The sequence below is a fragment of the Rutilus rutilus genome, assembly GCF_951802725.1.
Source record: "Rutilus rutilus genome assembly, chromosome: 2".
Taxonomy (NCBI): domain Eukaryota; kingdom Metazoa; phylum Chordata; class Actinopteri; order Cypriniformes; family Leuciscidae; genus Rutilus; species Rutilus rutilus.
In genome coordinates, this window is record NC_140210.1 from 43,652,197 (window position 1) to 43,796,375 (window position 144,179).

Consider the following 144,179-nt stretch of genomic DNA (forward strand, 5'->3'; position numbering starts at 1 on the left):
TGCTTCGAGCACTTCAGGATGCTCCCTTTGAGCCTTTGCAGTCAGCAGACTTAAAGCTTCTCTCCTTGAAGACTTTGTTGCTGATTGCACTGGCCTCGATCAAGAGGGTAGGGGACCTGCAAGCATTTTCGGTCGACGAATCGTGCCTAGAGTTCGGGCCGGGTGACAACCATGTTGTACTGAGACCCCGGCCTGGCTATGTGCCCAAGGTTCCTACCACTCCCTTTAGAGATCAGGTAGTGAACCTGCAAGCGCTGCCCCTGGAGGAGGCAGACCCAGCCCTGGCTTTGCTCTGTCCCGTTCGCGCTCTGCGTATGAACGTGGACAGAACTCAAAGCATCAGGACCTCAGACCAGCTCTTTGTCTGTTACGGAGGCCAGCAGAAGGGAAAGGCTGTCTCCAAGCAGAGGATGGCCCACTGGATAGTGGATGCCATCGCCTTGGCTTACCAAGCTCAAGGCGTGCCCTGCCCGCTCAGGTTGCATGCACACTCCACGAGAGGCGTTGCATCCTCCTGGGCGCTGGCACGTGGCTCCTCGCTAACAGATATCTGTAGAGCTGCGGGCTGGGCGACACCTAACACGTTCGCTAGATTCTATAGCCTACGTGTAGAGCCCGTGTCCTCCCGTATTCTCACCCTAAACGGGTAGAAGCACTGTGAGTACCGGCTCTGTCGGCTTGCTGCATTCTACTGTGCACCCTTATTACTCCAGAGTCAAAACCTGTTGAGTCCTCCAAACACCCTCGGCCCGGACATGGCGGAGTGTCCGGTGCCAGGCCTTGTCCGCTGAATCCTTGAGAACCGGGTCTAGGCTGGGTCCCATATGTGTGACCCTACGGGGATCCCATATGTGTATATTCTCCACGGCTGCTCCTAATGGAAGCCCGTGTCTTTCCCTTGGGCTAAGTCACCCATTACTCATATGCAGTACAACCCTCGGGTTAGTCCATATGTCTATTCCCACATAACTCTCCTTAAGAATGTGGCTCCCGCAGCGTTTCCCTCCCTCAGATCGGGCACGCTTTCCCAGTGTTATCCAATAATCTCACTGTATGGGTTATAACGGAACAACAGTGACGGATACTCTCGGTGTAAGCCCTCTCCTATCGTCCTTCCAGGCAAGAAGGTGTGGAGGCTTACACGGGGCGCTGGATGGGGTGCAGCAGCTGTGGCGCTTTACTAGGGATTCCTATTCGTCGTTCACCACGACGTACGTCGTAGTGACCGGACGATAGGGAACGTCTCGGTTACATATGGTAACCCTCGTTCCCTGAGGGAGGGAACGGAGACGTACGTCCCGTCGCCACATCTGCTGCTACCCGACGGGGCGACCAGCTTTTCAGGCTTGGCTCCTCAGCAAAAAACTGAAGTGCAATCACACCAGCTGCTCGTTAAATACCCGCGCTGCGAGGCTGCGCAGCTGATGCAAATGATTGCACGCCAATGTGTATTGGCTTGTTTTAGTTTCACTCGAAGTAGATTGGCCTCTCTAGCGAGATTCCTATTCGTCGTTCACCACGACGTACGTCTCCGTTCCCTCCCTCAGGGAACGAGGGTTACCATATGTAACCGAGACGTTTTCATCTTGCCACTTTCTTGGTAAAGAAAACACATTTTTACTCAAATTAATCAAAATGGATTTATCACGCGTTTTGGAACCAAACTATAATATTCAGAAGTAAACAGTGTAGCTGACTGAGTGTCAGAATGTTTATTTTTAAACCACAACCTTATTGGGGCTTCTTTGACCGATACAACTCTCTAGTGTCAGAATGTTTATTTTTAAACCACAACCTTTTAAAAATGATATATTTAACGATATCTTTTGCATTTCTCATCCAAACAATGTCAAACTTGGCACTGCACTTACTCGTGCCCGTGGCGAGACACCTGTCGAGTTTGAAATCAATCGGACTAACGGTTCGAGAGATATGCGGTTAACAGACACACACACACAGACAGACAGACAGACAGACAGACGTTTCTGTAATTTATAGATAGATAGTTTGGTTCCAAAACGTGATAAATCCATGATAAATCCATTTTGATTCATCTATCTATAAATTACAGAAACGTCCGTCTGTCTGTCTGTCTGTCTGTCTGTCTGTGTGTGTGTGTCTGTTAACCACATATCTCTCGAACCGTTAGTCCGATGGATTTCAAATTCGACAGGTGTCTTGCCACGGGCATGAGTAAGTGCAGTGCCAAGTTTGATGTTGTTTGGATGATAAATGCAAAATATATCGTTAAATATATCATTTTTAGAAGGTTGTGGTTTAAAAATAAACATTCTGACATTAGAGGGTTGTATCGGTCAAAGAAGCCCCAATAAGGTTGTGGTTTAAAAATAAACATTCTGACATAAACACTCAGTCAGCTACACTGTTTACTTCTGAATATTATAGTTTGGTTCCAGAACGTGATAAATCCATTTTGATTAATTTGAGTAAAAATGTGTTTTCTTTACCAAGAGAGTGGCAAGATGAAAACCACTATTTTCTGTTTCAAACTTTCACATAGCATCTTTAAGTTATAATAACATAAAAAATTCTAATCCAGATTTTGATTTTCAAAGAATTATTATTAAAACGGATTATTTTTTCCCAAAAATGCAATAAATTCATGACACTTTTTTTTTTCAAAATGCAATTAATCCATTGAATCAATATAAAAGTTATTTTTTATCATATTGAAACTGTTGGAATCAGCCATCGCTAATAAATATCTCCTGAACTTTTTTGACGGCGATCAGCTCACAAAAACTGATTTTGCACGGGCACTTTGCACTGCTCCCTGAATCTACGCGCTTATTCATTTGTGGATGTAAACTGAATCTATAAGTCAGCTATGCTATTCACTTCTGAATATTATATGGCTTAATACCGTGTGCTTTCTACCATGCACAAATAAAAATGTCACTAAACATTTGCTGCGCAATTGTAACAATGTGCACTCAAACACACCAAACCAACAATTACTAAAAACACACTTAAAAACTTATTTTGCACGGGCATTTTGCACTAGTTTGAGTAAAAATGTGTTTTCTTACAGAAACGTCTGTCTGTCTGTCTGTCTGTGTGTGTGTGTGTGTGTGTGTCTGTTCTTCGCATATCTCTCGAACCGTTAGTCCAATTGATTTCAAACTCGACAGGTGTCTCGCCACGGGCATGAGTAAGTGCAGTGCCAAGTTGTTTGGATGAGAAATGCAAAAGATATCGTTAAATATATCATTTTTAAAAGGTTGTGGTTTAAAAATAAACATTCTGACACTAGAGAGTTGTATCGGTCAAAGAAGCCCCAATAAGGTTGTGGTTTAAAAATAAACATTCTGACATAAACACTCTGTCAGCTACACTGTTTACTTCTGAATATTATAGTTTGGTTCCAAAACGTGATAAATCCATTTTGATTAATTTGAGTAAAAATGTGTTTTCTTTACCAAGAAAGTGACAAGATGAAAACCACTATTTTCTGTTTCAAACTTTCACATAGCATCTTTAGGTTATAATAACATAAAAAATTCAAATCCAGATTTGGATTTTCAAAGATTTATTATAAAAACTGATTATTTTTCCCCAAAAATGCAATAAATTCATGACACTTTTTTCTTCAAAATGCTATCATATTGAAACTGTTGAAATCAGCCGTCGCTAAGAAATATCTCCTGAACTTTTTTGACGGCGATCAGCTCACAAAAACTGATTTTGCAACACTTTGCACTGCTCCCTGAATCGCGACGTGCTTATTCATTTGTGGATGTAAACTGAATCTATAAGTCAGCTATGCTGATTACTTCTGAATATTATATTTCATTCTGGTGCGCTTAACGTTATCGCTACTGTGTAATAGTAGCCTATGCTATTCACCAACTAAACATATCCTATTCAATGCGTTCACAGTCTCTTTCACGGGCATCATTTGTAGTTGCCTTTTCACAAACTGTTTGCTCAAGCATAGTGTTTTCTCGGAGTTCACTGTATGCTTTCTACCATGCACAAATAAAAATGTCACTGAACTTTTGCTGTGTAATTGTAACAATGAGCATTCAATCACACCAAACCAACAATTACTAAAAACACACACAAGAACTGATTTTGCACGGGTATTTTGCACTAGTTTTGATTAATTTGAGTAAAAATGTGTTTTCTTTACCAAGAAACCAACAATTACTAAAAACACACACAAAAACTGATTTTGCACGGGCACTTTGCACTGCTCCCTGAATCGACACGCTTATAAAACACACACAAAAACTGATTTTGCACGGGCACTTTGCACTGCTCCCTGAATCGAGACGCTTATTCATTTGTGGTTGTAAACTGAATCTGTAAGTCAGCTATGCTGTTTACTTCTGAATATTATATTTCATTCTGGTGTGCTTAACGCTATCGCTACAGTGTAATAGTAGCCTATGCTATTCACCAACTAAACATATCCTATTCAATGCGTTCACAGTCTCTTTCACGGGCATCATTGTAGTTGCCTATTCACAAACTGTTTGCTCAAGCATAACTTTTTCTCGGAGTTCACTGTGTGCTTTCTACCATGCACAAATAAAAATGTCACTGAACTTTTGCTGTGTAATTGTAACAATGAGCACTCAAACACACCAAACCAACAATTACTAAAAACACACACAAAAACTGATTTTGCACGGGCATTTTTTGCACTAGTAATAATAATTCTACATCATTCGGACAGCCATTAATTCAGAACCCTAATCAGCTTAACTTAACAACTGACCAGAAGAATGGTGGGACTTATTGTTGCTACAATCATGGTAGAAAAAACAATATATGGTGATGTTAACATCAGTGCGGTGAGTGTCTGATAATTTAAGAAACAGTTGCTTAGTTAAGAAATTATTTGTGTATGTTATATATATTTATGTATGTTTGGCCACGCTTTGGGACTATATACTTTTTGCAAACTGTACAAAAACAGAAAGAAACAAGATGTAAAATGTCAATTACAGACATTCAGAAGCTAAAACTGATCACTATAGTGGGTTTTCTGTATTTGTTTTAAATGGCTCATGATGATGCATTTACTTTTAACCTAGTTGACCTCTAGAATTTACTTTTGTGCAATTTTATCTGCAGGTTTCACCAAAGTGTGGAACTTTTTTTAACAGCCTCAAGCTTTAATGAATATGCATCTCTTGGTGCAATAGTCAGATGTGATTCTGTTGTAATAGTTTAAGTGTAACTTTGTTACTCATACTTTGTGTAATTCGTAGATAGAGGGAAAGTTGCACTAAACAAAGTATCAATTTAGTCAAATAGAAAGACTATCACTTAAATTCTTCATTGTCATTTATTCCTATGAACACTGAATGTTGACGGCTCTCAAAGAAACGTCTTCACCTAAAACACATACAAAATGTGAACGTCTCGGTTACATATGGTAACCCTCGTTCCCTGAGGGAGGGAACGGAGACGTACGTCGTGGTGAACGACGAATAGGAATCTCGCTAGAGAGGCCAATCTACTTCGAGTGAAACTAAAACAAGCCAATACACATTGGCGTGCAATCATTTGCATCAGCTGCGCAGCCTCGCAGCGCGGGTATTTAACGAGCAGCTGGTGTGATTGCACTTCAGTTTTTTGCTGAGGAGCCAAGCCTGAAAAGCTGGTCGCCCCGTCGGGTAGCAGCAGATGTGGCGACGGGACGTACGTCTCCGTTCCCTCCCTCAGGGAACGAGGGTTACCATATGTAACCGAGACGTTCCCTATCGTCCGGTCACTACGACGTACGTCGTGGTGAACGACGAATAGGAATCCCTAGTAAAGCGCCACAGCTGCTGCACCCCATCCAGCGCCCCGTGTAAGCCTCCACACCTTCTTGCCTGGAAGGACGATAGGAGAGGGCTTACACCGAGAGTATCCGTCACTGTTGTTCCGTTATAACCCATACAGTGAGATTATTGGATAACACTGGGAAAGCGTGCCCGATCTGAGGGAGGGAAACGCTGCGGGAGCCACATTCTTAAGGAGAGTTATGTGGGAATAGACATATGGACTAACCCGAGGGTTGTACTGCATATGAGTAATGGGTGACTTAGCCCAAGGGAAAGACACGGGCTTCCATTAGGAGCAGCCGTGGAGAATATACACATATGGGATCCCCGTAGGGTCACACATATGGGACCCAGCCTAGACCCGGTTCTCAAGGATTCAGCGGACAAGGCCTGGCACCGGACACTCCGCCATGTCCGGGCCGAGGGTGTTTGGAGGACTCAACAGGTTTTGACTCTGGAGTAATAAGGGTGCACAGTAGGATGCAGCAAGCCGACAGAGCCGGTACTCACAGTGCTTCTACCCGTTTAGGGTGAGAATACGGGAGGACACGGGCTCTACACGTAGGCTATAGAATCTAGCGAACGTGTTAGGTGTCGCCCAGCCCGCAGCTCTACAGATATCTGTTAGCGAGGAGCCACGTGCCAGCGCCCAGGAGGATGCAACGCCTCTCGTGGAGTGTGCATGCAACCTGAGCGGGCAGGGCACGCCTTGAGCTTGGTAAGCCAAGGCGATGGCATCCACTATCCAGTGGGCCATCCTCTGCTTGGAGACAGCCTTTCCCTTCTGCTGGCCTCCGTAACAGACAAAGAGCTGGTCTGAGGTCCTGATGCTTTGAGTTCTGTCCACGTACATACGCAGAGCGCGAACGGGACAGAGCAAAGCCAGGGCTGGGTCTGCCTCCTCCAGGGGCAGCGCTTGCAGGTTCACTACCTGATCTCTAAAGGGAGTGGTAGGAACCTTGGGCACATAGCCAGGCCGGGGTCTCAGTACAACATGGTTGTCACCCGGCCCGAACTCTAGGCACGATTCGTCGACCGAAAATGCTTGCAGGTCCCCTACCCTCTTGATCGAGGCCAGTGCAATCAGCAACAAAGTCTTCAAGGAGAGAAGCTTTAAGTCTGCTGACTGCAAAGGCTCAAAGGGAGCATCCTGAAGTGCTCGAAGCACCAGGGAAAGGTCCCAAGAGGGTATGGAGGGAGGACGAGGAGGATTTAATCGTCTCGCCCCCCTAAGGAACCTGACGACCAGGTCGTGCTTTCCTACTGTTTTGCCATCTATGTGGTCATGATATGCTGAAATAGCAGCAGCATGTACTTTAAGGGTGGAGGGAGACAGCCTTCGCTCCAACCCTTGCTGCAAGAAGGAAAGCACTGACCCTATCGAACATCTTCGGGGGTCCTCTCTACGGGAGGAACACCAATCGACGAACAGGTTCCACTTCAAGGCGTACACACGTCTCGTAGACGGCGCTCGCGCAGAAGCGATGGTGTTAAGTACCTCTGGGGGTAAGTCACCTAGAACCTCCGCGTCCCGTCCAGGGACCAGACATGGAGTTTCCAGAGGTCCGGACGCGGGTGCCATAGGGTGCCCCGTCTCTGAGTCAGAAGATCCTTCCTCAGAGGAATGGGCCAGGGAGGGACTGTCACGAGGAGCATGAGTTCTGGGAACCAAGTCCGGGTGGGCCAATAGGGAGCCACCAGAAGGACCTGCTCCTCGTCCTCCCTGACTTTGCACAGGGTCTGTGCAAGTAGGCTCACTGGGGGAAATGCATATTTGCGGAGGCCCCGGGGCCAGCTGTGTGCCAGTGCATCCGTGCCGAGTGTTCCCTCGGTCAGGGAGTAAAACAACTGGCAGTGGGAGGTCTCTGAGGAGGCAAACAGGTCTACCTGAGCCTCTCCGAACTCTCTCCAGATCAGCTGAACCACCTGGGGGTGGAGTCGCCATTCTCCCGGGAGCACAGCTCGTGATAGCTCGTCGGCCACACGGTTGAGCACACCGGGGACATACATGGCTCGAAGCGACCTCAGATGCTTCTGACTCCAAAGGAGGAGATGGCGGGCGAGTTGCGACATGCGACGGGAGCGTAGACCACCTTGTCGGTTGATGTACGCAACGGTCGCAGTGTTGTCCGTACGGACCAGCACGTCTCTGCCCTGTAGCGGCCTTTTTAGGCGGCTCAGAGCGAGACGAACTGCTAGCAACTCGAGGCAGTTGATGTGCCAGTGCAGTTGGGGGCCCGTCCACACCCCTGATACTGCATGCCCGTTGTACGTGGCACCCCAGCCGGTGGCAGAGGCATCTGTGAACACCACAGCATGCCTGGACACCTGTTCCAAGGGGACTCCTGCCCGAAGGAACGAGGGATCTGACCACGGACTGAAGGTCTGGCGGCACTCCGGTGTGATTGCCACCCGGTGAGTGCCGTGATGCCACGCCCATCTCGGGACTCGGCCGTGAAGCCAGTGCTGAAGCGGTCTCATATGAAGCAGCCCGAGCGGAGTTACCGCTGCTGCCGCTGCCATATGCCCCAGGAGCCTCTGAAAGAATTTCAGTGGGACCGCCGTCCTGCCTTTGAACGTGTTCAAGCAGTACAGCACCGACTGAGCGCGTTGCTCTGTGAGACGCGCTGTCTGGGCGACCGAATCCAACTCCATACCGAGATAAGAGATCCTCTGCACGGGGGCGAGTTTGCTCTTCTCCCAGTTGACCTGAAGGCCCAGCTGGCTGAGGTGCCTGAGCACGAGGTCCCTGTGTTCGCATAACTGATCTCGAGAGTGTGCCAGTATGAGCCAGTCGTCGAGATAGTTGAGAATGCGAACGCCCTGTTCTCTCATGGGAACAAGGGCCCCCTCCGTGACTTTCGTGAAGACACGGGGAGACAGGGCCAGCCCGAAGGGCAGGACCTTGTACTGATATGCTCGACCCTCGAATGCAAAGCGCAGAAACGGCCTGTGTCGAGGAAGAATCGAGACATGAAAGTACGCGTCCTTCAGGTCGATCGCTGCAAACCAATCTTGGGGACGGATGCATTCGAAAATGCGTTTCTGCGTAAGCATTTTGAACGGTAGCTTGTGAAGGCTCCGATTCAAAACTCGCAGGTCCAAGATCGGTCGTAACCCACCTCCTTTCTTGGGTACAATGAAGTAGGGACTGTAGTGCCCTGACCTCATATCGGCTGGAGGGACCGGCTCTATCGCATCCTTCGCCAGTAGGACTGCGATCTCCGCGCGCAAGACATGGGCATCGGCTGCTCTCACTGTAGTGGAGTGGATGGCCCGAAACTTGGGGGGACGCCGGGCGAACTGAATCGCATAGCCGAGCCTGATGGTCCGAATGAGCCAGCGAGACGGACTGGGGAGCGCTAGCCAGGCTCGCAGAGACCGTACAAGCGGGACCAAAGGGACCGTAGGCGTACCCGGAGTGGGGCAGCGAGGTGGAACACAGGGGCTCGGCTCGGGAGGCTCTCTCTGGGAGGCAGCCCGTAGCGGAGTCTGAGTGTGCTGTGCAACACTTACCTGATTCCACGAGGCCGGAGGTGCAGGAGGCGGCTTGGTTGCGTTCTCGAACTGCACACTGCTGCCTGCTGGCGATAGAAGAGGCGGATGAGAGTGGTGAGGATTCTCTCCCCCCACTGCTCTCCGGCCCTCTTCGGACCCAGAGATGGAAGAAACTGCTCTTTTATTGAAAATTTGGGTACCGCTGGTTTTGAGGCCAGCGGCGGAACAAAAACAAAAGGAAAACAAGGATTTTCCACCCGGCCCTCTTCCGGGGGATGGAGCGATGCGGTCATCGTCTCCTGGAGAGCAGTCCCTGCCATCTCTGGGTCGCCCGTCCTAGGGCCGCTTGCTCCTGGCTTTGCCGCCCTTCTTAGCGGGGTCCTGGACGGGCGGGGCGGCCCGCCTGCGACTGGCTCCACGGCGCCGTTTAGATGGAGGCTGCTGCGGCGGCGCGGGAGCAGGGGCAGACGCAGGAGGCCGCCCTCGGCGACGAGCAGACTGAGGAGCCGCAGACGGAGGGGTGGGAGCAGCAGCTGGCCGCCGCGGCAGGATGTGACGGATGGCCTCAGTCTGCTTTTGTACAGCCGAGAACTGCTGGGCGAAGTTCTCGACCGCGTCGCCGAAGAGGCCGGTCTGGGACACGGGGGCGTTAAGGAACCGGAGCTTGTCGGTCTCCCGCATGTCCGCCAGACACAGCCAGAGATGGCGTTCCTGGACCACCATGGTGGACATCGCACGACCCACCGACCGCGCGGTCACCTTCGTCGCACGAAGCGCGAGGTCCGTCGCGATACGAAGTTCCTGAAGAACTTGGGGATCATGACCACCCTCGTGCAGGTTCTTCAGTGCCTTGGCCTGATGAACCTGCAGCAACGCCATGGCGTGCATGGCAGAGGCAGCTTCCCCACAGGCCTTGTAAGCCTTGCCGGTTAGATCCGACGAGTACTTACAGGCCCGTGAAGGGAGACACGGTTCTCCACGCCAAGTGGAGTTAGGGCACAGTTGCATAGCAACGGCCCGTTCCACTGGCGGGATGCGCGTGTATCCCTTAGCTGCCCCGCCATCAAGGGTGGTGAGGGAGGAGGAGCCACCGGGACGGTTTCTGGCAGTGAAAGGTGCCGTCCACGTCCCCGTAAGCTCCTCATGCACTTCCGGGAAGAAAGGCACTGGGGTGGGTTGCTGAGAACCAGCACGCGCCACCCCGAGATACCAATCGTCCAACCTCGAGGGTTCGGGACACGGTGGAGGATTCCACACGAGCCCGACCCCGTTGGCGGCCCGGGAAAGCATGGCCATCATCTCCGGGTCCGTCTCAGGCATCGTTGACACACCCGAAGGAGGTAACGGCGCTGAGTCGTCATCCGCAGAGACATCTGACCCACCCTCCGATGCCGCGATCGACATCTGATCCTCACAGGGAGCCCCAAAGGAGACAACCGGTACACACCGCGAGGATGGTCCAGCTTTCTCCAATGGGGGCTCAACTGGCTGCGGAGCATGAGAGGGGTGAGGGCTCCTAGGGGGTTGGTTCCCCGAAGGAGACGCGCTCACCGTGATCCTCAGGTCACCCATGTCACTGCCCGAAGCAACCCTCTGAGGAGGATTGGATCGAGGCAGCGGCACGGGGACTCCGCCCCTTTGCAGGAACGTGAGTCTCGACCGCAGCTCCGCGATGGTCATCTTCCCACAATGGGTACATGACTCATCCACAAACGCTGCCTCAGCGTGTTCAATGCCCAGACACACGAGGCAGCGTTTGTGACCATCCTGTGAGCCCAGGTAACGACCGCATCCAGAAACACACAGATAGAAAGTCATCTTTAAAAAGACGCTCTCTATCTGTGTAAGCTCTTTTAGGGACTGCTCTCACTGGTGCTGAAACACGCAGGGGAACAGTCACTGCGAACACAGACAGGAATGTGCACCTGTCTGTGCGCTGTCTTTCTCTTACCAGCTGTTAGAACAGCCTTTGAGCGCTCTAATGGCGCACCTTACCAGCTGTTATAACAGCTTTTTTGTTTGCTCAGTATGTAAAACAAAAAAGACAGAGAAGGTAGAGAGAGAGAAAAGAAGACTGCTCGCGCTGCCGTGCTGTAACGCCCGCACCGGGAAGGAGAGGTCCAAAAAGGCTCGTCTTGTCACTCTGTTTGTAGAACGCATCGAAGTGCTTGGCTCCGAAGCAAAAAGCTGAAGTGCAATCACACCAGCTGCTCGTTAAATACCCGCGCTGCGAGGCTGCGCAGCTGATGCAAATGATTGCACGCCAATGTGTATTGGCTTGTTTTAGTTTCACTCGAAGTAGATTGGCCTCTCTAGCGAGATTCCTATTCGTCGTTCACCACGACGTACGTCGTAGTGACCGGACGATAGGGAACCAGTGTCGTCTGTTATCTGAACAAGATGACTCTAGCGCAGTAATAAAACCATAATTTGGAAACTTTTGTGTATTTATTATAATAATTCCTGTATATATATTATTCCTGTATAAAGATTATGTTTTAAAGTTAGTTCATAGGGTGTGGAACTTTGCATCACTACGGTGTGTAAAAATACACCCAAAGATTTAAGCACAACTACTTACACACATACTAAGCAGGAGAATATCTTACTGTATATTGTAGATTGTGAACATTCCATTATCTATTTATTTGGGGTCAAAGAACATCCTTAGCTCATACATGTCTTTAATTTTGTGCTGGATGTTGAAGTGTTAGTTAAAAGATAAAGGTATTAGTTAATAACAAAAACTTTAAATCAACATGAAGCCATGATATTAATAAATAAAATATGGTTTACAATTACAGTGCAATGACTTACATAATATTTTATTTTAGTAAAGCTATGTCTGGATCAGCCAACACAAAGTTTTGCGTTGTGAGTGAGACCTCGCAAAGATTACACCGGTATTAGCTTTCTCGAACATTGCATGGTTGCACTACGTCTGAAACTATGCCGAAAACTGTCAAAAAAATCATCTGTTATCATGGTTTAGTTGATTTTAAAAACACTGCTTTTTCTTAAAAACGTTGTGTCAGACATATTGGGTAGCATGATTATCTTGTTTAATCATGTATTAAGTCCATATTTATCAGGTTGATATTTGTAGAAATAAGCAAAATACATTTATAAAACAAAAAGAACGAGTTAATGGCCTTGTGTCAGAACACAACAGGTATGTTTGGTTTTTAACTTTTTATTCTGACTTTAAAGCTAGTGTAACGAGTTATAAGTACAATCCAAGCTTAATGTATTGTTGTTGTTTTTTTCACTAAAATCCTTATTATTTTATTACTGATTTATCCACAGATGGTGAGAAGTCCATGTTGGGCGTGACTGTTAATAAACATCCCCATTTTGATGAACCTCAGTAACGGTGTCCTGGTCCTTCTTATACACAACGCAGAGAGAGTATCGTAACAGTGGTCAGCTGCAGACCGGTTACACTAGATTATCCTTTGAAAAGTGTAATACAGTATTTGATTTTTACACATGTAGTGTTTTCGCCAACTGACCTACCCCTGAAGTTATGACTTCTGAAAGCCTCTCATGTGCAGATTCGCTCGGTTGAAAAAATGGTATTTTATTAAGTCAAGTCAAGTCAAGTATATTTGTATAGCGCTTTTCACAATACAGATTGTATCAAAGCAGCTTCACAGTATTAAATTAAAATAATACAACAAGGTTTGTTTCTAGTGGAATTTATTGATTGATAAAATCAAATTAAATATCCCCAGAATATCCCCAACTGAGCAAGCCAAAGGCAACAGTGGCAAGGAACCGAAAAACTCCATTAAGTGACCTAATGGTGTCCTAAAACTCCATCAGGTGACCCAATGGATAAAAAAAAAACCTTGGGAGAACCCAGGCTCAGTCGGGGGCCAGTTCTCCTCTGGCGTTTATTAACTATTAGCTATTAGCATGGCGTTTATCCTATTAGCTAAAATCATTGTCTTTATTCATAAATATGTCCTCATTGGTGTAAAATGACCTCTGTCAATGATCTGACTTATCCTTGTAAGCGAAACATTTCTTATCTTCACTGTAAAAAAAAAACCCGTAAAAAAACGGTAATTTTCTGGCAGCTGGGGCGCCAGAAAATTCCTGTTAAAAAACGGAAAAATACTGTAAAAAAATGGTCTTTCTTCCCAGAAAAAAACTGTATATTTAACATTGGATTTCGGTAATATGATATAATGATAATTTACCGTCCTATTGAAGTATTAATATCTGTTTTTTCACTGATAACCACCAATCACAGCAGAGATGAGAGTCACATGATCAATCAAAGCTCAACATAAGCAGTTCTTCCACAAGAGAGTTAATACTAATATATATAGAAGCTGCACAGTGTCATTCACACAAACATTAAACACCATCATGGTAACACATGAAATTTTAAAAATGTAATAAACATTAATTTAACAACATTAAATGTAACATAAACCCCTAATGTACATAACTGATTAGAAAAAACGAAGAAAACTATGAAGAAACAAACATAGTTATTTCAACAAAAATACATCAAATGTGAAGTGTCACAGGGAATTGTGGGAATGTCAATTTACAGTTTTTCACTGTAAATGATACAATGAGTTGTTTTTCACTTTCAAAAACTGTAAATTTAACGGTATGTTACAGTAAAATTACATTAAATGTACCGTTAGATCTATCACAGTTATTTATCGTATATAGTACGGAAACTTTCTGTTAACCAATTAACAGTTTTTCACTGTAGCATTTTTACAGTCTTTTACCGTTAAAATTACGATAATTTTTTACAGTGTTTATTTACATGGGGCGGGTAAGTCCATGGAAGCTTCCATGTTGTTCCGCCATCTTGAAAAACTATAATGGCAGAGAGGGACAAAAAGCACTAGCCTACCTCAACACGTTTCATCAACGCGTGTTCGTTCAGAGCCGGCTGACTGAGACCGGCTGAAGCGGACACAGAGATCATTGAGATGCGCTTGTCACTGCCCCGGCACATTTGAAAGGCTGCACTGCGCGGGACAATATAATGCAGGATCATACTTATGCCGAGCCACAGGAGAAGGAATCCTCGTGGCCAAAAAGCAAAAAATGTATTTATCGGGATGTAAATAAATATCGGGATAGCTTTTCCCAGGTGGAAAGAGCTAATGAAGAAGAAAGACTGTGAAAGGGAAGTGGCCTGCTTTCTTCTCGACAGGTAAGTCAAAGTTACGGTCTAAATGACAAGCTTTTTTTCATTGCTTGGTTGTGTAAAATATTTTTTAGGCAGCATAACAGTAGAACATGTATAGTTAAACTCGATGAAGTGCAATTGGAAGACATGTTGTCATAGCTTCTTGGCACATAATGGTTACCGTAGTTGCAATACGCATTTGAAAAGCGAGGCGCTAGAGAGCGCTATTCGTTAAAATGCAAAATACAATTTCACCGCTAGATGGGAGAAATCTTTAACAAAAAAGTCTCCAAAATCAAGGAGGTCAAAGGGCATGCTTCCTGCTATAGTATCATCAGCTCTCCCCAAAGTCTGTTCATGCGGCCACCAGACAGATTTTAAACACCGGATTTAAACTTCTACATATATTTTGAAACATCTGTGTATTATTTGGCAAATATTGCATTTATTTCACTTCAGCTGCGGTAAAGTATGCAAACACCACGTGAGCGGTCACTACGGGAACCAGAAAGTGTCCGACTTCAAGTCTCCGTTTGCAGCTCCTCCCCGCCTGCGCGCGGCTACTCTCCCCGATCGGTTACATCCAGCCGCAGCCGATGTCGAACACACCTATTCTGTGACAGCAGCGCGCGCTTTAAAGTTAGGTGGATTCTGATTGTTTGTCATATTGTTTCTTATATCGTTCATCATCTGGAAAAAGCGCTATATGTCGTTCCTCTGTGTCGTTAACTGTTAGCTGTGGTGTGGACTCCGCTATTCTCATCGAGTAAGAGCTATTTTAGACCTGTTTGTTATCGTCACATATTTCTTCACCTTTAGTAATCTCAAATGAATGTTTTCAGTTTCATAAGAAAATGAATGTGAGTGAGTGTTATTTGTCATATCTATACGTCATTCCACATTCGAAAGCTGTTATTCTTTGAGGAACACGAAGGAATCATTTTAAAGAATGTCAACCATTTGAAACAGGATTAGGCCTATTCTAGTTAACTACAACTAAACATAACAAACGTTTACTTCACTTGAAATAAAATACATGTTAACTGAAATAAACTAAAATATTAAAAACGTAAAACTTATTTTATTTCAGCTAGTCATCAAGGCTACATTTCTCTTTTTTTTTTCTTTTTTTTTTTTTGGTTTAACCTGATGATTAATAAACTCTAAAACAACACAACCTAGACATATTTACAAAAAATTATAATAAAAAGGATAAAAGCGTACAACAAAATGACTAAAACTTTTAACTAGCCTATAAAAAAAAAAAAAAATAATAATAATTAGAAATTTTAATGAAACTATAATAGTATCTCTATGATACTTAAAACACTGATTTGAAAGCTGCATAATAATTTTGCATGAATGATTTGATTTTGAGTTAATACCAAGTTGATTTTTCTTCCTTTTCTGAGCTAGACGGCCTTTAGTCACTATGAACAGCTTTAAGGAAAACTCTCCTTTTGTGTAACCCAGAATAAAATAGTGGCATATGGAAAAACATGATGGCGGGTAAATGATGATATTTTATTTTGGGGTGAATTATTTCTTTAACAAATTGTTTTCACAGACACTGATAGAGATGGTTATGCTTAGGAAACACACATGCCATAAAATCACTGTACCTGCAAGTGTGCCGAACTCCATCCACATGACAAGCCAACAATGCACACACAACGCATGAAATGCTCTGAAACAAAGGATTTTAGCTGCTTAAAGCGGATGAAATGACAAACCGACTCATGCCATCATAAAGGGCAGTCTGTGAACTTTACGGTGATATTTTGTGCTGTTTTTACACAGGCACTGATGTCCAGAAGTTCACGCTGAGTTCACATCCAGGCCCACTGGAGACACACAGAGGAGATGATCAGCACCTCTATCTGACCCAAAGCACATGAAGCTGCTATCAAAACCATAATCAAAACCTTTCGTTTGAGGAACAAATCTTCCTGGTGGAATGTGATCACACAATGACACAACAGAACTGTCAGAGCCGTCATGTAAAACATGCGTTTGAGTACTTTTCCACTGGCACGCAACCAGAACCTGAAAGCCACAAAGACATTACTTCATGCACGTCTGCAATGATCAGCCTTAAAACTGTGAAAGTAGTACACAGAATCATAGAATAAAGTGTGGATGATCTAAAAGAGTTTTGTTTTGTGAAGATTTGTGTGATCACGTTAAGGTGACTAATCCGAGCTGTTGTTTGTTTAGATTTACTTCAAAGTATGACATTAGAATGGCATAATCTCAATCATACATTGGTTAAATACAGACACTATTTAAATATTTATATATCCCAATGCAATTCATTAGATGATCAAACAAATGAGGACTAACAAATGAGCAATAATCTCCACCTGCATTTGAACCTTTATTGGCAAAGGATGTTGTGTGGGAAACATATCTAATCATATTTAACTATTAGATATCAGATAATCACAGCACGGTTTCAGACTATTGTCAAACGGCTCCAGACTTCTCTGATATCCGATACTTGCGTCATAACTCGTGATCATGTTCCTCAACTGTAGGTTCATTGTTCTCTCACCAGATTTGACATGGTGCGATGGGGGTGTGCGTGATGCTGAACCAGGATCATTTCTGCATAATTAAATATATTTAAGCAATTTAATAACTGATCCAACTGAAAATAAAGTAGATGCAAAAGTATTTGGACACTTAAGTCATTGACTCTAAATGTGGGAATATCAAGACAAAAATGTCCTTTATTTTAAAGAAGCACAAGCACGTTTTCAAGGAAAACTCTCATATATATACACTCACCTAAAGGATTATTAGGAACTGTTCAATTTCTCATTAATGCAATTATCTAATCAACCAATCACATGGCAGTTGCTTCAATGCATTTAGGGGTGTGGTCCTCGTCAAGACAATCTCCTGAACTCCAAACTGAATGTCAGAATGGGAAAGAAAGGTGATTTAAGCAATTTTGAGCGTGGCATGGTTGTTGGTGCCAGACGGGCCGGTCTGAGTATTTCACAATCTGCTCAGTTACTGGGATTTTCACGCACAACCATTTCTAGGGTTTACAAAGAATGGTGTGAAAAGGGAAAAACATCCAGTATGCGGCAGTCCTGTGGGCGAAAATGCCTTGTTGATGCTAGAGGTCAGAGGAGAATGGGCCGACTGATTCAAGCTGATAGAAGAGCAACTTTGACTGAAATAACCACTCGTTACAACCGAGGTATGCAGCAAAGCATTTGTGAAGCCACAACACGCACAACCTTGAGGCGGATGGGCTACAACAGCAGAAGACCCCACCGGGTACCACTCATCTCCACTACAAATAGGAAAAAGAGGCTACAATTTGCACAAGCTCACCAAAATTGGACAGTTGAAGACTGGAAAAATGTTGCCTGGTCTGATGAGTCTCGATTTCTGTTGAGACATTCAGATGGTAGAGTCAGAATTTGGCGTAAACAGAATGAGAACATGGATCCATCATGCCTTGTTACCACTGCAGGCTGGTGGTGGTGGTGTAATGGTGTGGGGGATGTTTTCTTGGCACACTTTAGGCCCCTTAGTGCCAATTGGGCATCGTTTAAATGCCACGGCCTACCTGAGCATTGTTTCTGACCATGTCCATCCCTTTATGACCACCATGTACCCATCCTCTGATGGCTACTTCCAGCAGGATAATGCACCATGTCACAATGCTCGAATCATTTCAAATTGGTTTCTTGAACATGACAATGAGTTCACTGTACTAAAATGGCCCCCACAGTCACCAGATCTCAGCCCAATAGAACATCTTTGGAATGTGGTGGAACGGGAGCTTCGTGCCCTGGATGTGCATCCCACAAATCTCCATCAACTGCAAGATGCTATCCTATCAATATGGGCCAACATTTCTAAAGAATGCTTTCAGCACCTTGTTGAATCAATGCGACGTAGAATTAAGGCAGTTCTGAAGGCGAAAGGGGGTCAAACACAGTATTAGTATGGTGTTCCTAATAATCCTTTTGGTGAGTGTATATATGTATAGGTTAAAATTATTGGTATGGTTTTGTATGTGCTCTGTTCAGGGTAAAAAGGACTACTGTCAAATAAAATAAATAAAATAAGAACAAATAATCTAACTACAAGTTAAATAAAAACAATAGAGCAAAGATACAAATGAAATAAACAGTGCTTTTCAGGTTTTTTAGGTATCTAACAGTAGTTTTCAGGTACAGAAATTAAATAAAGATTAATCAATATTAAAGTTACAAAAGCTATTCAGTCAAGAGCAGTGAGTGATTTTCTTGTATTTTGTTGTTTGGTTAAAATGAAAAACACAGACAGCAGCAGGAATATTAGGCTGCTGTCACTTTAAGAGCGAATGCACGGATCTAATATACTGATACTGTACACATGCGTTTACTTTCTCAACTCTTTACGTTCACTTAAGACAAAACATAACCTACTGTGTTTGCTAGGATACTCGCATACTAATCACACAAGTTCTCATATGTGTGTATATATATATATATATATATATATATACACATATGCATTCAAAACAAGTGGTATTTTTAAAAGAAATATAGCACACAAAAATTGTAATAAATATTTTTTTTTTGTAAGATCTCAAAATATAAAACAAAAAATTCTGTACAATATATATAAAATTAACATAAGTTTTGTGAGACATTTATATGGTAATATGATGACCTTTATGCATTCACAAAAAAATGTGCTCAGACCAGCTGGTTAAAAATAACAGAGCAAGTGGATGAGACTTGGCTTGATGTTTTGTATCTAACGCAGTGAAGTTGAGTGTTGATCATTTAAGGGTCCGGATACTTTTTGGGCCACTTTGTACACAGTTTAAAATACTTTTCACTTCAAAAATATATTTTTTGGGACATTTACATGGTCTGCATATACATGCATTTCACACAACATAGATTGACAGTCTCTTCAGAGAAATGAATCATAGCGTATTTGAATATTCCAGACAAAACTGCTCTGTAACAACACAAGATGCATCTGTTCAGTTATTAATTACTGCCGAAACTATGTGGCAGTCCAGCTGAAAATACATAATAGTAATCCAACCACAGGTGTGTGTGTGTGATACCAGTCCACCCACCATTCATGTCTGGACTTTCCCAGTTCATTACAGTACAGTTCATTTGAATAAATTAGAAAAGATAAATGAATTTATGTTGTGGCTTGTCGTCTTTCTGACATCATATTTAAGAGTGTATAAGCATAAAAGTATTTTTGACTACGTTTCTTTTGGATAGCATCTTTATCAGTATTTTATTATGCATAATTTTTGTTATTTAAAATAATTAAATAAATTCAGTTTTGTTTTTTTGTTGTTGTTTTTTTACAGATTTTTGTCTTGTGAAGTACAAAGATATGGACTGTGAATAATATGTTAAGTTTAAGTTAAATTTAAGTTATTTTACACCATTAGACATTTTTGCATTGATATTCAACCTACAAATTTAACACTGAAACATTTAATATCGCAAAAAAACATGTAATGCAAGAGAAGTGTCATGGGTTAATTTCTTTTTTCAATTCAAATTATTGCACAGCACACCAAAACTGAGTGATGCTACCAAAATAAACTTAATGTAAATCCATTAAAATTAAGTATATTCAATTTGTTTTTGTTTTTCATATATAGAACATTTTAGATGGGATAATTTTATGGATTTATTTGTAATTCATTAATTTTTTTTTATTCTTTTTTTTTTTTTTAACAGACAGACATACAGGCCAAAATAGTGCAGTAACGAACAATCTAGTAATTCCAGAATTCCAGAAGTGAAATAAAAGTGTGTAAATGTATAGGGGTGTGAGTGTGTGTGTGTGTGCGTGTGCATGTGCGTGTGTGTGTGTGTGTGTGTGTGTGTGTGTGTGTGTGTATATATGCATAAGCAAAGTAACCATTTATTATTTATTACCATCTTCATTACCATTACCATCACCACCACCACTCCTCACTACCATCATACTGCCAACATTGTATTAGTCAATTTTTATTTTTATTTCTATCTTTTCTCCTATGTAACAATTACCATTGTCAGCACTCTCTATAGATAAATTAATTTTTAGATAGTAAGATAATAATAGAAGATAATATAATAAGATAATATAAGATAACCCTCCCCCCCACATCTCTTCAGTCCCTATTTTCTCCTATACAAATTTTTTTTTTTTTTTTTTTTTTTTTGTATGTTATGTGTAGTGTCTAAGGTGCATTAAAAGGGGTACAGTGTGAGAGTGTCTCAACTTGGGACAGAGATGCTGTCCTATGGAAACCACTTCTCGCCTGTCTTGCCTGCCTGAGTGTTTATGAGGTTTTTCAATGTATATATATATATATATACACTCACCTAAAGGATTATTAGGAACTGTTCAATTTCTCATTAATGCAATTGTCTAATCAACCAATCACATGGCAGTTGCTTCAATGCATGTAGGGGTGTGGTCCTGGACAAGACAATCTCCTGAACTCCAAACTGAATGTCAGAATGGGAAAGAAAGGTGATTTAAGCAATTTTGAGCGTGGCATGGTTGTTGGTGCCAGACGGGCCGGTCTGAGTATTTCACAATCTGCTCAGTTACTGGGATTTTCACGCACAACCATTTCTAGGGTTTACAAAGAATGGTGTGAAAAGGGAAAAACATCCAGTATGCGGCAGTCCTGTGGGTGAAAATGCCTTGTTGATGCTAGAGGTCAGAGGAGAATGGGCCGACTGATTCAAGCTGATAGAAGAGCAACTTTGACTGAAATAACCACTCGTTACAACCGAGGTATGCAGCAAAGCATTTGTGAAGCCACAACACGCACAACCTTGAGGCGGATGGGCTACAACAGCAGAAGACCCCACCGGGTACCACTCATCTCCACTACAAATAGGAAAAAGAGGCTACAATTTGCACGAGCTCACCAAAATTGGACAGTTGAAGACTGGAAAAATGTTGCCTGGTCTGATGAGTCTCGATTTCTGTTGAGACATTCAGATGGTAGAGTCAGAATTTTGCGTAAACAGAATGAGAACATGGATCCATCATGCCTTGTTACCACTGTGCAGGCTGGTGGTGGTGGTGTAATGGTGTGGGGGATGTTTTCTTGGCACACTTTAGACCCCTTAGTGCCAATTGGGCATCGTTTAAATGCCACGGCCTATCTGAGCATTGTTTCTGACCATGTCCATCCCTTTATGACCACCATGTACCCATCCTCTGATGGCTACTTCCAGCAGGATAATGCACCGTCACAAAGCTTTAATCATTTCAAATTGGTTTCTTGAACATGACAATGAGTTCACTGTACTAAAATGGCCCCCACAGTCACCAGATCTCAACCCAATAGAGCATCTTTGGGATGTGGTGGAACGGGAGCTTCGTGCCCTGGATGTGCATCCCACAAATCTCCATCAACTGCAAGATGCTATCCTATCAATATGGGCCAACATTTCTAAAGAATGCTTTCAGCACCTTGTTGAATCAATGCCACATAGAATTAAGGCAGTTCTGAAGGCGAAAGGGGGTCAAACACAGTATGGTATGGTGTTTTTTTTTCTCTCTTCTTTTTCCCTTTTTTCCTTCTATTCTACGTTGTGGTGCATTAAAAACACATGAAAGATTAGGGGGGAATTGGAAATAATCAATTGATTTAACCATAGCAGTAGTGATAACAATGAACACCAGGTTAGTAGTTCCAAAACAGCAATAATAATAATAATAATAATAATAATAATAATAGTAATAATAATGATGATGATGATGATGGCAATGGTGATAACAATGATGAGAGCAACGACAATAACAACAGCAATTACAACAATAATAAAAATAATAATAGTAATCATAACAATAACAGTAATGAAAAAAAAAAGAAAAAAAAAAGACAATGATGACAAAAATAACAAAAATGCAGTAATATCCGTGGGTTGATTAAAAGGTGGGAGAAGTTGGAGTTGAGAGGAGAGAAGGGATTCATAGTTGTAAGAGGTCAGAAAGTGTTGGATGGCAGAGGTCAGTTTTATTCATTTTTAATTTGGATTCAATTTTATGAATTAAACAGCTCATAAACATACTTTATACATTGAAATAACCCATTAAACATGAATGTATTATGCAATCAATTAAGACATTTCTCCTTATATAGAACCTTTTTGGCATGAAGGGTTCTTTAAAATTGAGTCAAGAACCCAAGAGTTCTATTTAGAATCCAATTGAGCTGAAATTGTTTTTTAAGATTGAAGGTTGAAATATAGGGTATTAGGGTTAGTGATGATAAACATTAATTATACACTGGAGGTTTATATATAATGGTAACAGCTCTGATACTCTGGACCTGAATAATTAAAATAAGATATTTTGGGTTCAATGATAACCTTTTCAAATTAAAAAGTAAAATAAAAAATATTGAAATTGCTTATTTATTTGCAGGGCCGCTGGTCAAAGGCTGAAGCAACATGTGTGTATAAAGCACAACAAAGACCTCATAATCACATGGTCACAGTTTAAAATTAGTTGAAAGTGTAATGTTACATAACACACCAGATTTCAAAATGATGAAGCAATACATGTCATTTGTCTTTGGAATCCAAGTAATGTAATGTTTTTTCAACAGGTTAAGTGAGTTTTCAAAGCAGTGAGCTCATCGTGTCAATTTAGTATAAAAATCCCCCCACTCATGCATTCAGTACACAGCGGGCGGTGGAAACAAACACCAGACTGAAGCAAGAGTGAAGACTAGATCTACATCTGCATCTACAACAGACAATAGGCTCTCTGGTAAAAATCACTTCTGAACTCTCTTTACAATAAAATGCTTTACCAGTAAATATTGCTCTCATTTATCTGCTAGGCTATACAAATGCTTCATGTTTTATAACTATGTTAAAATATGCAACAGTAATAATAAGCCATTTGGTTGCAGAAGATCTAATGCAAAGTTTTTAGTTGCATGTGTGTTCCTCTAGTCTAGACCAACCAGTTGCTTTGCTAAAGAGCAGAATTATTAAAAAAACAATGTTTAAATAGCCCGATGGGCTTGACCAACCAAGCTTGAAACATTGTCAGAAAAATATGTACAAAATTGTACCCTTAGGTTGTCACTGGGGCAGTATCCTCAAAAAGGTACATCTTTTTACCTTATCTACCCCTAAATTATACAGTGTGCATTATGTCTTAAAGTAATACTAATATGTACTATTAAGGTACTACTATGAACGTTTAGGGGTAAATAAGGTACAAAGATGTACCTTTTTGAGGATACTGCCCCAGTGACAACCTAAGGGTAACATTTTTGCACATTTTTTCTGAACCCAGAAGGTTGCTAATTATTGATTGTTAGGTTCCTTCATTGCAAGCATTTGATTGACACAGTTTGAAGAGAATAGACTGAGTTAAACTGCAGATTAAGATTGTTTCTTTGGACTCATTCATTGTCTCTGTTTAACCTCCAGATATCAGAGATGAAGAGCGTTCTCCCAGTGAAGATGTTGGCGGCGTTGGCTCTGGTTCTGCTGGTGTCCAGTGCGACTGAGGGACGGATTCTCAGTAAATGTGAGCTGAAGGCTCAACTCGAGGCGGCTCAGATTAAGGTGATTAGAGCCATGGGAGACAATATTACCGTGGATGATCTTATCGCTAGACGTGAGTAACAGATTCCCTTCTCTATCCATATTTATGTCGCATGATGTGCAGATAAAATGTTGATCAGCCTCACACCCTTTATTCCTTTCGTTCTGTGGCAGTTGTCTGCAAGGCCAATGCCTCGGGCTTCAACACCAGCTTTGTCAAAGCTATCGGCGCCAGGCCTAAGATGATCAAGCCTCGGCAGCTGTACGGCGTGTTTCAGCTCAGTGATCAGCTGGCCTGTGATTCTGGCATGATGCCGTCGCTCAATGTCTGCAACATGAGCTGCTCTGGTGAGAAAATGCCACACCAATTATAACATTGTATCTTAAACAATGTTTTGTGAATTTCTGGACTCAAAAACTGCCAGATTCCTATGGCTCTCTAAGCACTCAGTGAACCAGTTTGAAGAAGGTTTTGACTCTTTTCTGTTTCCTCCCATAGCTTTGATTGACGATGACATCACAGATGACATCGCCTGCCTGAAGACCATGATTGGCAGCATGTAAGTACACAGACTATTGACACTGCATTGAATGATAGATGTCATTTCATACGCTGAAAAAACTTTTTGTGTAGGATTCACTTTGAAACTCATTTCACTCAGAAATTGCTCAATTTCACACATAATTAGAAAGAAATGGCAACTAACACATTCTGAAGTAGAAAGACTGAAATGGTATTTCTGTTTGATTTACAACTACAAATAAAAAGCATTTTTGACAGTGTAGTTACTGGATGGCATTTGGGCAAAAGCGCATGCGAAGGGAAAGTTAAGTCTATAAAAATGTGCACAATATATAAACATTCAATAGAAGTATTATTACATTCATAAAAAAAATGTCAGTAAACCTAAACCCAAAAACTCCTCTGATATCACTCTTACACTTGCAGCATAATTTGAAAATAATCAAATTTATGATCCTTTATATGCAAAAAGAAGTCTACAGAACTCTCTTATTTTCACAATAGTGTGTGAGATTATATTTGCATATTTATATTATTTATAATTTTGCAATCATATAAACCCAGTGCTGTTAAAATTTGTCACATTTAAATTTGGAAATATATAGAAATAAGTGTGTTTATATATATATATAAATATATTATATATACTGTATAATATACACACACACACACACACACACACACACACACATAGATAGATAGATAGATACTGTAGATATATTTATTTATTTATAATTATTTACCTCAAATATAAAGACTTAAGAAGTAAAATCCGGCCTGAACATTCAAAGTGTGACTGTTTTTTGTGCGTTACAGGTTGAACACTATTTTGGTGAAGGAGTGTGACTCTGTGGTTCCCTCTCGTTATTTCGCTGAGTGTCTGACTGCAAAAAATACTAAAGTGTGTGTTGGTATCAGTTGGTGAAACAACAGTGTGATTTTACTCTTCTGACCTGCTGTAAAACTGTAGATTTGTACCAGGGATTTACAGAATCAATATATGAATCTATATACTACCGTTATCTAACAATAGCACTTCTGATCAGCTGCATGATTTCTGTCAATCTAAAAACACAACAGTCTGATGTTCCCATGGCAACTGCTTTGATTGAATGGTAATGAAGTCACTATGATGGTGGTGGGACCTGTCTGAGTTTAAACATATCAAGGCTCTGAACAGTGGGTGCTTGTGCATGAATAAACTTTATATCAATGCTGTAATACTGTAAATGTTTGGTGGCGTTTTAAATTTCTGTCAACAATTGAAATAAAACTGTCCCCCTTCCTTGAATCACACTGTGCTGATGCTGAGTGCGGTTATGATAAAGACAATAAAGAGCTTTTAAAAATGATGGGCGCGAAGTTGTTTATTGCAAACACTGTGATAGTGTGCTGAAGTACAACATGACGACAAGCACTATGATCATCCGTCACTGTCCATCAGTCTCACCCCAGTCAAAAAGCCACTTAATTATAATAGGGGACATTTTTAGTCATATATAAATTGGAAATATACTTAATGTACTTAAACAACACAGAACATCAGACATCTTCACTGATTAACCTAATAAAGTTAACCTGAGATAGCAGTATACAACTATTTTCACCACGAAAACACTCTGGTTCTCTTTGGATATTTTTTGCCATTTTGTGCAACTTATTTTTATTAAATTCTTCTTTTTTTTTTTTTTTTACTTCATCGGAATGGAACGAAACTTGAAAATGTTTTGGCACTTGCTGTGTAAAAAAAAACAAAAACCTTGAACATATTCCATAAAAAAATAGTCACACTTGCATTGCCAATAATGACTGCATAGGAAATGAATTGTCACGTTGTCAAGAACGTAAAGAGGGCCCAAAAGCAGATCAGTAATGTTTATTCAGATAATATAAGATACCGATAATTCTTTATATTTGAAAGCCGATAACAGATATATTGGCTCATTTGGCTGATAAATCTAAATGTTTAGTCTCACCATTAAAAGCAATGTACACAATTATAATGTTCTCATTATGATTTTATGTAGCTAATATGACAGACTTGCGCGGCACATGTTGCACTTTACTGTTTTTTCCTTTTTTGAAGTGTCATATTTCAAGCAATTCAAAACCCTCATGTTGAACAGTGCGAATCTGAAGTGTCTCAGCTGAAGAAAATAGAACATTTTTTATCAGCTTTTATATATCAGCCAAATTTTCTTATCAGGCTGATAAGGTTAACATTTGTGTGATTTGTCCTGCGCTTCTGCTGTGTGGGAAGCAGCTCCGCTTACAGACGCTCATACGAGGTCTTTCACACTCAACCCAAAATTCTTACATCATTGTAAACTATGTTTTGAATTGATTGTAATCATAATTATTTTTGATTCAATTGAAACTTTTGATTGCCATGAATATAGCCATTGCTGCTGATTTGGCTTTTAATCATAAACAAATAAATTCACATTCAAACGCTTCCCCAAAATCACTGTTTATGTATCAGGCATTAAAGGGGTGGTATAATGCCCTTTTCACAAGATGTAAAATAAGTCTTTGATGTCCGCAGAGAGTGTATGTGAAGGTTTAGCTCAAAATACCCCATAGATATTTTTATACAGCATATTCAAATTGTCACCTTTTGAGGGTGTCGTAGATTTTTTCCTAAACCTAACTAAGTCCTGTCTCATCTGACCTAAGTTTATCGGGGACATCTCCAATCGACGCTCTCCCTGGGCCGTCTCCAATCGACGATCCCTAACGTCTCCAATCGATGCTTAACCCTCAGAGAGTCTTCGGTCACTTCTGACCGAAAACATTTCTGTTTTGAATTTTAAAAAATCACAGCTTCATCGGAAGGTTATGATACTTGGTGACTTTTATGGCATTAGGTATATGTATGCAAAAAAAATTTGAGGTCATGATCCGAGCATGCTAAGTGGTCGTAAAAAAAATAGTCACACTCAGTGCCTTCGGTCAAAAATGACCGACCCATAGGAAATGAATGGGAAATTTACAAAAACACAAAAATTCTCTGAATTTTTGTCTGTACAATCTACAAATCGGCCACGATTCTAAAAAAAAGTACACCGCAGTAAAGGGGTGACACTCTACAACATCAAGAGTGCAAAAAATTCACACCCACCCACACACACACACATAGAAACACACTTTTATACACATACACACCAATAAATTCAGATTACAAAAAATCTGTTTTGAATTTTTAAAAATCACAGCTTCATTGGAATGTTACGAAACTTGGTGACTTTTCTGGCATTAGGTATGTGAACACAGAAAAAAATTGAGGTCATGATCCGAGAATGCTAAGTGGTCGTAAAAAAAATAGTCACACTCATGGTCTTCGGTCAAAAATGACCCCCATAGGAAATGAATGGGAAATTGACAAAAACACAAAAATTCTCTACAAATCGGCCACGATGCAGAAAAAAAGTGCTCAGCAATGAAGGGGTGAAACTCTAAAACATCAAGAGTGAAAAACATAACATAATTAATAATTATAATTAAAATATATATATAATTAATATAATAATTATTAAAATTATTAAAATAATAATTAATAAAATGTTATAAACCTTGGCAAAAAGTATTATTTGACAATTAAAAAAAAAAATACAATCAATCCACATCTTAAAAGTAAGTAATTTGGTCCAAAAACAACTAGAATTCACAAGCATCTCCATTTAGAGCTATTACAGGCATCTAGTGGTAAACCCATGCAATAACATGATTTATTTAATTTTATGTTTAATAAATTGATTTATTTTTTTTATTTTTATTTTTTTTCTGAAAGCCTAGTCTCTATTTTAACTGAAAATACCGCATAGAAATATAAAATAAAAAATAATAATAATTAAAAAAAAAAAACATTATTTTCAATGGCAAAAAATGGACTATAAATATTGCATAAATATTAATAAGTTCAATCAAATTGTCTCAAAATACTAAATTAAAAAGAATAAATATTATAGAACAAAAATAAATTGCATTGGTTTTTACTGGGATGGAGGAAGTTTCATTTTTAGGTGTCCGGTCACTTCTGACCGGGAAGGCACTGAGTGTGACTGCTAAACGAAGACTCTCTGAGGGTTAATAAATACCTGGACCGTCTCCAATCGACGATCCTTAACGTCTCCAATCGACGCTTAATATATAGTCTACCTAACTAACTTGCTTCCCTAACTAGCTTTCTTCCTGCGCAGGAATAATTGACAAACAGACCTCAGCAAATGTCCTTTAAATGCTTTAATCACGGCCGGGAGATCTTCCCGAGCAGTTCTCAGGGAATCTCCCCCAAGAAGAAGCAAGGCCGGAGGATCTCAGACAAATTCCATTGAGAATCCCACCAGCTAAATGAATACAACAGTTTTTATAGAATAAGAGGGTATGGCAAAAATGTCATGCTGCAAAAACACAGGACAGGACATTTTAGTACATTGTGTTTTAAAGTGTTATCATGTTAGGCCTGAAAAAGGAAGTAAGGTTAGATGTTAGAAACATGGTTAGTTTAATATACAGTTTACTATTTTATCTATTAAAAATCCACCACAAGGGTGAGCAAAAACGCACAGTTTTTTGTGTCTGTCGGGGTTTATGTAAATATTAGGGTTTGTGATGTCACTAACCCGGAAGGAATGTGGTGTAGTCCCTACCAGCCGTTTGTTGTAGTCCTTAAAAAACAATTTCTTTAAAAAGAAAATATCTCCTTTTGCTTTAAACTTTGAGCGTTGAAACTTGATGTTGTTTATGCTCAAACAGCAACATAACACACTAACTAAAGTTAGAAAAGTTAAATCATAATCAGCCACCCCTTTAATGAGCATTTCTGTTTGTAGGACATGCACAAGGAGCTTCTCGCCTTCGTCAGTGAGGAAAACAGCCCGCAGTCCCACGATGCCTCTGGTGAGGGCAAGACTGACGACCCGCCCAGTAAACGCATGAGAGTGGATGAGGATTGCGTTACGCCCGCTGAGCCGGACTCAGACATCTGTCCCGTCTGTTTGGGAGTCCTGCAGGACTTCTGTCATCCCACGTTTGCTAAACAGGTGTGTCTTTTTATCATTTTGGTAATATCTACAAAGAATCCCATCACACAGAACGTTTCCAATAAAAATACAATAATACAAAAAAACCTCAAATGTCTCATATGCATATATACAGTAGTGATGTCTGGAGGGGATATTTGTTTTTAATGGCTCTACAAGTTCAATTAAACAATAAAAAATATAAGGTAAATATTTTATGTTTTTTTAAACATGTTAAATATGAGGGAAGAACAAAACACTAAACTTAATGTATTTATCTGACAAAATTATTTTGCAAATAATTTTATTATTATACAGCTACAGGTTTTATTTTACTGTGCAAAGAAATGCGTAGAAAAACAAAATGATTACAGAAAAAAAAAAACATACATTGACTCACCACAACATAATCAGTTATTGATATTTTGTTGGTTCTCTCTTGTTTTTGCATGTGTTCATCATTTCTTTGTATGACAGCCTGGCCAATGTTACAGTACAGGCCGAAAGTTTGGAAACATTACTATTTTTAATGTTTTTGAAAAAAGTTTCTTCTGCTCATCAAGCCTGCATTTATTTGATCAAAAATACTGTTTTTTTTTTTAATATTGTGATATATTATTACAATTTAAAATAATTGGTTTTCAAATTATTATACTTTAAATTATAATTTATTTCTGTGATGCAAAGCTGAATTTTCAGCATCATTACTCCAGTCTATCACATGATCCTTTAGAAATCATTCTAATATTCTGATTTATTATGAGTGTTGGAAACAGTTCTGCTGCCTAAGATATTTGATGAATAAAGGGTTAAAAAGAACTGCATTTATTCAAAATAAAAAAAAATATTTTCTAATAATATAAATCTTCTTTACTATCACTTTTTATCAATTTAACACATCCTTGCTGAATAAAAGTATTGATTTATTTCAAAAAAATAAAGAAAAAAATTACTGACCCCAAATTACTGACCAGTAGTGTATATTGTTGTTACAAAAGATTTCTATTTTTAAAACATTTGCTTCTTTTTTTATTTTTACTTTTTATTCATCAAAGTATCCTAAAAAAGTATCACAGGTTATGAAAAAATATTAAGCAGCAGAACTGTTTCCAACTTTGATAATGAATCATCACATTAGAATGATTTCTAAAGGATCATGTGATAGACTGGATGTCACATGTGACACTGAAGACTGGAGTAATGATCCTGAAAATTCAGCTTTGCATCACAGAAATAAATTAAAATTTAAAGTATAATAAATTGAAAACCAATTATTTTAAATTGTAATAATATATCACAATATTACTTCTTTTTTTTATTCTGTATTTTTGATTAAATAAATGCAGGCTTGATGAGCAGAAGAAACTTCTTTCAAAAACATTAAAAATAGTAATGTTTCCAAACTTTTGGCCTGTACAGTATGTCCGCACAATTTGCGTTATCACAAATAAAACAATTGACAACTACACAATATTTTTACAAAACCGTTAATGCATTTTTATATGTGAATAAAGGGTGAAGATGGCAATTTCCCTAGGCTGGACTTCACTTTTGGCCACTACTGTATGTGTGTGTGTGTACATTATATATATATATATACATATATAATTAATAAACAAAAATGTATTCTTCATGCAAATATATATTTTGGCAACACTTTACGATAATCTTTTGGTAACGTTAGTTAACATGAACTAACAATAAACAACACTTTGTAAGCATTTACTAATCTTCATAGCTAATCCTAATCTCACTAAAACATTTTTAAGATCAAAAGTTGCATCTGTTAAAATTAAGGCACTGTGAAGAAACATTTTTATTAACTAACATTAGCAAAGGTTAATAGAAGCTGTAGAAATACAGTGGGTACGGAAAGTATTCAGACCCCCTTAAATTTTTCACTCTTTGTTATATTGCAGCCATTTATGGAAGCTTGTTTCCGCCACAAAATAAAAAAAATTAAATGATAATTGCGACTTTTTATCTCACAATTGCGAGTTTACATCTGTAAAGTCAGAATTGCGTGAAATTCTGTTTAAATTGAGTTTACATCTCGCAATTCTGACTTTATTTCTCAGAATTGCGAGATACAAAGTCAGAATTGCGTGAAATAAAGTCGCAATTGCGTGTTATAAAGTAAGAATTGCGAAATATAAAGTCAGAATTGCGTGAAATAAAGTCGCAATTGCGTCTTATAAAGTCAGAATTCTGACTTTTTATCTCACAATTTAAAGTTTACATCTCGCAATTCTGACTTTATTTCTCAGAATTGCGAGATACAAAGTCAGAATTGTGTGAAATAAAGTCGCAATTGCGTGTTATAAAGTAAGAATTGCGAGATATAAAGTCAGAATTGCGTGAAATAAAGTCGCAATTGCGTCTTATAAAGTCAAAATTCTGACTTTTTATCTCACAATTGCGAGTTTACATCTCACAATTCTGACTTTATTTCTCAGAATTGCGAGATACAAAGTCAGAATTGCGTGAAATAAAGTCGCAATTGCGTGTTATAAAGTAAGAATTGCGAGATATAAAGTCAGAATTGCGTGAAATAAAGTCGCAATTGCGTCTTATAAAGTCAAAATTCTGACTTTTTATCTCACAATTGCGAGTTTACATCTCGCAATTCTGACTTTATTTCTCAGAATTGCGAGATACAAAGTCAGAATTGCGTGAAATAAAGTCGCAATTGCGTGTTATAAAGTAAGAATTGCAAGATATAAAGTCAGAATTGCATGAAATAAAGTCAGAATTGCGTGTTATAAAGTCAGAATTGCGAGATATAAAGTCGCAATTGCGTGTTATAAAGTCAGAATTCTGACTTTTTTTCTCGCAATTGCGACTTTATATCACGCGATTCTGACTTTATAACACGCAATTGCAAGTTTATATCTCGCAATTCTGACATATTTTCTCAGAATTGTGAGATATAAACTCACAATTGTGAGATATAAAGTCCAATTCTAAGAAAAAAAAAAAGACTTTATCTCACAATTCTGACTTTATAACACGCAATTGCGACTTTATATCATGCAATTCTGACTTTATATCTCCCAATTGCGTATTATAAAGTCAGAATTGCGTGATGTAAAGTCGCAATTAAGAGAAAAAAAGTCAGAATTCTGACTTTATAAGAGGCAATTGCAACTTTATTTCACGCAATTCTGACTTTATATCTCGCAATTCTGACTTTATAACACGCAATTGCGACTTTATTTCACGCAATTCTGACTTTATATCTCAAAATTCTGAGAAATAAAGTCAGAATTGCGAGATGTAAACTCGCAATTGTGAGATAAAAAGTCGCAATTATCTCTTAAAATGTTTTATTCTCTGGCGGAAACAAGCTTCCATAGCCATTTGCTAAAATCATTTAAGTTCTTTTTTTTTCCTCATTATTGTACACACAGCACCCCACATTGACAGAAAAACACAGAATTGTTGACATTTTTGCACATGTATTAAAAAAGAAAAACTGAAATATCACATGGTCCTAAGTATTCAGACCCTTTGCTCAGTATTTAGTAGAAGCACCCTTTTGATCTAATACAGCCATGAGTCTTTTTGGGAAAGATGCAACAAGCTTTTCACTCCTGGATTTGGGTATCCTCTGCTATTCCTCCTTGCAGATCCTCTCCAGTTCTGTCAGGATGGATGGTAAACGTTGGTGGACAGCCATTTTCAGGTCTCTCCAGAGATGCTCAATTGGGTTTAAGTCAGGGCTCTGGCTGGGCCATTCAAGAACAGTCACGGAGTTGTTGTGAAGCCGTGTGCTTAGGGTCATTGTCTTGTTGGAAGGTGAACCTTCGGCCCAGTCAGAGGTCCAGAGCACTCTGGAGAAGGTTTTCGTCCAGGATATCCCTGTACTTGACCGCATTCATCTTTCCCTCGATTGCAACCAGTCGTCCTGTCCCTGCAGCTGAAAAACACCCCCACAGCATGATGCTGCCACCACCATGCTTCACTGTTAAGACTGTATTGGACAGGTGATGAGCAGTGCCTGTTTTTTTCCACACATACCACTTAGAATTAAGGCCAAAAAGTTATATCTTGGTCTCATCAGACCAGACAATCTTATTTATCACCATCTTGGAGTCCTTCAGGTGTGCTTTCATGTGTCTTGCACTGAGGAGAGGCTTCCGTCAGGCCACTCTGCCATAAAGCCCCGACTGGTGGATGGCTGCAGTGATGGTTGACTTACTACAACTTTCTCCCATCTCCCGACTGCATCTCTGGAGCTCAGCCACAGTGATCTTTGGGTTCTTCTTTACCTCTCTCACCAAGGCTCTTCTCCCCCGATAGCTCAGTTTGGCCGGACGGCCAGCTCTAGGAAGGGTTCTGGTCGTCCCAAACGTCTTCCATTTAAGGATTATGGAGGCCACTGTGCTCTTAGGAACCTTAAAGGTGAACTAAGTAACTTTTTTTACCTTAACTGAACAGCTTCGGAGTCATTGGAATGGTTATATTACTTATTTCGGGTTGAATGGTGGTCGTTTCGCACCCCCCTGGTGCCCCAGAGCGGAAAATGCGCACTTGCAACTTTGAGCCGGCGGGCCGCCGGCCGCCGCTTCAGGAAGTCTCGCGTGATATCAGGTCTTGCGATGTAAACAATTGCTTTACAGCCAAAAGAAATCTGCTAAAATGCTGTCATTATTGCGCTCCCTCACGCTGTTCGAACCCGAATGAAGAAGACGTTTTAAAGAAAGTCCCATCTGCTTTGATGTCGTTGATCTACTAGCCTCTGGTGTCTGAGAATAGCCAACGAGTTTTTACAACAGTGTTGTCAAATATCTATTCCGAAGCTGTGGGGGGAGCTCTAGAGAGAAACCTGTGAGCAAAAAGCGAGAATACAGCGAAGAAATCCCGAAGTTACTGAATACAGCTTTAAGTGCAGCAGAAATGTTTTTGTAACCTTGGCCAGATCTGTGCCTTGCCACAATTCTGTCTCTGAGCTCTTTGGCAAGTTCCTTTGACCTCATGATTCTCATTTGCTCTGACATGCACTGTGAGCTGTAAGGTCTTATATAGACAGGTGTGTGGCTTTCCTAATCAAGTCCAGTCAGTATAATCAAACACAGCTGGACTCAAATGAAGGTGTAGAACCATCTCAAGGATGATCAGAAGAAATGGACAGCACCTGAGTTAAATATATGAGTGTCACAGCAAAGGGTCTGAATACTTAGGACCATGTGATATTTCAGTTTTTCTTTTTTAATAAATGTGCAAAAATGTCAACAATTCTGTGTTTTTCTGTCAATATGGGGTGCTGTGTGTAGAATAATGAGGAAAAAAAAAAGAACTTAAATGATTTTAGCAAATGGCTGCAATACAACAAAGAGTGAAAAATTTAAGGGGGTCTGAATACTTTCCGTACCCACTGTATATTGCTCGTTGCTAGTTAATGCATTAACTAGCGATATCTTATTGTAGAGTGTTACCTATATACTTTATGTTTTTATATCTATATTGTGCTGCTGTGTGGCTGTAATGTTTAGTGTTTTCATCCACAGGTGTCGGATGCTGTGAAAAAGCAGCAGTTTGAGTTTGACAGTCTAGTGCTGACCGTATCTCTCCCTGCTCAGCTGTCCGTCAGAGAGGTGAGTCCTGCCCTCCACAGATGATCCGTTTATCATCTACTTTCATGATACTAATCTGGACAAAATGTGTTTCTCTGTGCATTTTTAAAGCACTCCTGCTGGTTGCATGTCAGAAAGGAAGTCAGGTAAGCAGCACACATTTCCCATCTATCCTAGCAACCGCATCTGTTTAAAGCAGGGGTTCTCCTCTGTCCTGGGCTGCGTTTAACTCAACTTTTGTGTTTCCAGGGAGAAGAGCATGTGTTTAGGGAAAGATGATGTCATCCAGGTGAAGGACGCGTTCAAGTGGGCCGTACAGGGAAAGATTGGCCAGGAACTGGGAGCTGCTGTCCTGGCCAATGTGAGTCCTCCTCCTGCTGGGAAACTGCTGGCTTTCTGTCAGGAATTGCCTGTTATTTAATCTCTGATCTTCGTTCTGTGATCCGCAGAGTCCGTGTGAAGTGAGCGTCGGGTTTATACACCCAGAAACCGAGGAGGACTGTCATTTCTTGTAAGTGGGTCAATGACCATAAGTGTTGGTTTGATGGTTTGCATGCACTGCATCAACTTTAGTGGCAGGGTCGAATGGTTGAGCTTGACTAATGCAGGCGATACTGCAACTTGCTGCACAATTGTGAATATGGAATTAAAGTATTTACATGTTACATTTATGCATTTAGCAGACGCTTTTACGCATAAATGTAAATATAATTGTCTTGTCATCATGTAGAATGGGTCCAAATGATGTCACTTTCTGATTAACGTTTTTGTGTCTTTCTTTGGGCAGAGCGAACACCTGTCCAGACTGTTTCAAACCCACCAAAAACAAAGCGGTAAGCTTTCCCGGTTTTCCCATATTGTGATTGCAGTCCTCAATCCGCGTTCCCGTTTCTCTCCACTATCCTTTAAACAGGACCTATTATGCACTTTTTCAATTTTTTGTCTCTACTAGAATGGGTTTTCATGCTTGAATGTTAAAAAAAAACATTGGTTTTCACATGCTGCAGCTCCTCTCTTCCCAGTCTGTCTGTAACCCTCTGTTTAGTTACCATCTCTATGAAGCTCATCCTTCTGATAAACACACTGTGCTCTGATTGGTCAGCTGGATCAGTGTGTTGTGATTGGTCAAGCGCTTTGAGCGCGTTTGGGAAATGTCCCGCCCCTTACCATAACCACGAGTTTAACACACTACTAACTCACTCAACCAGGTCCCGCCCCTTTATTTAGTGTATGCCTTTGGCGGGAATTATTTAAATGAGGAATATTGTGACGTGTTTGTTCCCGAAAGCAAACTCATGACTACAATGGAGGCGTTTCAGGGAGTTCAGAAACAGTGACACTGATATAGAGAATAACTCCTGTCGGAGTGACTTTGTAACTTTTCAGACCTTTTTCATGCTCAAACAGCAACATCACACACTAAAGAAAGATGAACATGTAAAAAAGCATAATAGGTCCTGTTTAAAGTTCAAAAGTGCCTGTTTGAAATATAAAAGTAGTGTAATTGTAATCCTCTGGGTCTCTGTCCCTCAGTCCATCTTCACCAGGATGGCGGTGGTCAAAGCTCTGGAGAAGATCTCTGATGAGAAGTTCAGCCGGTCAGTGTCTGTGGTGTTCATGCTCGCTTGAGACAGCTTTTGGTGCTTTCCTTTAAATGTTGGATGTTGTGTGCAGGAATTACCCATGTCCCCCGAAGAAGCCAAACACCAGATGTACAGCGCTGGACACCTCATGTCTCCACACGTCTGTCTTTATAGGAGGTACGTCCAAATACTTATTAAACATCAGATTTATATGTTGTTAGTAGGACTGTCAATTGAATTGTCCATTTTAGTGTGATTTATATTTATATATATATATGGGGTTGGTACGAATAATTTTTTTTTCTCACCAAGGCTTTGTTTATTTGATCAAAAATACAGTAATATTGGGAAATATTGTTTTAATTTAAAATAACTGTTTTCTATTGTAATATATGTTAAAATGTAATTTATTCCTGTAATCAAAGCTGAATTTTCCGCATCATTACTCCAGTCTTCAGTGTCACATGATCCTTCAGAAATCACTCTGATATGAAGAAACATTTCTGATTATTATCAATGTTGAAAACAGTTATGCTGCTTCATATTATTATTGTTTTTTCTTTTTTTTAGGATTTTTTGATGAATAGAAAGTTTAAAAGAACAGCATTTGTTTGAAAAACTTTTATTTTTTAGCATTATAAATGTTTTTATTGTCACTTTTAATGAATTTAATGCATCCTTGCTGAATAAAGGTATTATTTTCTTTAGAAAAAAAAAACAAAACAAATCTTACCGTCTCCGCAGGTCGGTACAATAAGTTTTCCCGGGAGCTCCCGCAGACGCCGTGGGTGATCGATGGAGAGAGGCGGATGGATGGATCCGTGGAGGAGCTGATCGCCGCTCCGCTCCTGTCCTCCTTCAGAGCTGACGGTGAGTGTGTGTCGGCACGACGTATATGATGCACATGATATGATGTGACGTATATTATGCACATGATTGATTTCAGACCTGCGAGGTTTACCGGTGAGTCTTTTTTCCTGTCTCATCCGCGTAGGTTTTAACTTCTCATCTTCCGGACGAGAAGACGTGGATGTGAGGACTCTGGGAAACGGTAAAACACACACTCTACCTTTTTTCCACACTAATTTTGCCTTATATGCGACACAAATGAGGTTTGTGTCAAAGCGGTCATGTGTTTGCTTTAATTGACGTGTTGTTTCTCAGGTCGACCGTTCGCTCTGGAGCTTCTGAACCCACATCGAACCAAATTCAGCAGGACTGAGATCAAACAACTACAGGAGGTGTAGTTTTACTGCTCTTCGGGAATCTTTAGTATCAGTAACAGTCATGATTACTCGTGCATTTATACTTGCAATATATTAAAGTCTTTTGAAACGGTTTGGTACTGTTCTGTCCTCTCACAGTGTGTCAATTCCTGATATTTTGAAAGTATAATTGGTGGTCCCAAAATGAGATCATGTATTGTCAGTCAAATGCATATTGCTGATAAAAATGTCAAGATCTTTTTCAAAACTCGCAATCTGATTGGCTGGCTTTATATCATTTCTGGGAATAAGGATGGAAAATGTGAATTTTGATTTCTGTTCTCTCCTGTCCTGCAGACGATCAACCAGTCGTCTGACAAAATTAGAGTACGACACCTACAGATTGTTACCAGGTGAGTGTGTGAGTGTGTATATGTGTGTGTTGTCTATAAGCACAAATATAAGATGTAAAGATATGAAGTCGATTCAATTCCGGTTTCCATTCAATATCGATGCATTTGGATATATATCAGGTACAGTACATGGCAAGTACACACTGTAAACTATACAGGAAACCCCATACTATAATATTGAGTGCTAAAATTAACGATATTTATGAATCAATATCGGTTCATCAAAATGAGAATCGAGAGATCAACCTTTTCGATCCAGCCCAAGTCATTTCAAGTGTATTTCTGCAGGGATGCAACAAGCCGCATGAAAGAGGGCGAAGAGGAGAAGACCAAAACCTACAGCGCCCTCATCTGGACTCAGAAAGCCATCGACGACACGGATCTGGACTTCCTAAGAAACATCAAGGTCTTTCTGTGCTGTGTGATCTGTTTGAGTAGGAGGCTTGAGAAGAGACGTCCTAATGAGTGTGTGTGTGTGTGTGTGTGTGTGTTTAGGATCTGAAGATCGCTCAGAAGACTCCGCTGAGAGTCCTGCATCGCCGGCCGCTGGCGGTCCGACAGAGACTCGTCCACTCCATGAGCGCCATTCACCTCGACACACACCACTTCACCTTGAAGCTGTGCACACAGGCCGGGACGTATCCTTCCCAAACACACATTCACAACATAGTTCTTATGTGTGAGGTACTGACAATTACTACACAAACATCTACACTACTGCTTCAAAGATTTTTTTGTCTCTTCTGCTCACCAAGACTAAAAAAAAAAAAAAACACTAAAAACTAGGGATGCACCGATATTAACATTTTGGCCGATACTGATAATTCTTTATATTTGAAAGCCGATAACAGATATATTGGCTGATAAAATGTAAATCTAAATCTTTATGTAATTTTTGAGAGCCTGATTACAAAAACAAAAGTCATGTACACAATTATAATGTTCTCATTATGATTTTATGTAGCTGATATGACAGACTTGTGCTGTACATGTTGCACTTTACTTTTTTTAAAAACTTTTTTGAAGTGATTTCAATCATATTTCAAGCAATTCAAAACCGTCATGTTGAACAGTGTGAATCTGAGCCGTCTCAGCTGAAGGACATAATACATTATTTATCGGCTTTTATATATCAGCCAAATTTTCTTATCAGGCCGATACCGATAACATTAAAAATGACCATACATCGGCCGTTACCGATATGGTGGCCGATATATCGTGCATCCCTAGTAAAATATCAATATTGAGAAATATTATTAATATTAATAGTGTTCTACAGTGTACTTTTAATTGTGGTGGTTTCCCTTCACGGACGTCACTGCAGTTACATTAAAGAGTTTGTGCACGGAGACTTCGGCCGCACTAAACCCAACCTCTGTGACCTCATGAACACCGACGCTGATATTCTGGAGCTGGACGTCGAGGTGCGTCTCATGAAATATGCAATATCACGAGTCACAGATGCACTTTATCTCCAAAATCTCTAATATTCCCTCCTTCCTGTGTCTGTGTGTTTCAGTCCGTAGACGTCGACTGGCCTCCTGCTATTCCGGATTGACTTTCGGGATTTTGAGAATTAGTTTTTGTATGTCAGGACTAGCCTATATATTTCTGTCATACGTTTTTTTGTTAGTTTGATAGTCATTTGGTTGAATTAAAGCAAACCCTTATGCACTGACTGAACTATATGCATTTTCCTTAATAAATCAGCCTAATTTTGTTTGGTATTGTCATGTTCCTGTTTTATGAGTAATTTTATTCATTATTTATGCTTCTCTTAAAAAATTTACTATTATCCATTGTTAAAAATGATAGAGTGAGAGTGAGTGAGAGAGTGTGTATATATATAGACAAGTATATAGATGATGCAGCATTAAAACATCACAACTTAATTACAGAAAAAAAATAATAATACCACATGGACATACTGGGAAATTTGAACATTTTAATATAACTTAAAATAAATACTACCAAATGGCAATGCAAGTCCTCTACATGGCACTTGCCCTAATGTTTTGGTATGAAACAAAACAGGCAAACGACTAAAGGAAAGGTATAAAAAATAATGAGGGAGAGAGAGCACTTAATAAACGCGGCCGACAGCGTCCTTCATCCCAACATACGAAAATAAATACAACTAAATTACATCTATAGTACAAAAATACGCTGAAACCAACCAAAAACAAAAAAACAACATTAGAAAACCTAATGAGGATTTCTCGTCAGCCTGACCGAATGCGTCACAGCGTGAAAATAACAACTGAAACTTCAACGAACAAATCACTCACACTCATATCATTCGCCATGAAGAACCGCAACAAACACCGGCAGTTTCCAAAACGTTCACTGGATTGGGTACAAACAGGATGGGATTGAAACCATAGCAACTCGTCGTTCCTCCAATGATTTTGTGTCATTTCAGGAATTTTTTTTTTCTTTTTTCTTTTTTTCTCAATTCATATTTTGTCACACACGATCACCGTCACGCGCCTGTCGTCACAAACAGAAGGCATTGCATATGTACATCACACAGAGAAGGGCTCCGGGGTCAAGGGTCATTCACACTGGTATTGCATGGCTCAGTTGCACATATAATGAGTCTGTGTTCTGACTTGGTATTGATTCCAAACGCAGACGTCACACGTCCATAAGATTTCCACAGCTATGGAGACAGCTCTCGATGGAAAAATAAAGTAACATAAAAATAAAGAATGATGCAACAATAACGGTAAAAAGAGAGCGCGAGGTTTGTATTTACATCTTCAGGAATAGTCCAACATTAGGCTTTTCTCTCTCTGTGGTGAGAAGTGAGGGTCAGTGGTTGATCGGTCTCTCTCTGTGCTGGTGAGAGAGACACACACCTGTTTGCTCTGTACAGTAAAGGGGGAAACGCCACCCAAAAGGAGTCTTTACGCGTTTGTCCTCGATGCTTCTCGGGTTTGGAGAGCGCAGAACGTTTAAACACGGGCCCGTTCAGCTTGTCAGAGGGGAGCAGTGAAGGACAAAGGGATAAAAATCACATTTGGGCAGATTTCACCCCGTCGGTGGGTTGATTTATGAGTGAATCTCACGAAAACATGCGCAGCTCATATCATCACCCCGAAAATCAAAATACAAAAGTAAGAAATTAAGTCTATTTATTTATTTATTTTTGGACTATTATGATTTTTTGCATCGGGACATTATTTGTATGGTAATTATGCACCCCCAAAATCTCATTACCATAATGCAAAAAAAAAAAAAAGTACTAAAATGCATCCAAATGTTTTACTTTTGCAGTTGTTTGTAATTCCCATTACTTTGGTTGATTTTATTATTAGGGTAATTGTGGATTTTTCATAAATTTTTTACTGCATTACTATATAAAAAAAAAGAAGAAAATTATATATATATATATATATATATATATATATATATATATATATATATATATATATATATATATATATATATATATATATATATATATATATATAATTATTATTTTTAATTAGCAAAGTCAGTAAAATAAATGCACACTTTACAATTTGTTAACATTAGTTAATGCATTAGTTAACATGAACTAACAGTGAGCAATTTATTTTTTACATTTAATAATCTTTGTCAATGTTACTTAATAAAAATGCAATTGTTCATTGTTTATTCACAGTGCATTAACTAATGTTAACAAATACAACTTTAAATTTGAAAAATGTATAAACATTAAGACTAATAAATGCTGTGGAATTGTTGTACATTGTTAGTTCATGGTAACTAATGCAGTTAATGTTTACAAATTAAACCTTATTTTAAAGTGTTAAACTATCATACTATAATCTTTCTGTATTACAGTAATGAGAATGAGGTTTTCTTTGCATTACGGTAATGAGAATCTGGGAGGAAATTGTCACGAAAATAACGTTGCAATGCAAAACATCCTAAAAGTGATGCTAAAATATGCTTCATTTTCTTCATGCAAAATATAGCTTTTTTTTTTGTCTATGATTTTGCAGTGAAATATGACCCAGACATGTTCTTGACGGGTTTCGTGAGATTCACACTTGTGCTCTGAATTGCCTGAGAGACCTTACAGTAACGGCAGTCTGTTGTATGGAGTGTTTGAACTGAAACCTTCATATCAGAGCGTGAGGATAAAAACTAAAAAAGAAATGTAAATATTAACACTAGTGTCCTATGACACATCCCCTTAGATTTCATTTTTACAGAAAGCATGAACGAGGAACAAGACTCTTCAACGCCTCAGACAGAGTGTGTGTGTGTGTGTGTGTGTGTGTGTGTGTGTGTGTGTGTGTGTGTGTGTGTTAAAAATCAGGAACAAACTTACATTTGTGAGCCTCACAGGAACAGATCTACTGCTGCGTCTAATATAACCCCGACTACATGTCTGTCTGTCTGTCTGTCTGTCTGTCTGATGAGATCCACACACATAAGGCAACATTTTTGGTTTGTTCCCCACAACGGCTCTTTTAAACAAGTGCAAAAAAAAAAAAAAAAAAAGAAAGAAATGCTGTAGGTCTTCAACAATACTGATCATATTTCCCAAAAAACACTGTCCATGATCTGTAAACAACAAGCTGAAAGTGTACAAGACTTTAAATGTGGGTCGACTAGCTCAAGTCTCACCCAACTGTGCAAAACCCCTTTTAAGTCCCACATGAAAAAAAAAAAAAAAAAAAAAAAACAGAAAGCAACAAAAACGACTCGCTATGACTATCAGTAATTAAACGGAGGGGGAGAGAGAGGGGGGCTCTTTCTAGCATGGCTACGCAGGACTCCTTAAACGGCGGTGTTTGATGACATCACTCCCGCCCGCTGGCCGAGTACGAGAATTGTGGGAAATGTGGTCTCCGTTCGCTATCGGCCGAGTCCATCCCGTCCTCGTCATCTGCAGGAGAGCAAGAGAGAAACGTTACACACTTCACGCCCGACTCGGATTTTCCACCTCGGCTCCGAGTGGAAGCGATAAGCGCCGTGCAGATTTTCACAGTGATACGCTTGATGGAAAAGCACGGCTCTTTCATTGTGTACCGAATGTGACTTCCTCTTCCCGTGCAGTGAGGAGCCGAGGAAAAGCTACAGGAAAAGAGAGAGAGAGAGAGGTTGGGAAAACACTCACACTTCTCTGGAGGGGTGATGGTGATGGTCTGCGCCGTGAACTCCTCGTCGAAATACCTGGTGTCGGTTTCGGATGATACCTGTGGCATGAACGGCGGGACCAGCTGGACGAGAGAAAGCACATTATTGTACATAAATCACGGATGAATGAATAGGGAGTTCAAAAGAACAGCATTGATTTGAAATAGAAGTCATTTGCAACATAAATGTCTTTCAATGGGTTACACTTTATTTTAAGGAGTCATTATTACAGTGTAATTATATATTTAAGTACTGAGTAATATTAAGCAACTACATATACTTACTATAGGGTTAGGATAGGATTAGGGTTTGGTTGAGGGTTAGTTGCATGTAATTATGCATCATTTACTGTTATTACTATGGTAAGTATATGTAACAAGGACACAGTAAAATAAAGTGTTACCAATAAAAGTATTTCTTTCTTTCAAAGAAATCTTTTGAATAGTAGGAAACCTCTAATATGTTGCGAATGCACTTGTACCTTTTTGTCATAGACGTCCTGCCAGTCCAGCGATGTGAAGAAACTGTGTCTCATGATTTCCTTCGCATCATCCGGACCTCCTCCGAGCCTTCGGAGAATAAACCTCAGATTAATATTCATCCAGGTCTCACGTGATACAGATTAAGCCTGGTGCGCTCATGTTGAAATGATGATTTTACATCTGAATGCCAATAATTGTTAGTAGAAACCTTCCAAACACAACCGGAAAGGCTTTGGATCGCACACACACACACACACACACACACACACACACCTCTTATTGGGGTCTTTGATGAGTAATCCAGACAGTAAAGACTTGGCGTCTGCAGAGAGGGTTCTGGGAAACTTGATCTCCTCCATCAGAATCAGTTCAAACAGCTTCTCATGGTCCTGAAGAAAGACGCACGTCAGCATAAACTAGAGCAATTATGTGTGGTTGCGGTTACAGTGAGTCGTACTGTACCTGATTATAAAAGGGAAGGCGTCCACACATCATCTCATACATGACGACTCCCAGACCCCACCAGTCCACCGCTCGCCCGTAATCATTGTCCTCCAATACCTGATCAATAACATCACATGATCGATCAGACGAACAACAACACCTCATCCTTAAACAGTCTCATTATGTTCAATAATGGGGGAAAGAACACTTTAATATTACAAGATACTTTAATATCTCCAGTCCTCTGCACACTCGTGTCAAGTGGTGCAACAATTAAAGTGATTGGATAACTATGATCATTATAATTTGTCCTTCCACACATGATTTATACTCAATAACATCCCTGATTAACAATCACATCATAACTGAATACCTTAATAATAATCAAATTCATATCTTCCCATCAAAAACTCATTAATATCTTCCAATCTTCATTAATAATTATATTAGCCTCAATAATCTATCAAAAACTCATTAATATCTTCCAATTCTTCTTTAATAATTATATTAGTCTCTAATAACGATAAAAAAAAAAAGTAAAAAAAAAAAAAAAAAATCACATTAATATCTCCTAATTATTCAATAATAATTATATTATCATCAATAACTGATCAAAAACTCATTAATATCTTCCAATTCTTGATCAATAATTACATTATCCTCAAATAACTGATCAAAAACGAATTAATATCTCCCAGTTCTTCATCAATAATTATATTATCCTCAATAACTGATCAAAAACTCATTAATATCTTCCAATTCTTCATCAATAATTATATTATCCTCAAATAACTGATCAAAAACGAATTAATATCGTCCATTTCTTCTTCTTTAATAATTATATTAGTCTCTAATAACGATCAAAAATCACATTAATATCTCCCAATTCTTTAATAATTATTGTTAGCCAGCAATAACCGATCAAAAACTCATCAATATCTCCCAATTCTTCATCAATAATTATATTATCCCCAATAACCGATCAAAAACGTATTAATATATTCAGACATTAGTAATTATATTAGCCACCAATAACCAATCAAAAAAACTCACTCATATCTTCCAATTCTTCATCAATAATCACATTATGCTTCAATACCTGAGCAAAAATCAATTATGGACATTATCCTGATATCTGATCCATGACCAGTCATATTATCCTCTGACATCTGATCAATAATCAAATCACATTATCCTCAGATTCCTGATCAATAATCAAGTTATATTACTCTCCAATGGCTGATCCAGAAACAATTATATAATCTTTCAACAACAACAAAAAAATCAATAATGTCAAATTGCCTTAATATACTTGATTAATTACTAATGGCAGTCATTTGAAATCATATTAATATCAATAATCAATCATTATTGAGGTCATCCAACCCAGATAAATGACTCAAATGATGGAAAAACAGGCTGACATATGATTACATCAAACAGTTATGATCATGACATCAGCTTTAGAATGAGTCATCTGTGTTACAGCATCCATATGCAACAGCATTGTTTATTAAAAATGCTGTACTCCTCTTTCATTATTAAAGTGGAGCTTGAAAACGGCCAGCATGTCACTGTTACGATTCCTGTCTGATCACTCTATTTTTACCCATGAGCTGCTCAGTCTTGTCTACAGCCTGCTGTGTGTGTCTATTTCTGTACGGACGTTAAAGAACACAGCTAAAGTGTGGCCCTGTTCCGGCTGTGACAGACTGAGATTAAACAGTCATCTATATTAAATTTACCAAAGTACAGAGGGATTCCTGTGCAGAGTTTAAAGGTGCAGTGTGTCATTTTTAGCGGCATCTAGTGGTGAGGTTGCGAACTGCAACCAACAGAAGTTACGGTGGACGACAGGAAACTACACCACTGAAAACATAGTTAATATGTATATGATATTGCATTTCTGTCAGCAGATCCTCCTAAATATTACACAATGCACCTTTAAAGTGATAAAACAACAGGTTTGTGTCGCGCACCTCAGGGGCCAGATACTCCGGGGTCCCGCAGAAGGTCTTCATGGTAGCAGCGTCTGTGATGCCCTCCTTACACAGGCCGAAATCAGTGATCTTTATGTGACCGTCCTTATCCAACATCAAGTTTTCCAGCTGGGAAAACACACACAAGTGGTTCTGTTATGTCTTACGTTCAAGCTGATAATGCTGAGGTTTCTGAGTATGTGTTTTGTTCACCTTTAGGTCACGGTAAACAATCTTGGCAGAGTGCAAGTAATCCAACGCAGAAACGATCTCAGCGCCGTAGAAACGGGTTCTGTCCTCTGAAAACACGCGTTCTCTCGACAAATGAAAAAACAACTGCAACAACAATAAAAAATATATATATATATTCAGATTATTTCAATATTCAGAATCCACATGTGCATCACATTGACATGCATATAGAGAATGAACATTTGAAATAGAGCAAGAAAGATGACAATTCAAAAGAAAAAAGGATGTAGATATTTTTTTTAAACTTTTTTACATTTGAAAATCTTCAAAATAAAAGTTCAGACAAAGAAAGTTCGAAAGGTGGTTTATTTTGGAAACATCAAAAGTTGGAAAGACAAAAGTTTAAAAATGTTCTCCAGGAAGTTCGAAATGTACAGAGAAACACTAACATTTTGAAAGAGAACTATGAAAACCAATTTTGAATTTTGAAAAAAATTTGAACAAATTGATCAAATTTTGAACAAATTTTGAACAAATTTTGTAAATTGTTTGAATGTTTGAAAATTTTGGGGAAAAAGTTCAAAGATTAGAGAGAAAGTTCAAAAAGGTTTACAAGAATGATCCATAAGTTCAGAAGAAGATTAGAAGGTCAGAAGTTTGACAGAAAGAACAAAAGTTTGAAAATGTTCCAAAGGGAGTTTTAAATTTGGAGGGAAAAAGATAAAAAGAAAATGCAAAGTTCAAAGGCTAGAGAGAAAGTACAAAAAAAGTTCAAAGGCAATTCACTTTTGAACTTTCTCTCTAGCCTTTGAAGTTGTAAAACAACTTAAAAGAACATTTAATATAACTGAAAACATTTACCTCTCCTCCATTCACATATTCCATAACAAAACATAACCGATCCTTCGTCTGAAATGAGTACTTCAGCGACTGCGGGCGAGACAAAACAATTAATAACTCATCTTGTGTGTTTTAATTACAATTAATAACATGAAGATTGTTTATTTTAAATGTCTGAGGAGAGTGTGGTTATATTATATATATATATACAGTTATATACACTCACAGTTAGAAACGGATGCCTAGTGTTCTTCAGAACTCTGCTCTCCGTGAGTGTGTGCGCCACTTCATCCTGAGAGAGAGAGAGAGAGAGAGAGAGAGAGAGATGTTGATTTCAGCTGACGCCCATCACTTCTCAGTTCAGTGTGTTCTCAGAGCGCCAGGTTTCGTACCTTGGCAATAATAACCTCCTTTTTCAGGATCTTCATTGCATAATATGTGCCGCTGGCTTTCTCTCGCACTAGAATCACCTTCCCGAACGTGCCTTTCCCCAGCAGCTTCAGATAGTCAAAGTCATTCATTGTCTGTCCAAGAAGAGAGAGAGAGAGGGTTAGTCTGAGCACACGCACGAGGATCCACCAGCCCGGCACCATCTCTAACCTTTCGTTTGTGATGACTGGTTGACGTGTCCATCTCCTCCTCGTTGACGTTCTCGATCTGAGAGATGGGGCTGCACAGGATTCCTTCCTCTTCCTGTTTGGCCAGCTTGTCTGCCACCATCTGAATGGCCTCGACCCACTCATCCCTTGTTAGCAAGGAAACAAACGAGCAGTCAGTCGTGATAAAGCCATGTATTGGCCAGGTCGATTAATCAGCTGATTTCTGACTATACTGACATTAACTGTGACCGGTTTGATGATTATACGAAGAAGTGTTGGTTTCCTACATTGCAAATATTTTTAACATCCATAAAACGAGATCAATTTCCTTGAGGAATTGAGATTAGCCTTGTTTTCAGAGAATCACTTTGAATTTATTTTACTTTTCAAACGCAATTTTATTGCTAAATAGTTTTTTTTTTATATATATATATAATAACAGTTTTCATTTTTGGAGAAACTATACCTTTAAGTCTTCATTCGCTTGAGTTTGGGGTCGTTAATATTTTGTATTGTTTTTGAAAGAAGTCTTATGTTCACCAAAGCTGCATTTATTTGATTAAAAATACAGAAAAAAACTGTAATATTGTGTAATATTATTACGGTTTAAAATAGCTGTTTTTTATGTGAATATATGTTCAAATGTAATTTATTCCTGTGATCAAAGCTGAATTTTCAGCATCATTACTCCGGTCTTCAGTGTCACATGATCCTTCAGAAATCACTCTAATATGATGATTTGATGCTCAAGAAACATTTATGATTATTATCAATAGCTATGTTTTCTAATAATTAAATTTAACTTGTGCACATTTGCGAAAAGAGCACCGTTTCCATCCCATGTGTCCAAAATTGCTACTTCCTGGGAAATTGGCAAAATATCTGTAATAAAAATGCAAGTTGCTGCAATCAGGCTCTTTTATCCTCCATCATAAATGACTTCCGGCTCAGACGAATCGCGCAGACGAAACGCAATAAACGCTGTCATGTTAACTTGCTTTCGTACGGAAAGCAATCGTGTCATTATACCAAATTATCCTGATGACAGACTTTGACTCCAGTGATTCAGAACGATCAAACCAACATCTGAGATGCTGCGATGCTATTGGTCCGCTGGTTAGTCCAGTTATCCAATCACATCCTCTGTTGAGGCAAAGTCAAAGAGTTTGTTTTGTTTTTTTTGCGCATCGAGGGATTTATTCGGTAAATGTGTTTTACCAATGTTGAATGTTGAACTAATGTTGAAAAAAAGTTGTGCTGCTTCATATTTTTGTGTAAACGGTGATAAAAAAAAACAAAAAAACCTTTTGTAACATATAAATGCCTTTATTTACAAAAAAAACAAAGAAAAGTCTTGCCGACCCCAAACTTTTAACCGGCAGCGCATGTTAGATGTGATGTGGTACCTCTCGTCGGGCGAGTCCACATGGAAGGTGCGCTCGATCACAGTGGTCCACTGCAGACACCTGATGATGAAGGTGTTGGGCTTCGGCCTCTCCGTCTTCATCAGCTGACACTCTGACCAGAGACACGAGGAAAGATGTTTACATGTGGAACAATGATGTCATCACCTCAAAAACACGGACTCATGTCACGTTGATGACGTCAGCACGTCACGCTCTTCATTGAATCGGTTTGCTCTGAATGAACTGAGTCATGCATCTGGAGAACAGTAAATTGGTCTTGAAGGGTTTGCCAGAAATATGACACACTGATATCACAAATTAAAAATAGCAAGGGTAAAATAAACATAAAAAAAATTAACTAGCTAGCTAGCTTAATGAGTTAATGAATTAATAAAAAAATAAATAAAATTTATCAAATTAATCAAGGGATTAATCATACATTATTTAAATTATTTTATTCTGACAGAATACACAAAATGACAACTAAAGTAAATACTTTCCAGATAGTATATTACACATCTTTATCATATTTTTATTTATCACGTATAAATGGGTCATTATATAGTACATTTATTTAATATTTTAAGAAGGGTGTCCCTAGCAAGCGGATCCTCTGTTAAACATTGGAAAACACCTGCACAAAAGACAAAAAATCATTTTGATAATGAGCGAGACTCACTGGCGACGGAGAAGTTGTTGAGTGGATACGCCAAATCAGCATCTTGCGGCTTCTCTTTATATCCAATAAACGAGCCATCCGTCTTTAACAGGAAGTACCGCGGTCTCCAGTTCTTAATGTATTCACCTGTCGAGCCAATAAAAATCATCAAGCATGCCCATATACACACATATTTGACATAATATACGACTGCGATGCATTTCTCACCTCTCTTTTGCACCCATCCCTCTTTCACTACGTTCTGGTCGTTCATTTTGGGTCCGAGGTCAGAGTTCAAGGGTCAGTCCAGTGCTCGACTTCCTGCTCGTGGATCTGTCCTGTTCCCTCACTCTCCCTTACGCCCGTCTCGTTCTGCCCTCCTGTTCTCTCACACTCTTCCTCTCACTTTCTCTGCCACGTTGTGATGTAACGTCTCAGCCTCCTCCTTCACTTTCACTCACACTCTCTCTCTCTCTCTCTCTCTCGCGACCCTTCAGACACTCCAACGGTGACTCAGCCTGGAAGGAAACAACAAAATAGAGAAAACACACACACACAAGGGTCATTCTCTTCCGCTTCTCCCCCTCTCCCACACACACACACTTCCATGTGAAATAAAGTCATTGTTAAGAGCAGGGAAACATTTCCCGCCCCTTCCCGTGGCCTTCTCTTCCTCTCTCACACTGGATGCTGATGCGATACGTGCTTCTTCTCTGAATCGTGACGCTTTAGAACCTTAGAATTAATCTTGGAACCAGCTCAGAAATGTTACAACCAATAAAATAACCCTATAATGAACCCAATGACATTAGAATCAACACTGAAACCTCACAATCTGTCTTAGAACCCTCTGAGAATCAATGTAAGAAATTTAGAATTTAGAATTTTATAAGCAAACTCACTGTAGAACCCCATAGTAAATTAATATCACTACCTCAGAATGAATGTTAGAATCATCTCAGAATCATCTGTTGAACCTTGGAATGATAAAATAAAAATATTAGAACCCAATTAGGAATAGATAGAATCACAATTTCAATTTTACAATAAATAGAACTCGCATTCAAATAGTATTAATTAAAATTATTATTACCACTTAAAAACGATGAATCTATTATAGAATCTTACATCCTTACATAGAATAAACCATATCATTTTATAATCTTGGAAATCAACCTGACAATTATCTTAAAATTCAAACTTGGAACTTAATCTTAAAACTGAACTTTTTATCATCATCATCTTGGAATCGAACATAGAACCTTTACAATCAACCTTAAAATCTCAGAATCACCATTACAACCTCAGAATCAACCTTGGATTTCTACAATTAATCTTAGAACCTTAAAATCAAGATCATAACTTCAGAATCTTAGAACCCTCAAAGAACCAACCTAAGAACATGCAGAATTTTACAATCAATTTCAGAAAGCCATAATTCATTCAGCTATTATTCATAGGACATTTTAGTTAACATCCGAACCTCTAATTTATTTCATCATTCTGAGGTTCAACAGTTCGAAGATTGAACTCAACTGCTGAACCTCAGAGTGCTAAAATAAATTAGAACACTATTTGAAATGGAAACTATAGAATCAAACTAGAACTAGACAATTCTATAATTCAACTATATAATTAGAATTTTACAATAAACAGAACTCACTTTCAGTAAAGAATCAACTGTAAAATCATCTTAGAATCAAACTAATTTCAACAGTCATTTCACTTTATAACCTTGGAACTTCCAAATCAACATTGCAACTAATGGTACTTTTACAAGTAAAGCTTTTTCTTTGCGTGTGTTATGTACTGACGTGACGACAACGTTGTCAAAAAGATCCCTACTAAAAACACTGTATTATGCATCCCAGGCCAGTAGAGATTTGCACTTTTAATCGCAAAAAGACGGTGATCTCGATTCATACACCCACACGATCTCATTCCTAAATGACCACGATTCTCCGGTGTCTGATAAACCTTCAATAAAATCACAGTGAACATTCAAAACTGCATTGGTGCGTCTTTTCATTACATAGATTATTTCAATTACATCGTTACACCAGTAGATGGCGACAAGTGACCGTTAAAATGAATGCATTATTCATTCAAGAGATTTTTTCAAAAATGCTGATTCATCCAGTAATGAAACAAGTGAAGTGAGTATCTGAATCATTCATTCAACCATTTCAATTCATTGAAATTAATTAAAGGGGTGGTTGATTATGATTTCACTTTTCTAACTTTAGCTAGTGTGTAATGTTGCTGTTTGAGCATAAACAACATCTGCAAAGTTACGACGCTCAAAGTTCAAAGCAAAGGGAGATATTTGCTTTAAAGAAATAGTTTTTTAAGGACTGCAACAAACGGCTGGTAGGGACTACACAAGTTCCTCCCGGGTTAGTGACGTCACTAACCCTAGAATATACATAAAACCCACCTCTGGGAACGAGATTTATAGATTATCATGACAGAATATGCTAATCAATGACTAGAAGATAACTACACATCAGCTACATAAATTCATCAACTTAACATTCAGAAATGTCCTGTTGCTTCTACATGTTGTCACTTCTTCTTGAGTCTCTCCATCATTGTCTGACTCCGTATTGAACATAAAAAGGCTAAAAGTTTTTGAAATTTTCAGTGCATTTCTGTGTGAGTGCAAGCTGTTGTAGCTCCGCCCCCTGTGCCGGGAGCAGCAGCTCATTTGCATTTAAAGGAACAGATGCAAAACTATGCGTTTTTGCTCAATATGCTAGGCCTATATAAAAATATCTGTGGGGTATTTTGAGCTAAAACTTTACATACACTCTCTGTGGACATCAAAGATTTATTTTACATCTTGTGAAAAGGGCATTATACCACCCCTTTAAATATTTTAAATAGACTGCAGCCGTTAACATTTTGTCAGAACCTCTAGTAAATTACATGTTATTTTGTTTAGTTTTCTGTTTAGAATCGTGATCTTTATTTGAAACAAGAAAATCAATTTATCCAGAATCGTGCAGCTCTATCACTTTGTATAGAAACAGCCAATAGACTGAACACATAACACGCATGATGTCACCGGTTCCACGTTTTTTTTGTATTTTAAATGGACTGATAACGGTATAGTTTTCAAAAACTTGCAGTTTGAAACCCCTTTTCAAAAGTTTGCGTTTTCAGGCCCACAAAACGAACGAACGGCCAATAAATAAATATAAAGTTTTCCGGTTTTGGATGAAATGCGTCCTAAACTCAAACTTTAAGTCCCCATGTGGTGAAAATCAAGCTTTTTTTAATATGCCTAAGTGGTGTTTTTAATATGCTTTAAGACAAACCATGTGTAAATTCATAAGTCGACACTATTGCTGAGTATTTTCTCTCAAAAACACGGTTTAAAAATCGCTGCTGTTTCTGACGTCACAAACTACCTTGTAACCAATCAGATCAACGTGTGATCGTCAACGAGTGGATGGCCCTGTCCCAAATGGCACACTTCATGTGCACTTTCGGTCTTGTGGACTTACAATGGCTGCCTCGTGCGTGTGTCCGTTAAGTCCGTGAGACCACAGTGTGTCCCATTTCTCATTTTTAGGTCTCAGAAGGGTGCTCGCGAGCGCCCCCATGTGGTCGATTTGCGCCCTTGATGCGCGCTTTTGCCGAGCCCGCGCTGATGCGGACTCCGCAGCAGACTTCTTCCCGACAGTCAAAGCGGCATTACGTCACGAAAGTGCGGACTCAGAGGAAGACCGCGAGTGCTTAGGGTTCCATTTGGGACAGGGCCGATCTCTGAGCTGGTGTGAGTGAGTGGAGGCGGGGCTCATTTGCAGATTCAAAGAACCACGTATACTAAATGAGGCAAGGGTGTTGAGTTACATTCAAGCTGTTTTAAGCCATGAAGAAATTTATTTTAGAAAAAAACGTTTAAATATGTCATTTTGGTGATCAAAGAGGAGTTAAGGGATAAAATTATTGACTACTGAGGAGACTTTAAAATCGTAGAACTTTTTATTTAGCATCATTTTAGAATCAAACATAGAACCGTCAAAATCTCAGAATCGCCTTTACAAACTCGGAATCAGCCTTATAATCAACATATGGACCTTGGGATCAACCTCAGAATCTCAGACAATAAATCTTCGAACATTACAACCAATCCTTACACTGTCTCACACTTCTGTTTGTTCTCATCTACACCTCAGCTAATCTACAACAAAGTAAATCTGCCACATATGGGAACACAGGCACCTCACACTCTTTTTGTATTTCAACATCTCTCTGCATAGTTGATGCTGTAAATTCATGCACTTCCCATAATCCTCCATAAACTCCCCTTTATTAAAATCACACTGTACCACGAAGAAACAGGCACAGCATCATCAGCCCAAGTAACTTTACACATCCACTCAGGATGCCAAGAACAGAATAATTCACACATGAAACTAAACACATGAAGTTCAGACATGATGCATGTTTAAAAATAGAATTTGGATTCATCCCTAAATACATTTCAAATTATTTTTCTATAAAAGGTTTTGATGTTCTCTGAGGTTTTAATCACTAAAATACTTTTCTTGCCCCAAAATATTTTTAGGCTATTCTGCTTGATCATTATTTTCATAAGTGGTACTACATTTTCAAGATAATGAATATTCTTTACAAACATAATTTTTTTTAATTCAAAATATTAAAGCATTTCATAAAAAGATCAAATGTGATATTTATGAGTGGCCCTCTGTTTTATGTTTTTATTGTCACATGACAACAAAATGGCTTCCTGCACATTGATCACATCACATAAATGTAGTTTTCTTCCAAATGTTACATTTTGAAAGAAAACAGAAGTGATTAATTAGTGATAATAAAATATTACAATCAAAATGTTGTTTTTTTCTAAAGCTTGTTTGCAGTTTCACCTTTTTTACTTCTAATTTTACACAAAAAAACATCAAACGACTTTAAAATCTGAAAATAAAAACATATTCTTCATAGAAGAGGCTCGTTTTGATATGCATTTAAATGTAAGTATACATTACTGAAATGTAAGTATACATTACAAAATGTTCACGTTGTTAGGAAAAATGAGAGGTCTAAACAACAGAAGCCATCCAAACCAATGTCAACAAAAACAATGGCGGACACGGTTGGGCATCACACACACACAGAGACACACAAACACACGGATGTGACAGCAATTAACATGACGAACCATAATAAACACAATGAAGCATCTACTTTTGTGTCATATTGAGCTGCTGTTATATAATCCATATCGGCATGATAATAAATACAGCAGACTGACAGCTCGCCACGAACCAGAACAAGCGTGCATATGAACATATATGAGTGTGTGTGCACACAAACACTGCTGTGTGATAACAATACAAACACACAAGCATTTAGGCAGGAGGATGAGAAATGTGCGCGCTCTTGTTTTCCATTTGGCCGAAATGCGTAAAATGGTGGACGCGCATCAATAATAACACGCAGGATGCAGTTTAAATGTGCTTGTAATGGAATATCTGAGAGATTTATATCAAAACAGTGCGTGATATATATATATATATATATATATAAATAAGCGCTTCGTGTGTCCAGCAGCATCACGGGTAACGTTAAGGCCGGGGTAACGTTAAGGCCGAGGAAACATCCCCGCCCGGCGGCCAGTGATGCTCCAGCGCGGATGCTCGGCCTGGCCCGTGATGCTGCTCGGTGATGGAGGAAAAATAAACAACACGAAGCACGCAATACCTGGCAGACGCTCCGCCAGACGGTGGGATCGGTTCCGCGCCAGCCCGGTATGAGACAAACCCAAACCCGCAAGCAGATGATGCTGCCGCCGCTGGTCGGTCATGAGGAAAACGGAGGCACGCGCGCCCGTGAAGTGGCCATCATGTTCGTTACACCGGTGAACTGAATGACCCTGGATGAATGGCGTAACCCGATGCAGAAAGCGCGGTGACGGCGCACCCCGTCTCCAGCACTCGAATTTCCCCGAATCCTAGCACGGCGAAGGCCTGCTTCTTAATATTCATGAGATAAGCGTCGCCATTGGATGGTTAGCAGGCAACGTCGGCGAGAGCTCATGAATATTCAGATTATAAGCCTGAAGAATACTAAACAACTTTGGCGAGAAATTAGAGTGATCTGTTATTAGAGGTAACTGTCTGAGTTATGTATTTCAGAAATGTACATATACAAATTACACAGTTAGCTAAAAATGTATTAATTTAAACAATGTAATAATTAAAGGCAGAAACAATGAGCTCATAGAAATGTATAAATAGAAAAGGTGGCATTAAAAAAGGAAAAGGTGGTGCTTCACTTATCTGTCAATATTGTATTAATAATACAAATAATAATACATGATAAATAAACATGATAAACATGAAAAATAAATAAAATGGTTTGTAGCTAAAACATTTGTTTTTATGCAAAATAAACATGTTTAAAATATTAATTATTGTATAATATATGCGTTTTCTTTTTCTACCCCATGGTCATTGAAATATATCACAACAGGAACACAAGCTGAACGGTACGGCTCATTAGTATTAAAAGCCCAGGATTTCTGTCGGTGCTAATTAATATTCAGAACCAAAACCTTTGCCATTGGGTGGTTGGAAAGCAACGTCAGCCTGAGCTTATCATCAATGAGCCAAACCTTCGCAATAGTAGGATTAGTAATTTGGTCTCCAGCACCAGCCGTTCAGCCGCTGCCACTGGGACGGAGGAGGAAACCTCTCGACGTCACACCGGGACCCGTTTTTACCGGACACCCCCCCGTCCTCCTCCTCCTCCTCCTCCTCCTCCTCCTCCTCCTCCTCCTCTTCCTGGCTTTGTCGTTCTTCAGGCTTTTGTTGGTCTCGCTACATATGCATGATAAATGCTTAATGTTGCCTACCGAAAAGAGACCTCATATAAACAGACAGCGCCAGAACTCACTTATTATACACCAAATGATGAAGACAATAATAAATGCACCAACAATGAGTTTCCCAGCCTCTTTCCCTGGACAGAGTGAACATTTGGGACCCTTTGTCTTATTTAATGAATGCATAATATACAGTAAACAAAGGACACGGACGAATAATAATAATATTACTGAGACTAAAACTACTCTTTGAATAATCGATTAAAGTCACAAACTTGGGGATCGATTTCCATAAACTATTCCATACATCTTTTGCTTTGAACTACACGTGCAGTGCATAGTTTATGAGGACTTCACATATAGTTGCAGGATGTCTCCCTCTAGTGTTCAACACATACATCTGAAGCCCCATGATTAAACAAAGTTCAAGTCTGCTTTTCCAAAAACAGAAACTCCAGAAACTTTTAATTTTTTTTGTTTGTTTCAGTAGTTTACACGTTTACATTCAATTTTTAAAAATACGTTTAAATGATATTCAATTATTAAAATTACTCCAAATTGTTAGTTATTATTAATAATAGTTTAAAAGCTTAGTACTGAAATTCACAATCATAGATGTATCAGTTATGTTACAATGAAAGGATTTGAAGATATATTGGTATAGTCTCTGAAGTTATTGAAAAACTACCACACATTGTTTATTTCCAGGTAGCCTACCAGTTATTGCACTATAAATTATAAAAGTACATGCAAACGTTATAGTATACGTTGTTATAGTGTATATACGTTGTTATAGTAGGGTATTCCTTTGCAAAGGATAATTCTGTCAAACTTAAAGCCCCCCTGTAGACAATAATTGTATCCCTTAAAACTCATCTTTGTGCCTAAATGACATATTTAAGCGATTTTTACTTAAAAAAATTCTTCATGCGTTAAAACAGCTTGAATGTAACTCTACACCCTTGCCTCATTAAGTATACGCGGTTCTATGAATATGCAAATGAGCCCCGCCTCCACTCACTCACACCAGCTCAGTGATCCACTCGTTGACGATCACACGTTGATCTGATTGGTTACAACCCGTGTTTTTGAGACTGTCTTTGGTTCACTGTAGTTGTAAGGAGAAAATACTCAGCAATGGTGTTGACTTATGAATTTGTACCTGGTTTATCTTTAAGCATATTAAAAACACCACATAGACATATAAACAACATTAAAAACTTCATTTTCACCACAGGGGGACTTTAACTGCTTTTAATCCGTTTGCTCTTAGCAGTTGCATTTGTTCGCTTCCAGATCATCAGACAACTTGTTAAATTACAGACCAAGAGCTTCTAAAAGACAGTAGACAATAAAAGGTCAGAAATATGAGGAATACTTTTAGCTGTGTTGCTAAGTGTCATAAGTAAGCAATTGAGTAGTCAACACTGTCTAGAGCGAACGCGAGCGCCTCGCTTATAATAAATCCATTCAACATATCTGCACCGGGAGCATTTTTTGACATGACGTGCCACAACTATTTGAGGCTGTTCACACTGGACACATCAAATGAAACTTAATAAACTGGAGCATTTGTCTTTCTGAACGAGTGCATGATGATTTTGTATTGAAGTGTTCATTGTACAGCAACATAGTGTCGGCCCAGATCCGGCCCACATCTGTTACTCGTCGAATCTACGTGTACCAGATGTGGCCCGTATCTGAGCCGACACTATGTCGCTGTCTATGGCAAGCTGTTTTAGCTTAAATTGTACCCAGCGTTACTCGTCGTAATTGTATTTTTACTAGTAAGAATTCAATTAGAGAGCTCTACAATTCAATTCTTACTAGTAGCAATTACATTTAGTGAGCTCTCCTATTCAATTATTACTAGTAAAAATTACAATTAGATAGCTCTCCTATTCAATTATTACTAGTAAGAATTACAATTACAAAGCTCTCTAATTCAGTTCTTACTAGTAACAATTCCAATTAGAGAGCAAATAAATTTTTACTAGTCATGTCTCCATTGACTTCCATTCATTTTTAATTACGGAGCTCTACAATTTAGTTGTTTCTAGTAAGAATGCAATTGCAGAGCTCTTTTTTTTTTCTTTTTTTTCCACAATTTTATTTTCAAAGGTTTTCTGCATAACAGTCACAGACAGACACAGACCAACAAGGCAGGACACAACAATACAAAACAAAACAAAAAACAATAACTGCCAGTTCTTATAAAAGATACCAGCCTATATCTATAATCCAGTCCAAGAACTGAAAAAAATGTCCACAGGTTAATTGCAGAGCTCTTTAATTTAATTACAGAGCTCTGCAATTATACATATCTTTAATTGGTTTTTTTTTACTAGTAAAAATTCAATTAGAGAGCTCTGTAATTGTAACTGTTACTAATAATAACTTAATTAGAGAGCTCTCTAATTGTAGGGTAGAGTGGGGGAAAACGCCCCCCTTAAGGCAAATGTGACATTACAGTGAAACAAAACATAAATGTGACTAGAATTGCCATCCCGGTTTTGAGTGACTATGGCAGGAGTTATTCACCAAATATTAAAATTGCTCAGCCTTCATAATTAATTAGTATTTTCACTGAAAATATTTTTGTACAAAGGGGGCGTTTTGCCCCAGCGGTGGGGTAAAACGCCCCCCAAGGTGGGGTAAAATGCCCCCTTTCTTACCAACCAGTTTGCTTCATAGATCAACAGCAAAATTAACAGACAATAGTTTTTAATCTCTAAAGGTAAAAGGCAAGTAATGTATCAACATGTATATATATTAATATTTATTTCAGCAATGTTCAAAATAGGCAAAATTAACTACCTTCCAACAGTGAGCAAACTGTGCTAGCAAGCTAGCTAGTTAATGCTCACTTGAGGTAATTTTTTCATGTTTTGTTCAAATATTTTGATTGTACCACCTAGTTATACTGCATTAAGTGTAAAACAAAGGATTTGATAGACAGAAATATTTTATTATAGTAATTATGATAGAGAAACTATGCCCCCAGGGGGGGCGTTTTACCCCTCAGCGTAGGGGGCGTTTTACCCCACAAGCTATGAGTTTTTTAAAAAATGTTTAATTTTTAAAATATAATTATATTCCTTATAAATAATATATGATCTCAAACTACAGACTTCACTATTCATCTATCATACATCACTGCGATATCCTGCAGAACAATATTCTCTTAAACACTTATTTACTAATATCTGAAAATTATAGCATTTACCATGTAATCCTCTTCTCTTCAAATGTGTCGCTGGTGTCAGCTTCTCCATAGAGATTTGTATATCCCCGTTATCAACGTAGTGCATAGCAACAGTAAAAATGTATCTTGACTACTTTTAGTGGTTATTTTGGGAAAAACAGGTGGGGGGCGTTTTACCCCAGGGGGGCGTTTTCCCCCACTCTACACTGAAAAAAGTGAAACATCAGTGCAATTCATTCAAAGTATATATTTGCATTGGTCCAATGGAAAATTGTGATTTTCAGTTTATACCTTCTGTTTTCACTTTGCCTCAAAGTAAGTGTTACACCCTCTAAAATGATACTTTGGATTAACTTAAAAAAATTGATGTAATTTGTTACAGCTAATTTTTTTAGTTTTTCTCAAATTGTATTTATGATTTAGTTAAAACCATAAATTTTGATTAATGTCAAACCTAAATTTTAATTTTTTCCAACTCAACGTTTTACCTTTACCCAAAGTACACAGCAAAAACTCCAGTGTTAAATTAACACTCAAGAGTGTTAAAGTTAATGAGATAATTAAGTGATTAATTGAGTGATGATTGACCATTATTGAAGACACCTGATGTTAACAAGCAGAATCACTGAAGGAGAAAATCACAAATTGTAAGTTACCATTATGGTGATGTGTGTTTGCTTTAGTTGGGCTCTAGACCATTATATGTTTACTTTAATATTTGTTTGGCTGTTATATCTGAATTAAAACTGCCAGATGAACAAAGAAAAAAAAAAGTGATCTGATGGTGTTGGTTATATTATGACAATCATCATTTGAACTTGATCACTGAACTCATTAAGATCCTTATTTCTGACATAGGTTTATGTTGTTTATTACAGAATAACTGTGATTCTGCATAAATACCCAGAATTGTTGATATAATATAAAGGATTTCTTAAAAGTTGTTTTGGGAAAAAAAAAAATCTTTCTTTTAGGCACACGCAGACGTCAAGTTTCAGTCTATGCATCTCAACAATGGTGACAAGCAAAATATTCAATTAGGAAAAGGAAATTACATAGACAATTCAGATCATAATTTATTCATACCGCAATGCATGATGGGAGCCATTAATGAGTTGTGATTGGTGGCAGCCGCTGCAACATGCTTTATTATTGTCACCATTGTTGAGATTCACAGGCTGATTATTGATGTCTGTGTTTTTAAGTAAATTAATTCGAAAGTCTTTTGATTAGAAAAATGTTTATTAAATATTATGGGTTATATGAAAAATTCTGAAAATCATATGCTGTAGAATTACAGAGCTGATATAATTGACAAGTTAAACCAAACTATCTCAATAAGTTTCATTCTTCAGATCACAGCATGATTATGTCAAAACATAACCAACACCACACTTTTCTTTGTTCATCTGACTGTTATAAATCAATAACAGCAGACAAACAAAATTTAAAGTAAACATATAAGGGTGAAGAGCCCAACTAAAGCAAACACTATTCTCCCTAATGGTAACTTACAATTAGTGATTTTCTCCTTCAGTGATTCTGCTTGTTAACATCAGGTGTCTTCAATAATGCTCAATCATCACTAAATTAATCACTTAATTATCTCATTAACTTTAACACTCTTGAGTGTTAATTTAACACTGGAGTTTTTGCTGTGTACTTTGGGTAAAGGTAAAACTTAAAATTTTGGTTTGACATTAATCAAAATTTATGGTTTTAACTAAATCATAAATACAATTTGAGAAAATCTAAAAAAATTAGCTGTAACAAATTACATCAATTTTTTTAAGTTAATCCAAAGTATCATTTTTTTCAGTGTACCCTAATTCTTACTAGTAACAATTCAATTGTAGAGCTCCGTAATTAAAAATGAATGGAAGTCAATGGAGACATATGACTAATTCATTTGTAGAGCTCTCTAATTGGAATTGTTACTATTAAGAACTGAATTAGAGAGCTCTGTAAATGTAATTCTTACTAGTAATAATTGAATTGTAGAGCTCTCAAATGTAATTCTTACTAGTAAAAATGCAACTACGACGAGTAACGCTGGGTACAATTTAAGCTAAAACGGCTTGCCATAGCTGTCTGGGGTTGCAATGCAATGCCCCGTTCGCTTTAAAACTAGACCCAGAATCCATCAGATCCTGATCTGTCTAGAATGGATATCAGTGTCTCTGTCTCTGGCCTGTGTCAGATTTCTGTGCTCAGGTAACAGAAGCGCTGCTGTCCATTACCCTCACGAGGACGCTGACTTTCAGCCATGCAAAGCGCAAACGAATCTACACGCTGACTGAAACAAGCAGGTAAGACGGCCCGCGTTTGTCTTTCAAAGCAGGTTTCGTTTGGTTTTCAGATGAAGATTTCGCATTTGAATGTGTGATTTGGTTGTGACCTGTAAACAAGACTCTCAGCAGTGACTCACTCTAACAACAAGACTCAAGGAGCCGCAGCTGAAACTGCAATGGCAAGAATCACGGAATGACTATAAACAATTTCTGGAGATCCGTTTTTAAGTCTATTTTTGGAGCTTTATAACAGTGTTCATCATCAACATTTTGTTTCAATGCTATCCTGTTAAAAAAGAAAACAACAGTTCAATTGGTCTCCCTGCCTGACTAGCTATAACTACCCAAAACCTCTCTGAATCAGGTTGGGAGACGAGCAAACCAGCTTAGCCTTGGATAAACTGTTTTATGTCTTTATGTTTTATGTTCCCTATATAGGGCTACATTATATTTATGTACGTTTGCCATTAATGAGCATGTAAGATTCAACCGAAAACCAGTTTTAATTATGTCATGTGCAGGATGGCCGGGTCAGGAATTGCTCTGAGGTTACATGAGTTTAAGGAAAGTCAGGACACCAAACATCAACCAGCACAAGTGTAAGTATAAATGATTTTTCAAAAGCCTTTGACTCCTAATAACATAAGCGTTTAGCTCCAGTCGTGGATGTTAAACGGGTAATAAAGTGTGCTGGACATCTTTAAATTAAGAAGTTCACATTTCCTGTGCTATTGCTTTCAGTTCAACTTCAAAATGTTAACGTTGTGTATATGTTTCAGATTAAATATGGCCAGTTTGTTGCTTTAATACACATAGATTTGAAGCATGTTGGTATGTTTTACTGTGTGCATCATGTTTGTTTGATCAGGTTCCTCTGTTCACTGTGTTTCTCCAGCGCTCGTCGTCAGGGCCGAGATGTTCTGGGAGTGTATCCCGGTCAGATCGCGAGGGTTCACACCGTCAGCTCGCATCTGCACAGGTGAGAAAAAATTAAAATGTAGTCCAGATTTTTATCCACTAGGCTACACCAAACTCAACAGCTTTTTCTTCCTCAGATCGACACCGAAGACTCCAGACCTGCTACGTAATGAATCTAGAGCAGAGCAGTGTTATCAGAGAAGAGCGTTCGATCAGCTGAGTCTGCAGGCCTCGCTTCTGTCCGGTCACAGCTCCTCTCAGCTGTCTATAGGTCTGTGTTAGAGACGGTTCGTCTCCGTTTTACCTGCCTTCAGTGTCTTCACTTGCATGTAAAAATCTCTGTAGAGGAATGAAACAAAAGCTTAAAAGTATTTTCTTCAGAGTCCTTAATAGAAGATTATGATTAAATCCCATTGTCTTGATTTGGCAACACTCACCTTTTAGTCTTACAAAATATTCTGTCTCTTAAGCTCTTAAACTTGGTTTCCCACCCTGGATAATCAGGAGTGGTGTTGTTGGAAGGCTTATTTCTTCATTGTTTTTTTGTTTTTCTGTTTTTCTCTGGCACCTTACAAAATCATGTTTTGCAAATACAAATGTTATGTAGATGTAGACACAGCCTGAGCAATTACAGACTAGTTGACCTTCAGACTTTGGGATGTTCTTGACCTGTAAATGGAGAAGCAGGGAATGAACGTAAACGTGGTTCAACATCCATTCGTCTGCGTAAACATCAAATGGAACTGGAATATGAATTTACATTGTATTAAAAACAGCAGTGAATATTCTGAATCCATAAAAGTGCTGTCACTAGCATGCTTGTTCACATATCTCACGCAATACTAATGGATTATCATTGTACCACTAATGTGAAAAGAATCATTCATGACTCAAGTAAATAATGACTTCATCACCACATCAAAACAGTCAACCAGTCATGTCAATCAGTAGGCTACAGATGATTTGTTATCAGAAATTATAAATGTAAATATTATTCATTGCGTTACAAAGGCCCGTTCACACGGTAACGGATTATATTAGCGCGATAACTATATTAGTGCACACACGAACAGACGATAACGTTCAGCGGAATCGATAACGTTCTGCTGAATCGAATCACGTGATTCGATAACGTTCTGTGACCGCATTCAGCGCGCGCTTTAAAGTTAGGTTGATTCTGATTGTTTGTCATATTGTTTCTTATATCGTTCATCATCTGGAAAAAGCGCTATAGGCCTATGTCGTTCCTCTGTGTCGTTAACTGTTAGCTGTGGTGTGGACTCCGCTATTCTCGTCGAGTAAGAGCTATTTTAGACCTGTTTGTTATCGTCACATATTTCTTCACCTTTAGTAATCTCAAATGAATGTTTTCAGTTTCATAAGAAAATGAATGTGAGTGAGTGGTATTTGTCATATCTATGTCATTCCACATTCGAAAGCTGTTATTCTTTGAGGAACACGAAGGAATCATTTTAAAGAATGTCAACCATTTGAAACAAGGTTATTCTAGTTAACTACAACTAAACATAACAAACGTTTACTTCACTTGAAATAAAATACATGTTAACTGAAATAAACTAAAATATTAAAAACGTAAAACTTATTTTATTTCAGCTAGTCATCAAGGCTACATTTCTCTTTTTTCTTTTTTTTTAGGTTTAACCTGATGATTAATAAACTCTAAAACACCAAAAACTAGACATCTTTACAAAAAAATATTAATAAAAAGGATAAAAACGTACAACAAATCTACTAAAACTTTTAACTATAAATGACACACTGATTTGAAAGCATGCATAATAATTTTGCATGAATGATTTGATTTTAGAGGTAATACCAAGTTGATTTTTCTTCAGCAATGTCTTCCGACTTAGAATTTTAAAAAGGTAATTTTTTGTTACTGCTTTTTCTTCCTTTTCTGAGCTAGACGGCCTTTAGTCACTGAACAGCTTTAAGGAAAACTCTCCTTTTGTGTACCACAGAATAAAATAGCATATATGGAAAATATTTCTTTAACAAATTGTTTGTTTTCACAGACACTGATAGAGATGGTTATGCTCAGGAAACACACATGCCATAAAATCACTGTACCTGCAAGTGTGCCGATCTCCATCAACATGACAAGCCAACAATGCACGCACAACGCATGAAATGCTCTGAAACATAAAGGATTTTAGCTGCTTAAAGCGGATGAAATGACAAACCGACTCATGCCATCATAAAGGGCAGTCTGTGAACTTTACGGTGATATTTTGTGCTGTTTTTACACAGGCACTGATGTCCAGAAGTTCACGCTGAGTTCACATCCAGGCCCACTGGAGACACACAGAGGAGATGATCAGCACCTCTATCTGACCCAAAGCACATGAAGCTGCTATCAAAACCATAATCAAAACCTTTTGTTTGAGGGACAAATTGTCCTGGTGGAATGTGATCACACAATGACACAACAGAACTGTCAGAGCCGTCATGTAAAACATGCGTTTGAGTACTTTTCCACTGGCACGCAACCAGAACCTGAAAGCCACAAAGACATTACTTCATGCATGTCTGCAATGATCAGCCTTAAACCTGTGAAAGTAGTACACAGAATCATAGAATAAAGTGTGGATGATCTAAAAGAGTTTTGTTTTGTGAAGATTTGTGTGATCACGTTAAGGTGACTAATCCGAGCTGTTGTTTGTTTAGATTTACTTCAAAGTATGACATTAGAATGGCATAATCTCAATCATACATTGGTTAAATACAGAAACTATTTAAATATTTATATATCCCAATGCAATTCATTAGATGATCAAACAAATGAGGACTAACAAATGAGCAATAATCTCCACCTGCATTTGAACCTTTATTTGACAAAGGATGTTGTGTGGGAAACATATCTAATCATATTTAACTATTAGATATCAGATAATCACAGCAGTGAGATATTGACGTCCTTGTTGGCATGTGTGTCTGTCAACATCTAAATGTCTGAGTCATGCTGACATTCATCTTGTGTTCACATCAAAAATAGCTCTGAACTCTCTTCACTTCCTGTAAAATGATCCCACGCTATAGAGACATTGAACAATTCACGTTTATCGGTTTCAGACTATTGTCAAACGGCTCCAGTCTTCTCTGATATCCGATACTTGCGTCATAACTCGTGATCATGTTCCTCAACTGATAGGTTCATTGTTCTCTCACCAGATTTGACATGGTGCGATGGGGGTGTGCGTGATGCTGAACCTGGATCATTTCTGCATAATTCAATATATTTAAGCAATTTTAATAACTGATCCAAATGAAAATAAAGTGGATGCAAAAGTATTTGGACACTTAAGTCACTCAAAATGTGGGAATGTCAAGATAAAAGTGTCATTTATTTTAAAGAAGCACAAGCATGTTTTCAAGGAAAACTCTCAGATATATATATGTATAGGTTCAAATTATTGACGGTTCGGTTTGTATCACGGTTTTAGAGTTTCGGTACGGTTTTGTATGTGCTCTGTTCAGGGTAAAAAGGACTACTGTCAAATAAAAAAAAGAAAATATGAACAAATAATCTAACTACAAGCAACAGCACAAATAAATACAATAGAGCAAAAATACAAATGAAATAAACAGTGCTTTTCAGGTTATTTAGGTATAACATTAGTTTTCAGGTATAGAAATTAAATAAAGATTAATCAATATTAAAGTTACAAAAGCTATTCAGTCAAGAGCAGTGAGTGATTTTCTTGTCTTTTGTTGTTTGGTTAAAATGAAAAACACAGACAGCAGCAGGAATATTAGGCTGCTGTCACTTTAAGAGCGAATGCACGGATCTAATATACTGATACTGTACACATGCGTTTACTTTCTCAACTCTTTACGTTCACTTAAGACAAAACATAACCTACTGTGTTTGCTAGGATACTCGCATACTAATCACACAAGTTCTCATATGTGTATATACAGTGAGGAAAATAAGTATTTGAACACCCTGCTATTTTGCAAGTTCTCCCACTTAGAAATCATGGAGGGGTCTGAAATTGTCATCGTAGGTGCATGTCCACTGTGAGAGACATAATCTAAAAAAAAAAATCCAGAAATCACAATGTATGATTTTTTAACTATTTATTTGTATGATACAACTGCAAATAAGTATTTGAACACCTGAGAAAATCAATGTTAATATTTGGTACAGTAGCCTTTGTTTGCAATTACAGAGGTCAAACGTTTCCTGTAGTTTTTCACCAGGTTTGCACACACTGCAGGAGGGATTTTGGCCCACTCCTCCACACAGATCTTCTCTAGATCAGTCAGGTTTCTGGGCTGTCGCTGAGAAACACGGAGTTTGAGCTCCCTCCAAAGATTCTCTATTGGGTTTAGGTCTGGAGACTGGCTAGGCCACGCCAGAACCTTGATATGCTTCTTACAGAGCCACTCCTTGGTTATCCTGGCTGTGCTTCGGGTCATTAGAGCCCTGCATTTCAGCCTGAGCCCGACGGGCCCCGACTTTTTTACGCCCCTAGGGCCGGGCTTCGGGCCAATTTTCACGTCATAGTTCACATGCGGGCCGGGCCTCGGGCCTTTTTTGGGTTATCCTTCTTTTTATATTTTTAGACATTAATTAAAAAAATATGAGAAGTTGACGTCGACGATAGAAGAACAAACATAGAAAGACATTTAATAACCTCATAACTTTCATAATCTTATAATTACACTGACATATGATTGACATGACAGTCTCACGCATGCAAGCAAGCGCACACACAGGTTTCCCGTCAGCGCAACCAACGATTCACCTCACGTGCAAATAATGGAAAATATTAAGAGAAAAATTGCAGAGTGATAGAAGAGAGGACTGGGTTAAAATCTTCCACTGTGGATGCTATTCTTTTTCTCCACGATGCTCTGTAAGAGACTGGTCTAACTTTTCGTTTGATTGGACTTTATTTTCGTTTAACTAATGGAAACTAGGCTACTGATGTTTTTCGTTTTTCGTTTGATTGGACTTTATTTTCGTTTAACTATTGGAAACTACTGGAAAAAAGAATGGCCATGTTTTGTGGTGCATTTTTGAGGTAAGATAACCTGCAAGTTTGTTTTTGATTTATTTAATTTAATTTGCTCTATTGCTCATTTCGTTTGTGAGCGCTGTTGCGAGCAGCCTGAGCCTGCCTCAGTATTTCAAAAAAAAAATGTACTCACTGTGGTTTAATAAATAAACATTAAACTAACTGTCTGTGTGATATGCTTGAAGTGTTTTATATCTATGGATTTTATTGTAGCCAAGTAAAGTATTAGCGTTGATTTGAGAGGCTAAATTGATCAAACATGTTTTACTCGCTGTCGGCTCGGCTGCTTGGTCGTCATTTTTTTTTTTTTTTTTTTTTTTTTAAATGCTCCAAACATTTGTCTAAATTAACTTAATAAAGAAATGAAAATAAAAGAAACATAACTAACAAAACGGACATATTTTAATGGCTGTAAATAGAGCAGGCTGCCGCTGTAAAAAAAAAAAAAAAAAAAACGGGCTCGGGTGGGACTCGGGCTGATAATTCTGATGAGCTGTCGGACACGGGTCGGGCTAGGGCCTGAGCGTCTCGGGCCAGGGCCGGGCTCGGGCCTAGATTTGAGGCCCGTGCAGGGCTCTACGGGTCATTGTCATGTTGGAAGACCCAGCCTCGACCCATCTTCAATGCTCTAACTGAGGGAAGTTGTTCCCCAAAATCTCGCAATACATGGCCCCGGTCATCCTCTCCTTAATACAGTGCAGTCGCCCTGTCCCATGTGCAGAAAAACACCCCCAAAGCATGATGCTACCACCCCCATGCTTCACAGTAGGGATGGTGTTCTTGGGATGGTACTCATCATTCTTCTTCCTCCAAACACGTTTAGTGGAATTATGACCAAAAAGTTCTATTTTGGTCTCATCTGACCACATGACTTTCTCCCATGACTCCTCTGGATCATCCAAATGGTCATTGGCAAACTTAAGACGGGCCTTGACATGTGCTGGTTTAAGCAGGGGAACCTTCCGTGCCATGCATGATTTCAAACCATGACGTCTTAGTGTATTACCAACAGTAACCTTGGAAACGGTGGTCCCAGCTCTTTTCAGGTCATTGACCAGCTCCTCCCGTGTAGTTCTGGGCTGATTTCTCACCTTTCTTAGGATCATTGAGACCCCACGAGGTGAGATCTTGCATGGAGCCCCAGTCCGAGGGAGATTGACAGTCATGTTTAGCTTCTTCCATTTTCTAATGATTGATGGCTTGATGTTTTGTATCTAACGCAGTGAAGTTGGGTGTTGATCATTTAAGGGTCCAGAAACTTTTTGGGCCACTTTGTACACAGTTTAAAATACTTTTCACTTCAAAAATATATTTTTTGGGACATTTACATGGTCTGCATATACATGCATTTCACACAACTGAACATAGATTGACAGTCTCTTCAGAGAAATGAATCATAGCGTATTTGAATACTCCAGACAAAACTGCTCTGTAACAACACAAGATGCATCTGTTCAGTTATTAATTACTGCCGAAACTATGTGGCAGTCCAGCTGAAAATAGATAATAGTAATCCAACCACAGGTGTGTGTGTGATACCAGTCCACCCACCATTCATGTCTGGACTTTCCCAGTTCATTACAGTACAGTTCATTTGAATAAATTAGAAAAGATAAATTAATTTATGTTGTGGCTTGTCGTCTTTCTGACATCATATTTAAGAGTGTATAAGCATAAAAGTATTTTTGTTATTTAAAATAATTAAATTATTATTATTTATTTATTTTTTACAGATTTTTGTCTTGTGAAGTACAAAGATATGGACTGTGAATAATATGTTAAGTTTAAGTTAAATTTAAGTTATTTTACACCATTAGATATTTTTGCATTGATATTCAAACTACAAATTTAACACTGAAACATTTAATATCATCGCAAAAAACATGTAATGCAAGAGAAGTGTCATGGGTTAATTTCAAATTATTGCACAGCACACCAAAACTGAGTGATGCTACCAAAATAAACTTAATGTAAATCCATTAAAATTAAGTATATTCAATTTGGTTTTGTTTTTCATATATAGAACGTTTTAGATGGGATCATTTTATGGATTTATTTGTAATTCATTAATTTAGTTTTATTCATTTTTAATTTGGATTAAATTTTATGAATTAAACAGCTCATAAACATACTTTATAATACTTTATACATTGAAATAACCCATTAAACATGAATGTATTATGCAATCAATTAAGACATTTCTCCTTATATAGAACCTTTTTGGCATGAAGGGTTCTTTAAAATTCGGTCAAGAACCCAATAATTCTATTTAGAACTCAATTGAACTGCATTAAAATAAAATATTATGGGGTCAATGATAACCTTTTCAAATTAAAAAGTAAAATAAAAAATACTGCAATTGCTTATTTATTTGCAGGGCCGCTGGTCAAAGGCTGAAGGAACATGTGTGTATATAGCACAACAAAGACCTCATAATCACATGGTTACAGTTTAAAATGAGTTGAAATGGTGAGAGGAAAAAGTGACGAGGCAAAACCTGACGCACCTCCACCTGAGTGTAATGTTACATAACACACCAGATTTCAAAATGATGAAGCAATACATGCCATTTGTCTTTGGAATCCAAGTAATGTAATGTTTTTTCAACAGGTTAAGTGAGTTTTCAAAGCAGTGAGCTCATCGTGTCAGTTTAGTATAAAAATCCCCACACTCATGCATTCAGTACACAGCGGGCGGTGGAAACAAACACCAGACTGAAGCAAGAGTGAAGACTAGATCTACATCTGCATCTACAACAGACAATAGGCTCTCTGGTAAAAATCACTTCTGAACTCTCTTTACGATAAAATGCTTTACCAGTAAATATTGCTCTCATTTATCTGCTAGGCTATACAAATGCTTCATATTTTATAACTATGTTAAAATATGCAACAGTAATAATAAGCCATTTGGTTGCAGAAGATCTAATGCAAAGTGTTTAGTTGCATGAGTGTTCCTCTAGTCTAGACCAACCAGTTGCTTTGCTAAAGAGCAGAATTATTAAAAAAACAATGTTTAAATAGCCCGATGGGCTTGACCAACCAAGCTTGAAACATTGTCAGAAAAAATTTGCAAAAATTTTACCCTTAGGTTGTCACTGGGGCATATCCTCAAAATCTTTTTACCTTATCTACTCTTAAAGTAATAATAATATGTACTATTAAGGTACTACTATGAACATTTAGGGGTAAATAAGGTACAAAGATGTACCTTTTTGAGGATACTGCCCCAGTGACAACCTAAGGGTACAATTTTTGCACATTTTTTCTGAACCCAGAAGGTTACTAATTATTGATTGTTAGGTTCCTTCATTGCAAGCATTTGATTGACACAGTTTGAAGAGAATAGACTAAGTCAGGGGTTCTCAACCTTTTGCAACTCGTGGCCCACCAATGAGTGTTTAAAAACATCTCGAGGACCACCTTTCCACACACATATGAGAGTATGAACACAGAATAACAGAAAATTCTAAAAGTACATAGATATACTCTGCTGTTAATCTGTTATGCCACTGTAGCAGACTAGGTCAAGTCAGCTATATAGATGAAAACTGTCCTTGTCAAAAAGACTTTGCAAATTTACTCAGTAACCATTCCTGTAACAATAACAGGCTAACATACCTGTAACAACAGGTCAGACACACAAGAGGGGATTCTCTCTATTCGCTGCAACATGATCTCTATACCACGAATGTTATTTCTCGTGCCATTTATACGGCAAAAATGTTTTTTTTGCGTGCATATGCTACGCACTGAAAACCCTTGGTTAGGATGAGGGGTGGGGAGTGCGTGCGTATTACACGCCATACAGTGCATATCATATGCACGCGAAAACTACGTATATGCAAGCAAAAACTATTTTTGGCGTATAAATGGCACGAGAAATAACATTCGTGGTATAGATACGAAATGTTCAACAAAATTCATTCACCCCAATTTACATAGCCTACTGTAAGTGTAATTTATCAGATATAGTTAGCGATATGAACATGACTGTTTAAAACAATATTATGTTGGCTTCCCAACACAGCCCAGTTTTGTTCAAATGTCTCGGCAGCTCTGATGGTTTTAGCGCCTCATTTGACAACATTTCTCCACATTCAACACCTGAATCCACATTCAACAACATTTCTCCACATGCGCCCTCGGCTTAAGGGGGTCGCACACCGGACGAGAAGCGCAGCGGCACGTCTTTAAAATTCGAACACATTATTTTCTGAGTGTACGCACACCGGCGGCGTCTCTCCGCAGCGCCAGCTATGGCTCAAGACGCTGTTCAAAATCCTGTTGCGCCACAGAGCGCCATTTACATAGTTTTATATTAAATTTACTACATTATATTTGTCTCAAAGCGTCGTTAATGTAGCCTATATACTGACTTCACCCTGTGCTGCAAGATACATTTAGTTTTATTTTCATTAAAAAATCAGCTGCGTGGATGAAAATGATCGGATTTTCAGGTGAGATTCTCAATTAATTCAGTTAATGTAGCCTACGTCCTGAGGTAAAGTGTTCAGACTGCGGACTCAGAAACGATTGTATTTAATTCTAATTGTAAATTTAATTGCAATCATAACAGTACAGACATTATCTTAATTTCGTAATGTCCTTAAACATAACAATATTGCTGGACATAAACTGAGAAAGTGCGCGTCCAGTGTTCGATACCTCGAGTTGTAGACGCGGCGCTGCGATTCTTGTCCGTGTGCGACCCCTTTAGTAGCCTACCTGCCCTTATAAAACCAAATTTAATGTATTCAGCGTCATATTTTCTTACCACACACTTCGAAGCTTTTCCTTGTACAGGTCTGTCTCCCACATATGCTTTTCTTTTCAGAAAACGATCCATAACGTAATGTTACTGCATCTGATAGAACAACATTCAATCTGACGTGATTGGTGTTGCGATATTTAAACCTAAATTAGCTTTTAGATAATGCATCTTGACTTGACTTGAGTGTTTTTGATCATATAAATTCATAAGAACAATTAGATAATTAGAAAGTAACAAGATTTGTAAATAAAAAAATTAATAAAAATTAATTTGGGGGTAGTCTATCACTGCCTACACGGCCCACCAGATAGCGCTCCGAGGCCCACCAGAGGGCCGCGGCCCACCGGTTGAGAATCACTGGACTAAGTTAAACTGCAGATTAGGATTGTTTCTTTGGACTTATTCATTGTCTCTGTGTTTAACCTCCAGATATCAGAGATGAAGAGCGTTCTCCCAGTTAAGATGTTGGCGGCGTTGGCTCTGGTTCTGCTGGTGTTCAGTGCGACTGAGGGACGGTTTCTCAGTAAATGTGAGCTGAAGGCTCAACTCGAGGCGGGTCTGGGAGGAAATCAGGGAGGAAGTGGGCCTGGAAGTGTCACTTCTGGGGTTGGAGTCGTGACCGGAGGTGTTGTTGGAAATGGGGCTGGAAGTGTCACTTCTGGGGTTGGAGACGTGACCGGAGATGTTGTTGGAAATGGGACTGGAAGTGTCACTTCTGGGGTTGGAGTCGTGACCGGAGGTGTTGTTGGAAATGGGACTGGAAGTTTGCCTGGAATTGTACCTGGAAATGGGCCTGCGCCTGGAAATGCAACTGTAGACTTAGGCCTCATCGCCAAAAGTAAGTTTATGAGAGTAAACACTGTGAGTTGAATTCTAGCAATGGTACAAATGTAAGCAAAGGGTGTTTTCCTTCTCTCTTTCAGTCGTCTGTTCTGTTGAACGCGTGTCAAAGTTCAACACCAACCTGGTCACCGGCATCGGATCTCCAGCAGATTCCCGTCCCAGACCAGCACAACGACCCAATGAAAGACCAGGGGGAAGACCTGGTCAGGGCCGTCCCGGTGGAAGAGGAAAGAGATCCCCCGGTGGGGGGCGAGACAGGAATCCCCCTAGCCTGTTTGGCGACAGTTCAGAGGAGGATTCCAGCGAAAACACCAGAGTTTCCACAAAACTGTTTGGGATCTTCCAGCTGAGCGATCGCGTAGCGTGCGATTCCGGATCTGGACAGAGTCTGAACATCTGCCGCATCAACTGCAGTGGTGAGTCACATGATACATTCTTTCTCATGAGAAAACGTAACTATTTTACAAGGTAGCGATTTACAAGGTTCGCACGATTTGAACGAAAATGCATACTTTTTAAAAAAGTCCCCCAGTGGTGAAAATCAAGCATTTAATGTTGTTGACTACAGGGGGACTTTAAAAGTAAGCGTGACGCTCCACCCCTAAACCTAACGTAGGGAATGAGCAGACTGTATGAAAACATACAGATGAGATTGTACAAATTAATAGAAATTAGCCACCAGTTCGCAAAAAAAAAGTAAAATAGTGAAAGAGTGAATTGCCATAAGACTGTGTTGATAGATTCTATATAGAAATTAGCATAAGCTGCTTTTCCAAACAGTTCTCTTTGACATACCTGTCAACCCTCCCGTTTTTCCCGGGATTCTCCCGTATTTTATACCTTGCTATCCCGCTATCATCCCGTTTAAATATTTTCCCGTATTTCTCCCGTATTTTTAATATTTCTATAAAAAAATTAAAATGAATCCCACTGAGCGCAAACCAGTTAAGCAGAAATATTTTGGTATGTTGACAGGTCTCTTTGCTTTAATGTTCTATTCTGTGCCAATCCGGTCCAGCCGGTACGGATATGGTTTAATTCACCACTGTGGAGCTGATAACAGAGCTATTTGTAATGTAATACAAATGCGTCAGTCATTGCATTGGTGACGCAAGAGTTTACAGATGATACGAGATGTAAATAACTGCTTTATTGAGGATGATCAGATCTTTCTTTTCATTTTATTATTAACTTGCGTTGCGTTAACTTCGCTCAAATAGCGCATTTGGCCATCTACAGAGCCATCATCTACACTGGTAGCCGAGCAACAGACAAGAAGTGACCAATCATGAGTGGCGACATCACACATTCTATCAGAACGATGAGAATTCCATGCCGAGAATAGTTTGTAACCAAGCTCAAGTGGAAATATAACTGGAACCTTTCCTTACCGTACGGTCCGATAGTGGAAAAGCAGCTAGCCTATAGTTTCATCACAATTTCAGTACGTCAAGTTTCCCAGACAGCAACATAGTGTCGGCCCAGATCCGGCCCACTTCTGGTACACACGGATTCCACACGGCCCAGATATGGGCCGGATCTGGGCCGACACTAGGTTGCTGTCTAGGTTGAGTGACGTCTCATGTGACTGGTCACAAGTGTAATCGAAAACCAATTAGATTCAATCTTTTATGTACACTTGTACAATGTGATTTGTATAAAAACAACATTTTTAGACAAAAGTGAGCATGAAGCTCCACCTTACAGAAAAATGTAAGAATGTGATTGTACGAATTCATACAATACGAACAATACACCAAAACCTAAAATAGTTATGAATTGCTGTCAGCTTGTGTTGATTTACACAATAGCCCAGTTTGAGCACAATTTCAGAATCATTGTAGATCATCTTTGAGTGACGTCTCGTAAATTTTGTCTTCTACAGCTCTGACTGATGATGACATCAGGGATGACATCACCTGCCTGAAGACTCTGTTGGACAGCGTGACCAATGCGTAAGTTGTCAACTTCTCACATCTACAAATCAGTAGTCAATTATAACAGTTGCAGGGTCTTGCTAATCACATGATCACAGTCTAGGCTCCATTAGCAGGCACCACTCATTTGCATGACTTAGCTCAATTTTAGAGCATTGCCAAAGGTCGCTGTTGCTTCAAATCAGCTAAATGAATTTGAATAGCAATGCACTTTAACTGCAAAACGCCAAACTAAAATAAACTAAACAAATGTATTTTTACAAATAATTTAACAAGTAATAGAAGCATATCTAAAATTAGTAATATTCCTGGTCCTGTTTTCTTACAGCCCTGCTCCAGTCTTCGCTTCTCGGCCCAAGAAGTAAGTCAAACAACTGCAAGATTACACGAGTCAAGAGAAAAACTGATTATTAATATATTTATATTTTATTCAATACCTGAAAGCTTAGAGGTTTAGGGAAGCACATTTTTCAAAGTAAAAATACATTTAGCTTAAATATTAAATAAATATCTTCTGGACAAAATAAATGTATGGTGAAAGTACCTAAACCTTATATATTTTTTTTTTCATCAATATTAGCAATATATTTAGTCGTTTTGGAAATATATATCAAAACATATATCTGAAAATATGCATTTTTGATATATAGTTTATAATATTTATAAGAGTATCTCATTAAGCAACATGATAAAGTCAAACTGAACTGGAGTCAATTGTTAGTCACAACTGCTTATGTAAATTACATAAACTGGGTGCTCCTGTGTTAACAGTAGCATCTACAAAAATAAGATAAGCTACAGCAATAAAGTATACAAGATGTCAAGCTTGTTTTACAAGTTTGTGTTTATTGTCTTTCAGGAAGCACATGTTGTACGTGAAGGAGTGCCGCAATGTCAATCCTTTGCTGTACTTTGCTGAGTGTGTCTAACACATTCAGTGTTTCTTCTCTCCAGCTTCATCCCAATGCATTACTGTAATAAACCCAACACTTGATGTACATTATGTTCTCAGACTTCTTCATGCCTTCAGTTGGACTTGTCAAAATGTGCCTGGAAAATGTTCTCAAAATAGCTACAAATACTTCTGCATGTACAATAGTATACCCCAGAATGCAAATAAAACGATATTCATAAAAGAGTTCCTTGTCTAAGTCTGTCTTCACAATAAAAACATCAATCAATCAAAGTTTGCATGAGTGAAAGGTTGAAAGCCTTTCTGGAATGAATATTTGTGTCCTACCCCTACCAACCATGCTGCAAATCTTGTGCAGTAAACGTCACACAGATACAAATTTCCCATTGGAGTTTTACACAAACGTTTTGTTCATCACAAAGCAAGTGTACACCATCCAAGAAGTCAGGATTTAGTTTGGTCTAGGAGTTTTACATGGTCTAGTAGTTAACTGGTGGACGTCGCAACTACACCATCTTTCTCTATTATTTTTTTACAGCATTTAAATCCCCCCCCAAAAAAATGTTGTTAGTAGATGTTTCATTCGTTTTTTGGAGGGCGCAAAACATTTATTTTCGTTTTACCTCTGTTTTATGGTCTCGTGTCTGATTTTCCCCCTGTGTCTGAGCACCTGCCTCAAGCTTCATAATGACTCACAATAAAAAATAAACTCTATTTAACCAAATCCATTGTGCAACGGCCGTTCCTCCCATTAGCAGAGGCATATTACATTACTTATATTACATAAGCAAATTAGTGGCATTGATCATGTTAACTGCTATGTACACAGTATGCTCTTTGGATTAAGGCAGCATTACAGGTCTGTCAGGCCATCGGGCAGTCGTTATTGTCGAGCCCTGCGATCTGACTTCTGACCTGCAATGCTGCCTAAATCATAATCATTCACTGTTTGTTCGTTGGCCAGAGGAGAACTGGCCCCCCGACTGAGCCTGGTTTCTCCCGAGGTTTTTTTTCTCCATTCTGTCACTGAGTGAGTTTTGTTTTCTTGCCACTTTTGCCTTTGGCTTGCTTAGTTGGGGACATTTAAAAGTGCTCTAAGCGATGTTGGGTGACGTCACTTCTTGTTGACGTTCAAAGTATTGTCAAACAAAACGTAGGCTAGCTCGACCCTCCCTCCTCCTCCTCATCCCGTCCCCTCCCCCTCCCATCCATGCTTCCTGAAACAATCATGAACCATTTAGAAAAACCAAACTGGATTTACCCACCTGTCCAGCAAAAACAGAGCCACCTGAATGTTGGATTGGAAGCCCTTCTGCCGGCGGAGTTCTCGTCACCTTTTGAACGCTTTTCCGATGTAAATTCGGGACTTCGCGCGTTCCTTCTCCTTTTCCCTATTCTTTGTTATTTGTTCATCGGAACGTCGTCTCTTTGGTCGTGTGTCGGCCATGTCAAAAGAATATAATTTTTTAACATTAGTCGTTGTCTAGGACAGTGGTTCCCAATTCCAGTCCTCGTGACCCACTGCTCTGCACATTTTGTATGTCTCCCTTATTTAACACACCTGAACCAGATCATCAGCTCATTAGGAGAGACTCCATGAACTGAACTGAGTGTGTCAGATAAGAGAGACCTACAAAATGTGCAGAGCAGTGGGTCACGAGGACTGGAATTGGGAACCACTGGTCTAGAACATCTCTCCTCTAGCTAACTTCCCTCTTCATGCTTCTCTCTCCTCCACTCCCCACACCCCCCTTCATGTGCACGCGCACTAACCCCCCACCCCCAAATCATTCTTGTCGGTTATTGGCTGGAACCCTGTTTGTTATGTTTCGTGGTCCAGTCCAGGCTGGGTCAGTTTGTTTTTCTTGCCGTTTGTGAAGCCTGGGCTGTCTACACACGTTTTTTTACAGTGTGTTCAGGGGATAGGCAGCTAGCGGATAGTGAGGAGATGTTTGCTGTATGTGACAAAAAAAATTTGGCCTAAAAAACGCATGACATCGTTTAGAACACCTTTAACCCTCTGGGGTCCTTCGGGTCCAAATGGACCCGAAGCGTTTAAATAAAAAAATGTAAAAAATCATAGCTTCATCGGAATGGTCCGAAATTTGGTGACTTTGTTGGTACTTGGTATATGAACAACCAAAAAAATTGGGGACAGGATTTGAATAGTCTAAGTGGTTGTAAAAAAAATTGTCACACTCAGGACCTTCGGGTCCAAATGGACCCACCATAGGAAATGAATGGGAAATTGGCAAAAATGTGAAAATGCAGAGTTTTTTTGTGCGTACAATCTACAAATCAGCCACGATCCAGAAAAAAAGCACACAACAGTGAAGGGGTTAATCTATAAAACATCAAGAGTGCAAAACAGACACATCCACACACACACACACACACACACACACACACACACAAACACACTTTTATACACATACACACTAATAAATTCAGATTACAAAAATCTGTTTTGAATTTTTAAAAATCACAGCTTCATTGGAATGTTACGAAACTTGGTGACTTTTATGGTATTAGGTATGTGAACACACAAAAAATATTGTGGTCATGATCCAAGCACGTCACACTTCTGTTCTTTGGTCAAAAATGACCCCCATAGGAAATGAATGGGAAATTGTCAAAAATATGAAAACACAGAATTTTTTTGTGCATACAATCTACAAATCAGCCAGGATGCAGAAAAAAGGACTCAACAGTGAAGGGGTGAATCTCTAAAACATCAAGAGTACAAAAAAAACCACACACACACACACATTTTTTTTAATAAAAATAAAATAAAAAAATACATATATAAAAAATGTCTATTATATTCAATGGGAAAAAATGGGTCATAATTATTGCATAAATATTAATTAAAATCATAAAATTATCTCAAAACACCAAAAAAGAAAAGAAAAAATATGATAAAAAACAAGTTAAAAAAAATATATGATTTATTTTTAATATATATATTAATCCCGCCCTCCGGGTCCATTTGGACCCGAAGGTCCTGAGTGTGACTGTTAAACGAAGGACCCCAGAGGGTTAATATTCAACAATATTATTGATCTGCCTGCATTGACACTATTATATGAGAACTGAACTGAGCTGGACAATGACATTTTCTCCAGAGCGGCTATATATATAAATGAACTAAATTAATAACTTTTTTTACAACAAAAATGAACCATCACTGAACTTACTTAAGCTGGACTGTGACGCTTTTTTCTTCTAGAAACAAACTTTGTTGCATTATTTTCCTGTTATCTCTGTAAAGCTGCTTTGACACAATCTGTTTAGTAAAAAGCGCTATATAAATAAAGGTGACTTGACTTCTCAATTCCAGTGTTGCCAAGTCCATGGACTACTTTTAAATTGTTGCCGCAGGTTTAGCCTATTTTTATTCCCGTGGCTCGATTTCCCCTAAAAACCCAACCCCCGAACATACAATTTCGGCAGTGAATTCGACTCCTGACAGGGAAAATCAAATTGGGCTGTATTTGATTGGTCATAGGGCTAGTGTTGTTATGCAGACCTGGCAACCCTGCTCAGATCAGAGCAATCAGGTGCAATTAAATAAATTCTGTGTTTATTCTGTGTTCACCTTTGTTGCCATTGGCTTGGCTTGCTTAGTTGGGGACATTAAATTTAACATTTAATTTAATATTCAACATTAATATTGATCTGCCTGTCTTGACACTATTATACAAGAACTGAACTGAGCTGGACGATGACATTTCGGTTTACTCCAGAGCGGCTATATGTATATATATATATAAATGCACTAAATTAAGAACTTTTTAAAAACAAAAAAGGAAACATCACTGAACTTACTTTAGCTGGACTATGACGCTATTTTCTTCTGGAAACAAACTTTTTTGCATTATTTTCCTGTTATCTCTGTAAAGCTGCTTTGAAACAATCTGTATTGTAAAAAGCGCAATATAAATAAACGTGACTTGACTTGCCGTTATATAATAAAATAACATTTTAAAAGAAGGTGAATGCATATTCACAAGAAATATGAGAAATAATCAATGAAATTATGCGTACAAAATTGTTTATTCTTTTATCACGTTTACTGTTTGTCCTGTGCCATGTGGAATTCATATTTACATGCTGGAAACCAACAGGAAGAAGGTCAAAGCAAGCCTTTTCCCCACAGTATTTGTGCACTATTTGAATACACTCAAATAACCCTCACAGCGCAGCTCAGAGATTTAGATTAAGATACTGACTGAAATGGTGACAATTTCCACCTAAAGTTTCTCATACTGAACCAGTAAAGCATCTGAAATAAAAAAATAAAGCTTTTATAAAACAGTTAGTTTATTATATCTTATACACAAGTGTTTGAAGTGTAATGATCAGCATGCCATAAGCGAAGTTGCATGGAAAAAGCGACAAATATATCTACGTTTCCTGAGAACAAACTCTGGATTATGAAACCCATGTTTGTGTGTGTGTGTGTGTGTGTGTGTCTGTGTGTGTGTGTGTGTGTGTGTGCGTGTTGTCATAATCCAAAGACAAACAGCATCTGTTTAAGAATAACATCACAGTAATACGATCTCCTCGTAATGATGGGATGGACTAACCGCACAGGTGGAGGTCACTCGAACATATATAAGATGGACCACAGTACAGAAAAAACACTGAGGCTTGAGAAGAAGATCCTCAAACAAGCATCATTTCAACAGAACGTCTGGTAAGACACTTGACAATTCGGTTCGTCATGATACATTATTTCATGTTTTTTGCTCAAATTAATAATTAGATGTTCCCAGCTGATTATTGTTAAAAAAAATAAAAAAATGTTGTGACTGACTTTGGTGATAATAATATTTAATATAATTAAAAATATATATACATTGAAAAAAAATTGTCACCTTTGATGAAAGCTTCTGCTGAATTATTATGTCTAAAACTAGTTAATATTTGAGTTTTAATCTATGAAATCTATATAAATAAAGATGTTTTTTGTGCATGATAAGACCTAAAATATTAAAAATATTAATATTATCCCCAATTCAGCTATAAACTTGCAAATAAAAAAGAATTGAATACTATTGATCTGTTCTTGTCTTTACTTGAAGATGTAATCAGAGTTCTCTGGATTTATCTAATGTGTTTAACCTCCAGATATCAGAGATGAAGAGCGTTCTCCCAGTGAAGATGTTGGCGGCGTTGGCTCTGGTTCTGCTGGTGTCCAGTGCGACTGAGGGACGGATTCTCAGTAAATGTGAGCTGAAGGCACAGCTGGACGCTGCTCAGTTTCAGCAGATTACGGCCATGGGAGAGAAAATAACCGTGGACAATCTCATCGCTAGACGTGAGACGATTTTTCTTTCAGCTTTTCTCTCCGTCTTCAGAATGCCAAACTGCCATGTTTTATGTCAATTGTGTCTTTCTTTCTTCCTTTCTGTGGCAGTTGTCTGCCAGGCCAACAGCTCAGCCTTCAACACCAGCTCTGTCAAAGCCATCACGGTCTACAATCAGGAGTATGAACCAGCTCAAGCCCTAGCTCAAGATAAATCAGGAAGCCCACCCAAACCTCAGGCACAAGCCCCACCCAATCCTCAGGCACAAGCCCCACCCAAACCTCAAGCCCCACCCAAACCTCAGGCACAAGCCCCACCCAAACCTCAGGCACAAGCCCCACCCAAACCTCAGGCACAAGCCCCACCCAAACCTCAAGCCCCACCCAATTCTCAGGCACAAGCCCCACCCAAGCCTCGCGTACAGGACCCCAATGAAGGACCAGAGGAGTCCGGCCATGAGACCAAGCCTCCACACCAGAATGCTACTCACAAAGTTTTCGGGCAGCTGTACGGCGTGTTTCAGCTCAGTGATCAGCTGGCCTGTGATTCCGGCATGATCCCGTCGCTCAATGTCTGCAACATGAGCTGCTCTGGTGAGTTTAAGGCCCTGTTTACTCCTTTAAGATGTGTTTTGGTCGATCGGATCACAAGTAGACGAGGGAGACACATTCCCGTTCACACCTGGTGTTTTAATCCGTCTCTTTTGTCCACTCTCAGCCACTTCTGTCCTGATTTCTTTGAGGGGAGGGTCTATGGGCGGGTAAATGTAGGGTCTTTTTTTTTTTAGATCTTTCGATCTAATGGACGAAATAAGCTCTCGCAATTTACATTTGAACACGACCGGAGACGACGGAAAAACACACGGAGATCATCAGCTTTAGTTTCGGCTCTGACAGACGCAAGATTAGCCGAACACTGAGTAGAGATGCGCGGATGGGCTATTATTTCATCCGCAACCGCATCACAAAACTCAACATCCGTCCGCCATCCATCCGCACCAACGTTTTTGACCAATTTTCAAAACCGCACCCGCCCGCCATCCGCTGATTGGTGTATACATAATATTTTTCATTTGTTTGGTTCAACCGCCCGCCACCCGCCCGAATTTAATTCAAATATTATTTTTCGTCACGTCATCCGCGGCTGTAACCGCCAACCGCGCATCTCTAACACTGAGTGTGTGTTAGAAATCAGGAATAGAGAGAGAACATTGTGCTTGATACGTTTTTCATCTTCAAATCAAACTTGAGTCTCCAGCCGACAGTTTAAACCTCGTCTGACTAGAGCTCTTCCCATAATGTTCACGCATTAGATCAGTAGACGGAGAGAAGACGGTGTTTTGTGGCTGTTTGAACACGTTCGACCACATGAAAAGCGAAAGCAATCCGGTTGACTTTGTTTTCAACTTCCTCTGGAAGTGGTGGAAAGTGGACGAGCTCAAAACGTTTCAGGACCCCGTTTACACCTGGATTTAGTGTCGTCCACTTGTGATCCGATCGACCAAAGTGCATCTTATTACCAGGTGTAAACCGAGCCAAAGAGGCAAAACTGCATATCAAATGTAGCACTTAAGAACTGCATTTATCATGAACCACATCGTGTTTTTAATTTCTGCATTGAAAATCTGAAAGTTTTTCAGTTTTTGAATTCTGGTTTTGAATTCTTTTTCTTCTTTTATTGCTTTTTAAAGCTTTGACTGATGACGACATCAGCAATGACATCGCCTGCCTGAAGACCCTGATGAACAGCATGTAAGTTCACACAAGCTCAAACACAGGCTAGCTTTAGTTACCAATGGTGTTTAAAATATTAATTCAAAGCAGGCTTTGGTATGATAAGAATCGCATGATAAAAAAAATGTATTAACACAAATTTGAAAAGAACTGAAACTGTAAATATTACGCGTGTTATTTCTCAACAGGGACCCTAAACCCAAAGAGAAGTCCACTGATGTTAATAATATGTAAGTTTATAGCTTCACTGGTTCAAGTATAGTTGTACAAATCATGTGAAATCATAAATTTAGTTATTGTAGTTAAATGCATTGCCATATCAGCTTCATAGGCTATTACATGGCAGATACATATTCAACATTCAACAATATAATATAATATAAAAAATAGAAAATAATTATTACAAAACTATAAAATTCAACAGAATAATACAAAATACAAATGCGTTTGAAGCTTGAACAATATAATCAGGCCTGAATGTTCAATGTGTGATTGTCTTTGGTGTGTTACAGTTTGGAGACGCTGATGGTGAAGGAGTGTGACTCTGTCGTTCCCTCAACGTACTTCACAGACTGTGCTTAAAAACACACACGGACCAACAGACTCGCTCTAGCTTCCTCCAACTGCATTACTTACAAACACAATGAACAGTCTGATGGTTTCCATACCTCTGGTAATGAGGTCAATATGAAGGTGGTGGTATCTTAAATGTCTAAAGACTTTTAACAGAGGGAGTTTGTGCATTAAGACACTTTAGTTTGTTGCTGTAATACTGTGAATGTTTACATTTCTGTCTAAATATATATTACTGTGTCTAATATCATTGTGTTGCTGCTGCTGAGGGCTTTTAAATACTGTCACTTTATCATAAACAATAAAATCAAAAACTGGAGTGCTTTTCTTTTCCTTATTACATTAAATCAAAAAGCTTAAATAACTGGACTTGTCAAGTGGTAAAGTTTTGGCTTCGTCATCACCAGCTCTTCCTGTGGTCTGAAATCTATTGCAATCTGCATTGTGCATTTTACGCTTAGGGACATGGTGATGGAAAAATATGAGATGGGAGAATTTTTTTTTTTTTTTTGTGTATTTTGTTTTAAAACTTTTGCACTCGCCCAAGAAACTCGCAAAGAACTCAAAAGCTTTGCAAGTGAACGCAAAGTTTCTCAAGGGAAGGCAAAAGTTTTCCAAGTGAATGCAAAGTTTCTTGGGGTAAGGCAACATTTTTGCAAGGGAATGCAAAGGTTTTGTGAGCAAATGCAAAGTATCTCGGGGGAACACAAAACATTTGGGAGAGAATGCAAAAGCATTTACATCATTTTTCCTACCATCTCATATCTGTTTTTTTCATCACCATGTCCCTTTAAGGATTCCATAAGACTTTACAATACTTATGAACATAATTATGAGGGAATTTTTGTTCTTGTTGTAAATCTAGTTGCTGATACATTGATATGGAGTGGAATGATTAAATATAATAAGCAGAAAAATGTCATTATTTTAGATCATACAAAAACCAAACTAATAATTTTTATTTTAGAAAGTCAAAATTTTTTGAACATTTTATAATAAATGTATTCAACAATATTAATTTCAATATACATTTTATTTAAACAATATAAATATTTTCATTTTGTCAATGTACACTGCATTTTGTGAAACATTTAATTTCTTACCAGACGTTCTGTTGTTGGAGATACAGATGATTGAGAGTCTTTAAATGTTCCTCAGTCTTCACTGTCTGTGACCCATCAGACTTATATATGTTAGAGTCGCCTCCACCTGCACCCGCACCTGTGCTTTTGGTTCAACCCAACATTAATACTGAGATTAATGTTTGATGCTCGTCTCAGAGAAAGACTGTCTCTCCCTGGAGAGTTTTGGTTCCTCCCAAGGTTTCTTCTTCATCCGCTTAAACCAAACAACCAACCATCTTTTAGGCACTATATTCTGCAAAGCAGCTTGGATCCCAAAAAAACATTATGCCAATAAAACTTAACAAAAGAACTGTATTACTATATACTGGGCAATCTTTCCAAGTAAAGCATCACTGTTCCTACATAAATTTGCAAGCTGCATGAGCCTTTCACACACTAACGTAAGCTGCAAAATCATTTACTGTGACAATGCTGAAGAACAAGTCTGATTTGAATCGGATAATTCATTAAGTCCTAAATTATCCTTGAATTAGGCCATTGTGAGTTTCTAGAAACGGCTATTTAAATGACAGCGCCTTGCCCAAAAAGCACTATTGCACAAAAGCATTAAGTCTTCACAGGGAATCGTCAGGTTCACGCCACCAACAGATACACCCAAGAAAAAGACAGTGAGGATTTATAGCTTTAAAAAGCGTTCATGCAACATCAACTCCAGAAACACTCACAGCTGGAAATTATATGAAAGATACAAACTAAAATGAACGTGTTTGACAGCAAACACGAGCCAATTTTCTTCACTTATATAGGAACAATGATGGCACAAGACTGTGCTTTCTCAAGATGGTTGGTTTGGGTGGATGGAGAAACTTTGGGAGGAACCAAAACTCAACAGGGCGAGACCATCTTCCCCTGAAACACATTCAGACCAAAACAATATTAATCTCAGTATTAATGTTGGGATGAACCAAAAGCAAAGGTGCAGCTGAGGTGGAGACGACTCTAACATATATAAGACTGATCGGTCACAGTACAGGACAGTGAAGACTGAGGAACATCTGAAGACAACAAAACATCTGGTAAGAGTAAGTTTAATATGGTTCTTCCTGCAGTTTTGATTGCATGTTGTGTTCAAACTGGTAGGGAATGCCTTGCTGGTCATTGTGACTGCAACACATGTACAGTATAGTTCATTTGGGGTTGGTAAGATGTTTGTTTTTGAAAGAAGGCTGCATTTATTTGATCAAAAATACAGTAAAATCAGTAATATTGTGAAATATTATTACAATTTGAAATGTGTTTTCTATGTGAATATCTTGTAAAATGTAATTTATTCCTGTGATCAAGGCTGAATTTTCAGCATCATTACTCCAGTCACATGATCCTTCAGAAATCACTCTAATATGATGATTTGATGCTCAAGAAACATTTCTGATTAGTATCAGTGTTGCATATTATTATGGAAACTGTTATACTTTTTTATGGAAACTGAACTGAATTCTCTGATGAATAGAAAGCCCAAAAAGAACAGTATATATTTAAAATAGTTTTTTTTTTTCACATTATAAATGCCTTTACTGTTGCTTTAATCAATATAATCAGCTGTGATGCGATCAGCATAAAATAATGAGTCGTTTTAATGCGCTTCTGTGCAACCGAATTAACACAACTGACTGAAAAGAAGCTTCCAATTTATCTCTGCTTTCACTTGTCTCTGTTTAACCTCCAGATATCAGAGATGAAGAGCGTTCTCCCAGTGAAGATGTTGGCGGCGTTGGCTCTGGTTCTGCTGGTGTCCAGTGCGACTGAGGGACGGATTCTCAGTAAATGTGAGCTGAAGGCTGAACTCGAGGCGGCTCAGATTAAGGTGATTAGAGCCATGGGAGACAAAATGACCGTGGATGATCTCATCGCAAGACGTGAGCTACAGATTCCCTATCCATATATTTATGTCGCATGATGTGCAGATAAAAGGTTGATCAGCCTCACAGCCTTTATTCCCTTTGTTCTGTGGCAGTTGTCTGCAAGGCCAATGCCTCGGGCTTCAACACCAGCTTTGTCAAAGCCATCGCCGCCAAGCCTAAGGAGAATGTGTCCATGAAAAACGAAAAGCAGCGGCCCGCCTGGCATCTGTACGGCGTGTTTCAGCTCAGTGATCGGCTGGCCTGTGATTCTGGCATGATGCCGTCGCTCAATGTCTGCAACATGAGCTGCTCTGGTGAGAAAATGCCACACCAATCATAACACTATATCCTAAACAATGATTTGTGAGTTTCTGGACTCAAAAACTGACAGATTCCTATGGCTCTCAGTATTCACAGTGAGCCAGTTTGAAGAAGGTTTTGATTGTTTTTTCTGTTTCCTCCAATAGCTTTGATTGACGATGACGTCACAGATGACATCGCCTGCCTGAAGACTGTGATTGGCAGCATGTAAGTAGCACACACACTACTATGATCTAGATGTCATTTAATGTGCTGAAAAAACATTTTGTGTAGGATTCACTTTGAAACATAATTCATAATTAGAAAGAAATGGCAACTAACACATTTTGCAGTAGAAAAACTGAAATGGTATTTTCTGGTAAAACTACCCCAATAATCTTTGTTTTATTTACAACTACAAATAAAAAGCGTTTTTGACAGTGTAGTTACTGGATGGCATTAGGGCAAAAGCGCATGCGAAGGGAAAGTTAAGTCTAAAAGGCCTCTATGAAAATGTGCACAATATATAAACACTCAATGTAAGTCTTATTACATTCATAACATGTTTTCTTTCTTCACAGTAAACCTAAACCCAAAAACGCTTCTGACATCACTCTTCCACTTGCAACGTAAGTTGAAAAAAATAAAATGTATGATCCTTTATATATGCAAAAAGAAGTCTGCAGAAGTCTCTTTTTTTCACAATAGTGTGTGAGATTATTTTTGCATATATATATTATTTATAATTTTGCACACATGTAAACCCAGTGCTGTTTAATCGATTAATCGAATTTAAATTAGTAAATATATATGTGTAAATTTGTAAATGTATATATGTGTGTGTGTGTGTGTGTGTGTGTGTGTGTGTGTACACACAGTATATGTACACACAGAGATATATATATTATTAATCAAATTATTTACCTCAAGTATAAAGGCTTAAGAAGTAAAATACGGCCTGAACGTTCAAAGTGTGACTGTTGTTTGTGTGTTACAGATTGAACACTATTTTGGTGAAGGAGTGTCGCTTTGTGGTTCCTTCGCGTTATTTCGCTGAGTGTCTGACTGCAACAACACCAATTGTTTCAATTGATTGATTTTACTGAGAGAAACAACAGCGTGATTTTACTCTTCTGACCTGTAAAACTGTAGGTTTGTATCAGTGATTTACAGAATCAAAATATGTATATACCGTTACCTACAATATCACTGCATGATTTCTGTCAATCTAAAAACACAACAGTCTGATGTTCCCATGGCAACTGCTTTGATTGAATGGTAATGAAGTCACTATGATGGTGGTGGGACCAGCGTGAGTTTAAACATATTAAGGCTTTGAACAGAGGGTGCTTGTGCATGAATAAACTTTATATTAATGCTGTAATAATGTAAATGTTTGGTGGCGTTTTAAATTTCTGTCACAATTGTAACTGTCTCTGCTCCTTGAATCACACTGTGCTGATGCTGAGTGCGATTTTGATAATATTTGTGATTGTGAAGAGCAAGCATGCTTGTAAAAATGATGGGCGCGAACGGTTCAAGTTATGTTTATTCCAAACACTGTGATAGTGTGCTGAAGTACAACATGACGACAAGCACTATGATCATCCGTCACTGTCCATCAGTCTCACCCCAGTCAAAAAGCCACTTAATTATAGGGGACATTTTTAGTCTATATTATATATATATATATATATATATATATATATATTATATGTATGTCTACAGTCAGACTCTTTACCTGCTCTACTCACCTGTGATCGTCCAGTCTCCTGTCTTCCATCATCTAACATCAAGTCATCATCCTCTCAACCATCGTCTGGTTCCCGCTGTTTCCCCAACACTCTGCTTTCAATAAACACAGTTTCACTTTTATCGACAGAAACGAATCATTGTTATAAAGCTCAACACAGTTAGTCTTATTGTTAGAATCTCTTGTTTCCTCTTGTTTACCGCGAGTCACATGTTTATACCTCAGAGACAAAACTATTCTGTCACTGGCTAACAGCATAATCAGAAAGAGCTTAAGTTATTTATGGTAATTTTCTCCACCATACAATATATATTTAAAGGGACTATGTGTAGGAATTTCTCCCAACTAGTGGTGAAATTGTATTTTGCATTCAAACGAATAATGCTCTCCAGCGCCTCACTTTTTCAAATACGTGTTGCATCTATGGTAGCCGTTATGTACCAAAAAGCTATGACAGGATGTCTTATAATAGCACTTCGAGTTTTTCTTCGGGTGAACAGGTTTGTTATTTAAAACAAACTGAAACTTGAAACAACGAAAAAAAGAATGTTACAGTATCAATTACTGACTGTGAAAAACATTAACTATGGTAATTAGTAGTAATGCCTTCTTTACTCGTTATATTTTTTGAAGTACGTGCATTGTTAGATATCATCATCATCATCAGAGCCTTCTCTAACGTTACTTTACTCAATAGCTGCTATTCATCAAAGAGCCTGTTTAACTTTTAACTACAAATGTTCTACTGTCTATATAATAAAGTACACAACCAAGCAATGAAAAAAAAGCTTGTAATTAAGACCGTAACATTGACTTACCTGTCGAGAAGAACGCAGGCAACTTCAGGGGCTCTTTTGAAAGCTTTCTCCTGCATTAGCTATCCCGACATTAACCCTTGTTTTTGTAATCTCCGGTCACGTTTCCTTTTACGGTCTATTTTGGACTTTTTTCGACGACGAGGACTCATCCTGTGACTCAGCGTATGTATGAATGAACGGTGTATAAATAACCGTGCAGTGCAGCCTTTTAAACTTGCCGCGGCAGTGACAAGCGCCTCTCACTGCTCTGCGCCTCCGCTTCTGCTGGCTTCAGTCACGTGACGCTGGCTCTGAACGAAACGCGTTGTGGAAACGCGTTGGCCTAGTACTTTTTGTCCCTCTCTGCTATTATAGTTTTTCAAGATGGCGGAACTACATGGAAGCCTCCGTGGACCTACCCGCCCCATGTATATAAAGATAATAAATTCTTAGTCTGATCATTGGCATAGGTATTTGTACACCATTGAGGGCATATTTTTTAATAAAAATATTGATTTTAGATAATAAAATACCTAAAAAGCTACACATAGTCCCTTTAAATTAAGTGCATTCCATAAAGCAACACAAGGCATCCAGCTTTGTCCTCGCCTTTGACAGAAATGTCGGGCTTTCTGTGTTTTCACTGTTATACGGTAGGGGGCGCTATTACACATCTTCTGAAAGAGTACAGAATCTTCGGATCTAAACACAGGCGAAGAAGCAGCTGTCTGTGTTCTATGGTGTTCGACTCAGGGCCGTAGCTAGAGGATTCGGGGCCTCCTGAAAAAATATTGATGTGGGCCCCCTCCACCCTCCACCAATATCATATACTGTACAATATATGGGCATGGAGGCCCACATATAACAGAAGATGGTGATGTTGTTGTAAAACCTTTATTGTAAAAGTTAAATGTTTATATAAAAATTAGAACTAAAAACTAACAAAAAGCAAGAAATTGTTAAATAATAATAAAACCAATTTAAAAAAAGCAACAGCAAAATAATGTTTTTTTTTCCAGATCAGTCTGTTATAATTCATAAATCAAAAAGTAAACATTTAGAAATTGACAAAAATGCAGTCAAATAAAAAATAAAAATAAACATTTATTGTCTTATCTTTTAACAAAGATAATATGGAACTGGTAATAGCCTACATTATTAAATAAAGCTAATAATTCATCCAAGTGCAGTGTGTTGTAGGCTATTTGTGTTTTCTTGATGTAGCCTAATAAATACATCATCAGCCGGCAGGTCAGGTGCATAATGCAATGCGTCGTGACTCGGATCAATTATTTAACTCTATTTACAATAGTGTAAAAAGACAGGGATTGTGGTGCGCACCGATAATGAAGAGTGACAGAAACACCTGCAGGCTGTAGACGGTAGTTTTCTTATTCCCAGCGAAATAACAGTACAACCTGTCTTTAAGAACGTCTTGATCGACTGGGATACATCAACTCTCCTGGCCTCCCTCTCCTTCTTTTCATGGCGTTTCTGGTACCCTGATTTATGTTTTCTTTTCCCCTACATTTTTTCAGTCAGTCAGTCTCCTGCCCTTCCACCAAGTTCATCGTTAACTTCAGGCACTACCAGCTCAACTCTGATTGGTTCTCTTCACGAGCTGGGGTGGGACTTATCATTTTATTGGGTCCATCTGATGTTTGTCACTGACTGAATAATTAATAAATACTTTAAATCGGACTAAACCATTTTTATGGAGGTAAGAGAAGCAGATATTTGAAAAAATATTTAACCAAATTGCATGTTTTTGTGGTTTTCATTTAAATCTCAGGCATACAACTAAAATAAATATTAGAATTAATCATACAACAGGGGCCTATAGTATAACTGCTGGATTTTGTGGGGCCCCCTGAGCAGCGGAGGCCCCTATAATTGTCACCACCTTTCACCCCACTAGCGACAACACTGCTAAGACTATTATGGTTGCTACTGATAAAAAAATAGATAATTAATCATAACTAACTTTTATTTTTCTTGCAGGATTAACATTTATATACTTTTGTGTCTGAACATAACAAAAAGGGGAAATTAAACTAGACAGATGTCTAAATATATAAACTCGTGACTGAGTAACAAAGTGAAGTAATTAAGAAATCCAGATTTACTTCTACCTAGTAACAGAAGGGTTTGCTGAATTATACATATGAAGAACCAATCATACTGTAGAAAATCATGCAATGATTCACGTCACCTTTGCCATCCTCTTATTCTATAAAAACTGTTGTACTCTTTATGTCAGAGGGATTCTCTTTGAAATTGGTCTGAGGTCCTCCGGCCGTGATTAAAGCATATTGAAAGGCATTGTCTGGAGTCTGTCTGGTTAAACACTAGAGATCTTAATCCCAAGTGCTAGTGTTTATTTAGGGGACGAGACGTCGTCCGACTCAGATGAAGTCGATTAGGAGGCACGCTAGAGTATACATTTTAAGTGACAACTGGAGAGAGGCTAACTTAAGTCAGGTGCATAATTTTTGAGAAATTGACCGTATTGTCCGTATTTTCAATTCGCTATTTCAATTTGCGTAATTTGAAGGGAAACACAGCTATAGAGACAGTTTCACCACAGAGATACCAGAGAAAAGATACTGTTAAAAGAAAATATTTCATTTCAGTCATGTTCACATTTAGTGAGAAATAATATTAATCTATCAAACTGTCCAGTGTTGCTTATACAGTATTGTTTGTTTTTTAACAATATATGAAATAAGCATGACTATGCAAACTTTGCATAGTCTGCAATCAGAGAACAAAATAACTTAGATTATTATAGATTATGTAGCAGATTTTTTTTGTCTTTTTTTTTTATCAATTTGTTTTGTGTAATATAGTGTGTCAAGTTGAAAGATGCCGAACAGTGCCTAGATATTAAAAGTGTTATGTCATCACTTCTAATTATCACACTACAATAAAAAAAAATAAAAATAAAACATTTTAATTGATGTGTAGAGATTGCAGTGTGATACTAGATTGTCTGAAGTTTTAGGAAAGGTGGTCGCCACACAACTACAATCCTATTTGGACAAATTTAACCTGCATGAGCCTTTTCAGTCTGGCTTTCTTCCTCCCCACAGTACAGAGACTGCTCTTCTTAGAGTAGATGAGAGAACGAACTCCTCCTTGCCTCTGATACTGGCGCCCTCAGCCTTTTGATCCTTTTAGATCCGAGTTCAGCTTTTGACACCGTTTGCCATTCTGAACTCCAATCTCGTCTAACTGATATTGCTATTAATGGAACTGTCCTTCAGTGGCTCAGCTCATATCTCTCAGACAGGCAACGAATCATTAGCATTAATAAACTCCAGTCTCATTCAGTTGCTGTTTCCCGTGGAGTACCTCAAGGATCTGTTCTTGGTCCACTGTTGTTTTTAATCGACATGCTTCCTCCGGGTCAGATCATCCGGCACCTTGGTCTTAATTTCCACAGTTATGCTGATGATACACAAATATATCTTTCTGCTCAGCCCAATTCTGTTCTTCCTCCCCCCTCCATTATATCCTGCTTATTTGATCTCAAAGCATGGATTGCTCAAAACTTCTTAAAACTGAATACTGAAAAAAATTAAATCCTGTTAGTTGGCCCTAAATCCCTTGTCTCCTCCCAACATGAATTCTCCATTAATATTGATGGAGTCAAAGTTTATCCTTCACCTACTATACGCAATCTTGGGATACTATTTGATTCCAAATGATGTCTTGAACCCCACATCAATCAACTTGATAAGTCCATCTCCGTAATATCACCCGTATACAAACTTTGTTAAATGTTAAGATGCTGAAACTGTTGTCCATGCTTTTATAACCTTACATCTGGACTATTATAACACTTTGTTCTATGGCCTACCCACTAAAACCATTAATCGCCTTCAACTAGTTTAAAATGTAGCTGCTCGTGCCCTTACATTGAACCAAAAAATTAGGTCAAATCACACTCATCCTACAGCAATTGCACTGACTTACTGTTATCTATCGCATTCACTTTAAAATACTTGTCCTGGTTTTCAAGGCTTGCCATAATTGAGCACCTTGTTACCTTTCAGAATTTATACACCCATATGTCCCTGCCCTTAGGCTGAGATCAAGTTCTGAACACTTGCTCGCAGTACCTAAGTTTAAACTTTCTACTGTTAGAGGTAGGGCATTCAGCTCCTAAGCTTTGGAACAAACTACCACAACACTTCAGCGCTGTCTCCTCCCTCCAGACCTTTAAAACTGAACTACGCTCTGTTAACTGATTGTATAGTTTAAATTTCAGATCCATGCATGCCTTACTTTGGTTTTCTTTCGTATGTAATATGACCACTGTCTGTCTGCCAGTTCATGTTGTTATATCCTGATTGTATATTTGTAACTGTCAATATTATACAAAGTATCCTTGGGTTCTTGAAAGGAGCTATGTAAATAAAATGTATTATTATTATTATTCCTTGACCCAGTAAAAATTCCTTCAAATATACCTAAAAAAGAGGTTAAAGGAATAGTTCACTCAAAAATGAACATTTTTTGTCATCATTTACTCACCCTCATGTTGTTCCAAACCTGCATGAGTTTCTTTCTTCTGTTGAACACAAAAGAAGATATTTTAAACAATGTTGGTAACCAGACTGTTTCGGTGCCCATTGACTTCAATTGTATGGATAAAAAAATTATTCTTCTTTGATGTTCAACAAAAGAAAGTCATATTTGTAATGAGTGAATGATGGCAGAATATATTTTTTTAGGTGAATTATAACCTTAAGGTAAATGTTAAAGTGTGCCCCTAAAAGCACAAGTGTCCTCTTCCTGACCCCCGTTATCATGGTCTAGAACCGCCACGGATCTGCATATGTACAATAACCCAATCACCAACATTAAACAGCATATAAATCAAAACTACCTAATGTTACTGAATGAAATGTCGACCCAGGACGAGCTTTAGGACTGTAAAGCTTTGTGGGTGTTGGTGGACTCGATCTACTCTGTCTGTGTTCCACAATGTTTTTTTTGAAACATTTTATCTCTTACCAGATGTTCTGTTGTTGGAGATACAGATGAATGAGAGTCTTTAAATGTTCCTCAGTCTTCACTGTCTGTGACCCATCAGACTTATACCAGTTTGGAACCGGACCGAGACCATCTCTTCAGCTGGGTCTCGGTACAGTTGTTTGGTCCGCACCCGAGTGCGTTTCTGTATTCACACCTGCCCAAAAGATCCACAGCAAGGGGGGAAACGAATTTGAGTTCGATTCTCTCGAACCAAACAAGACAGGTATAAATATACCCCAAAACGAACTGAATTACTATATACTGGGCAATCTCTCCAAGTAAAGCATCACTGTTCCCACATAAATTTCCAAGCTGCATGAGCCTTTGACACTGTACCGTAAGCAGCAAATCGTTTAGTGTGCCATTGCTGAAGAACAAGTCTGATTTGAATCAGATAATTCATTAAGTCCTAAATTATCCTTAAATTAGGCTTATTGAAACAATTTCTTGACTAAAGCCATTGTGTGTTTCTAGAAACGGCTATTTAAATTACAGCGCTTTGCGCAAGAAGCGTTTTTGCACAAAAGCATTAAGTCTTCACAAGGAATCGTCAGGTTCACGCCATCAACAGATACACCCAAGAAAAAGACAGTGAGGATTTAAAGCTTTAAAAAGTGACATCTATTGTGTGACAATTATATGTCTGTTGCAGTCATGCAACAACAGCTCCAGAAACTCTCACAGCTGCAAATTAGGGATGGGCGATATGGACTTGAAAACTATATCAAAATATTTTCTGGTATTTATTGCGATAACAATATCAATGATGATATAAATATAGTACCATTCACAACTGTTTTTGGCTACAAAGTGAAGGCTGCATGCATTCTTGAGAGCCTCAGAAACAAACATTGATCTAAAGTAAAACGTACCCACCATCAAATAGGCTATAATATACTATTTACATAAAATATTAAAAAAAAACTGTGAAAATCCAAACACCAGCCCGTTGCAGAGATGGAAAAGTTGCAGATATACGTTTCTTCTGTAAAAGTGCAGATAATGTTTAAATAGTGCAACTGTACTGAAAAACATCACACAATTATAATTACACACAATAATATTTCAAATCAATTACAAGTTTGAAATGTAAAAAACTAACAATAATACTGATAATACTACTACGAATTCTACAACTAATAAGAATATAAACCACACTAAGGATGGATGAGCTGCTGGGTTGATGAATATCAATCACGTCTGCGTTTGCGCATTAGTTTCTGCTTGCTCATTAAGGCTGAATAATTCCAAATGAACATTATTTTTATAGAAAAATACAAAATATCGTTTACATGTAGCACGTCAATTCTGCGTGGTATGTAAGACTCTCTCGCTCTCTCTTTGAGTGTGAGAAACACCGAGCGCTCTCAGCAAAGCGACGGTGAGTCGGGCGCCTCACACTAGTGTTTACTGTGCGTCAAATACACTGTGCATTCATTGGGATGAACTGAAACAGTGCGCTTTATGGAGAGCGAAACTGTCAAGCGCTCAGTCAGTGTTCGGCGAGTGAAAGCATATGTGTGTTTATATCTGTCGTTTAGCAATAAACTCCACCTTAGCTTCACGTCCGCTTAAACACCATAGTTGTTTTCGCTCTGCACGTAAGCTGCAAATGGGTCATAAACAGAAATACGTCATCAACTAGGCTTTACCGTTATTATAGCGGGAAGACTAAAGAAAGACTGATAGACCAAAGAAAGGTGGTGGTGTTGCTATTTACAGTGGGGCAAAAAAGTATTTAGTCAGCCACCAATTGTGCAAGTACTCCCACTTAAAAAGATGAGAGAGGCCTGTAATTTACATCATAAGTAAACCTCAACTATGAGAGACAAAATGAGAAAAAAAATCCAGAAAATCACATTGTAGGATTTCTGGCTCTCACAGACCTGTAACTTCTTCTTTAAGAGGCTCCTCTGTCCTCCACTCGTTACCTGTATTAATGGCACCTGTTTGAACTTCAGAACTTTTGAACCTGTTTGAATCAGTATAAAAGACACCTGTCCACAACCTCAAACAGTCCAAACTCCACTATGGCCAAGACCAAAGAGCTGTCAAAGTACACCAGAAACAAAATTGTAGACCTGCACCATGCTGGGAAGACTAAATCTGCAATAGGTAAGCAGCTTGGTGTGAAGAAATCAAATCAACTGTGGGAACAATTATTAGAAAATGGAAGACATACAAGACCACTGATAATCTCCCTCGATCTGGGGCTCCACGCAAGATCTCACCCCATGGGGTCAAAATGATCACAAAAACGGTGAGCAAAAATCCCAGAACTACACGGGGGGACCTAGAGAATGACCTGCAGAGAGCTGGGACCAAAGTAACAAAGGCTACCATCAGTAACACACTACACCGCCAGGGACTCAAATCCTGCAGTGCCAGACGTGTCCCCCTGCTTAAGCCAGTACATGTCCAGGCCCGTCTAAAGTTTACTAGAGAGCATTTGGATGATCCAGAAGAGGATTGGGAGAATGTCATATGGACAGATGAACTTCTTGGTAAAAACTCAACTCGTCGTGTTTGGAGGAGAAAGAATGCTGAGTTGCATTCAAAGAACACCATACCTACTGTGAAGCATGGGGGTGGAAACATCATGCTTTGGGGCTGTTTTTCTGCAAAGGGACAAGGACGACTGATCCGTGTAAAGGAAAGAATGGATGGGGCCATGTATCGTGAGATTTTGAGTGAAAACCTCCTTCCATCAGCAAAGGCATTGAAGATTTTGAACGTGGCTGGGTCTTTCAGCATGACAATGATCCCAAACACACCGCCCAGGCAACAAAGGAGTGGCTTCGTAAGAAGCATTTCAAGGTCCTGGAGTGGCCTAGCCAGTCTCCAGATCTCAACCCCATAGAAAATCTTTGGAGGGAGTTGAAAGTCCGTGTTGCCCAGCGACAGCCCCAAAACATCACTGCTCTAGAGGAGATCTGCATGGAGGAATGGGCCAAAATACCAGCAACAGTGTGTGAAAACCTTGTGAAGACTTACAGAAAATGTTTGACCTCTGTCATTGCCAACAAATGGTATATAACAAAGTATTGAGATGAACTTTTGTTATTGACCAAATACTTATTTTCCACCATAATTTGCAAATAAATTCTTTAAAAATCAGACAATGTGATTTACAGGCCTCTCTCATCTTTTTAAGTGGGATAACTTGCACAATTGGTGGCTGACTAAATACTTTTTTGCCCCACTGTATGTGAAAGTGAAATTTCATGTCAGGGTAGTTTTGTCTGAATCAATCTGTAAACAATTGGAATTTCTGGCAGTAAATATTGACATTGCTAAGGGCCTAAGTATAACTGTTGTTGGGTGTTATAGACCTCCATCTGCCCCAAATTATGTGTTTGTCACATCCATAGAAGGAGACAAGGCAGATGTAAACAAATAAAAAGTTTACTGAGTGCAGAGTGAGCGATGCAGGAATACTTGAGAGCGATGACTGATAAGGTGAACACTTAGCTGACTGTGAACAATGTCTTTGTAGAATGATAAACACGATGATGAAGGAACACAGGACACTGGGTGAAGGAAGAAGGAAACCACGGGACAACAGGGAAGTATCTTCAGGTCGGGATTCAGGTAAGGTGAGTCTGTAGCGTCGAGAGACGAGACCAGACACTGAGGTACGGGAGACTGTGACTGAAGTAGTCAGTGCAATCATGACGTGCAGGTGCCGGTGATCAGAAATCAGGTGACTGATCTGGTGTAATGATCGGGTGCAGTGGGCGGGAGTGATGATGTAGATTTTATTTATTTATTTAAAGTTTATTTAACAGGGACCATACAAGCAAACATAGTTACAATACAAAGCCTGTAACTGATGCGCAGCATATAGAGTTTATAGCTAGTGCTAATTTTCAACTCCTGTCCCTGGTTGGGCATTTCTAAGAACATTATAAAACAGATACATACATAAAAAAACAACAAATAATACAAAACTATACATGTACATACACACATACATATATACATATATACATATACACACATACATACATAATCATACACAATTATAACAACAATTAAAAATGTATACAGTTTTGGTTTGTCTTTAGCCACAGCTTAATCCTGGAAGTGAACTTTTTGAAGTCAGATATGGCCTTAATATCAGATGGTAATGCATTCCATAGCCTACAGCTCTTAACAGAAAAGGCAGTCTGTGCAAAGCTTGTCCTACAGTATGGTATTGTACAATTATGATTTGTACTACTTCTAGTAACTCTTTGGCTGTTCTGTATTTCAATAAATTTACTAAGAGGCTCAGGTGCTAAATTATTAATACACTTGAAGATTAATTTAAGGAAACATAAATTACCAAAGCTTTCAAAGCTTAATATTTTATATTTCTCCAGTATGTAACAGTGATGATAGCGGATTGGCTTTTTATCCATAATTTTTATTGCTCGATTGTAAAGTGAACCAATGTGTTTTGTTGCAGACGGAGCTGCTTGCCCCCAAACTGTCATGCAGTATGAAATATGTGAAAACACCATAGCATGCATGTACAGTAGGGCTGCCTGGTTTGGTATGTAGTGTCTGATTAATTTAAAACAGTTAAGATTTCTTTGTATTGTTTTAGAGATTTTCTTGATATGTTTAGTAAAATTAAATTGAGGATCTATAACCAATCCAAGGTATGTGAATTCTGTTACAGATTGAATTTTTTCATTTTGCAAGTTAATTTTAAATCTTTTACTTAGATCCAGTTTCTTAATAGAAAAACACATGGAAACTGTCTTTGTAAAATTTAGCACCAACTGATTTTGATTGAGCCACTGTCCGACATCAGCCATACATGCAGAGAGAACATCAGCAGCCAACTCTGGTGACTTAGCGGGTGCATAAAGAACTGCATCATCTGCATAGAGCTGGAAGCTGGCACCTGAACAGTTTAATGGTAGGTCATTAATAAAAAGACTGAACAGCAAAGGACCAAGTACAGAGCCCTGTGGTATGCCCATTTTGATGTTCAATAGTGAGGATTTTTCCTGGTTAACTTTAACACACTGAACTCTAGCCTGAAGATAAGACGCGAACCACTGTACTGTCTTAGTAGAAAAATTAAAAGATGACATTTTAGTTAAAAGTAAACTATGGTTGATTGTATCAAATGCCTTTTTAAGGTCAAGGAAAACAGCTCCCACCACATTACCCCTATCCAGTGATTTCTTCACATTTTCAATAAAACAGCAGTTTGCAATTTCAGTGGAATAACCTGATCTAAAACCAAACTGCTGTGGGTGGAGGAACTGATTGGCTTCTAAGTGATCAACCATTTGTGCTGCTACAACTTTCTCAATAACTTTAGATAAAATAGGTAAAATAGATATGGGACGATAGTTACACATAGAGTCCTGACTTCCTGATTTAAATACTGGCACAATTACTGCTTTTTTCCATCCTAAAGGAAATGTACAGGTTCTTAGAGAAAGATTGACAAGATGTGTAAGAGGTTTAACTAACACTGTTACATATTTTTTTAAAAACCAATTATTCATCATATATAAATCATTTGTTTTGGAATTAGACAATTTATTAATAATTTCTAAGATGTTTGTCTCCGGAACCTCTGTAATATGAAACGAATCTGCAGAAGTCACTCCAGTTGTATGATTGAAGTCTTTAGACTCAAAATCTTTTATTAGTTCTTCTACTGATTGCACAAAATATGAATTTAATTCATTAGCCATAATGGCATTATTATTTATGTTCTTTCCATTTATGTTAAGTTCCTTGATCCCCTGTTTATTTGGTTTATTAGTCAGATTATTTAAGTGTCTCCAAATTGAATTATTATTGCCTTTAGCATTACCTATAAGTTGAGTATAATATGAAACTTTTGCTTTACGTAGTTCTAACACCACTTTATTTCTTAGACTTTTGTAGGTTAACAAATCAGTATTCATTTTTGAGCATAATGATTTTTTCAGAGCCAAATCTCTCTTCTTCATAAGCTTTCTGATTTCATTACTTATCCATGGTACAGTGTCTTTCTTACTACATCTTTTTTTTATTAGAAATTTGTCTATTAATCCTGAAATAGCTGTAATCATAGAATTACAGCACTCGTCTACATCATCCACAGCCATGATCTGCTCCCAATTTAAATTATTAAGTTCTCTTTCGAACTGCACAGTTTTAGCTTCAGGAATGATAAATGATAATTTATCACAATCAGATTTGCCAAAATACTGTAGCCGCTTTCTGGTCAGTTTTCTAACTGTCAGAATCATGTTGTGGTCTGAGAGACCTGTTATCAGATTGTACATCCTTGTTATACGTTCTGGTTTATTGGTAAACGCCATATCAATCAGGGTCTTGGTCTGCCTTGTTATCCTAGTGGGCCCTTTAATCATTTGTAGATAATTAAATTTTGTCATAATTGTTTTTAATTTTTGTTTCCCACTTTTTTCCGACCAATTAATGTTAAAATCACCATACCATACAGTTTCTTTATAAGAATCAAGTTGTTTAGCTACAAGACTTAATTCATCATAAAAAGCAGTGTTATGTGAAGGTGGGTTATAAATAACAACAATATTAAAATTCATTGTAGATGATAAGATAACATTCAAAGCTAGACATTCCAAAGGGGTTTTCAATTCAACTGCGTGACATTTAAATTTATCTTTTATGTATATCAAAACTCCTCCCCCCTTGCCTGTATTTCTGTCCTTTCTGAAACATTGATATCCAGCGATGTTGATCATATTATTTGGTATATTACTGTGAAGCCAGGATTCTGTTAAACAAAGATAATCCAAATTTGAGTCCAAGAGGAGTACAGAGATCTGATCCCTTTTGGAAATTAGGCTGCGAATATTTAGGTGTCCGCCTAATATTCCTTTCGGTTTACACTTAACGTCCCAGAGTACTCTAGCGTGATTCACAGTTTGGAAAAATAGATATTGCTTTTGTTTTTGTACAGCACTACGGCCAGAGCCATTCAAGTGCATTATTGGCATCTCATCTGGACCTCCACATGAAGTAGCGCGACTCACATTAGCCATAGCTCTGTCTCCCAACCGAAAGTAAAAGTCCACGCTATTATTCCACGCCACCACAGCCTCGCGATTAGCAGCAATTCCCGGTTCAATCCCCGAATATGGATCTATCAGACGGGGTGACTCACCGGACTTGTTGCGGTCGGTTGTACACAGGCAGCTAAGACTAGGTGAACTCCGTTTTTCGGCTTGCCGCTGATCCAGTGGTTCCTGGCTCTGAGCCAACAGCTCCTGCAGCTCCGCTCCATGGGATTCTGGTGTAGTCGATGTCACCCCTGTACTGAGCCCAACCTCCAGCTCAGTATTAACCATTTGCTCAAACGTAGTCGGACCAGGATTAAGGTGTATATCCCCAGCCAGAAGAATGAGCACCAGTATAACTTTAGACGCATAAAATCTGCGCTGCCGTGAAGTTAATCTGCTGGTATTATTTCTGTCGCTCAGGCCTCTTGATGTCCAGATAGAATACAGTGTGCAATGTCCGTGTCCAAACATATGCAACTTGGTTTGTTCACAACTGGTTAAGTTGGCCACATTACCCTTAAAATTGGAAGTCCAAGCACACAATAACAATAAGGAAAGTTGTAAAATACAGAGGGTATGTGTGGAGCCCAACAAACCACACCTGCCCTCGGCAGCCATCTTGAAAAAAAAGAGATGGCTCTGTGACAGTACCCCCTCCTCCACGGTCGGCTCCAGACGACGGGGACGACCACGACCTCTGGGCACAAGACGAGTGGGATGATCTTGATGAAACTGGGTTAATAGGGAGGGGTCAAGTATGTCATCACGGGCTACCCAGGAACGCTCTTCTGGGCCGTACCCCTCCCAGTCAACTAGGTACTCCAGTCGATTGCCCTGTCGTCGCGAGTTGATGATGGATTGGACTCTGTAGATGAGTTCTTCTTCTGCGACTTCAGGAGGAGGTACGTCAGGTTCACCGGGTTCTGTGTGGGGAGGAAACAAGGGTTCAGAATTGGGTTTTAACAAAGAAACGTGAAAGGATGGAGAAATACGATACTGTGCAGGTAGGTTGAGCCGGTAGGTGACGTCGTTGAGCTGCCTCTGGATGGTAAATGGACCTATGTAGCGGGGACTCAGCTTACGACAGGGCAGGCGAAGACGGATATCTCGGGTAGACAACCATACTTTTTGTCCAGGTTGGTATTGGGGTGTCTCTGATCTTCCGGCGTTGGCTTGTGTGGTGTGTCTTCGCACTGCCTGTTGTAGATGGACGTGAGCTGAGTCCCACACCCTTTCGCTCTGCTCGAACCAGTGGTTAACAGCTGGAACCTCTGATGGTTCACCGGACCAGGGAAACAGGGGAGGCTGATATCCTAGGATGCATTGAAATGTGTTTATCGACTTAAAGAAAGCATTTGATACAATTGATCATTCAATCTTGTTATTAAAGCTTCAATTATATGGTGTGAGAGGAATAGTATTGGATTGGTTAAGTAGTTATTTGAACAAAAGACAACAGTATGTTCAGTATAATAATAACAAATCCAATAATATGCAAATTCAATGTGGTATACCGCAAGGTTCAGTTTTAGGACCAAAATTATTTATACTTTACATTAATGACATTTGTGATGTATCTAAGTTATTGAATTTTGTTCTATTCGCAGATGACACAAACATTTACCTCTCAGGAAATGATCTAAATGAATTGGTAATTAGTATGGAACAAGAAATGGTTAAAGTGAAGGAATGGTTTGACATTAATAGGTTGTCATTAAATCTAAAGAAAACAAAGTTTATGATTTTTGGTAATAGAAAAAAAGATGAAAGTATTGTACTATCAATAGCAGGAACAAAAATAATGCAAGTTAAGGAAATTAGGTTTTTGGGTGTGCTACTAGATGAAGGGTTGACTTGGAAACCGCATATCTCACACATACAAAAAAAGATATCTAAGAGTATTTTTGTACTAAATAAGGTAAAACATGTGTTAGATTATAAGGCATTGAGAACTTTGTATTGTGCACTGGTGTTGCCTTACATTAGCTACTGTGTGGAGGTGTGGGGAAACACATACCAAAGCAACACAAAGTCACTCTTTCTATTACAAAAGAGAGTCATGCGAATTATATTTAAAACAGATTATAGAGAGCACACAAATGCCTTATTTTTTTACTCTAAACTGTTAAAATTTAAAGAATTGGTTGAATTACGGACACTTATTGTTATGTTTAAAGCAAAAGATAAAGTATTGCCCACAAACCTTCAACACTTGTTTATCCTTATAGAAAATGAAGGAAGAAGAAAGGGACATTTTAGGTATCAAATTGCAAGGACAACAGCAAAACAAATGTGTACTTCAGTGGTGGGAGTGAAAGTTTGGAATTCTCTGCAAAATGAACTAAAGCAATGTAAAAATATATTTCTGTTTAAAAAAAGATTTAAAGAGAAAACAATGGATTTGTATGAACACTTATAGAAATTGATGATAATGATGATGATGATGATGGTCGTGATTATGGTTTGCTTTTGCTTTGGATGAATACTTATAGAAATTGATGATGATGGTTGTGATCATGGTTTGCTATTGCTTTGGAATCTGTGTCAGGTTGCTGTTTTGGTTTCTAGTTTGTTTCATTTGTTATCGTCATGCATTGATGGGGATTTGATATGTTGAGTTTTTTGATATGTTGAGGTTTTTCTTTTTTTATTATTGTTGAGGGGGCAGGAAATATAAGATATTCTTCACCCTGCCTCCTTTTCATCATGGTTTTTTATAAATTATATATATGAGGATGATGAAGTAAGTTATGTTGGAAAAATATCCATGAATGAAATAAACATAAACATAAAATGGCGTGAGTCCGGTGGTTGACTGGCGGAGAGAATTCTGGGCATATTCTGCCCAGGGAAGGAACCGGTTACAGCTGTTCTGGTTCTGGTGGCAGAATGACCTCAAGTACCTCCCGATCTCTTGGATCTTGCACTCAGTCTGGCCGTTGGTCTGAGAATGATAACCAGAGGATAAACTGATGGAGACTCCAAGGAGCTTGAAGAAAGCTTTCCAGACACGGGAGATAAACTGAGGACCTCGGTCGGATACAATATCATCAGGGAGACCGAAATGACGGAAGACATTTTGGAAGAGTGCTTCAGCTGCTTCGAAGGCTGTGGGTAATCCTCTGAGAGGGATTAGCTTGCAGGCTTTGGAGAGGCTTTGGAGAATCTGTCAACAATGACGAAGATGCAGGTATTGGACTCTGAGGGTGGAAGGTCAGTCATAAAGTCAATTCCCAGATGGGACCACGGACGATGAGGGATGGGTAATGGAACCAGTTTGCCAGCAGGCAGTCGACGGGGGAGTGTTGGTGATGGCACAGACTGAGCAACCCTTGAGATATCGGGAGATATCTTGGGCCATAGAGGGCCACCAGTAGCGTTGACTGAGGAGCGAGAGGGTTCGCTGGCTACCTGGGTGTCCAGAGCCCGGAGAGGTGTGAGCTGAGTGACCAGAAGGGGCAGACGGCAAGATGTAGGTACGTAGATGCACCCTTCTGGACCTCCCGGCGGAGCAGGTTCTACTTGAATAGCAATTCGAATGTCTTCATCTAAAGATCAGAGGATGGGACTGAAGATCATGGCTGGAGGGAGGATGGTCTCAGGATTGGTAGGTTTTGGTTCAGGTTGGAGGAGACGTGAAAGAGCATCAGCTTTGGAATTTTAATATCCAGGTCGGTAAGTAACTAGGAAGTCGAACCTTGTGAAGAAGAGGGACCATCTGGCTTGGCGTGCATTGAGACGGCGAGCTTCTCTGAGGTATTCTAGATTTCGATGATCAGTGATGACTTCAAACTTGTGTTTTGCTCCCTCCAGCCAATGTCTCCACTCCTCCAATGCAAGCTTGATGGCGAGGAGCTCTCTGTTACTGATGTCATAGTTCTGCTCCGCCGGGGACAGCTTTTTAGAGTAGAAGGCACATGGATGGAGTAAAGGAGGGTTACCCTGCCGCTGTGAGAGCACCGCTCCCACCCCTGTGGAGGAAGCATCCACCTCCACGGTAAACAGCAATTCTGGATATGGATGGGTGAGGATGGGGAGCGGTGACGAAGGCATCCTTGAGAGTGGCAAAGGCGGTGGTGGCTTCTGGATTCCAGGACAGAGACTTGGGCCGGGTCTTGAGGAGTGAAGTCAGAGGAGAACTGAGAAGACTGTAGTTATGGATGAATCTGCAGTAGAAATTTGCGAATCCAAGGAATCTCTGTATTTCTTTGATGGTTGTTGGTTGAGGCCAGGTCCGGATTGTGTCCACCTTCCTCTGGTCCATCTGGATGCCTCGTTGGTCAATGATGTACCCGAGAAAGTGAACTGTAGAAGTGTGGAACTCACATTTCTCTAGCTTCAGATAGAGATGTTGTTCCCTGAGGCGCTGAAGGACCTGTTTCATGTGGTGCAGGTCTGATGACAAGAGGTACCCCACTGGAGAATCTCACCAGTAATCCAGTTTATCCAAGGTTCGTGTTAGAGCATCCACGGGCATCCCAGGATGATGTCCACGGTGGATCCTTCCAACACCAAAAACGAGATCTCCTCAGAATGCAGGCAGCCGATGCGGAGCGTCATGGTGGGGAGAAGTGACATATGCGACCATGACCCAGCGGCTTACCCAGGATGGTGTGAATCTCTAGGTTTTGGGGACAGCATTTTCTTTTGACATAGAGCCTTTGAAGGAGGTTGTGGGAGATGAAGTTGCTCGCTGAACCGGAATCAATGAGAGCTTGTGCTGGAACAGTTGAACAGGACGTTACAAGGTAGACAGTGGTACGGGTCAGAGATGCAATTTTGGGAGAAAGTTGGATGGTACTCACTGCTGGGCATGAAGGTCGAACTGGGCAGTTAGAGATGACGTCCTCCCCCACAGTACAAGCACAAATGATTAACCCATCTTCTTTGACGCTCTGCTGGTGTTAGTCGGTGAGTATCTACCTGCATTGGTTCTGGTGTTGGAAGGGTGGCAGATGGTACTAGAGACGGAGGATGCAAAGCGGGTTGGAATGATGGACAAGCAGAAAGTCGTTGGGAAACTCGGATCGATTTCTGGATGAAGTTCTCTAACCCCATGTTATCATCGTGTATAACCATCAGTGAACGAATCTCAGGATCTAGACCTTGGAGATAGGCTGTGAGGAGAGCCGCTTTATTCCATCCGCTTGCCACGGTGAGTGTGCGGAATTGCAGGGCATAGGATCCCACCGATCGTGTACCTTGTTGAAGGTTAAAGAGCTGATCATGGACGGTTAGAGAGGACGTGGTTTGACCGAAGACTTCCTTGAAATGCCGAAGAAATGCTGATAACGGCTTGGTTACGGGAACTTCCGCTTGCCACAGCGCTTGAGCCCACTGAAGAGCTCGACCGGAGAGAAGTGAGATTACGAACCCAATAAGCGCTCGATCGGTGGTATACAGATGGGGTTGCATCTCGAAGTGTAGATTGCACTGAAGGATAAACCCGCTGCAATCCTCCGCCTCGCCGCAGTATGTCGCTGGTCGGGCCATGGGACTGGCAGAGGCAACAGGTGAAGAAGTGATGGGTGATGGAGGAAGTGATTGACGAACTGCATTCACCAACTCAACGAAGGGATTCGTGACATCGGTGCCCGTGCTCTGCATTGTGATGGTCTGGTCTTCTGTCACATCCATAGAAGGAGACAAGGCAGATGTAAACAAATAACAAGTTTGAGTGCAGAGTGAGCGATGCAGGAATACTTGAGTGTGATGACTGATAAGGTGAACACTTAGCTGACTGTGAACAATGTCTTTGTAGAATGATGATAAACACGATGACGAAGGGACGATGGACGATGGAAACCACGGGACAACAGGGAAGTATCTTCAGGTCGGGATTCAGGTAAGGTGATCTGATGTAATGATCGGTTGCAGTGGGCGGGAGTGATAACGTAGATCACTCTATGACAGCGTTACAGTCTCTGATGCAACTTTTAAGTAGATTAAAATATAGTGAAATTATTGTAGCTGGCGATATGCCAGTATCTGATGATTTTAAATCTTTTTGTGATTCTGTTACTCCTACACAGTTGATCAATTCTCCCACACATCCAAATCTTAATATCTACTTTAATTGATTTGATTCTGACTAATGTTCCTCATAAATTCTCATTTGTTGGTGTTTTTTGCAATGACATAAGTGACCATTGTGTTGTAGCTGCCGTCAGAAACACTAAGGTCCCTAAATCAAAGTCACATGTCACTTGTAAGAGGAATCTTAAACATTTTAATAAACAGGGGTTTTATCATGATTTGTTTCATTTCAATTGGAGTAGAATAGAGCTTATCCCTGATGTGAAGACAGCTTGGACATTTTTTAATGAGGATTTTACACAAATTATAATTACACATGCCCCACTTAGGAGATATAGAGTAAAGGGGCGTGATAACCCTTGGTTTTCCACAAAGTTAGCAGAAATTATTCATAAACGTAACTTGGCTTGGGCAAAAGCAAGGAAAACAGGTTCAACATCTGACTGGCTTGCATTTTGACAGCTAAGAAACAAATGCACCCCTTTTATTAAGACAGCCAAATCTGAATATTACTTGTCTATCACCACTCAAAATTTAAATGATCCCAGAAGATTTTGGAAAACCATAAAATCCCTTTCTGTAAGCAAAAATTTGCAAGTAGTACCCACCTTTGTTATGAAGGATTCAGTTGCTGTTCGTGACAAAATGGAGATCTTGAATAGTTTTAATGAGCATTTCATATCTTCAGGTTCTCTGTTTGATTCTACTTCTGCGTCTGTGAATCCCTGTACTGACAAGCCAGGATATGTTGATCAGTCTTTTAATTTCGTACCATTCTCGGTGCAGGAAGTTCAACAAGCCCTAAAAGCCTTGGATTGTAGAAAAACCTCAGGACCTGACCTTATTGATCCTTTTTTTTTTAAATTGGCAGCCGATTTTGTAGCTGTGCCTCTTAAATATCTTTTTAACCTTACAGTGGAAAATAAGGAAATTCCAAGGATATGGAAATCAGCTTTTGTTCTTCCTTTATTAAAAGGGGGTGACCCAGCTATTTTAAATAATTACAGGCCAATATCTAATTTATCAGTACTAGCAAAAATTCTTGAAGGTCTTGTGAGTGATCAATTAAAGGAGTTTTTATACTCAAATGACGTTTTATCTACATATCAATCAGGCTTCAGAAAAAGACATAGCACCATCACAGCTGCAATGAAGGTGGTAAATGACGTTTGTTGTACTTGACAAGAAGCAACATTCGGCATTACTCTTTATTGATCTGTCCAAAGCTTTCGATACAGTTGATCAGGAAGTTTTGAAACTTAGACTTATTAACTCAGGACTTTCTGAGCAAGCAGTTGCTTGGTTCTCAAATTACCTTAGTTATAGGTCTCAGTGTATTAGATGTGATGGTCTATGTTCCAATACTGTAGCAGTCACTAAGGGTGTACCACAGGGCTTTGTATTAGGTCCACTTTTTTTCACTATTTATATAAACAATATGGGTCAAAATGTGTTAAATGCTAATCTTCATTTTTATGCTGATGATACTGTCATATATTGCAGTGCGTCAACTCTTGTATAAGCAGTTGAGGTCCAAAACACCCTTATGCAGCTGAAGTTAGTTTTAAATGGAGATAAGACCAAATTTGTTGTTTACTAAATCTAGGACCAGGCCACAAAGCCTCCCTCCAATTGTCACTATGGGGGGAAGTGAAATAGAGGTTGTTAACTCCTATAAATACCTGGGTATTTTGATTGATGACTCCCTGACTTAACAACATGTGCTGTACCTGATGGAAAAGCTGAGGCTAAAATTGGGTTTTTATTTTTGAAATAAGTTGTGTTATTCTTTTTAATATAAAAAAAAGACTATGGTGATCTTTTATATATGCATACTTCTACACAGAATTTTCATATGATTGACACAGCGTACCATGCTTCGTTGAGGTTCATTACAAATTGCAAAGTGCTGACTCACCACTGTGAGCTATACTCTCAGGTTGGATCGAGGGCCTCCTCTAGCCCAGTAGCGGTTTTAGGCACGGGCGAACAGGGCAATCGCCCGGGGCGGCATTTTTGGGGGGGCGGCGCCGCCGGCACGAGAAAAAAAAAAATTTAAATAAAAATCTGCGCCGCGAAGCGGTTTTCTATTATCTATCATTTCACTGTGTGGGGAATTGGCAAATTTGCGCCCCCTGCAGCTGCAGGCGCCCCTGCTTGCTGAGAAGATGCCGCGCACAGAAGCTGTTTGTTTGAGAAGGGGAAAGGGGAGGAGGCGCGGGCGCGGATGACAGTTCATAGACAGTATATAAACTGGACACAGCGACCCCATTGGATTCAACGGAGACAAGTGAAGTCAATTAGAGGCACTAACTTCCTGATGGTCGAGCGTACTGCACAGACTCACACTGAGCTTGACGACGTAGATGTGACGTGAGCAACCCGTCTGTCTTCTAGTAGCTGTGTCAAGGGAAATCTGAATCATTCCCTTCCGAAACTTGCAGAGACGGAGAGCGTGAGTAGGAGCTGTCCATGAGCTAGCAGCAGGAGTAACTTTTGCTAAGTATTCTGATGAATTATTTTGTCATTTTGCCTCCATGTCCCCCCGATTGCCCGCGAGCTTCTCCTCCTGTCCATACGGTAATTCTCTACTGTGCGACAGAGAGTCGCGTGGTTATGACGCAATCGTTAGCTTATTTTTACAAAAACTGCTTCTACGGGGCCATAACGTAAGATACAAGGTAATGGAGCCTTTTATACATTTTCGTGTTTCTTTAGAAATAAATAATGGACAAATGGATTCTTTAAACGCCTCAGATGTAAAGTTATTCGCTGTCAAAGTGACGCCAAAATGAATGGGAGTCAATGGGATGCTAACAGCAGGTGATGGTCTGATAGCCAATGGCGGCGCCCGGGGAAGCTTCAACATAATATGAAACGCTGCCCCCCTGTGACAGTTCACCCCAGGGTCTCTCCCAAATGGAACGGACAAGGGGGGGGATCCATATAGTTATCTAAGTCAGTCACACCTCGACTTTCTTCCAAATAACGCACATTTCATTCATAATATTATAAATACAGGCCTCTATATTTCCTGCACATTTTTGTTTTTCTGAATGGTCTGAATAAAAATAGGTAATACAAAACGATTACTTGGTCACCACCACCAAGGTGAATTGGTTTAGTCTTGACTTCTGGTCGTGACTCGTGAGTGACAGTTGGTATGGGGGGGATCAGGGGAAATCTGTTGATTGTCGATGTCGAGTGCCAAATAAGAGATGGACAAGAAAGGTCAAAGCCATCAGGTGTCCAATTTAGAAACGAGCGAAAGATAAAGGTATGCAACTATGTTTTCTCTGTATGATTACGGTATCCATGTCATGAATGAAGGGGCAATATTAATTGGTGGGTATAACTCTTATTTGTTATCCTTTTTGCTATGATTCTTGCTATGCTTAACAATAATTCGGTTTTAACTCAAACACGAGATCTAATTTCACCATAATATTGTGCTTTGCAACAAAACTGTGACAAGTTCAGTTATTACACTGCAAAAAATGCTTTTCTTAATTAGTATTTTTGTCTTGTTTCCAGTCCAAATATCAAACATTTCTTAAATAAAGATGCATAACGCTAACAAAGTGGTAAAATGACATAAGATATTAAGTCTTGTTTTCTGGGGAAATAATTTTTTTATTTATTTCCCCAGAAAACAAGACTTAATATCTCAAAATTGAGTGAAACACTTCACTCGAAGGGGGTCTCGCCCAGGGTGTAATTCAATGTAGAACTGCCACTGCTCTAGCCACACGAAGGCTGTCATTGGTACACTTTCATATATAAGGCAATTCTTGGTCTGCTGCCAAGCTACCTATGTATTCATATCATACAGAAAAGCAATGGGCGACACTTTTTGCGTTCTCAGGACTTTGTTATGCTCTCTGTGCCTAAAGACTCGTAAGAAAATGGGAAAGAAGGCATTTCTGTATTCTGCACCTTCAGCATGGGTTCAGGGTTCCTGCAGGTTTCAGTTAGTCAAATTTAAGACTTTTTTAAGACATTTTAAGACCATAAAGATTGAAATTTAAGACCTACACGACGCATTGCCAAAAAATATTCAAATCAAAGAATTCATTTTATTTCAATGAATTCAGTAATTGAAAAAGCATTAACTTAATTTACAGATAAAGCAATCACATTAGTAACCTTCCAGACCCAACAACGCGTGTCAGAGAAAAGAACAGAATCAGATATAATTTTTTTATAGAAAATTGTACTTTGCATATTATAGGCCTACTGTAAAAACACATAATTATTAGTTGATTTTAGTTGATCATAACTAGAGATGAAATGGCATGAACATTTCATTTAATTATTATAGTGCCAAAAATTATCACTGTTATCACAGAATCCTGTTCAAAAAGTACTAATACTACACAATGAAATCAATTCACCAAGTTTTATGTCGAAAAACAGCAAATAACAAATAAAATTAGCATCAATACGCACTAACATAAACATTAAAATAATACGATTAAAAATGATAGCCAGATTTTATGTGTCTTGCAACATGTTATCTAACATGTACAAGTTCAAATAAAGTTGACAAAAAAAAGGTTTTTATAAAAAGATAAACCTCACATATTTCAGACTTTAATTTATCTTGTTTGACTCATTCTTTTTATAAAAAATGATTTAGTGACATTTACAATACACTTTAGCTTATCTTTTATTATTAATAGTAAAATTCGGTCCGATTTTCCCGTGGCGTCTGTCGTTGCTATGCAACTCCACAATGACAAAAAAGTTTTAGTGGCTAATGGATTTCCACCGCCGAAAAACGCTTGCTGTAGCTCTGTTACAAGATTTATTTACGGAGAAGAGAAAAACACCCGTAGTGTTTGGGTGCACCCGCATCCTTCATGTCTTTTTTCCTGTTGCTGCGCCTGGAAAAAAGCGAGTGCGTCGCTTCAGTTATAAGCGCGCTTACCGCGCGCCTACATTTGAATGAACTTGAGCGCGAAAAAGACGCGATATGTGAACTGCCTCTTGGCGAGCGACTTCGATACTTTTTTGCTACTTTGTAATAACTTTCTGCGGCCAGCGTTTCTGGAAATGAACGAGGGTAAAAAAAATTTAAGACCTGACTAAATGAAATTTAAGACCGCGGATGAAAATCTGGCTGTTTTTAAGACGTTTTAAGGCCTTAAATTTAAAGCTCAGAATTTAAGACATTTTAAGACTTTTTAAGGACCCGCGGGAACCCTGGGGTTGCAAAAGGACTTGAAACTCACTGAATTAATCTAGCTAAACGCATTTAAATCCAAAATGAAAGATGTAGAGGCAGATGCCTTAATATGTAAATGTTTTTAGATTGTAAAAACGATTTAAAATGATTTTATGAAGTGTTAGTTTTAGTTTTCTGTGTTATTTGTCTGTACCTATGTGTTTGTATTATTTTTTATATGCTGCTGCCTGTCTTGGCCAGGTCACCCTTGCAAAAGAGGTTCTTAATCTCAATGGGATTCTTCTGGTTTAATAAAGGTTTAAATAAAAAAAAGGTCGTGAGAATTTTTACCAGTATATCGCAAACGATAATATATCGCCCTACTGGAAATTATATGAAAGATACAAACTAAAAGGACCTGCAAGTTACATCACACCAAACACGAGCCAGTTTTCTTCATTTATATAGGAAAAAGGATGTCTTAGGCACAAGACATCTTTCTTAAGACGGTTGGTTTGGGTGGATGGAGAAACCTTGGGAGGAACCAAAACTCAACAGGGCGAGACCATCTTCCCCGACATACATTCAGACCAAAAAATGTAGGCTTATCGTTAAATTAATCTTAGTATTAATGTTGGGATTAACCAAAAGCACAGGTGCAGCTGAGGTGGAGACGACTCTAACATATATAAGGCTGATCAGTCACAGTACAGGACAGTGAAGATTGAGGAACATCTGAAGACAACAAAACATCCAACAACAAAACATCTGGTAAGAGTCATTTTAATACGGTTCTTCCAGCAGTTTTGATTGCAGGTTCTGTGATTTAATCTGGTAGAGAATGCCTTGCTGGTCATTGTGACTGCAACACATATACAGTATAGTTAATTTGGGGTTGGTTAGATGTTTTAATGTTTTTGAAAGACGTCACTTTTGCTCACAGAGGCTGCATTTATTTAATGAAAAATAAAGTAAAATCAATTATATTGTGAAATATTATTTATCATTCTAATATGACGATTTGATGCTCAAGAAACATTTATGATTATTATCATTGTTGAAACCAGTTGCACTGCTTCATATTTTATGGAAACTTTCTTTTTCAGGATTCATTGAAGAATAGAAAGTTCATTTATTTTAAATTGAATCTGTCACTTTTGATCAATTAAAACATCCTTGATGAAGTGTATATAAAATAAAAATAAAAATAGTTTTTTTGTTTGCATAATCAGACTAAAATAATAAGCCATTTAAATTGGCTACTTTGCATTACACCGGTGCAACCAAATTAGTATAACTATAACTAAAAATGAATTCCCATTTATTTCTGCTTTGCCTGTGTTTAACCTCCAGATATCAGAGATGAAGAGCGTTCTCCCAGTGAAGATGTTGGCGGCGTTGGCTCTGGTTCTGCTGGTGTCCAGTGCGACTGAGGGACGGATTCTCAGTAAATGTGAGCTGAAGGCTCAACTCGAGGCGGCTCAGATTCAGGTGACTGAAGCCATGGGAGACAAAATGACCGTGGATGATCTCATCGCTAGACGTGAGTAACAGATTCCCTTCTCTATCCATATTTATGTCACATGATGTGCAGATAAAATGTTGATCAGCCTCACACCCTTTATTCCTTTCGTTCTGTGGCAGTTGTCTGCAAGGCCAATGCATCGGGCTTCAACACCAGCTTTGTCAAAGCTATCGGCGCCAGTCCTAAGATGATCAAGCCTCGGCAGCTGTATGGCATGTTTCAGCTCAGTGATCAGCTGGCCTGTGATTCTGGCATGATGCCGTCGCTCAATGTCTGCAACATGAGCTGCTCTGGTGAGAAAATGCCACACCAATTATAACATTGTATCTTAAACAATGTTTTGTGAATTTCTGGACTCAAAAACTGCCAGATTCCTATGGCTCTCTAAGTATTCACAGTGAGCCAGTTTGAATAAGGTTTTGATTGTTTTCTGTTTCCTCCAATAGCTTTGATTGATGATGACGTCACAGATGACATCGCCTGCCTGAAGACCATGATTGGCAGAATGTAAGTAGCGCCGTGTGCTCTCAGTGGGCTCTGAACCCGAGCGGGCAAGGCACACCTTTGGGACTCATAGGCCAAGGTCATGGTATCCACTATCCAGTGGGCCATCCTCTGCTTGGAGACAGCCTTTCCCTTCTGCTGGCCTCCGTAACAGACTAAGAGCTGATCTGAGATGTTGAGGCTTTGAGTTCTGTCCACGTACAGGCGCAGAGTACGGACAGGACAGAGAAAAGCCATGGCTGGGTCTGCCTCCTCCGAAGGCAGCACTTGCAGGTTCACCACCTGGTCCCAGAAGGGAGTGGTAGGAACCTTGGGCACATATCCGGGTCGGGGTCTCAGGATCACGTGAGAGTTAGCCAGGCTGAATTCTAGGCACGATTCATCGACCGAAATGCATGCATGCAGGTCTACCCTAACTACCCTCTTGATGGAGGCCAATGCAACCAGGAGTACTGTCTTCCATGACAGAATTTTTAACTCAGCTGATTGCAAAGGCTCAAAGGGTGGTCTCTGAATAGCTGAGAGTGGGTGAGGCAGATTTAGTCTTCTCTCCCCCTCAGGAACCTGACGATCAGGTCATGCTTTCCCAGAAAGCACCACTCTGATAGAGACAAGTTCGGGAGTTCTCCTGGTGGGAAGAACACCACTCCACTTACACACTTAAACCTAATTATATGCATGCTTCAGCTGGTGGTAGGGACATCCGTGGAGACCACAGAATGCCTGAACAATTGTTCTAGACGGAGAACACCTGCCTGTAGAAACGAAGGGTCTGACCACAGGCTGAGTTTTTGGCGATGGGGTAGTGGAAACCCGGCACGAGCCGCTCTGCCACGCCCATCTTGGGACTCGATCGTGGAGCCAGTGTTGGAGCGGCCTCATATGAACCAGTTCGAGGCCTCTCTTTTTTACACAATAGTGTGCGAGATTATTTTTGCATATATATTTTATTTATAATTATGCAATTATGTAAAGCCAGTGCTGTTTTATTGATTAATCGCATTTAAATGTATAAATATATGTGTACATTTGTAAATATATATTTGTACATTTGTATATATATATATATATGTATATATATATATACGCACACTGTATACACACATATACAGTAAATATTTTTGTATATATATGTGTGTGTGTGTGTTTAATAATATATACACATCAATAATATATATATATATGTTTTTTTATTTTTTTATTTTTACCTCAAATATAAAGGCTTCAGAAGTAAAATCCAGCCTGAACGTTCAAAGTGACTTTTTTTGTGCATTACAGGTTGAACACTATTTTGGTGAAGGAGTGTGACTCTGTGGTTCCCTCTCCATATTTCGATGAGTGTCTGACTAAAGGATCAACAAACCGTTTCAGTTTGGAGTGTCATTTGAAAATCTAATAGAGAAATGAACTGACTACTGTTATCTAACAATAGCACTTCCTATCAGCTGCATGATTTCTGTCAATCTAAAAACACAACAGTCTGATATTCCCATGGCAACTGCTTTGATTGAATGGTAATGAAGTCACTATGATGGTGGTGGGACCAGCGTGAATTTAAACATATTAAGGCTCTGAACAGAGGGTGCTTGTGCATGAATAAACTTTAGGCTATATTATCGCTGTAATACTATAAATGTTTGGTGCACTGAAAAAAATGATACTTTGGATTAACTTAAAAAAATTGATGTAATTTGTTACAGCTAATTTTTTTAGATTTTCTCAAATTGTATTTATGATTTAGTTAAAACCATAAATTTTGATTAATGTCAAACCAAAATTTTAAGTTTTACCTTTACCCAAAGTACACAGCAAAAACTCCAGTGTTAAATTAACACTCAAGAGTGTTAAAGTTAATGAGATAATTAAGTGATTAATTTAGTGATGATTGAGCATTATTGAAGACACCTGATGTTAACAAGCAGAATCACTGAAGGAGAAAATCACTAATTGTAAGTTACCATTAGGGAGAATAGTGTTTGCTTTAGTTGGGCTCTTCACCCTTATATGTTTACTTTAAATTTTGTTTGTCTGCTGTTATTGATTTATAACAGTCAGATGAACAAAGAAAAGTGTGGTGTTGGTTATGTTTTGACATAATCATGCTGTGATCTGAAGAATGAAACTTATTGAGATAGTTTGGTTTAACTTGTCAATTATATCAGCTCTGTAATTCTACAGCATATGATTTTCAGAATTTTTCATATAACCCATAATATTTAATAAACATTTTTCTAATCAAAAGACTTTCGAATTAATTTACTTAAAAACACAGACATCAATAATCAGCCTGTGAATCTCAACAATGGTGACAATAATAAAGCATGTTGCAGCGGCTGCCACCAATCACAACTCATTAATGGCTCCCATCATGCATTGCGGTATGAATAAATTATGATCTGAATTGTCTATGTAATTTCCTTTTCCTAATTGAATATTTTGCTTGTCACCATTGTTGAGATGCATAGACTGAAACTTGACGTCTGCGTGTGCCTAAAAGAAAGATTTTTTTTTTTCCCAAAACAACTTTTAAGAAATCCTTTATATTATATCAACAATTCTGGGTATTTATGCAGAATCACAGTTATTCTGTAATAAACAACATAAACCTATGTCAGAAATAAGGATCTTAATGAGTTCAGTGATCAAGTTCAAATGATGATTGTCATAATATAACCAACACCATCAGATCACTTTTTTTTTTCTTTGTTCATCTGGCAGTTTTAATTCAGATATAACAGCCAAACAAATATTAAAGTAAACATATAATGGTCTAGAGCCCAACTAAAGCAAACACACATCACCATAATGGTAACTTACAATTAGTGATTTTCTCCTTCAGTGATTCTGCTTGTTAACATCAGGTGTCTTCAATAATGGTCAATCATCACTCAATTAATCACTTAATTATCTCATTAACTTTAACACTCTTGAGTGTTAATTTAACACTGGAGTTTTTGCTGTGTACTTTGGGTAAAGGTAAAACGTTGAGTTGGAAAAAATTAAAATTTAGGTTTGACATTAATCAAAATTTATGGTTTTAACTAAATCATAAATACAATTTGAGAAAAACTAAAAAAATTAGCTGTAACAAATTACATCAATTTTTTTAAGTTAATCCAAAGTATCATTTTAGAGGGTGTAACACTTACTTTGAGGCAAAGTGAAAACAGAAGGTATAAACTGAAAATCACAATTTTCCATTGGACCAATGCAAATATATACTTTGAATGAATTGCACTGATGTTTCACTTTTTTCAGTGTGGTGTTTTAAATTTCTGTAAACAATTGAAATAAAACTGTCCCCCTTCCTTGAATCACACTGTGCTGATGCTGAGTGCGGTTATGGTATATGATAAAGACGATGAAGAGCATGCTTGTAAAAATGATGGGCATGAATGGTTCAAGTTGTTTATTGCAAACATTGTGATAGTACTGAAGTACAAAAAGCCACTTAATTATAATAGGGGACATTTTTAGTCATATATATAAAAATTGGAAATATACTTAATGTACTTAAACACAGAACATCAGACATCTTTACTGATTAACCTAATAAAGTTAACCTGAGATAGCATTAAACAACTATTTTCCCCACGAAAACACTCCAGGTCTCTTCTGTCATTTTTGACCCAAAATTTGTACTTTTATACACAATATTTTTTTTTTTACTTCATCAGAATGGTACGGAACTTGGAAATGTTTTGGCACTTGCTGTGTGAACAAAAAAAAAAACTTGGACATTGTAACAACATTTTGAACACAACTTATTTAGATTCATTGCTTTGATTTTCTTGCAGTTTTAAAGGAAAAAGTGTTTTTGAACATATTTCACATAAAAATTTCATAACAATAAACGTGAAATTGTGTAACTTTAAACATTTCACTTCACCAATGATCTGCCAAGTGTCGTCTTTGAAAATAGACCAAACTTAAGTCTGTGCTCTAAAGCATTCAAGATTCATGACAGTTTAAGTTGAAATTTTTATTTGAAGGTCTATGCTCAAAGTGAATAAATGGATTATAACATAATATACAGAGTGTAGCGACAAATGACCATCTTGTCACTTGTTTGTAGGGCTATCTGACGCGTGGTTCCAAACAAATACACTTCCAGTCCAGTACTGCATTTATTCTCTTTATTTGTCTCAGTTCTGATGCTCAAACACATTGCAATCACCAGTTAGCATGTCCTTACATGATCCTGACACGGTCAAAAATGGTTTGCTTCCCCATTACACCTAACGTCTCTTGCTCTCTGATTACCTATATACCCTAAACCCATACTCCACCCAGTGGAACTACAACAGACATTTAAATAGAGCATAATGGCTCTTATATAGAGTAAATTGTGTTCTCGCTCTCTCATCACAATAAGCTCGCAGATTGCCACCTCACCTGTTTTCTCTTTGGCCTAATTTTCTCTGCTACTTCTAGTTACCGTTCCCCCTGCTTCTTTGCCAGATTATTGTTTGCAAAGGATTTGCTCTCGTACCTTCTACGTTGACCATCCTCTCGCTATCGCCTTCGGAAACGTCTTGTCTTGCTACATCCTCTGGTAGGTTAATTCTGTTCTCTGCCCAGCCATCCTGCTGCCCATGATCTTCACCTCATCACACCTGTGGGTCTCCGCTACTGGTCTGGGGATTGAGTCTCAAAGGGTCGTGAAGCACTGGAAAACCTGGGTCATGGTGCAGTGCAAGAAGCCAGGCCGGAGCCTGCTGTTCAGGGGGACAGGGAGGCTCAGCAGGCATGACGTGAAGAAGCTCAGGCTCGGCAGACATGACGTGAAGAAGCTCAGGCTCGGCAGGCATGACGTGAAGCAGCTCAGGCTCGACAGGCATGACGTGAAGAAGCTCAGGCTCAACGGGCATGACGTGAAGAAGCTCAGGCTCGACGGGCATGACGTCATGTTAAGAAGCTCAGGTTCGACGGGCATGACGTCATGTTAAGAAGCTCAGGCTCAACGGGCATGACGTGAAGCTCAGGCTCGACAGGCATGACGTGAAGAAGCTCAGGCTCGACAGGCATGACGTGAAGAAGCTCAGGCTCGACAGGCAGGTCTCGTCCAGTCCTGAACCGCCTTCGTCGCCTGTTTCATCCAGCCCTGACATGCCTTTGCCGCTGGACTCCTCCTACCTAAGCCTAAGCCCGTTAACCTCCCCAAGAATTTTGGGGGGGGGGGGGCCATATGTCCTAGCCGTAGCCACCCAAGGGCCCACGGCCGACCGAGGGGTCTTCACCGCCGTGGCCGACCGAGGGGTCTTCACCGCCGTGGCCGCCCGAAGGGTCTTCACCGCCGTGGCCACCTCCTCAGCCTGCTTCGCCGTGGCCACCTCCTCAGCCTGCTTCGCCGTGGTCACCTCCTCAGCCTGCTTCGCCGTGACAACCGGCACCATCCTGGAGTCTCCTGTCTGTCATCTCCCTGTCCACCCTCTGGTCACAGACTCCAGGATGCCCACCCCATCTGCCTTCTACGGCGCGGTTTGCGCCTAGCGGGAGGGGGGAGTAATGTCACATTCACCATCTTCCTTATCTGTGTGTGCACTACACTTCCCATCATCCTCCTTGGCACACCTGCACTCTATCAGCCATCATCACCTGCACTCCCTCGTTAACAAGCCCTATATACTCAGCACTCTCCCTTCACTCCTCGTCTGGTCTCGTTGATTTCTGACACTCAGACCCTCTACATTACCTACCTGCATACTCACCGTCGTTCCCGATCTTCTTCAGCCTGTCTTCATCCCGTCCTCAGAGAAACTTCATCTTCATCTGCAAGAGAGAGATAGACTTGGTTGTCATTCAGTTAAGCTTCATCTGATTATCTACTTCCTTTTTACTTACCTTTCACGTTGTGTCCAATCCATTCTGCTATTAAAATATCAAACCTACCATCTTGTCTGCTTCGTGTGTGCAAACCTGACAAGAAAGGCTTTCTACAAAACTTAATTAAGTGGTCAAAATCATGTCTGACTCCAAATGTCTCCTGATATATTGGGCATCTTATGATCCTATCTTACTCATCTCATGCGGTTCCCTTTTCATATAATCAACATAGATTAAATAAATAAAAAAACATTATATTATTTAAACATAACTATGAAACGTATGTTTAAGCTTTGTAAGTTATATTTAAGCGTCACACCGCTCCGTTTTGCTCACATGCTCTGGTGTCTGCCTGTGTGTGTGCATGTGGGGGAGGAGAGGTGCGATTTTTTTTTTTTTGAATAATAATCAAATAATACCCAGCGATCTTCGAATATTATTTTTGCTTAATTTTCATCCCTAATATGTATTTCAATGCTTTACAGGCTTAGTGTGTTTCTTTGATGAAATTGATCAAATAAACAGCATGTCTGTTACTAAATGGACGTTTGAGCCTCGTTTACTATTATATATATATATATATATATATATATATATATATATATATATATATATATATATATAAAAAAATTTAAACAAGAAAAAAAAAAGACCCTAAAGCCCTAGTATTAGTGATTGGTATTCAGTTTCTGAACGGTGTAGGCACAAGCCAACAGTTTGGTGACGCCGTCTGAGCCTTACGTCATAATTTTTTTTTTACTCACGGTAATCCCGTATACCGCGGTAAAATAGGGAGGAGGTTTGACGGTATCAAAATTTGGATACCGCCCAACTCTATGTGACAGTATCATATTATTTTGCTTGTTTTTTGCAATGCGTTGAAGAAAAGTAACTAGGGCTGTCACTAACGATTACTGTGGTAATCGAGCAATCAGTCGATTATTTTGATGAATAAAGGCACAATGATTTTTGGATTAAAATATCCCAAAAATGAAAGCTTTAGCATAAGTTCTGCCGGGAAGAATCAATTGTTACATCACTTTACCTTCTCATCTTTCCAATCACATTCTAATACTTGTGGTATAAAAGACTGGTATTTACACACGTTTGAGTTTGCAGATGCTGATGCTTCCATTCACCTCCATCCTCCCCACCACCTCCAAGACGGACCCTTCCCTCCATCCTCCCCACCACCACCACCAGGATGGTCCCTTCCTATACCTCACAGGGGGTCGGCTGCGCCCCTGCCTTTGTCTTCAGGCAGGATATGCAGAGTCCGGACCCTCAGATTGCGAGCTACGGACAGGGCCTACGCCAAAGAACTTTACTGCTTGCTGGACTGTTAATAAATGTATAATTGTCTCAGTATTTATTCTCCCGAGTCTTTCTGGTAGAACTACTAAAACAGTGTTATATATTTTGTTGACTTGGTACTTACATTTCCCCAAATCTTTCAAACGATGTTTAAAAACTGGTTAAAATAGCTAATTTCTCTGTGTTACGGACCGTGCCGTTGGGTCGCCTGTCAGTGACGTCACCAGACGCAACTGTTTGGATACATTTATCGACAGAAACGAATCATTGTTATAAAGCTCAACACGGTTAGACTTATTGTTTAAATCTCTTGTTTTCCTGATTTACTGCGAGTTTGTACCTCAGAGACAAGAGGTACCTTTCGCATAGACATGAAAATCACTATCCAAACTTAAATGGTTGTAATTCAAGAATGCTTTGGAATATAGACATATGGTTGGTCTTGTTTTAAAGAAGACATTTGCCTATAAAACATAATAAATTATGAAAGTGGAACAGAAAAAAGTTATATAAGTTTGAGTTTATGAAAATTACAAAATATATTTTACTCTAAAACTGCAAGAAAATTAAAGCCAAATATCTAAACAAGTTGTGTTCCAAATTTTAGGTTGATATCTCAAAAAATTTGCTTTCAGTAATATTTTATTTGGGCGCAGTACCAAACCTTTTCACTAGATGGATAGCCAAGCTTCCTTACTGACCATATAAGGGCGCCTCCATTTTCATATATGTTTTGAGTGATCTGAACCATGTATTTCCATAATTTCATACAATTTATGAAGTATACATACTATTCAGAAATAGTATGGGTGGTTTGGCAGTATTTGATTTGATTTCAACCTCTAGTGAACACACAAAAGAGCACATATGTGCGTTATAGCTCACTGCCGTATCACAAATCCATAATATTTTTCTATATATTCGAAACATTTTCAGACCTTTTTTTGTCATAAAATTTAATTGGTGTTATCTTTTGAACTCTTGGCATGAAAACAAACTGAGGTTTCAACCAATCTTTCATGATTCTTCATGTTTATTTCTATTTAAAAAAAAAAAGGCCTAAACACGCCTAATGAATATGAAATATTCTTGTTCCAAATTGATAAATTACTGCTCCTCTGTAATTTATTTTAAAAAACAGCAACCAAATATGAAAACTAGGGATTGTAAGCTTTCAAAATGATATATAGTTTGTCAATATTACTTTAGGTTTTTACTAAGATATTATTGTTCTAAATATATATGGGCGTGTCACAAGTTATTTATAGTAATTTTCTCCACCATACAATATATTTTAAAATTAACTGCATTCCATAAAGAAGCACAAGGCATCCAGCTTTTATTAACTCTTTCCTCGCCATTGACAGAAATTTCTGGCTTTCTGTGTTTTCGCTGTTATCCGGATCAAAACACAGGTGAAGAAGCAGCCGAAACAAGCGATAGCATAAGCATAAGGGGCGGTTCCCCTAAATTTGGAATCGTATCACACCAAACAATTTCCTGAAACTGGGTGCAATGCGCAGTTTATTCTCTGGTGGTAGTGATGAAAAGAGTAAGTCACTGAGCCAAAACCTTTTAAACTCTGCAAGAATTACTTGATGACCAATGCAAAGACGCAAAACCACATGAATAAGCTGCGGCGTGTGAGTAATAGTGATGAATGATTCGTCATTCTGTCTGCGTTCGCTCAAAGAGTTGTAAAACTCAGACTATAATGGTTGCTACTGTAATGGAATTTTTTAATTAATCATCATCATAACTAACATTTCTTTTTCTTGCAGGATTAACATTTATATGCTTTTGAAAACTAAATGTCCCCAACACCTGGGCCAAAGTGTGTCTGAAAATAACAAAAGGGTTAAACTTTACAGATGTCTAAATATATAAACTTGTGACTGAGTAAAGTAAAGACTGAGTGAAGAAATCAAGAAATCCAGATTTGCTTTTACCTAGTAACAGAAGGGTTTGCTGAATTATACATATGAAGAACCAATCATACTGTAGAAAATAATGCAATGAATCATGTCACCTTTTCCATGCTCTTATTCTATAAAAAATAGAATAGCACTGCCTACCCCAGAAGGGGAAGCTCTTAGAAAAGGTGGGGTAAAAAAACACATCCTGGCTGGTTTACCGCTACCAGCGGGACTTCACCTCAGCGGTCGAAACAGGAAAAGTAAAAAGTTGATTGTGGCGTCATGGAACATCCACACTATGCTACACTGTAAAAAATAAAATCGTAAAAAAACGGTCATTGACTGTCAGCTACGGCTGCCAAACAAAAACGAAATATAATAATAATATAATAATAAATAATAATAAATATAATAATCCTATATCCTAAAATATCCTAATTTAAATTAAGTGCAAAAAACTTTTACAGAAATTTTCCTTAAATGTTTTACGGAAAAACAGTGTTATTTTACAGCTATTTCCTGAATTATTACGATCAAACACCTCCATTGTAAAAAAATCCCATAAAAAACTGTCAAATGACTGTCAGCAATGGCTACCATACAAAAACCGTAAAATTAATGTAAAATATCCTAATTTAAATAAGTGCAAAATACTTTTACAGAAATCTTCATTAATCTTTTTTAACAGAAATACACAGTTAATTCACATTTTTTCTGATTTTTTACTGAAAAACATGCAGTTAATTATATGCATGATTTGCTGTGTCACTACATCAGCAACTACACAGTTACTGTCTGTTAAATAAAGCAACATGCAGTATTTCATCAGTGTTTCTGTGCTCATCCTGGACTGAAGCTCAGGCTCTACTCTTCAACACAATGGTGACACACGAAACACACCATACAGAAACACTTTAAACCCCAACAGAACATTAAACACTATCAGGATCTCAGCATCTTGACTTATTACAATCCAGACTTTATTTCTTTCATACTAACATTCTTATTGAGAATTAACAGAGGTTTAGAAGTTGAAGTTTTATTGAAAATAATAAAGTTTGATGTCACCATGATGGAGATTAGTGTTTGTTTTAGTTGGGCTCTTGACCTTTCAGTGTTTTACTTAAGTTTATTCTGGCTGCTTTAACTGTGTGTCTTTGATGCATGTTATGGTAGGAATCCAAGAGAAACTCAGATCAGATGATGTTGGTCTCTTTTTAGTGATAATAGTCATCATGTAGTGTCCTGCTTCATTGATACCACCTGAAGTGTAAATCTGATTAAGTAATTAAATATTAGTTAATTTATGCATGATAAAACTGCTATAGAAGATACTGCAGTGTTGTGATACTCAGATTTTATGAAGTCATTATACAGAAAATGTTTTGACAGGATTATATAGACTCACTCAGACATCAATAATCAGCGTATGAATCTCAACAATGGTGACAACGAAAAAAAAGTAAAGTCACAAAAAGGCTTTGTTGGTTGTCACCATGACCCGTGAGTTTTTAACATTAGTTTTCTCTGGCTGCTTTAACTGTGTATTTAATACACCTTTATTATAGCACCTTTATTATAGCAATAAATGCAGGAGAAATATCAGATGATCTTGGTCATTCATCAGTGATATTACAGTCATCGTGATGATCTGATTCACTGATATGACAGTCAAATCTCTGAATATATTAGTTTAGATTACATAATATGTAGATGGAATTTAGCTTTATATAAAGTCTCTAATGTCATAATTTCTCACATGATCCTTGGCAACAATATTGTAATAATCTGAAATTTAAAAAGATATATATTATATGGAAAAAGTTTTGAGCTGGTTAATTTTTTTTTTTGTAGTATAGACATCAAGAATCAACATATGAATCTCAACAATGGTGACAACCAACAAAGCCTTTTTGTGACTTTATAGTAGTTCAGATTTTTTTTCGTTGTCACCATTGTTGAGATTCATACGCTGATTATTGATGTCTGAGTGAGTCTATATAATCCTGTCAAAACATTTTCTGTATAATGACATCATAAAATCTGAGTATCACAGCTGCAGGATCTTATATAGCAGCTTTATCAGGCAAAAATTAACTACTAATATTTAATTACTTTATCAGATATTACACTTCAGGTGGTGTCAATGAAGCAGGACACTACATGATAACTATTATCACTAAAAAGAGACCAACATCATCTGATCTGAGTTTCTCTTGGATTCCTACCTTAACATGCATCAAAGACACACAGTTAAAGCAGCCAGAGAAAAACTGAAGTACAACACTAAAAGGTCAAGAGCCCAACTAAAGCAAACACTGATCTCCATCATGGTGACATCAAACTTGATTATTTTCAATAAAACTTCAACTTCTACACCTCTGTTAATTCTCAATAAGAATGTTAGTATGAAAGAAATAAAGTCTGGATTGTAATAAGTGAAGATGCTGAGATCCTGATAGTGTTTAATGTTCTGATGGGGTTTAAAGTGTTTCTGTATGGTGTGTTTTGTGTGTCACCATTGTGCTGAAGAGTAGAGCCTGAGCTTCAGTCCAGGATGAGCAGAGAAACCATGATGAAATGCTGCATGTTGCTTTATTTAACAGACAGTAACTGTGTAGTTGCTGATGTAGTGACGTATAGTCACAGCAAATCATGCATATAATTAACTGCATGTTTTTCAGTAAAAAATCAGAAAAAATGTGAATTAACTGTGTTTTAACTGTGTATTTCTGTTAAAAAAGATTAATGAAGATTTCTGTAAAAGTATTTTGCACTTATTTAAATTAGGATATTTTACATTAATTTTACGTTTTTTGTATGGCAGCCATTGCTGACAGTCATTTGACTGTTTTTTATGGGATTTTTTTACAATGAAGGTGTTTGATCGTAATAATTCAGGAAATAGCTGTAAAATAACACTGTTTTTCCGTAAAACATTTAAGGAAAATTTCTGTAAAAGTTTTTTGCACTTAATTTAAATTAGGATATTTTACTTTATTTTAACGGTTTTTGTTTGGCAGCCGTAGCTGACAGTCAATGACCGTTTTTTTACGATTTTATTTTTTACAGTGTAGATTCAATGGGCCTTGATCTGCACAAGGGGATCTTTATTCGCACTAGGACAGACGGCACATTTTTCAACTTAGCCCGACTTAGAGCAACCACCAAGACCAGAGAACTATGCATCCGGGAGCTGCTCTATGCACATGATTCTGCTCTCGTGGCTAGCAACACTGAAGACATGCAACATATAGTAGACCAGCTTTCGTGGCAGCAGATCTGTTCGGACTGAACATTAACATCTCTAAGACCGAACTTTTTATATCAACCACCACCAATGTGCTCCAACAATATGAGAGAGCCACAGCCAGTGACGGTGCATGGAGAGCCCCTGAAATCTGTCAAGGCCTTCACATACCTAGGCAGTACAGTGACCTACACAAACTCCTCAGATCTGGAAGTTGAGAGGAGAATTCAGTCTGCTACCAAGGCTTTTGGCTCTCGCGAGAAACGCTTTTGGAGCTGTCACGACATCTCGTAAAGCACAAAAGTGAAAGTCTTTAATGCTGCTGTACTTCCTTGCCTGCTCTATGCCACCGAGTGTTTAACGCTCTACAGCAGGCATATTAAAATACTCACACGAGTTCAGCTACGTCATCTACGTGCCATCTTACACATCAGATGGCAGGATCGAATCCCAGATGTAGAGGTAATCCAACGAGCTGGCTCTGTCAGTGTTGAAGCCCTTATTACATCATCACAATTGCGATGGGCTGGACATGTGCGCCGGATGAGTGACAGCCGACTGGCCAAAGCAGTTTTTTACGCAGAGCTAAAAGAGGGCAAAAGAAGCCGTGGTGAAAATGAAGCCACATTTAGTGAGATATTTCATCAGAGAACAAAATAACTGATAAATAATTGGTTTACTTTTGCTATTATAAATGGAGCATGCATGATAATATTACAGATACATTATTATTTATGTTTATGGTTTGTGTTAATGCCCATCTTTAAGATTATGCAACAGATCTTATTAGTTGTAATATAGTGTGTCAAGTTTAAAGATGCAGAAAAGTGCCTAGATATTAAAAGTATCTAAAATCACTGCTAAATATCACACTACAATACAAGATTAATTGAAAAAAGAAAGAACTTGAAATCATTTTAATTCATGTGTATAGATTGCAGAGTGATACTTGACCCAGTAAAAATGACTTCCAAAAATCCTGAAAATAGGTTAAAGGGATAGTTCAACCAAAAATGAACATTTTGTCATTATTTACTCACCCTCCAAACCTGTATGAGTTTCTTTCTTCTGTTGAACACAAAAGAAGATATTTTAAACAATGTTGGTAACCAGACCGTTTCGGTGCCCCTTGACTTCAATTGTATGGATGAAAAAAAACATTTCTCAGAATATCTTCTTTGATGTTCAACAAAAGAAAGTCATATTTGTAATGGCATAAGAATGAATGATGACAGAATTTTCATTTTTAGGTGAACTAACTTTAAGATAAATGTTAAAGTGTGCTCCCTAAAAGCACAAGTGTCCCCTTCCTGCATGTTCACATATTCATACGACAAAATATTCTGGGGGCCATGAAACTTTTGTTAAAATGATCAGAAATGCTGGAGGTGGCTGGCAACTTTTCTTTTAAACACTGACGGGGAAAGAGTAAATATGATATTGTATTTTCGATCTACCATACTGCAGTGTGCAACAAGTGTCTCATACCAGCCACAGAGAGAACGCACAGAGTAATGTTATAACTTTCAACACACTCAAACATATTTTAGTATGATTGTTGAGACGTCGTGTATTTCGCAGCGCCCTCTGTTGGTGGAGTGAACCTGTGCTCTCTGCTTCTTTCAAATCGGTATTGTTTTACTTTTGAACGTATAATTAAAAAACACTGGGACATTTCAGGTGACATTTCCAGACAGGTTCAAGCCACCAAAAACAGGACCTGTCCCTGGAAAGCGGGACGTTTAGTCACTCTAATATAGACTGACTTGTGTTCCCCTGAGAGGCGCATCTGTGTGTGAAATAAAAGAGTTTGAGGTTGTTGTATGAAGGCGGTTTTATGACACTGTGTGTTGAGTATGAAACGTTGCGGTTTGGTTTTCGTGGAACTGGGTGACAGCAAGGTCTGAGTAAATTACAATAGTGACTTTGTGCATCTTTTAGACAGTCGAGAACACATCTAAAGAGTCCTTTTTGTCTCAGCTGGGATCCAATGTCATGCACAGGTTATGTGACACCACAGAGAACCAGATTAGACGTGTAATTACTAACTAACTAAATTTTATATAGTAAATAATAAAATCAAATAAGGGTTTCACAGTTTCTTGTAATGAGTTGGTGTAGTGGTTTTCAGTATCATACACAAATACAATTATTTTTAAAATTACAGTACATGCTTCCAAAACTATATTTTAGTACATGAATTAATAAAGGATTATTAAAAGAAATAAAAGCAAATGTATTAATTTAATGGGGTATTATTTCTATAACTATTGTTCGTCCAGAATATTCTGACTGTTTACATGCATAAAAGTCTAGTTCATATTTATTTTGTTACTATAGATAATATTTAATATTTAAACATAAATTATAATAATTCCACATTTAATCATATATAATATTTTCAACTTTTAAAGTTGCCTTACTAAATTACAAATTCAAATAATCCAAATAGTTTGGTATTATCAATTACTTTTGGCTTTGATTGCACTCAAAAATCATACGTTTAGAGTATTTTTGCTTTGATGGCAACTCTAAAAAACTCAAAACTCTACTGAAACCCCCACTGCAATTTCCACCGAAACCTTCACCTCAAGCCCCAGCGCAACCTCCACCTCAAGCTCCACTGCAACCTCCAACACAACCTCCACCTCAAGCCCCACCCTAACTCCCACTGAAACCTCCACCTCAAGTCCCACCGCAACTTCCACCTCAAGACGCACCATAACGTCCACCCCAATACCCACCAAAACCTCTACCACAAGACCCCACAAGCCTCCTCACAAGCCCTATCCCAAGCCCCACCTTAACATCCACCTTTAAGCTCCACCACAGGCTCCATCACAATTTACAATCACCTGCAGGAAAATAAAATGAACAAATAGCCTAGTAATTTATGAATGGTTAAAAGGCTCATGTCATACACTGTATTGTATTTTTTCTCTTTTCTCTTTTTTTGTTTGTTTTGTTTGCTTCTCTGACATAATTATACAGTTTGTTCAAATCTTCTGAATGTATAATGGGTTGTTTCATGTTTAATTCCATTTCAATAAATGTAAAGCAACATCAAAACATTTGCCTTTTTCGATGAAACTATAACATTTTCACAATTGATAATAATAAAATGAAACACACAAACCCATTTCTGCACAACATAAGGAGGGTGGGTCTAATAGTGCATTGATTCACACGTAGCTTATTTGTCAGTAAAATCTGTGTTCATGGAGAATTCTTAATTCATAAATAATTGTGCACTAAAACTTCTTCTAAATGTAGGTTACATTTGATGAGCTACTTTTTAACATAAAATTGGAGGAAGTGACTAAACTAAACTATTAAGGCTATAAGAAACAATGAATTACATAACAAAATGCAGCCTGTCTATCTGTATGCAAATACCGGACAAACGGGAGGTCTAAGACAGGATCGCATATAGTCTAGGGCTATATAAAACTGTTTCTTGAGTTTTAACTGTTTGTGAGAAACACACTTTAACAGGAAAAAAATGGAAAGCCTGCATGCGTATACTACGTACTATAACGTGTACTAATTTTAATCCCAACCTATTTGACCTGAAATGCATTGCCACACTTTCCACCCTGCATGGGAACAAACTAACTAGACTAGTTGTATTTTTGATCCAGAGTAAAGCAAAATCTTGCTTACATCATTCTGTTTGGGTTTTCGTATCGAAGTGGACCCATGAAGACCTCTAATATAGGCCTATGTTTCCTACGTGACAAACTCAGTTCTCCTCCCAGCATTGTCCCGTGTCCCAGTCAGTCTGTCCAGATCTTTTTATGCTGTAGTCTAGAGGCGTCACATAACCTGTACACGACATTTGATCCCTTCTGAGACAAAACATTTTTTCAGATATTACCGTCTGCACAAAAAACTTCATTGTCTTAATTTCTTGAATCTGTGCACTGAAACCAAACCGTAACACTACATACAGAACATAAAGTGGCATAAAACCGCCTACACACACACTGATACACAACCCTCTTACTTCACACAAGCCACTGACGTATTTGAGGTGTAATAGATGGACCATCTCAGGGGAACATGTGGGGCTATATCTACCCATTCGGCTCATCCTCTACTTGCAAATACTCCCGGTAAGAGAAACACAGAGAGATCATGAGTATCCATCCAAGCATGAAGATGTTGGCAGCTGTGGTTGTTTTATTCCTGGCGGTCGGCATGAGTGACAGCGTGATTCTGAATAAATGTGAGCTGAAGCAGGAGCTTCAGACAGGCCTTACCCTGCCTCCGAATATGACCGACGTGCTGGCACAGAGTAAGCGTCCATCTCTAAATCCAGAGCTTAATATCTGACTTGAGATACCGAACACTGATGCTTCTGTGTGTATTAATATAGTTACTGTTTCACAGTTTGCAGGTGAGCATATAGATTTTTTGGTCACTTATATGGAAAAAAGTGCCGGTGATATTCTTCAAAATTGACCCTTCAGGTTTCACAGAATAAAGGCTTATGCACACCAAGGATGATAATTATAACAATAATGATGAAGATATAGTTTTTAAAAATTAAGTTTCCAAAAGGGAGGTTTCGCAGTGATGCCAGAAACATTTGTGGTTCCACAAAGAACCTTTCAGTGAACCATTCTTAAAAGAATATATTTTTTAGAACAATTTAAACATTTAAAGAACCTTTTTCCTCAATAAAGAACTTTTTGTGGAATGGAAAGATTCCATGGATGTTAAAGGTTCTTTATGGAACCATAGATTCCAATTAAGGACCTTTAAAGTCCACACCACAGCTATAACGATAACGGCACTGAGGAACGATATCGTTGGAATCTCTTTCAAGGACAATTTTTTTCTGCAGCGCACGCTTAGAATAAACAGAACAACATGTGCGTTGGTGTGGATGCTAGTCATCGTTATCGTTTATTGTTCTTGTTGCGAACTTGCCTTATCTGAAACTCTCTTTACAGTCGTGTGCCATGTCCAGCTGACCTCTAACTTCAATACCAGCGCCATTAAGACGATCACTGAGCCAAAAAATTCAGGTGAAAGTCATGGTCCTCGTAAGGGCAGGTCTGCCAAGAGCCAAGGAAAAAATAAAGGCCGCCCCTCCAGTAAAGTCACCTCTCCACCCCACTTGGAAAGTGCCGAGGACAAAAATGAGGTCTGGACCTTGTACGGCTTGTTCCAGCTTAGTGACCATGTGGTGTGCAACTCTACCCAAAGTCATTCACTGAACCTCTGCGGACTGACCTGCAACAGTGAGTATATTCACTTTTACTCAACACGGATGCTTTAAATTAATCAAAAGTGACAGTAAAGACATTTATAATGTTACAAAAGGTTTATATTTCAAATAAATGCTGTTCTTTTGAACTTTCTATTCATCAAAGAATTAGAGCAGCACGAATGTTATTTTTGAATATATTCAAATAATCACAGAAGTAAAAAATTGGTTCACATATAAACACTTAAAATAAATTTTTGAAAGTAACTTGGCACTTCAAATAACAATTGTATCGAATGAACATCGTTACACCAGTAGGTGGCGACAAGTGACCGTAAAAAGTATATTTGTCAATGAATCATTCATTCAAGAGAAAAACACTGATTCATCTAGTAATGAACAAAGTGAAGTATTTGAGAGAGTCATTGAATTATTCATTCAACCCGATTTTTTAAAATAATTCATTCAGATTAATCAATCATGTTAAATAGAATGCAGCAATTAAAATTTTGTCAGAACCTCTAGTAAATTACATGTTATTTTATTTAGTTTGTCTGTTCAGAATCGTGGGATAATTGTGATCTCTGTTAGAAACAACAACAAAAAATTAATTCTCAATTTATCTAGAATCGTGCAGCTCTACGAAGAAGCCTGAAAAATAATTATCACGGTTTCCACAAAAATATGAAGAAGCAGCACAACTGTTTACAACACTGATAATAATCAGCAATGTTTCTTGAGCAGCAAATCAGCATGTTAAAAAGATCATGTGACACTGAAGACTGGAGAAAATGTGATGCTGAAAATGTTCAAATATATTATACAACAGAAATTTTAAATTTTAAAATGTAAAATTAAATAAATTTTAATATTTCACAATGTTACTGTTTTTACTGTATTTTTGATTAACTGAATGCAGCCTTGATGAGTAGAATAGACTCTATATATGTGTGTATGTTTGTTTGTGTGTGTGTGTGTGTGTGTGTGTGTGTGTGTGTGTGTGTGTGTGTGTGTGTGTGTGTGTGTGTGTGTGTGTGTGTGTGTGTGTGTGTGTGTGTGTGTGTGTTTGTGTGTGTGTGTGTGCTCTTAAATTAATGTGATTTTTTTTTTCAGAGTTGCTTGACGATAACATCAGTGATGACTTGGCCTGTGTCCAGGTCCTTATAAATAAAATGTGAGTAAAATCTATTTTAATAGTACATATAAATATCAGGAAAATGCTATTATCGTATAAAGCTATTGTCACACTACAGCTTAATTTCTAGTGTAGTACTTTAATTATCTGAGCTATAATACAAAAAAATATACATTATTCCTGAAATGTGTTTGTAGATGTTTGAATTATTGTTAATTTTGCAGACTGTAGGCCTAGTGTCAACATTTATTCCACATAGAAATGATATTAGTAGTGAATCCTGATAAGGCAGGCGAGTGCAAGTGTCCTGAAACTGTGTTCATCTGACTATCACAGGACTGCAGTGATTCCTGACCCCAAAACTGCTAAACACATCCGTAAAATGTAAGTGAATGAAACCTAAAACACGTTTAATATACAACAACCAATTCAATACAGCAATTAATGGAAAACATGAATGCATTTACTGTGTTTGCATGTACGAATATTAGAAACTGATATAGCGGTCTCTACAATAGCTGTGAATAATTTATTTTCTAAAACGCATTCAGTCTTTAATGTTTAATACTTTCCTTTGACAGGATCTCTTTGATCTACCAGCCAGAGTGTGTCAATGCAAAGGCCTCTACATACTTCGCTGACTGTCCATAATCATGAGTTTTAGACCTCTTGATTTGCATCCTGAACCTCGATTTCCCCTGCTTTACTTTTACATTTATGCGCATTTATGAACTTAGCTTTAGACATCAAATCCTGGCACAGTTTGTGTGTCTTATTCTGTATGAGTCATTAAATCCTTTTGAAACACAGTGATGTGCTCATGAATTTAATTCATTCCTTCAGTCATGTACATTGTGGACAACCCAAATCAGATGTAAAACACATAGCTTTTGAGAAGGTGTGTAAATTTATGGTTGGTTTAGTGAAATTATGGATTGGTGGTTCTCTAATTTCCGTGGTTAAGAAGAGTAAGTTACGACACGCTATTGTTTCCCTTCCTCTTAAGTATTTAGTACATAGTACATAGATCATCCACTAGATGGCATGCTTGTTTTTATTAAATAAATGGCACCCTTGATTTTTGAGTAGTACTGGGATAATAAAACACAAAAATATACAAATATTTTATAATAATCTGTTCCACATTCATCACAGAATGCATGTCAGCATATATCAACACCATTAGTTGTGTCAGATATTTATTATTGATACTGACAAATCCAGCCTTCACTTCGAGTATGAATACATTTTAAACAGGATGGTTTCAAACTGGTTTTCAGCTCTGGTCAGAAAATCATAACCATAACTATAAGTAAATGCCGCAGCCGTTTTGTTTTTCTGGTGTTGCTAGCTACTAACCTGAGCTGCTAAAAATGAGAGGAAAAGAAATTCATGCAACAACATTTATAATGTAACACACACACACATACTATATATAAAACTTTTTCAACAAATGTTGCTGAAATATTAAAAGAGGACCTTAAGTATGTTTTCCTGTGTAATGTAGACAATGGGAATATGTAAAAAAAATAAAAAAGTTCAGTGACACTTAGTGGTCTTTAATGTGGTCTTTATTAGAAATACTTTAGAAGACTACATGACTGAATGATGATAATGCAAAACCTGTCAGGACTGTGATTTATGTCTGAATACAAACAAGGACTGATGCAGTCATGCAGATATAAAAAAGTAGCATGTTAACTGACTGATCTCTACTAATTGTGCTACAACATAAAGTGTGTCTAACTAGGCAGTATTTCAAAGTAAAACACATGGTGATTACTTCCTGATAACACATAGCCTACATCTGTAAATACTGTACAAGCACAAAGATTTACTCTCATGACAATGTATAATACATTGTTTAAATTCAAAACTAATATGAATATCGAGATATCTTTTTATTCTATGTATGGTTTTAGTACATTGCCGTATAAAAGACCAATTTCAGTTTAGATGAGGTCCTCACTTTAAAGGAGGACCGGGGCTAATTGTCACATTTTTATTCAAGTGAATATTTCTCACTCTAGGCATATTTTTAGAAAATAGACCCTTTTCACATTTCCGGGTTTCTCAGAAGCGGAAGTCGTCAAGGTTGGGTAAACTTCTGTAGCGGTGGAAAAAAAGACTACATTAAATATACTTTTGCTCAAATAGCAAAAGAAAAACTCCACAATAGAGTTTTCACAACTTAAAAAAAAAAGAGGGTAAAAAAATAAATAAAGATTGATAACGGCAGTCAGATTTAACTGTTTTACGTTACTGTCACGCTCACAGCAGTGATGTGATGCAAAGGTAATATAATACAAAAGTATAGTGTAATAAATATACATACATAAAAAAAATTAAATATAAAAAAAACTGCAGGATTTAAGATGCTGATGACCGTTAAAACGCGTCATCACAGTCTGTGAAAAGCGTCTGTTAACTCGGTCACAGACCTTAAAGGGGTGTATAATGCCCTTTTCACGAGATGTAAAATAAGTCTCTGATGTCCCCAGAGTGTGTATGTGAAGTTTTAGCTCAAAATACCCCACAGATATTTATATATAGCATGTTAAAATTGTCACTTTTTGAGGGTGAGCAAAAACGCGCAGTTTGTTGTAGTCCTTAAAAAGCAATTTCTTTAAAAGAAAATCTCTCCCTTTGCTTTGAACTTTGAGCGTTGTAACTTTGCAGATGTTGTTTATGCTCAAACAGCAACATTACACACTAACTAAAGTTAGAATAGTGTTATCGTAATCAACCACCCCTTTAACGTTTTTCACCGTTGTTCAACAGACAGTTGAACCAGTTCTGGAGAAAATAAGCATGTGTGTAACTGAGATAATCCGTGACAACTAGCCCCGGTGTCTCTACAATAGACTTCTCTCAGACAAACTCCCCTCTCGCCTTGAGCTCCGGACACAGTTTGGCCTCGAGGTCTTCGATCTTGATGGACTCGACGTCTTTGCCGCTGCTGAGGCTGGCGGCGCGCGTGATCTTCGTCAGCGTGTCCTCGTAGGGCGGCGGGAGGTAGACCATGAGGAAGACCCCGTCAGACATGTCCGAGCTCATGCTGTTCAGCCGCTCCGCGTTCCCAGTGAGTGACGACAGAATCTCGGCGTTGCGCTCCGGGTCCTGCAGGTCTAGTGAGATGATGTTGCTCAGTCCGAGCTTGTTCTGTCTGAATCTTCGGTAAAGAAGGACAAACGCGATGCCGAACACGATGAGAGTGACAAGCGGGAGAACGACGTACAGGATGAGTTCTGATTTCCCGTTGTTTTCCATCGAAAGCTCATTCCAGTGGTAACCCTAAAGGGGCATAAAGGACATGATTTTGAACATTTGTATTTGAAGGCCTGCATAGTCCTAAAAACCCTTAAAAAGGATAGTTCATCCAAAAATTTAAATGTAGTCATCATTTACTCACCCTCATGTTGTTCCAACCCGTAAGACTTTCGTTCATCTTCGGAAACAAAAATGAAGATATTTTTAATGAAATCTGAGAGATTTCTGTCCCTCCGTTGACAGGCTTCGCAACTACCATTTTAATGCTTCATAATTTCATAAAGAGATCGTAAAACGAATTCATTTGAATTGAGCGGTTTAGTCCAAATTTTCTAAAGAGACACGATCAATTTATATGATGATGAACAAATTGAATTTAGGCTTTTTATTCACATATAAACATTATTCAGCAAACATAAACAGAAGCTCAAACGAACATGCTTGACGCACGAGAACAAATCTCTTGCTGAAGCTCAAACGTGCTGCGTAACATGAGAATGAACCTCATCGGTTCTCGCATGTCATACGAACACGCTTGAGCTTTCGTTTACCACAATTGATGTGTGAGTTGATGAATGCTTAAATGTGAATACAAGACTAAATTAAATCTGTTCGTTATATAAAGTGATTGTGTCTCTTCAGAAAATTTGGACTAAACCACTAATCTAAGTTTTACAATCTCTTTATGAACTTTTTGAAGCATCAAAGTGGTAGTTGCGTAGGTTGTCAATGGAGGGACAGAAATCTCTCAGATTATGTCAAAAATGATCTTCATTTGTGTCCTGCAGATGAACAAAAGTCTTGGAACAACATCAGAGTGAGTGATTAATGACAGAATTTTCATCTATGGGTGAACTCTCTTAAAATCATACATTTTCATACAAATCAAACTTCATATGAAATCGCAAAGGTAAGTTACTTTTTTTTCATTACATTGGGTTTGTATTTCCTTTGCTTTACTGGATGGAAGGCTGGTTTCAAAGCCTGACCAGCTGAAAAGTGTCCAAAACCCTCTAAAACCAGATAAGGCCAGACTGGGAGAAAAGCTTTAACCAGCAGTTTTCAGATAACATCTGAATATATACAACCAGAAAGACATGAAATACAAGAATTTCATACAAGAAACTTGTAGAATTCCAAACCAAACATTTTATTCTCTAGTTGCATAAAAAAATAAAAATAAAAAAAAAAGAGAACTATATATATGTACTGATGCTAGAACCAAGAAATCAATGATTTGAAGAAGCTACAATGAATAATCAGAGCGTTTTAAGCCTTAACAGAGCCACATCAGGACTACGGTGAAAAGTGGCCTTGGAAAGTTTTCCAGATAAGAAGATATCTACGAATGGATCCAGTAATTTCTCTAATGGCCTCATTCCACAACCTCTTTCAATAAAAGTTTCTTCAACTCATCTCTTGACCAAATCTGAAAACAGCTCCCAAAAAACACAAGGGTAACTTGCTTTTCTAATCCAGAACCAGTGTGTCCACCATAACTGGACTGCATCCCAAAATCTGTTCCTTCTTCCACCGTTTTACCAATGCTAATCACATAATGCTGCTTTTCAGCCAGATTAGATATTCTGGTGCTTTAAACCCCGTAGTTTATGCCAGAGCACAGTGTCACCTCAAATAAACCCCTATGGAGATCACAACTGAAACTTCAAAAACATCCTCACCAGAAATTTCAACACAAAACAAATGTCTTGAGTTGATTCTCACATGAACTGAATGACTGAAGCCAGAGGTACTGCAGGTCAGAGTTATTATAATTTTGAAAATTATTATTTTCAATTTGTCCTTTTAGCTTTAATTATTTTTCACTCTTACTTTCTTAAAAATAAAGGATCCCATTGGGTTTTTTACAGCGATGTCACAGAAGGACCATTTTTTTGGTTCCCATGAACCGGTCTTAAAGGGATAGTTCACCCAAAATTGAAAATTCTGTCATCAAACAGTTGTGAGGCACCATTGATTTCCATAGTATTTTTTTCCCCCCATACTATGTAAGTCAATGGTGCCCCACAACGCTTTGGTTACAAACATTGTTCCAAATATCTTCCTTTGGGATCAGCAGAACAAAGAAATGTATATAGGTTTGGAACAACCTGAGGGCGAGTAAATGACAGAATTTTCATTTTTGTTTGAACTCTCTCTTTAAAATAACCATTTTTCTTAGTGTGGACAAAATTGTAATAATCTAAATAACCTTTTTCCACTATCTAGAACCTTTTGTCCAACGGAATGGTTCTTCATGGAACCGGTGATGCCAATAAAGAACCTTTATTTTTAAGAGTGTAGTTTGAGTTTTTCTGTGTCTCAAAGAACATTTCTGTGTCTAATCTGTCATTTTCTGTGCTACTTCTCTAATTGGGATTGCTCACGTACCTGTAGCCGTTGTTTCACCGTAGGCGGTGAAGGAGACCCCGAAACCCAGTCATCTCTTCCAGCTGGTCCAAACTTTATCCAGCTGCTGTCCAACAATCGTCGCATTCTGCCGTTGACCGAAGAGCTTCGGCTGATGATGGAGAGCGCGAGCTCAGCGGATGAGAGAGACAGACCAGCAGCTGTCTAAAGAGCGCAGCGGGATAACAGCTGCATCTTGTGTCTGTCTGAACTCAGAGTGTGTGTGTGAGAGAGAGAGAGATGGAGTTTGTGTGTGTTAAGTACTGTCTCACATGCTCGCACATGCAGATCAGTGGAAATCAGGCCAGCGGTCAGCCAATGGCGCGGGACGAAAGAACACCCGAAAGGCAATCATTCGGAGATTTGTGCTGTGCGCAGCTGGCCTATATTTAATAAACAGCAGAGAGCTGTCAATCAAACAAGTTGCAGAGCTGCTGGGGCAGCAGGCGCGTGCGATGAAGTGTGTGAGTGTGTGTGTGTGTGTATGAGATGCACGTTAACATGAACATCTAGGAATGGTTCAGAAGAGGCAGCTGTTGCTTTAAGATATACTTTTTGCTTTGGAGGAACTTAACCCTGCAAGGCCTGATATAGCAAATAATAATAAAAAAACGTAGCAGTTTATTGAGCCTTGGCAAAACATACCGGAAAAAAGTTTGCATATGTGTTATGTTTTGTATGATATTTGATTCATCAGGCTTTTATGTCCTACAGTGAATATAGAGCTCACACTCGAGGAAAAAAAAATATGCTGATTTTTATATGTCCAAGATGAAATTCTGAGAGTTTGTAATGTAAATCAATGAGATTCTTTATTCAATTCAATTTAATTCACATTTATTTGTACAGCACTTTTCACAATACACATAATTTCAAAGCAGCTTTAAAGAAAATGTAAAGAAAATTATAACAGTATAGTTATTTTATATATATATATATATATATATATATATATATATATATATATATTACTTGAATAAAGTGCATATAAATATCATTTGTCAATGCATATCTCCCAATAATATGTCTTAGTAAGATGATATTTAAATGCGTAGTTTTATGATTAAAGCTCTATAGTTTTAATCGTGGGGGTAAACTATATAATGTAATTGCAATAAAATGATGATTGAGAGATGAACAAATAAATGTCACTCAAAAGCCTGATGGATCATATTGGATAATAAAACATAAATGATGGATAATCAAGTAAACCTAAGTTGCTTCAGTCTGGGAAGTGTTCATACTGAAATGCTCCTAACAAAATGAAAGTTATTTTTGTGTTTATAAAAATGATTAAAGATTTCACAGCAAAAAGACACAACTTAAAGATGGACATTTTACAATGATACTAAAAGGTCTTTAAATTAAAACTTATAAACTATTAATAAGATGACAGAAGGGTATGTTCAGACGACAGAAGGCTTTTCAGCAAAGTTTTGATCATTTGAATGTAATATTTATGTATCAAATATGCAAATAAATGTGCATATCAAATATGATACAGTATAGGGTTCAGAAAAAAGCAGGAGAAACTCAACAGAAACATGCAGATGTGAAGTCTGGTTGTGTGAAATGAGCTGAGCCACAGTCAGTAAGAGATAAAACTGTACAAGCCAAAGCGGCATCAATGCGATAGTCTCATTAGGACTAAAGCTTATTACTGATATGCCGTGGATCACTGTCAGTACATTTGCTTTATTAATGTCTGTGATCCTGCTCCAAAACAACAAAATAAACACGGATTCTGATTTCTCAACATTTTCACGTGAACACCAGAGTTTGGTTTTTACTATATTGGCATTAAAATGATTTGAAATTTAATCTCTACTCATTGACTTATTATGTCCCCAATATTATAATGTTAGAAGGTTCAAGACGTGAAAATGTGCAATTGTGATCATAAGGAGCTACTACCTTATCTGACCTACTTTTGTTGGTGTAACCTGAAGCACATTTGTCCGCATGATTTTTTCCTTTGAAACACAAAATTGTGTCCGCTGATGCTTAATATGAACGCAAACTGTTTTTACGGATGAATTTCAGAAGCAGAACAATCCTAATATCTGGGTTTGTAGGGGGCAGCTGGGATTGAGCATTTCAGGTTTAGCAGAGGCCATGTTTTTAATAAGAGATATGGACATTTCTGTGCAATTGAGTCGAAATCTGTGACGCACACGTGAAGGTTTTCCAAAGAAATTCACTGACCATTAATGAGAGTTTCCTGGACGTCCTGTGAAGCCGTGGATAAAGCAATCATGCAAAAAGAGGTTTATTATCGAGACACTTTAATCACATGACCAGACAAAACAAACCAGAGGGATGATGACAGCAGAGCGTGAACACCACATTAATTTAAATGAACACACACTATTGCTCAAAAACAAAAAGAACGGCAAAAAAACTGAGCCTGAACTAAAATACATTTTAATGTTGCAGAAATAAACAAAAACAAAAAAATAACCACAAGTTATTTGGACTACAAATCAAATCAAATCAAAAATACAAAAATTTCTAAATAAAAATAAAATAATTGTTTTATATTTTATTATATTTATATATGAAAAATCTACTGAAAATATAAAACTAAACGGAAAGTAGAAAGACATCTAACTACAAATTAATACTACTAAAAATAAGAACATTAGTAAAAAATATATATATATATATATATATATATATATATATAAATATTATATAATATAAAATATAAAAAATAAGTAAAGATATACTTAAAATATAAAACTGAAACTACAAAAACACTTGACTACAAATTAATAATACTAAAAATAAGAATATTAGTAATATATATATATATATAAAACTAAACTGAAACTAGAAAAACATTTGACTACTAAATAAGAATATTTTTTTTATTAAAAAAAATATATAATAATAATAATAATACATAAAAATACACTGAAAATATAAAGATACACTGAAAGTACAAAAACAACAAACCGACTACAAAATAATAATACTAGTGGTGGAACGGATCACAAAACTCACGGTTCGGACCATATAAGGTTTTTGAGCCACGGATCCGATCAGCAAAAAAACTATTATATATATATATATATATATATATATATACATACACAGTGCTGGTAAGAATTATTTACCCCCTTGGTAAATATGATCAAAGATGGCTGTAAAAAATAAATCTGCATTGTTAATCCTTTTGATATTTTATTAAAATTAGATAACAGCTCTGAGTGTTCTCCTATTATGCCTGGATGAGTTTGGAGAACACCTGACAAGAGATCAGAGACCATTCCTCCATACAGAATCTCTCCAGATCCTTCAGATTCCCAGATCCATGTTGGTGCTGTTATCTTGGAAAAAGGAGGTTACAAAAAATATTTACTAAAAGGGGGCAAATCATTTTTCCCAATGTGTTTTGGAGAAAAACATATATTTAATAATGTGATTTTCCCCCCACTTAACCCTAACCCTAACCCTTACTTAAATAAAAGGTTCCGTTTTTTTATTTATTTTAAATAAATTATCAAAAGGATAAACAATGCAGATTTATTTTTTACAGCCATCTTTGGTCATATTAACAAGGGGGCTGTGGTCGATTTTTTCCCTATTTCGCACCTGACCTAAGTCTGCCTGGGTCCCGTCTACAGTCGACGTTAGTTTCTATGGGTCTCGTCTACAGTCGACGTTAGTTTCTATGGGTCTCGTCTACAGTCGACGTTAGTTTCTCTGGGTCTCGTCTACAGTCGACGTTAGTTTCTATGGGTCTCGTCTACAGTCGACGTTAGTTTCTATGGGTCTCGTCTACAGTCGACGTTAGTTTCTCTGGGTCTCGTCTACAGTCGACGTTAGTTTCTATGGGTCTCGTCTACAGTCGACGTTAGTTTCTATGGGTCTCGTCTACAGTCGACGTTAGTTTCTCTGGGTCTCGTCTACAGTCGACGTTAGTTTCTATGGGTCTCGTCTACAGTCGACGTTAGTTTCTATGGGTCTCGTCTACAGTCGACGTTAGTTTCTATGGGTCTCGTCTACAGTCGACGTTAGTTTCTCTGGGTCTCGTCTACAGTCGACGTTAGTTTCTATGGGTCTCGTCTACAGTCGACGTTAGTTTCTATGGGTCTCGTCTACAGTCTACGTTAGTTTCTCTGGGTCTCGTCTACAGTCGACGTTAGTTTCTCTGGGTCTCGTCTACAGTCGACGTTAGTTTCTATGGGTCTCGTCTACAGTCG

At 38.4% G+C, this 144,179-nt stretch overlaps 10 protein-coding genes across 10 annotated transcripts; 8 read left to right on the forward strand and 2 right to left on the reverse strand.

Annotated features, from left to right (window-relative positions):
• The first annotated feature begins 22,994 nt into the window (after window positions 1–22,994).
• On the forward strand, window positions 22,995–25,896 carry LOC311286087 (lysozyme C, milk isozyme-like). The gene is made up of 5 exons (XM_084402130.1): window positions 22,995–23,238; window positions 23,913–24,102; window positions 24,204–24,377; window positions 24,529–24,589; window positions 25,369–25,896. The coding sequence occupies exons 2-5, from the start codon at window positions 23,922–23,924 to the stop codon at window positions 25,475–25,477; spliced, it is 525 nt and encodes a 174-aa protein (XP_084258256.1). The 5' UTR covers window positions 22,995–23,238; window positions 23,913–23,921; the 3' UTR covers window positions 25,478–25,896.
• An 880-nt stretch (window positions 25,897–26,776) lies between these two features.
• Window positions 26,777–40,073, forward strand: LOC311286711 (tRNA pseudouridine synthase Pus10-like). The gene is made up of 17 exons (XM_084402963.1): window positions 26,777–26,840; window positions 29,385–29,594; window positions 35,084–35,170; window positions 35,261–35,295; window positions 35,399–35,510; window positions 35,599–35,660; window positions 35,937–35,982; window positions 36,683–36,747; window positions 36,824–36,909; window positions 37,477–37,602; window positions 37,727–37,783; window positions 37,897–37,973; window positions 38,295–38,350; window positions 38,639–38,756; window positions 38,846–38,988; window positions 39,675–39,774; window positions 39,870–40,073. The coding sequence occupies exons 2-17, from the start codon at window positions 29,388–29,390 to the stop codon at window positions 39,906–39,908; spliced, it is 1,416 nt and encodes a 471-aa protein (XP_084259089.1). The 5' UTR covers window positions 26,777–26,840; window positions 29,385–29,387; the 3' UTR covers window positions 39,909–40,073.
• Window positions 40,074–42,792: 2,719 nt separating this feature from the next.
• On the reverse strand, window positions 42,793–56,069 carry akt3b (v-akt murine thymoma viral oncogene homolog 3b). The gene is made up of 15 exons (XM_084401772.1): window positions 55,820–56,069; window positions 50,315–50,604; window positions 50,108–50,233; window positions 49,429–49,540; window positions 48,024–48,168; window positions 47,816–47,947; window positions 47,650–47,715; window positions 47,445–47,513; window positions 46,605–46,727; window positions 46,392–46,520; window positions 44,431–44,529; window positions 44,242–44,357; window positions 43,968–44,055; window positions 43,467–43,569; window positions 42,793–43,235 (listed from the first exon to the last, which is right to left on the reverse strand). Exons 2-15 carry the CDS (start codon window positions 50,358–50,360, stop codon window positions 43,150–43,152), a joined length of 1,440 nt encoding a protein of 479 aa, XP_084257898.1. The 5' UTR covers window positions 50,361–50,604; window positions 55,820–56,069; the 3' UTR covers window positions 42,793–43,149.
• LOC311279389 (uncharacterized protein) lies at window positions 55,869–65,973 on the forward strand (the record flags this gene model as incomplete). Its single annotated transcript, XM_084390844.1, has 6 exons — window positions 55,869–55,947; window positions 62,348–62,456; window positions 62,960–63,037; window positions 63,334–63,417; window positions 63,494–63,627; window positions 65,628–65,973. The coding sequence occupies 6 exons, from the start codon at window positions 55,869–55,871 to the stop codon at window positions 65,723–65,725; spliced, it is 582 nt and encodes a 193-aa protein (XP_084246970.1). The 3' UTR covers window positions 65,726–65,973.
• Window positions 65,974–70,962: 4,989 nt separating this feature from the next.
• Window positions 70,963–77,137, forward strand: LOC311278421 (uncharacterized protein). Its single transcript, XM_084389244.1, has 6 exons — window positions 70,963–71,175; window positions 73,604–74,012; window positions 74,098–74,433; window positions 75,903–75,972; window positions 76,283–76,315; window positions 76,814–77,137. Exons 2-6 carry the CDS (start codon window positions 73,613–73,615, stop codon window positions 76,881–76,883), a joined length of 909 nt encoding a protein of 302 aa, XP_084245370.1. The 5' UTR covers window positions 70,963–71,175; window positions 73,604–73,612; the 3' UTR covers window positions 76,884–77,137.
• A 4,381-nt stretch (window positions 77,138–81,518) lies between these two features.
• LOC311286668 (uncharacterized protein) lies at window positions 81,519–84,887 on the forward strand. The gene is made up of 6 exons (XM_084402929.1): window positions 81,519–81,586; window positions 82,001–82,190; window positions 82,290–82,772; window positions 83,870–83,930; window positions 84,101–84,142; window positions 84,425–84,887. The coding sequence occupies exons 2-6, from the start codon at window positions 82,010–82,012 to the stop codon at window positions 84,492–84,494; spliced, it is 837 nt and encodes a 278-aa protein (XP_084259055.1). The 5' UTR covers window positions 81,519–81,586; window positions 82,001–82,009; the 3' UTR covers window positions 84,495–84,887.
• A 1,720-nt stretch (window positions 84,888–86,607) lies between these two features.
• Window positions 86,608–89,199, forward strand: LOC311286809 (lysozyme C, milk isozyme). Its single transcript, XM_084403106.1, has 6 exons — window positions 86,608–86,646; window positions 87,297–87,486; window positions 87,585–87,785; window positions 87,939–87,999; window positions 88,353–88,400; window positions 88,769–89,199. The coding sequence occupies exons 2-6, from the start codon at window positions 87,306–87,308 to the stop codon at window positions 88,866–88,868; spliced, it is 591 nt and encodes a 196-aa protein (XP_084259232.1). The 5' UTR covers window positions 86,608–86,646; window positions 87,297–87,305; the 3' UTR covers window positions 88,869–89,199.
• An 18,996-nt stretch (window positions 89,200–108,195) lies between these two features.
• Window positions 108,196–117,032, forward strand: LOC311279399 (lysozyme C-like; the record flags this gene model as incomplete). The annotated part of the gene is made up of 5 exons (XM_084390857.1): window positions 108,196–108,249; window positions 114,961–115,150; window positions 115,252–115,425; window positions 115,579–115,639; window positions 116,915–117,032. 5 exons carry the CDS (start codon window positions 108,196–108,198, stop codon window positions 117,030–117,032), a joined length of 597 nt encoding a protein of 198 aa, XP_084246983.1.
• A 15,012-nt stretch (window positions 117,033–132,044) lies between these two features.
• Window positions 132,045–135,094, forward strand: LOC311286691 (uncharacterized protein). The gene is made up of 5 exons (XM_084402947.1): window positions 132,045–132,239; window positions 132,901–133,191; window positions 134,271–134,331; window positions 134,629–134,676; window positions 134,874–135,094. Exons 1-5 carry the CDS (start codon window positions 132,080–132,082, stop codon window positions 134,941–134,943), a joined length of 630 nt encoding a protein of 209 aa, XP_084259073.1. The 5' UTR covers window positions 132,045–132,079; the 3' UTR covers window positions 134,944–135,094.
• A 915-nt stretch (window positions 135,095–136,009) lies between these two features.
• Window positions 136,010–140,058, reverse strand: smim28 (small integral membrane protein 28; the record flags this gene model as incomplete). Its single annotated transcript, XM_084402930.1, has 2 exons — window positions 136,010–137,586; window positions 139,954–140,058. The coding sequence occupies 2 exons, from the start codon at window positions 140,056–140,058 to the stop codon at window positions 137,164–137,166; spliced, it is 528 nt and encodes a 175-aa protein (XP_084259056.1). The 3' UTR covers window positions 136,010–137,163.
• Window positions 140,059–144,179: the final 4,121 nt, after the last annotated feature.

Coding starts and splice junctions, on each gene's coding strand:
- LOC311286691 (XM_084402947.1), top strand. CDS start 132,080: ATGAGTATCCATCCAAGCATGAAGATGTTGGCAGCTGTGGTTGTTTTA. Junction 133,192..134,270: donor CTGCGGACTGACCTGCAACA/GTGAGTATATTC, acceptor TTTTTTTTTCAG/AGTTGCTTGACGATAACATC. Junction 134,332..134,628: donor CAGGTCCTTATAAATAAAAT/GTGAGTAAAATC, acceptor TGACTATCACAG/GACTGCAGTGATTCCTGACC.
- LOC311286087 (XM_084402130.1), top strand. CDS start 23,922: ATGAAGAGCGTTCTCCCAGTGAAGATGTTGGCGGCGTTGGCTCTGGTT. Junction 24,103..24,203: donor GGATGATCTTATCGCTAGAC/GTGAGTAACAGA, acceptor GTTCTGTGGCAG/TTGTCTGCAAGGCCAATGCC. Junction 24,590..25,368: donor AAGACCATGATTGGCAGCAT/GTAAGTACACAG, acceptor TGTGCGTTACAG/GTTGAACACTATTTTGGTGA.
- LOC311286711 (XM_084402963.1), top strand. CDS start 29,388: ATGCACAAGGAGCTTCTCGCCTTCGTCAGTGAGGAAAACAGCCCGCAG. Junction 38,757..38,845: donor ACTTCCTAAGAAACATCAAG/GTCTTTCTGTGC, acceptor GTGTGTGTTTAG/GATCTGAAGATCGCTCAGAA. Junction 39,775..39,869: donor TTCTGGAGCTGGACGTCGAG/GTGCGTCTCATG, acceptor TGTGTGTTTCAG/TCCGTAGACGTCGACTGGCC.
- akt3b (XM_084401772.1), bottom strand. CDS start 50,360: ATGAACGACCAGAACGTAGTGAAAGAGGGATGGGTGCAAAAGAGAG. Junction 46,728..47,444: donor AATATGTGAATGGAGGAGAG/GTAAATGTTTTC, acceptor TTGTTGTTGCAG/TTGTTTTTTCATTTGTCGAG. Junction 44,530..46,391: donor CGGAGTATCTGGCCCCTGAG/GTGCGCGACACA, acceptor GTTATTGATCAG/GTATTGGAGGACAATGATTA.
- LOC311278421 (XM_084389244.1), top strand. CDS start 73,613: ATGAAGAGCGTTCTCCCAGTTAAGATGTTGGCGGCGTTGGCTCTGGTT. Junction 75,973..76,282: donor TTGGACAGCGTGACCAATGC/GTAAGTTGTCAA, acceptor GTTTTCTTACAG/CCCTGCTCCAGTCTTCGCTT. Junction 76,316..76,813: donor TTCGCTTCTCGGCCCAAGAA/GTAAGTCAAACA, acceptor ATTGTCTTTCAG/GAAGCACATGTTGTACGTGA.
- LOC311286668 (XM_084402929.1), top strand. CDS start 82,010: ATGAAGAGCGTTCTCCCAGTGAAGATGTTGGCGGCGTTGGCTCTGGTT. Junction 82,773..83,869: donor CTGCAACATGAGCTGCTCTG/GTGAGTTTAAGG, acceptor TGCTTTTTAAAG/CTTTGACTGATGACGACATC. Junction 84,143..84,424: donor TCCACTGATGTTAATAATAT/GTAAGTTTATAG, acceptor GGTGTGTTACAG/TTTGGAGACGCTGATGGTGA.
- LOC311286809 (XM_084403106.1), top strand. CDS start 87,306: ATGAAGAGCGTTCTCCCAGTGAAGATGTTGGCGGCGTTGGCTCTGGTT. Junction 87,487..87,584: donor GGATGATCTCATCGCAAGAC/GTGAGCTACAGA, acceptor GTTCTGTGGCAG/TTGTCTGCAAGGCCAATGCC. Junction 87,786..87,938: donor CTGCAACATGAGCTGCTCTG/GTGAGAAAATGC, acceptor TTCCTCCAATAG/CTTTGATTGACGATGACGTC.